Source organism: Uloborus diversus, chromosome 2 (genome assembly GCF_026930045.1).
Source record: "Uloborus diversus isolate 005 chromosome 2, Udiv.v.3.1, whole genome shotgun sequence".
Taxonomy (NCBI): Eukaryota; Metazoa; Arthropoda; class Arachnida; order Araneae; family Uloboridae; genus Uloborus; species Uloborus diversus.
The window spans coordinates 17843199-17987377 of record NC_072732.1 but is presented as its reverse complement, the minus strand read 5'-3'; the positions used below and the strand labels follow the sequence as shown (position 1 = coordinate 17987377).

The 144179-nt window shown below is 34.4% G+C and overlaps 4 protein-coding genes across 5 annotated transcripts in view; 2 read left to right on the top strand and 2 right to left on the bottom strand.

Annotated features, from left to right (window-relative positions):
• Positions 1–36006, bottom strand: part of LOC129235082 (uncharacterized) — a 36785-nt gene extending 779 nt beyond the window's left edge. Inside the window, exons 1-7 of the mRNA XM_054868761.1 lie at positions 35749–36006; positions 31424–31675; positions 15742–15873; positions 14150–14300; positions 11475–11536; positions 6678–6771; positions 3141–3362 (exon numbers count right to left, since the gene is read on the bottom strand). Of these exons, the coding sequence (XP_054724736.1) occupies positions 3141–3362; positions 6678–6771; positions 11475–11536; positions 14150–14300; positions 15742–15873; positions 31424–31675; positions 35749–36006 (1171 nt within the window). The remainder of the gene's footprint in view (positions 1–3140; positions 3363–6677; positions 6772–11474; positions 11537–14149; positions 14301–15741; positions 15874–31423; positions 31676–35748) is intronic.
• A 16024-nt stretch (positions 36007–52030) lies between these two features.
• On the bottom strand, positions 52031–79757 carry LOC129216884 (malonyl-CoA decarboxylase, mitochondrial-like). Of its 2 annotated transcripts, none has more exons than XM_054851100.1 (11): positions 79711–79757; positions 78371–78505; positions 75550–75690; positions 71538–71678; positions 69846–70001; positions 67067–67231; positions 63970–64093; positions 62062–62214; positions 59244–59471; positions 57505–57610; positions 52031–53589 (listed from the first exon to the last, which is right to left on the bottom strand). In XM_054851100.1, the coding sequence occupies exons 2-11, from the start codon at positions 78452–78454 to the stop codon at positions 53472–53474; spliced, it is 1416 nt and encodes a 471-aa protein (XP_054707075.1). In that variant the 5' UTR covers positions 78455–78505; positions 79711–79757; the 3' UTR covers positions 52031–53471. The 2 variants fall into 2 exon arrangements, with proteins under 2 accessions (XP_054707075.1, XP_054707074.1); XM_054851099.1 differs by lacking the exon at positions 79711–79757 and adding an exon at positions 79336–79554.
• A 416-nt stretch (positions 79758–80173) lies between these two features.
• LOC129217836 (arginyl-tRNA--protein transferase 1-like) lies at positions 80174–86932 on the top strand. Its single transcript, XM_054852181.1, has 4 exons — positions 80174–80300; positions 82559–82622; positions 86677–86739; positions 86818–86932. Exons 1-4 carry the CDS (start codon positions 80210–80212, stop codon positions 86930–86932), a joined length of 333 nt encoding a protein of 110 aa, XP_054708156.1. The 5' UTR covers positions 80174–80209.
• A 2424-nt stretch (positions 86933–89356) lies between these two features.
• On the top strand, positions 89357–117700 carry LOC129216883 (arginyl-tRNA--protein transferase 1-like). The gene is made up of 10 exons (XM_054851098.1): positions 89357–89564; positions 91738–91848; positions 95223–95341; positions 96927–97004; positions 101976–102155; positions 106273–106413; positions 109578–109753; positions 111912–112011; positions 115251–115371; positions 117287–117700. Exons 1-10 carry the CDS (start codon positions 89471–89473, stop codon positions 117463–117465), a joined length of 1299 nt encoding a protein of 432 aa, XP_054707073.1. The 5' UTR covers positions 89357–89470; the 3' UTR covers positions 117466–117700.
• Positions 117701–144179: the final 26479 nt, after the last annotated feature.

Genomic DNA, 144179 nt, shown 5'->3' with positions numbered 1-144179 from the left:
ACATTTATTCCGCAAACCTCGAATCCTCTAATATTATTTCGAGCGCTTATCCTAAAACAGTTTAATGTGTAAAGTTCTTGTCGATTGTGTGTGTGTGTGTGTGTGTGTGTGTGCTACTTTGTGGTTGTCCTCTTCCGGATAAAATAAGATTAAAGAATAGATAGCGCTCATTTGACAATAAGAGACGGATACAGACTGCCATTTTAGGGAGAGTCATGCTAAAAATTGCCCTCCCATGAAGGCAGCGCCTGATTACCGCACAGGCCTACTAGGCCTGGGCCTAGGGTTCCATCTCCTAAGGGGCTCCAAATTACTTGAAGATTTTATGCATAGCATTACAACTATACTAACAATACAAGTATTTTTAAAACAATGATTCGTTAATTGCAAAAAAAAAAAGCTTCATTAAAGGATAACTTTTATTAATTCTGCCAGTAGCGAATTTACCATGTCACAATTATGAGGGGTCCCGAAACGGATTCATAAATGCACATGATAAATTATTTACATAGTTTTGTCAGCCAAAAATGTATTCCGAAGGGCCCAAAACTGTAAATCAACCGCTGCATTCCGCTTCATGGGGCCACTAAATTATTGTGGGCCTAGCACAGTGGGGCAAAAACGACAAAAAGCGCTTAAAAAGGGTATGTTTCTTCTATATTCAACCAATTGAGGATTAATATGTTTGCACAGGCCTACATCTTAGGCAATCAGAACTGGAATTTTGGAGCCCTTCGTCCACTACAAAGCTAAAGGGAGCCTTTAGACGATGAAGAACCACAAATGAAGGGGATTTAAACAAATTGTTTTTAAGCAATCTGTATTTTTTTCTTATTAATGGCGGGTATATTTAATTTCTCTCGTGTCCGACGATAGTAATATAACAAAAAAAAAAAAAAAGAATAATCGAATGTTCAAACCGATAATCGGTTTTGATCAGCACCGAAAACTGGGGAATCAAAGTTATTTTTTTCGAAACGCTCTACAAAAAAAAAAAAAAAAACATCCGCAGACAGAACGTTTAAAACCAAAACGTCCACGGACAGAACGTCCAAAACCAAAACGTCCAAGGACAGAACGTCCACGTCCAAAAATCCAAGTGATGACCATTTTACGTGGGCGACAGCAATCACGGTACTACGATACAATAAACGTAGGAGAACGAAAAGAGTTACAAATTTCACGTTCTTACTACAGAAGAGAATTTATGTTTGCAAAATACTTTATTATTAATTTGTCCTTAATAAAAAATGCGTTTTAGACATTCGAACCAAAATGCCGCCCCTAAAATTTGCTGCCCCGGATAGGGGTCCGGTTTGTCCGGTGCTAGAGCCGCCCCAGCCAGGGATAGTAGGGTGGGTCAAAAATACATGTAAAAAAAAGCTTCTCCTAGATAAACGGTACACCCCTCTCTATTTTTAGACTTGTGGTAGACTCGAAAAATTTTAACTTCTTATTCCAACTGAAAAAGGGTGCTAAACCCCCTCCCACAAATGTCATAAGTATGAGGAAGGGGGTTAAAAATACCTTAAACTGGAAAAACAATGCTACATATTATAATATACACTAGTAATATGCACAAACATTGCAATAAAATAATTATTTACCAAAGAAAAAAAACAGCTGAGGAAATTAAATGTTTCAAAATTTGTGGCATTTTCTACGCTACGGCTAATGTTAAATTAGGGGTCATTGAGCACCCTCTTAAAATTTGAGTAAGAAGCTAAAACTTTTACAGCAGAATACTATTAGTAAGTATTTAAAAAAAAAAATAGGGGGTGTCTTGGACTCTAGCAGAAAAAAAGTTTTTCTGAACCACCCTAGGGGCTAACCATACGGCAGCCCAAATAAGGCGCGATGCTAACAGGTAGGTAGTGGCATGGAGTAGTGATGGGCATAATCGAGAACTTTAAATAATCGAGATCTCAGGAATCGAGTACTTGTTATAACCGAATGATTGACAATCAAGATTTTTGGAAACCGTGAACTCGAACGAATGATAATCGAGATCTTTTGATATCAAGAACTCGAGCGATTGCAATCGAGATCTTTCGAAATCGAGAACACGAGCGATTGACTTCTCACTTAATTTTAATCGAGATCTCAGAATGCGATAATTGAGAACTCGAGGTACTGTAATCGAGAACTTGAGGTGTGATAATCGAGAACTTGAGGTGTGATAATCGAGACTCGAGTTGTGATAATCAAGAACTCGAGATTTGATAATAGAGAAATCGTGATAATGGAGTTCTCGAATGATCTTGAACAATCGAGTGATTGGATTATGAGAACTCGATTATGCCCACCACTAGCATGGAGCAAAGAAACGAAGAAACTTGCCACTGTTACACATCTTTTCGTTTATCAGCCGTCTTTGTAGGCCACATACGGGTAGTTATCAAATTACGGAAACACCTGTGAATAAAAGGGAAATTTTTGAATGTGCTTCGCACGTAATAAAGAACAAAGCTAGATATCTGTTTTATAATATATATATATATATATATATATATATATATATATATATATATATATATATATATATATATATATATATATATATATATATATATATGGTAGTGTACATATTCTGGTAGTATATGGTGGATTAACTGAAGTACTGGACGTCTTGGATTTTTTTCAAAGCCCGTGAAAAAGTCGGACTTTTCAAATGTTAAAAGAGGCCAAATTGTTGGAGCGCATCTAGCTGAAGCAAGTGTAACTGAAACATCTGAACTTTTTGGTGTTTCTAGAGGTACAGTATCAAAAGTAATGACAGCATACACGCAGTGCGGTAAGACAAGCTCGGCAAAGCAAAATAGTGGACGGAAAGAGAAGCTTAGTAAAAGAAACCGACGGTATTGAAGAGGATTGTAATGTCTATAAAAAGCGAACACAATATCAGCAAAAATGACCAGAGAACTCAATCACCATCTGGATTCACCAGTGTGAGTGATTAGAGTCAGAAGGCACTTTTATCAACAGAACATTTATGGCAGAGTAGCGATTCCCAACACACTTGTCACAGAGTATTTCCATTGTTTTGATAACTACCTGTACCTCCCAATACACTACACAGCATCTTGAAACCCGTAGAATCACTTCAGCGAGTCCTGTAGTTGTAAATTTTCGGTTCTTACTCTTATCTCGGAGGATTCCATCAAGAAATCGTTTGTCTTGTTCCAGACATTTGGGGATGTTCGGACCCATGCAAGTGGAACTTCTTTGTATCTTGGGGCGCGGTTGTTGGAGGGTTGGATGTGAGGGAGGAGGAATGACTGCGCTGAGTGAATCTTCGAATGAACTGGTTGAAGAGCGACTCACTGGGGTACAATTGGACTCGCTCTCCTCGTTCATTTGGCCTGCAATCAGAACGATATGTGAATAATTGAAACGGTGGTTTCAGAAGAGGCCGTGTTGCCTGCTGGAAGCAATGAAAACATTCAGTTTCAGTAAGCTGCTGAAAGAAACAAAGAAATTTTTTTAACAATAATTAAAAGCAATAGGGGAAGGTCGGGTAGTATCGAACACCTAAGCCATTTCAATCATTACACTTTTTGTTTTATTTGTAAGGAATTAGCTTTTACACTAAATTATGCTGTACTAAGTTACATAACATAAATTGTAAACTTTGGTTAAAAAAACATGGATTCTTATTTTTTAAACAAATTTTTGTCAAACTCTATTTTTGGCCGATTTTAAATTTTGGAGGGTTGTATCGGACAAAACATTAAAATGTTGAAATAAAAACAAATAGTTCAGAAATAGCATTTTAATGTGCAAAAAAATGAAACGAACAAAGTAGTTGATTACTTAGAATAGTATACATGTCTAAAAATGAAAAAAGTAATATTTTTTTTATAAAAGTTGAAAAATATAGCCTATGGTTGGCTAATTGTCATTTTATTAAGTCCAACTTTTTCAATGGCTTCTTTCTACTTCTTTCATCCCATTTATGTCGTGATTTTTCCATTTCAACCTGTTGGACAAAGAAAAACACCATCAGTGTTTTATTTTGGTGCCAGTAACTTTGTCCAATATAACCCGAAATTGGTTTGTCCGATACAACCCGACTGTAAAGCTACAGTTGTTTAACCACCACTAGGTTATTACTTAAGCTAGACACTTTTATAGCTCATAATACTTAGATTAATATACTATCAGTCTAAAGGTATAACAATGAAACAAAATAACTTACTCTATGTGTAAATATATGCCCCAGAAGTTAAGTTCGTGCACTGCAATTCTCTCAACAAACAAACAACTAGCTTTGCACACCAGAACGAACGGTTGATTTGAACCAATATGGCGTCTGTGACTTTCTTCCCCAATACGGCACACTATGTTGACCCAGTACGTGCTGCCCCTGGCGGCAGAATTAAGAAGCAGCCTTGTCCGATACTACCCGCTGTCCGATACTAAACGACCTTCCCCTATCTTAACTTTATTTTTTAAATTTCGAGTACAGTCATTCTATATGATTGCTATTTAATAAGAGCTGATGTGTGCCTCGTATGGCTTCCTTTTACGCCAATTTAATGATAATAGTCCATTAGAGTAAGCAAAAAAAACTTTAAATATTTTCACCTCTATTAGTCAGTCACGAACCGAAGCGAAAAAGCGTTTTACAGAGTTTAATTTTTCCGATAACGGCAATTTTAACGTTATTCAATGGTTAACTCTCTCTAAATGTCGCCAAATTTAAACCAGATACAAAAAATAATTTTCTTTGGCCAAATATTTCTTCAACTTGGCGATATTTCGCCAAGTTGGTCACAACATTTGGCGAAAAAAAGCTTGGTGACACATTGTCATTTGTTCGCCAAACTATAACATCATTTGAATTTGTATTGAATTTAACTCGGATTTTCTCCCAAAAAGGTGTAAAAGAACCTTTTTGGAACATTCGAATGCAACCAAAAGGGGAGGTGCACAACTAAAACACACTAGGAGTCTACATACCAAATTTCAATTTTCTACGCTCTACGACATACCGTTTTTGAGCTATGCGAGATGCGTATATACATACGCACATACAGATGTCAAGATAAAACTGGTATTAACTCGGGGTGGGGGGGGGGGGGAGAGGATAGTCAAAATGAATGTTTCAAACGTCCATACGTTCATAGGTACATATGCACGTTTGGTCATTTAGAAAAAACAACTCAGCATTGGTTTGGGGGAGGAAGGATGTAAAAAAATAGAAATATAGGCCGATATTTGAGTGAAATTTTTTTTCGCGAATACCATACTTCCTTTAACATGTAAAAAGAAATAAAACATCTGGAGTGCTGACTTTTTGAGACATTTCTGCAAAAAGAGCGCTAAGCGAAATGAATTCGAAATACAAGTTCAGAAAGCAAAAAGTTCAAGAAAACCAACGGAATTATTCTTTGCTATGTTTACATTAACAGAGCATTACAATGTAAAACTGTAGGTCTCTCTTCGTTTCTAACGTAGCGCACGTGAAACCTTTAACTTTCCGAGCTCCTTGGACATATACAACACTATTCCCTTTGATTGAGCACTACTGTATAAAATCCGATTCAACATCATCGCACTATTTTGATACCAAAAATTAAATTCCAAATTAGTTTCGGTTGATTTAAAACGATAAATAAAACATACAAAATATCATTCAATCAGTAGTACATGAAATACACCTCCAGCTCAGACATTTCCAGCCGAGGACTGCAGTTTCGTGCTTATTAACACTCATTAGCCCGGCATAGGAAAGTGACTGAGCTGGAGATGGAAAACCTCTTAAGGAAGCCAAGAGTGCCAAACAAACTGGTAGCTAATATAGAATTAGCGCAGACCAAACGAGTGACCGAAACAATGGTTCGGTTCAACTCGAATATTGCTGGCAAGAGTAATCAGTAGTATTTTTCCGAACATATGCAAAAGAAGACCAAAACAATGAAAGGTTCAGATCTACAGAAACAATCGCAAATCTTACTTCGCATTCGGAGCGTCGATGCGGATCTGTAGGAGGCTCTTGTCGACCCCGATTCCTGGAACCCCGATCCTGAATCGAAACTTTTGCCACCAGTGGAAGGGCGTCTACGAACAGCCGCAGTTTTTGGTCTTAAGTGCATTGTAGGTTTCTCCTCAGATAAAGTATCCTGGAAATATATATATATATATATATATATATATATATATATATACTAGCTGTACCCGACGCGCGTTCGCAATCGGTTGCCACCGATTGCGATTCTTGTCATTCAAACCACGATATCAAAGTTGAAATATCTGTGATGCCACAGGCTTAAACATAAAGAGTTGATTACGTGCATACTTACTTTAATGGTTCCACCTTTCCCAATATCCTCTAATTTGGCAGACCCACCATGGTCGAAAGAGGAGTCGAGAGATGCTGAAGTTAGAAAGCTCCTTTCGGAAATAAGTTTAGGCGAAACTGAATTTTACAATTCATTCACTATTCCAGATGATGACGGTACACTGCATGCAAAAGCGACAACTGTTCTGGTTGCAAACAAGTATCCGAGAGTCTGATATGAGGTTGCCACCGATTGCTATTCTTGTCATTCAAACCACGATATCAAAGTTGAAATATCTGTGATGCCACAAGTTTAAATATAAAGTGTTGATTACGTGCATACTTACTTTAATGGTTCCTCTTTTCCCAATATCCTCTAATTTGGTAGACCCACCATGGTCGAAAGAGGAGTTGAGAGATGCTGAAGTTAGAAAGCTCCTTTCGGAAGAAGGTTTAGACGAAACTGAATTTCCCAGCCGTGCTTTTGCCTGCATGGGAACAATTATACTGTATTTGATTTGACTTCTTTGTGAAAACAATGTATACATGTGAAATAACGAGATAAAAAAAATTAAGTGTGGCAAATTAAAAAGATAATAAAGTACTATATTCCAAAATTATTTCTATCCTACGTATTTAAATGAACAGGTACCAAACGATACTGTGGGTCTAATTGAAAACTTTATTCTAAGTATGTACTATGCCATAATCCTGATCACCACGATCCCATTGATAAACTAACGGAAGGATTTCTTGTCCCCAGAATTTCTGTGGCCGTGACGAGACCCAGGTCCTCAAAACGCCCTTGAGGTTGTAACGAGCCAGACCATAAATAATATCGAAATCTTTATTTATCTGGATTAATGGCATACAGCTATGTACAAGTAATTTACAAAACATTGTAATTGAGAAGCAAAACACGCTACTTCACCATAGCAGACATACACTGGTGTGCAAAAATTAAGGACGAGACGGTTTTTAACCGACTTCAAAAAGGAGGCGGTTATCAGTTCATACCGTATGTATGTTTTTTTTTTTTTTGTCCACTCACAGCGTCTCACCTAGTGAACCGATTTTGATTATTCTTTTTTTAATGGATAGGGGATGGCTCAACTTAGGTCCCATTACTTTGTTTGACCATATTTGTTCTTTAGAAAAAAAGTTATGGTCAAAAAACAGTAAATTTCATGCAATTTCCCTATAAAATGATTAAATATAAAACCCATTGTTACAAAAGTTTGGTGCCATACAACAGTTATTTTAATAGAAATTGTACTGATAATTTTGAATGGAGGCTTCTCTGAAGCAAGCATTAAGTTTCTTCATTGTCAATGTCCTATAATGGGGGTAAACCTACCTGGAAGCGAGGTAATGCAGTGATTAGGATCTGCTCAGCCTTCACAGTGCTACCAGGTTAGGTTTGCCTGAACTATATATATATATATATATATATATATAGTAGTATTTTTATCGTTATCATCTATGCCAATACAGATGATGGTGGCAAAGTAAGGAGATACAGAATTGCATCACAAGCAACTTGTATGCTGTGAAATGTCAATTAGTCAGAGACAACGTAATATTTAAATATTTAAAATTAAATTAACACACAAATGAATTCCAGAGATTAGCAAAGATAAATTTTTAGTGTCAATAGCTTAAAGTTTAAAGCATGTTCATAGTTTTTTTTTAGTTTGGAATAATTTTATGAAAAAAAAGGTGAAGTTTCGTGATAGTAACTTCTTACTATTTCTGAAATACATTTACACTAAAAAGAATAAAATAAAAAAATTTTGGAAAAAAAAATAGAACCGACTTCAAAATTGCTCTAAAAAGTGAAAAATAATTTTATTCTTTAAACACCAGCGATAATAATTTTAAACATAATTTTTGAAGTTGGCGCAAAAGCGAGCCATATAACTCAACTGAAAATTTAACCGGACTCGGTTTCTTCACGACCACATACATTATGCATTGATTACAGCATATTTGAATAACTATATAAATGCTTCGTTCCTAACTTTTGGACGATTTTCTGAAAAAAATATGAACAAAGCATGGTTACACTGGATTTTACTTTTAGTTTTTGCGTCAACTTCAAAAATTATGTTTAAAAGTATTATCGCTGGTGTTTAAAGAATAAAATTATTTTTCACTTTTTAGAGCGATTTTGAAGTCGGTTCTATTTTCTTTTCCAGCATTTTTTTATTTCAATATAACTTTGTACAAAAGCTTTCCAAATCAACACATTTAATACCGTAAGATCCCCAACACGTAAGGACATGTGTAATGTAAGCAACACTAACTAAAAGAGAAATCAGAGGGATAAAAAGAAGCTTTATTGGAAAAGTAGCATGGAGCGCAATGCGACTGAAGGCCGAAACATCCCTGTGATGGGTGTCCAGCAAGAAACATCCGGTCTTTAGTAGGGGATATGATCTCCCCCGACTGCTAGACAGGTTTCACAGCGTCTGCCCATGCTGAGAATGAGGGTGTCAATGAGTTGTTGAAGCGCCAATAGAAGCTCCCGAATCGTTACTGGTTGTTAGGTACGAACTGCCAAGCGTCTGCCTAGAAAATCCCATACATGCTCGACGGGATAGAGATCGTGCTGGCCAATCCATACGTTCAATATCCTCACTCTCTAAGAGCTGTTCGGCAGCTACTGTACGATGACATGGTGCATTGTCGTCCATGAAAAGGAACTGCGGACCCATAGCGCCTCTAAAAAGACACACATATGGAAGAAGAATCTCGTTGCAATAACGGGTCCCGTTGACTGAACCTGCGTCGAAGATGTGAATGTCTGTACGACTACCAAGCATGATGCCTCCCCAAACGAGAACACCGCGACCGCCATACCTGTCCCTTTCAATGATGTTCGAGGGATGATTGCGGCTTCCCCGCTCTCTCCGGATGAGTATGCGATGAGAATCGCTACTCAGACTGAATATGCTCTCATCTGTAAAGAGTACTCGTCCCCATTCATTGTCTCTCCAATTCTGGTGTTCCCGGCACCACAGAGATCGCCTTCTCCGATGGGCAGGCGTTAGAGGTACACACCGTATAGGGCGTCGTGCAAACAGACCACCACCGTGCAGTGTTCTGGCCACGGTAAAACGCGATATCGGTCGTCCAGTCGCCTGTGTCGTGTGTCTAGCAATTTCTCCCGCTGTCTGCCGCCTGTTTCTTCTGGCCTGTAAGACAATATACCGGTCATCTGCGGGTGTGGTTCCTCGTGGACGACCACTACTGAACCCCTGGATAGCTGTTCCTGTAGTTTGAAATTATCTCCAAAGTCGTGAAACGATGCTGTGAGCAATTCCGAACTCTGCAGCCACACTTGTCACACTGCGGCCTTCCTCCAACTTCCCAATGATTCGACCTCGGGTAGAAGCATCCAGATGTCGTCTAACAGATTGATTATTCGCCATTTCTCACTGAGGCAGCAACTCGGTGTGATTTTAACTGCTATACGGCGTGCAATCTCTTTGCCAGAAATACCGATCTTACACCGACAACATGCTTTATACTACTCAGACACTCCCCCATTACGTCTGCCTGCATATCTGCGCATGTGCTACCGTACATCACCTTACTTAATCTCCTGATTGGTCTTTCTGTCCGCTCTGCCTCTTCGTTCAGCTGATATGCTAGTTTTTCGACTTCGTCCTTAATTTTTGCACACCAGTGTAGAAGAAAGCATCGTTTTAGCCCCAAGTTGACGGACGTGTCGCTACTTAAGCTACGATTAAGAGCTTTAGATAAAACCACTCTTCGTGATTAGCCCTGTATTTGTTCTTGATGAACCTGCGTAGGCTTTGGAGTGTTTCACAGTCATAGGTGGCTCTTTGGGGGGAGAGGGATGTAAGGGTGCCGCTACCCCCTCATTTTTAAAAGTAAAAGGGCTTGCCCCTCCACTTTTCAAAGTTCAAGATTAACGATCTACCGGAAAATGGTAAAACCTATCAATTTACGTATTTAATAAAAGAAGAATTGATTTACTAAATGTGGGTTTTATATTTTTCTTAAGTTATTATCTCATCAAAACTAAATGGAGCTGTAAATAGGGAAGTTTTCGATTTTTCAATTTTATTTTTATATGATAGAGTAACATGTATGAACATCATATTTGAAAAAAAATTTGCGATAAGATAAGTAGTTTTTTTAAATTAATTTTTAAAGTTCAAGCTCTTGTGACGTCAAATGGCATAGGAAGTGACGTCATGCGCTCTTCCGATAGGGGGAAAGCCGAAGGTCAGGCATTCGACTTCGAAGACGAAACGTAAAAGGCTTATCTCCTCGCATTTAACTCCTCGCGTTTCTGGAACATTAAACCACTCATCCTCTCGGAAATATTCGAATATCATCATTGATGTTACTTGAGGAAGATTATTTAGATTGTGCTTTAACGAATCCGGTCTCCATAGTGTGTTCAAAAGGATTATTGAATTTCTAAAAAATAAAAATATCAGCGCGCTCAAATTGTCCCTAGCGAAAACAAGGGATCTTCGGCGGAAGGCTACCCATTCGCGCCCTGTGACGTAATCTCGTGACGTTTCAGAAGAGCGCACTTTTGCGCGTGGATTTTTAAAAATTCATTAAAAATCAACCACGGTGTTTTAAAATTCGGCGATGGTGAACTTTTTAGTTTTGAGGGTCAATTAACAATATCCAATAGCCAAAATATGAACATTTAATAGGTTGCAACTTCCATATTGAAAGACAGGAGTCGACTATAGACCCGATTTCTTAGGTCGTTTCCCGAATTTTTTTAGCGGTCATTTGATCAATAATGACATAAAACTTCAACTCATAAATAAAGGCAACTGCAGGGGCACGCCCCCTTACTCTCCCCTCCTTTCATTTTGGTGAGTCCCCCAAACCCCTAGGTGATTATTTCTCCCTGAATATATTTTGCCAACTACAGCCACTGTCTGTATAACATATTCAATATGTTACTCAAAATCAGAGTAGGAACCTCCATGTCTCTGTGGTAGAATCTTCGTCTTCGAGGCCGGAGCTCGCGGGTTCAATTCCCGGCGGTGCCCTGTGTGTTATTTCCTTCTCTTGTGTTGTAAATCTTTCCTCTGTGTGTCTGGAGGCAAGGCGCTTTGTACGCAGCCCTCTACGTATGTGAAGCTGTTACGCTTCTGTATAAATAAATAAATAAATAAATCAGAGTACAAACCGATTGACTTCTCTTCTTGCGCAGTTTCGTCGTCTTTCCTTTCGAAGTTGACATGCGGTAAGCTAAAAAAAAAAAGTAAAAAAATAAAAGTGCATATTTTGATGTTTAAAACTAATAAAAACGATAAATATGAGCAATAGCAAAAATGTACATGGGCCATGGTGGCCTAATCGGTAAGGCATCGAACTTGTGACTGGAGGGTCGTTCCTGGTTCAATCCTAACCCGGTCGAAGATCCACCGTCTTCATTAAGGGTGAATTGGGGGACGTTAAATATGTTCGTGGTCACAAAGTCCTCCAAGTGAAACGATACCTCTGGGCAGGCCAGAAGTTATTGGTTTCTGGTCTGGTTCTAAATTATCAAACTGTCCATAGATGGTGCTGCCATCTATCGTGTTGTCTGAGTCAGATCGGGATTCCACCTAGAAACAGGCGCTCTGTTAAACAGGAAGCCGAAGCTCTCTGCCTGAAAATCGAGTAGCATTTCTGCTCGGATTTCCGAGTACAACAGTGTACATTATTGGTTTCGCAAGTTCGAATAAAGCATTAAGAAGAAATAAAATGGAGGGAATGAAGACTTTCATTCGTCAAGCAAAGATGCCAAGTCACGTGATAGATTTTAAAGCAAAGCATTGGAAGAAATCGGGTTTATTTCGCTAGTTGCACTCAAAACGTGTCAACCATTCGTCGTTGTAGAGCCACGTGACATGGGGTTTTTTCCTCAGCTTTTGCTAATGGTTGGACTTGCTCCCTGGATTTTCTAACTCCGGCTACACCCACCAAAGACAACACAAGCATCACATTCATCTGTCTACTTAGCTTCAACCGGGCCTAGGTTATTCATCTGTCTTCTTAGCCTCAACGGGTCTTGGTTATTCATCTGTCTTCTTAGCCTCAACGGGTCTTGGTTATTCATCTGTCTACTTAGCTTCAACGGGCCTAGGTTATTCATCTGTCTACTTAGCTTCAACGGGCCTAGGTTATTCATCTGTCTACTTAGCTTCAACGGGCCTAGGTTATTCATCTGTCTACTTAGCTTCAACGGGTCTTGGTTATTCATCTGTCTACTTAGCTTCAACGGGCCTAGGTTATTCATCTGTCTACTTAGCTTCAACCGGGCCTAGGTTATTCATCTGTCTTCTTAGCCTCAACGGGTCTTGGTTATTCATCTGTCTACTTAGCTTCAACGGGCCTAGGTTATTCATCTGTCTACTTAGCTTCAACGGGCCTAGGTTATTCATCTGTCTTCTTAGCCTCAACGGGCCTAGGTTATTTATCTGTCTACTTAGCTTCAACGGGCCTAGGTTATTCATCTGTCTACTTAGCTTCAACGGGCCTAGGTTATTCCTCTGTCTACTTAGCTTCAACGGGCCTAGGTTATTCATCTGTCTACTTAGCTTCAACGGGTCTTGGTTATTCATCTGTCTACTTAGCTTCAACGGGCCTAGGTTATTCATCTGTCTACTTAGCTTCAACGGGCCTAGGTTATTCATCTGTCTACTTAGCTTCAACGGGCCTAGGTTATTCATCTGTCTACTTAGCTTCAACGGGCCTAGGTTATTCATCTGTCTACTTAGCTTCAACGGGCCTAGGTTATTCATCTGTCTACTTAGCTTCAACGGGTCTTGGTTATTCATCTGTCTGCTTAGCTTCAACGGGCCTGGGTTATTCATCTGTCTACTTAGCTTCAACGGGCCTAGGTTATTTATCTGTCTACTTAGCTTCAACGGGCCTAGGTTATTCATCTGTCTACTTAGCTTCAACGGGCCTAGGTTATTCATCTGTCTACTTAGCTTCAACGGGCCTAGGTTATTCATCTGTCTACTTAGCTTCAACGGGCCTAGGTTATTCATCTGTCTACTTAGCTTCAACGGGCCTAGGTTATTTATCTGTCTGCTTAGCTTCAACGGGCCTGGGTTATTCATCTGTCTACTTAGCTTCAACGGGCCTAGGTTATTTATCTGTCTACTTAGCTTCAACGGGCCTAGGTTATTCATCTGTCTACTTAGCTTCAACGGGCCTAGGTTATTCATCTGTCTACTTAGCTTCAACGGGCCTAGGTTATTCATCTGTCTACTTAGCTTCAACGGGCCTAGGTTATTCATCTGTCTACTTAGCTTCAACGGGCCTAGGTTATTTATCTGTCTACTTAGCTTCAACGGGCCTAGGTTATTCATCTGTCTACTTAGCTTCAACGGGCCTAGGTTATTCATCTGTCTACTTAGCTTCAATCCACAACACAAGCGTTTCACCCTTGAAAGGAGACAAATCCAACCTGTAGTTTTAACAGTGTAGATATGAGTTGAAGGGATAGCAAATTTTCTCCAGCCTCCTGTACCTGTAGTAACTGCTCAACGATTGGCACGCAAGACTTTCGCGCCCACAGATATGACAAGCAGATACAACATACCCTGGGGTCCCCCCCCCCCTCATGTCTACAATAGAGATGTTTTTTGGGGCCCGAAATGACAGTGATATTTTCTTGCAGTTAGACCACTTACTTTACTTACTTTTATAAGCACAATGTGAGGTAGAAATTAACAACAAAAAGTTACAATTCCTTAATTAGTTGACAAAACACTTTCACTTATTTACAAATTCTAATTCACACTTTTTGAATACGCGAAATATTAAATTTTCCGTTTAATACCACTTTTCCATGCACCGCGAACTCACCAGCAATTTCGTCGAGTGCCATGCGCACCTTGTGCACGCCTCTGGCGCATTCGTCGTTCTCGGGACGCAGTCTCCGCCCCTCCACGAAGCAAAGCATGGCACGCTCCAGATCCCACAGAGAATATAGAGCTTCGCCTTTCAACAGCAGTGCCTGCGCAAGGAAAAAAAAGAGGGAGAGCAATTACTCGCCTACACTACTGCACAACCAAAGGTGCCTCACGGGGAAAATGTTCAACCTATTGGTGAAAAGACGGTGCCTCGGGGTGCAATGGAGGCTAGGGAAATGTGACTATAATGCCGTGAGGCTCCTCACTGGGTGAGCGGCGTTAATGAAGATGCTAACAGACCACACAATAGCAGGGTGACTCGTTTGAGCATGCGCACCGAAAAATTACAATGCTGTTTTGGTCAAACAAAAAACGGAAACCTCTGCTACGCGGATTTAAGGGCAATTAGGCATAGTTAGCCATCTTAGGCAGTTGATGCTCCAAGTCTATGACCACTGGAGGTATCCCTTTTCCCCCATCCATGATCCAAGTTTTCTTTGCAACAGGTTTTCTCTGGCGATGCTTGCGGCTGTCCCCTTCTCAGTGCTTGCTCCATTGTTGGTTGTGAACCTTCTGTAGGTTACAAAATGTCATGCCCATCCATCAGGACTAGCTTTGCTAGTCTTGGACTAGCCAGTCTAGTTCTGATGGAGGAGCAACAGCAACAGCCCTCACTTCCTACATGTTTACTGCTGCAGGTAAGTACAGTCTGGCACTAATAAGATGACGTTCGATGTGCGAAAGATAAAGCGATACCAATTCTTAAAACAAATATTAGGAAAGCTAGTTTGTTTTGTCAATAAGGGTCATTGGTGTTGTTCCCATTAAACAATTTCACCTCTTTCAGCTCAAGCGTACGTGAACTCACCCAAGATCAAGCATCTTAGTGTCATATAAGGTCAGATTGTTGTTTATTTGTTAAAACTGTCTTTGACTGGCAACACTCAGTTCCTGACGAACCAATATGAAGGTCGCAAGGGTTCTGGTCTCCTGATCGGTAAGGCATTGGACTTGGGGCCGGAGGGTCTCGGGTTCGATCCTCGCTGGTCGAAGATCCTCCGTCGTCATTAATGGTGACTGTGCGACGTTAAATTTGCTCGTGGTCACAATGTCCTCCAAGTGAAACGATACCTCTGGGGGTGCCAGACCAGAAAGTTATTCGGCTCCTGGCCTGGTTCTAAATTCTTGAACTGTCCATAGATGGCGCCACCATCAATTGTGCTGTCTTCTGAAGGCAAGGCGCCTGGCATGCAGTCCTTCAATAGTTTGAGGGCCAGAGGTCCCTTTGATAGTCAAAAGGTCGCAATAATGTCGCAATGTTATAATTTCGCAATTGTTAATTGAACGTAGCTATGTTAGGATTTCGCATTTGTTAATTGAACGTAGCTATGTTAGGATTTCGCAATTGTTTATTTGTGAACTAAGCACTTTGTTCTAAACATCTGTTTGCTTTCATCATTCTGCAGTTTATCTCATCACCTTATTATCAGAGATCCATAACTTTGCACGAACATTAATGTTATAAAATTAATAATAGTGACTTACTTGGAAGTATTCGGGATCCCTCTTGAGAACTTGGTCGACGCATCGCAAAGTGGCGTGAGGCTGAAGAATGTTCAAATAACAACGCCCCTTTTCGGTTATCCACTCTTTGCGTTCAGGATCTACAGCAGTCGCCTGTAAAGGATGTTAAATCCTTTTTAATTTTTCAACAATTGTAGAAAACGACACTAGACGTTAAATCCCGGTTATCACAAATTTGCCATTTCAACAGCGCTTGCGCGTAGACTTAGCTTTTTGAGTTTTCTGTTTTAAGATTTCGTGTTGCTTATTGATATTTAGGCTGAGCTACACTGTTAAAAATTTTCCGGAAAATTTACGGTAATTGTTACTGGCATCCATGTTGCCAGTAACTATTACCGTAAAAATCAAATGTTACTGTAAAATTTTACGGTTTCCTCGGTAGGCCACAGCAACCAGTTGGCGCTGGGATCGCTTATTTCTCCGGTATAAATTACCGTAAAAATCAGCGATGCGTCGGCGATGCAATTTTACAGTAACAATTACCAGAAAATCTTCCTGAATTTTTAACAGTGTAGAGCTCCAACAAATTAATGAATGCGATTAGAATATTTTCACAGCGATTTCGGGATACATTATATGAAACTACGGATATGAATAACTGATAATCTTTATAAAGGAAAGAGAAAAATGACACTTCAATATTTATTAGTTTGGAAATATTTATTTAACGTAAACGTAAAACACGTTATGCACTTCAAAAATGATTGGAATATTACAGATAGCCGTCTTTTGCGGATATTTTACGTTAGGTGTAAACAGCTTAGTATTATACATTTGTATTTAGGTTGAGGGTTCGGCTTTGTATTAGAAATGATGCTGCAATTCGAGTACGCTGTTCTGAGGTTAAAAATTTGGCACTGAAATGGGCCTTTGTTTGATAGAAAAATCAGCCTCCGAATCTATTAATAATTAAGACGCAAAACTCAATCTTTACCGAGGCGTAAAAACTAAATCAAAGAAAGTTTTGTAATTTCTAATTTTTATCTATTGTCATCTCATATTTATTAACAAATTTAAAATGTTTTTAATTAGTTTGAGCAAGAGTTTTGAAATCAGCAAAGTCCGCGCGCAAGCGCAGTTGAAATGGCAAATTTGTGATAACCGGGATTTAACGTCGAGTATTTTTGTCGACAAATCTTTTACCTATTGTATTATTTTCTGACTTTAGGGTTATGCGTCAAATCAGGGGGATCACTCCCACCCCCATCTCAATAACTCAAAATACCCCCCCCCCTTTCCCCAATTCTCTTGCTTTTCAATTAGGTTAATTATAACATTTTTTGTGTCACAAATATCCCGTCAAATTCACATCATTTGCATTCATTTAATTAATCGATCAAAAAATATATTTAAAAAAAAAAAAAATAAGAAATGAAAGTGCTTGAAATAAATAAAGTTACAAGAAATGCGAACAAAATATTCAAACTGACGTTGAGGAAAACATTTTGTTGTAACGAATTTTTGAAGAAATTCGTTTCGTCAAAACGAGATTCTTTGACACATTATCTGAATCTTTATGGGTGATTCTCCAAAAACCTGACATTTTCTAGTCCAATTTTTTTTTAAATAAAAATGCTAAAAAAAAATCTGAAAAAAATTATACTTACTCTTTGTTAGGAACTTATTAAGGGGAAAATAGAGGGAATTCACTTTAACTATGTTACACCCTCAAAAGAGGGGGTCAAATTTTCATACAGCAAGAGACTGACAAGCAGCACCAGGAGAGTTACAAAATGAATTTCTTCATGGGTTGTTTAAAATGTAACTATAGTAATAAAAAAATAACTGAAGCCTAATTTAAAAAGTATGGTTATTAAATGACAAAACAAAATGAAAGTAAAACCTCCCTTAACGGACACCCCCAATAATAACTCTAATCTGTACAGAAATTTGTTTCCATGGGGAAAATATCCTGCTAAATCATAGGGAAAATATCTGAGCTCCCCCCCCTAAAATTTTGCATATGAGCGCCGATGTCAGTAGTTATTGCCGAGGTTTAGTGTCATCAATAAAAAAGTTTTAAATCAGACGCTAATTAACGGGCATATTAATTAAAAACGCGTTTTCGTCCTAAATGGCTCTTTCTACGCGAATGGATGGTCCTAGTTTTTCAAATTTGATCTGGCTGGAGAGATCTTTAAAAAAATACTTGAAACGAAGAAATTGCAAGGGCACCCAAAGACCAATAACCTAAATCCACTAGAGAGAAGTTATAGGCGTTTTTTAGTTAGCGAAACTCAAAAATTTTAATTTTAGCTCTTTTTCATTTCTTAAATTCATTGTTGAAAGCGTGAAACATTAAGTTTAAATTGATTTGTTAAACCGTTCCTTCTACACGGAAAATGCATTTTAGTGCTTCGTGCTTGATACGGATGGAAAGCTCGCGAAAAATACTTTGAAACACGTTCAACCCGGTTTTACCGTTCGAAAACGCGAACTCGCAATTGACTAAAAAAAAAAGGGCTCGAAGCGATTATAAGTTAGTGAAAATTCATTTTTATTTGCTTTTTCACGCGACATAGTGTGAAGAAATTGCTGGATAATTATTGTTTTGTCATTTCTCGCTTGAGCGTAATGAAATGAAATTTTCGCATTGTTTTTATTATTGAGGCATTTTGTGTAACTACGAGCATTTAAAATATTTTCCTTTTAATTATGTTTTCTCAATTTTAATATTTAAATAAACCATTTTCCGGAGTGAGGGAGGACTTTCAGTTTCGATAAAATCACCTTCTTAACACACACACACACACACACACACAGCTCCCAATCATACCTGCATTTGCTATCACCAGAAACAGATCTCAAGGTGAAACTTTTGATAAATTTGGCGTATTATTATGACGTCCAGTGCTTTTGCATGGACAGTTATATGTTGCCGCGAGTAGAGTTCGTTTATTTGACTGTTGGAAATTTTAAATTTCTAACGCCAAAAGTCAGGCCTACTTTTACAAATATTGTTTGTACAGAAATTTTACGTGTTAAAAGAGTTTTGTGGTATCATTTAATTCTAGAAGACTTCCATAATTGTGAAATTGGCGAACGTTAGCCATTGGTGTCAAATTTTTGGCACCAATGAGAAATATATATATATATTTTTTTTTTGCATTCGTAAAAAAAGAGTAGAGAAATGTCTATTTGAAAGGAGCTAAAAATCTGCACTTTCTTCTTTTTAGTACTTTTTTCTTTGCAAAAATGTTCAATAATTTCTTCTCCAGCCGTTAATGAATTAGTTATTAAAAATGTCAAATTTTAATAACACTGATCTTTCCTGAAATTGGTTCCCTTGGGGGAAAATATCCTGCTGAACCACGTAGAAAATATCTTTGACCTTAAAGTTTGCATATGGGCGCCCATGAAAGCAAACTCCGACCGTTAAGCGTTCCAATCTTTCTAACGAAAGTGTTTAAGTGAAAATTAACCAGCAAAAAAAGAACGTAATTAAAAAACACGGTACATCTAAGACAAAAAAGAAGCGTACAACGTATGAAAAAAAAATAACTACAGAAAAGCTATCGATTGAGAAAAAGAGTAAAAAATCTCTAGACTAAAAAGAACCCCCCCCCCTTCTTCAGATGTAAAAAAAAGTAGACCCTCGTCATACGCGGGGGTTACGTTCCACTGAAATGTCACGTAAATTGAGACCTAATACAAATGTTAAAATAGGGGTTTGGTTCCGTAAACAACAAAACATTCTAGTGTTGACTAATTGTAAATAAGTTTAATGTGTACTTATATTGACTTTTGGGCACAACATGCATAAAGAAATCATAAATTAATTTCATGTTCTGTTTATAAGGAGGAGCTGGCTATGATAGTCTTTTGACAGTCATTAAGAATTTTTCTCTGTAATTCTTTGCAGAGCATTAACGCATCCATGCTCACTTGCGTCATTTCCATGATAGAATTTTCCTTCACTAACAAATCAGAAATAACTTTTCTATTGTCTAGAAATGGCTCAAAATTTTCAATGTAAACGTTTTTGGTTGTGCGTCACCGACGTCGGTATCCTCGTTGGTTTTGGACTCCTTTCCCAAGCAGCACAGAGGCGTTCAAAGCTCGTTCTATAACACGTTCTGAGCACACCATCCGACACGTTCAAATTACGTTCTCTCAGAACGGTCTAAAAAGCGTCTATGTGTCTCGTCGATCGATGTCGTATAGCACGTCGAAATCTGGTGTTGTACCACCGCTTTTGCACCAATTTTGAACGGGGAATATTACGTTATATTAAAGTGGTAGGATGACGTTTCATTTTGGTGTTAACAAAACAATACTAAATATTTTGCTTTCACAGGTAAAAAAATTCGAAAAAATGAAGGGTGTACCGCATAAGGGGGTTTTCCACTTACAAATTCAGTTTTCGTCAGATCTCTGCTGAATTTCGTACTGAAATCTTTTGATGATCGAAAATTCCTCATAGAAAGACCCCCCCCCCCCAGCCTTAAAGAACACCACAGAGGATTTTTGTTTACAAAAAAAATCCAGTTTATGTCGGATGTTTGACAAATTTGGCACACTCAACTTTGTCAAGTCATTTGATGATCAAGAAGTCTCATAGGGGAGTCTTCGCCCCATTTCTATGGTGTGCAGATGCCCACATGCAGGACTTTTCCTTTTACAAATCGAGTTTACCAAATCTGACCCGTAGGTACTTTGATGCTCAAGAACTCCCTTGGGGTTTTCGCCCCTGCTGATGGGGAACAATATATAGAGGGTTTTTCCTTGTACACATTCAGTTTACGTCGGATCTTTGCCAAATTTGGCTCATAGGTCTTTTGATGCTCAATAATTCACGTAGAGGCTTTCGCCCCTCTCTATAGGGGCGAAACTCTCCATAGAGGGTTTTCCTTCTTACAAAAATCTAGTTTACACTGGGCCTTTGATAGAATTTGCACATAACTTTCTTTGATGCTGAAAAATCCACATAGGGGAGTTTTCGCTTCCCTATGGGGGTGGAAATTCCCCCAAAGAAGATTTGCCCTTATGCAAAATTCAGTTTATGTTGGATCGTTTAAGAGATCCTTTGATGTTCAGGAATTCACATAGGGGAGTTTTCTCCCCACCCCTGAGGGAAGAAAAACCCCATAGAGTGTTTTTCTTTTAATAAATCGAGTTTATGATCTTTGCCAAATTTGGCACACAGTTCCTTTGATGCGCAAAAATTCACAAAGGGGGGGGGAGTTTGGCCTCCCTTCATAAAGGGTTTTTCCTCTGACAATTCAAGTTCACGACGGATCTTTTCCAAATTTAGTACATAAGTGTTTTGATGCTCGAAAACTCAAGTAGAGGAGTTTTCGCTTCTCTAGTAAAATGCAAAAATATCTTATACAAAATCCAGGTAATATCAAAGCTTAGCCAAATTTAGCACACATAAATTTAACGTTTTGCAAAATTTTGGCACATTGAGAGGAGACAAGGTACTTCGATTCCTCCCGTAAATACTACCTTGAATTACAATACTCAAATTTTGTGCACTTTTTACTAAAATTATGTTTTTTTTAACCTTTTGTTTACAATATCTGCTAAATGTGTACAGTTTTTGTAAATTAGGGTTTTATATTTTTTGTTATGCAGACTAAATAATAACACAAAATTTACAAAAATACAGATTAATTTACAGATTTTGATGAAATGAACACTTGTAGAGGCTTTACTGTCCTGAAATGCAACTCCATAGAGCAGTTTATAGCAGTGCGTCTTGCAGCCACACCACAATTTCGAGGTTCTACTCTTAGGCTTATTCAAGGTGTATTACAACATAACTTTAAAAGTAATTTCCCATGAGTACATGAACAGAGTTTGAAGAAAAACCGGGGTAATTTAAAAAACCTTAGTTACCCTGGATTTTTTTTTTTATGAAGTACCCTGGTCATTGTTGAAAATTACGGACTTTTGTGGACAAGAAAAAAAATTAATCTTGATCACTATTTTAACATTGTTTAAACTGTACTACTTTGTTACTTTTTTTTTCATAGAGATATGAATAATTTTAAATCCTGAATTTATTTCTACTCAAATTTATTACAAAAATCGTCAAAATTGTAGAAAAAAATGAATTTGAAAACCATGTGCATTTACATAAAACACATAAAATACACCGCTAGCTAACTTCTGAAAAACTTACTGAAAATATTTAGCATTTAGGTGAAATATTATCAAAATTAATTTTTCTGAAACATAACCACACCATAAATAGAAAACAGATTCATCCATAGAGAAGCAAGTATGTCACATTTTGAGAAAAGCTTTCCTTTTAGTCCCAAAAGGCATTTAGTAGTATTTTATTTCTTCAGTTTGTTTAAAAAAAAACCTCTGAGAAAATTTTGCGTTAAAAAGAGCCGCATGAACCATAACCATGAATCATATCAAGTATTTTATATATCCTTCCACACAAGAAGTTGGAAATAAAAATTTGAACTGTATAAAATATTAAAATTAGTAACTATAAAGTCACAAAATAATTTTGCACACAATATTTCAGAATATGTGAGAAAATTTTCAGGTATGATTACAGTTTATGGAATCTGGAATAGTCATCACACAGGTTGGTTAATTTTATGTGATTATTGTAATCTACCTTTACACTTTGCAATCCTGCATTAAACATCTATTAAAAAAAAGAGATTTCCTGGTGCAGTTAATCAAATCATTTTTTTTCAACAATACAAAAAAAAAAAAAAAGGAAATAAAATAAAAATCTTCAAAAGTGATTGAAATAAATTAAGTAAATTGCTTAGTTTGGCTTCCCAGCAAAAATATATTTTTTTAATTAATCGTGAAATCCATATGCAGTTTTAATTCCTAAAACTTAAGAAATTGTTCAGAAAGGCAGATGCCAATTTTCATACTTGGTATTATTTATTTTAGATCTAATATGTAGTTTGTTTCTGAAGTAAATGCTTCAATATGTGGTAAATTTTGAAAAAAAAATCCACTTTATCGAGATAGTTTATTTTTTTCAAGTGGCCCGTGTTAACAAACCCACGAGTTTTTTTTTTTTTTTTTTTTTCGTGCTGTGCCCGGTTTGACGAATCCTGTACGTTAATAAATTTAAATTATTCAATAAATAAAATACATATTTTAAGGGGAGTTAGTACCCCCTATACCGTCAATGTTAATTTCCACATGTTCATGTACCTTTTTCTGAAAATCTATTAAAGATACAATTATGAATTTTTTCTTTTCCTTAAGTAGACTTTTTTCTCTATACTGAAGTAAAATTTTACAGAAAGAAAGCTTTTTTAAAATATTCTAATTAGATGTATGGAATTGGTGGCAAAAATTTCAAAGCCTAACACAATCTAGGTTCTGAGAAAAGGAACATTTAGTTTCAAAAATACCATTTCTCGATATAGCAATTTAAAGAAGAAAATCATACCTTATCAAAATATATTTACATTTTTTTAAAGCTTATTTTAACTTACTTCTCATATGAGCACAATCAAAAAATTTGTATCATTAAAAAGGTATTTAAATGGAGTATCAAAATATCTAGAAATAAAAAAATCGAATTTTTGAAAGTATTTAGGGTATTGACTCCCCTAAAAGTTCTTACAATTTTCAAATGATGCACTATAATGGCTAAGATGTGTCTACTACATATATGGAGATATAAATTTTAAAAATGAAATACAGCGATATTAGTTAAACTATCACAAATGTAAAAATTTGCTAGGGATTTTTTTTTTTTTTTGAAGTGCCTGCTTCTTTTTAGTTGGTCTGTGCTGAATAACATTTGGATGATAAAAAAATTACTTTAGTTGAATCATTTTATGATTCTACTTGAAAAGGGTCTCAAATTTTCAATGGACTTCCCTATTAAAGCTATTTTACGCCATTAACTTATTGATTGATTAAAGAATTTTATGGTTAAAACTCTGAATTTCCTCTACTCCACCTTTTCTCTCTCACTAAAATGCAAGATGTTCCTTAGACCTCAGAAAAACTCATGTGAATTATATTCTTCTATTCCTTAGTTAATTGCAAAAGAATCACGTAAGTCACACAGAAAATCAATGAAGTAATACATACAAGTTAATAAAAAATTTAATCACAAAATACCCTTCATTTTACATGATAAACTCTTACACATATTTTGATTTTAGGAACAACCGAAAAGGAATTAAAAAGAAATGCGTTGATCGTTTCGTCCCATTAATAACCTTGGCTGCCTGAAATTAAAATACAAATAAAAAGACAAAAATTGCAGCTTATAATAAGATTAAGTGCGTAAAAAATTTGAAGTACAGTCAGAAATCACCTGAAGTAAACATTCTTATTTTTTGAATGATACAAATTAAACTAAACAAGTTGGAAAAAAATGTAACCCGAAATGTTCAAATCCAATAGTACAATACAACCGTTGATCATACCTTGGGAGCCCAGTATGTTTATCATTTTTTAGAAATAGTCATAGAGAGGCAATACATTATTTAACAAAAGAGACAATTTGACTTTGATTTTCTTTGATGAAAAAAATTACATAATAATGTATGTGAAAGAAAAAACATACAGGATGATTCTAGTTTTAATCATGGAAAAACCATGCTGCTTTTAAAGGAATTTCAAAATCCAACTCGAGTATCCATGTTTGTGACTTGTGTGCTATATATCGGTCAAGACCCTTAATTTGTCCAAATGGGGAAAAAAATCACTAAGAAAGTTCTATGCGTTTCCTATGATAGTACTTTTTTCCCACCATTTCATACTGCAAAAAACATATTTTCATTATTTTAAAAATAGATACTCTTTATTTCTGCATTTATGCATCATTTTCGCGTGTTTATTTGTTGTTTGATTTGGAACCTAAGTTGGTTAGTATTTTTAGTCTGATTGGGTAAAAATTTTAGGTGTCATAACTTGATTCTATTTCTACACAGTAAAACTAGTTTGCACATATATAAAACATGGCTTGCTGCTTTCAGGAGAAGATGCTAGTTGCATTACTTAAATTATCTATTTTGTGCACATCTCAGAGTAAATAATGAAGAAAGGTAAGAATCAATGTACCACACATATATTCAGAGATATTACTAGAATTATTTTCAAGATATGAAAATATTCATTGATATTTTTCCAAAATTGCGTTTATTAAGACTTATAACAAAGGATGAAATGGAAGTTGTCGGACAAAGAAGAGATGTGCACTAATTTGTTTTTTTCATTGTAAAAAAAACCCCGAAATGTTCCTAGAAAATAACGGACAGCTAAAGTATCTTATTCCTGCCGGTAACATATCCTGCGAAAAACAGAAAAGTTTTTGTCCCTATCAGAATCTTCGCAAAATTAAGCTGGTATATTTTGGATTAATTAAAAACCTTTCCACCTTTCCAATACAGACAAACAAAGCCTCTTCACTAAAAATGTTCATGATTGGATGAAGTAATTTTCTCTTTCTGATACTATTCACTATTTTGAGGTTGTAGAAGACCCATTATGTATAGAAAAGCACATGCTGTATCTTTTATATTGAGAATACGTGGGGTTTAATGGGAAAATGTCATTTAATTATTTGGTGTGACATATAGTTGTTTTGATTATTTTGTATGCATCTTACTTTCATGTTTTCAAGAAACAAAATTATATGCGAGGATCACATGTCTAATTTTAGTTGTTTTTTTCCCCAAATTCATGCTATAAAGTATGTAATTTAACACACTTGTCTTCCAATAATTTTATAATTACGTAACGAATTATAACAAGTGTATTAATGAGTGCTTAGATGCTTTTACCTGTTATTTATTTTGCAATACATGTACTTCCTTCAACTATTTTATTTTGTTTATAATTCGAAAGATGCAAAGATTTGTCATTGACTTTAATGTCTAGGAGTTGTAGACAGTATAATTCAAAACGTATTAATAATCTTATTTCATTTGTTACTGTATTAATTTCATTGTGTTCTATTTCGTATTGGGTGACTTCATGTTAAATCAGGTGGGCACTGAACCTGACCATTTCATACTAACATAAAACTTTCAGAAATATTGCTCTTTTATATCATAAAGATACATATGGTTTAAAAAAAATCTTTCCTAAATCATCCTACATAATTAAAATCTGAGCGTCTGTACCTATCAATCTATTATTAATCTATATACATATGTCCGAGTAACTTCTCCCGAACGCCAGTAAACTGACCATCAAATCAATTACAATTGGATTCGTAATTTTCCCGTCTTATGTTTGGCTGTTTAACATAATCCTCCGATAATAATTAGCAGAGATGTCAATTGAAAACTATTTATTACTAGAATGTCATCCGTCATGGTATGACAGGCGAAAATTTGCTTCTACATTTGAACGCAGCCATTGCCTCTTTGGTGATATTTTGGTACTTTTAAATTTTAACCCTAACTCCAGTGGATCAACCCTAAACTCTAGTGAAAATTTGTTTCGATATACATTTAAACGCAGCGAATGCCTGTTTGGTGATATTTTGGTAGTTTAAGTTAAATTTGGCAGTTTAACCCTAACTCCAGTGGATTAAACATTAACTCCAGTAGATAGTGGTCATTGTTGACAATTTTTACGTTTCTTTATTCTCCTAAAATGAGTCTTAGTACCAGTAAAACAGTTAAGTCATCGGATCGAGTTCAGCCTTGTCACGATTAAGCACTTCCCTGCATGTTGAACATTACCAAAACATTCTCAGAGTTTCATTGTTGAAACACGCGGGTTACTTGATCACCGACTATTATTTATATGAGGATAATACATAGGATAATACTTAGATTTCTCGACATGAAATCTCTATTTTTCGATGACTTTCATCCATTCAAGTTATCAGTGCTTCATCTCAACTTTCCTTAACAATGCTTTTATTGAAATTTATAGCGTGAAGAAAACCAAGGAAGATCTGTTGCCATTTTATTTCTTGAACATAAACAAATAAAATTCTGGGTTTTGCTTTGAGGCTTTTCCTGCAATCGGTAGACTTAAAACGTTTCCATTTCGGTTATTTTTCCGGAATTTGTCGCGAAATTTTACTGTGTGTTTTTTTTTTTTTTTTTTTTTTTTTTTTTTTTGAGCAATCACGATTGCTTATTGTTCTCATTCGACTGTTTTTGATGTTCCGTGCCTTTTTCAGCTTGGACCAGAAGCCTCTGCAGCACCACCGCCCACCCTCCTCTGCAGGCGGCGCGACGCGGCTGCTCCGGTCCTGAGCTATCCGTTTCTCCTGGTCGAAGGCGTCCATGTCCTACACACACACGTACACTCACACACACACGCCTACGTACATACACACAGGTCTACGCACACACACACAAGCCTACACACTTACACACACAACTATGCACACGTAACCGCCCAGGAGGAGAGGCAGGCTTGGGGGGGGGGGACGGAGCTGTTTCTAGAAACAATAACTCCAATGAGGAGGGTCCTGTCTCAGTTCGTGATTGCGAAAAACATAATTTGAATTCAAAATTTCAGAATTCAAATTAATTTTCTTTTTTTTTTTTTTTTTTTGTTTTGTTCAAGCGTGATTGTTGAACACGCGTCACTTGACACAACTTTCATTTTCGAGGTAGACCGTGCAAAGCCGGGAGAGCAGCTAATGCGTAATGAAGTTTTGAGGTTTGTTAATGTACCTTCCTTCGGTGCTTTTGAAATCATATCTCAAAGCTATGGGAGCATCAGGATTGTGTAGCTGACAATTACATGCACTTTGATTTGTGTGTGGTGGTCAGTAACTTAAATACTCTTCAAAAAAAATTTTTTCACATAATTTAATATTTAGAAAAAAAAATTCTCAATTTTAAGATATTGTCTTTTTGAGATTTTGAAAAAAAAAAAAAGGATTTTCACTGGAACTATTGAGAGATTAGCACCAGGGGTGATGGTGGATTCAAGTAAAATTTTCTGGAAACTGAAATTTTTGGAAGTTGCCCCCACCTTTACCCTCCCCCCCCCCCGTGAAAAAAACTTGTCAAATATGCATAGAAAAATAATTTGAAATCATTTGAAAAGTACCACTTTAAAAGATTTTTTTTTAATATTTTTTTAGTTTTAGAATCTGTCGGCCGAAATTTTTCGGAAATTAGAGATCACAAACAACCTTGATTAGCACTCATTTTTTGAGATGAAAGACAATATCTCAAAAAATTTTGAAATTTTGTGAGAAGCATTTTTTGAAAAGGTTTTCAACTTACATATCGAATCAAAGAGCACGTAGTTGTCTTTTAAAAGGAGCTATTTTACAAGACTGAAGTTCCCAGAGAATTGAAGTTAAGCATGAAAGCACTGCCGACCAGCAAAACAAATACTTTTTAATGAATTTCAAAATCATAAGTTATGGATGATTGAATTCTTTTTTAAAATTATTTACAAATTTAAGATGTGGAAGAGTAAGATTTTTGAAAATTTCATGAAAATATGAAAAGGTCAGGTTGGGGATTTTTTTGCCCCTTTATTCGACATAAATTCGATCCCATTTAAAAATTGCACACAAAACATACTCAACTCATAATTAAATACAATTTAATTCCACTTATAAGATGCCGATTGATTCAAGAGCAAGGCTGTTTTTTTCCCGTCAAAAAGATGTTACAAATTTAAAACCCGAATCTAAAACTCTAAATAAAGACTTAAAATAAAAAAAAAATTTAAAAAAAATCTGAGTTCAAACACTTTATTACCGGCGAATATTTGCGAATATTTTTCTAATGCAGACAAAAATAGCAGATAATTTTAACTCTTAAAGCCAACGCTTCTGTTCAATATTATTTTTCTTTCCCCATCAGTTTCCAATTCATTAGTTGATTTTTGCCAGTCTTTTTTGTTTGTTAAGTCTGTGAAGAAATAATAAACGCAGAAAACTTTCAAGCACCAGGTGATGACAATCAACAGCTGGTAGCCGCTCGCCATTTTGTTTTGTTGCAATAAAATAAACAAGAAATACGCATTCTGCATGGAATAACTAAAACAACCCCTTTTGCGGAAATAAAGGTAGCAATCATTTCGGATTCAGATCAGAAATGAAAATTTCAAAGAAATGTTAGTAAAAAATGTATCCGCGAAATAGTCATTGATATTAATTTATACAAATGGAACAATTAAGTTTTGCAGAATGTTCGAAGCTAAGGAAAAAAAACCCCAATAAACTCAAAATTTAAATGAAATTCGACTTATAGACAAAATTTACATGTGAAAGATTTAAAAATAAATATAATTAAATTAATCACTTACTTTTAATAAAAGAATATCCTTTGCTCCGATTGTTTTTGAGCAGTTGCTCCGAAAGCTGTTGAAGTTGGCAAGCAAAGAAAGTTTCTGGAACTATTCCAAGGTATACCCATGCATCCGAGCGCCCTCTATATCTGTATACAGATATAGAGGGCGCTCGGATGCAGTGATATCGGAACGTCAAATATTACGTTATTTTAGCACGGGAATAACACCGTGGCATTAGAACGTTTTTTGAACGTCTAATATGACATCACCTCAGAACTAAACTGGCACCGTGATAATATCACTGTTGCTGTACGTCTAATTTTACGTGCAAAAGTAACACTTAACACCGTCATTCGACCAATAACACGATTTCTGTACCAGATTTGAACGTTCTGGTGCTACTGGGGTTGTCACTCCTAAAAGCTCTTCTTCCGATGAGTTCTGAACTGTGTGAGTTGAATAACTTTACTTCTGGAAAGAGCTCTGGAACGAATCGCATAAAATATCTCCAGTGGCCCAAGTTCGATTATTAGCAAGCCAAAGTGCAGTTGATTACGCATAATCTGCAATATTTAGGAGTTTGAATTTTGAAAGAGGAGAAAATTTCATGTTTGCATTGCCGCATCCGCGTAAAACCGAAACTCATCCGCGAAAAATAAAATAAAGTTGTCAAATCTTAAACCGCGTATAATCGAAACCGTGTAAAATAAACCCGCCTAGAACGGGGGTCTACTGTATTGAATCATTATATTCTTTAACTAAAATGTGCAAACACCCTTTGAAAACTTAAATACAATTCTTCGCAGGGCTGTGGAGTCGGAGTCGGACAGATTTTGAGGTAAAGGAGTCGGAGACGTTCGAAAACATGCCGTCTCCGACTCCGACTCCGGGTTTCTTTTTCTTTTTCTTCAATTTTCCATGACTCTACTTGTAATTTTTAAAAAACTGACTATTACCAATTAATTTGATTACATGTCAGGCCTACTAATAAGAAAATAACTGTCATTGTGGCAACCAGCTGGCTTGATTTGTTTATCGAACTTTCTGTAACAGCTACCTGCGCCGTCTCCTAAATTTCTTCTTTTTTAACTTCATTTAACTGATAGCAACTGTCAGCAAACAATTTTGTTGCCTAACATTTTCTAAGTAATCACTTTCAAATAAAAATAATAATATATTTTTTACCTCGATCTCAGTTATAAAATAGTGAAAGGAATGTATGTATTGCTTGAGCAAGTCGGGAAACTTCTGAGGGTGCTTGATAAATTCAAATAAGTGTTTTGGTACGAAAGCGCAAATCCAAAAGATCCGATAAAATATAAACGGTTTTTTTTTTTTTTTTTTTTTTGAAAATCTGAAGACTTTATCTAAGAAAGCTTGGTTATCACTAAAAAGTACAAAATAAAATCAGTACATGATTTATGGGTTACAACACTCAATAATTGTAGTTAGTCCTAAAATCTTCATATTGTGGTTAATTCTAGAGCTACCAATAAAATTAAAATTAAAAATTGAGCCAAGAAATGCAGATATAGTAAAAGCTATTTGTACAAAGCTGTATACCGCCGCATTTTATGTAAAATTTGCTCCAGACGTACATGTACCCGACCTCTCCCCGCAATATAGTGCAATATTTTAATTGAAATTTTTAAGATGAAATTTAAGAATATAATTGGTGAAATTTTTCAGAGTTAAAGTACTTCAATGTTTATAAACTCTGAAATTAAGTTGAGGTGTTACCCACCAGATGGGTGTCCCCCGGGAGGGGGGGCGCCCCCTCTTAAGAAATTTTTTTTTGACTTAGCGAAAAAAGTTTTTTTTTTTTTTTCTTTCTTTCTCAAGTTACAGCTTTCAAAAATTGAAAGCAAAGTATTTGATCAACATCGATTTGTTAAACATTAAAGGGAAGCAAATTAATTATTTTCATTTTTTTTTAAAAATTGGATTTTTAAGCAATCTCACTTTAGAAGTCGCAACTATTTTATAATTTGATTTTCAAATTGAATTTTTATCGTTGTATGCATCTTAGGTTCACAATAAAATACAACGCGAAAATTCCATAAAAAGGAATTAATATTTCAATCTCTGTTTAGGGGTTTTCCCCCCTTCCCGTGAGGTAGGGAGGGGGGTTGCAAAAATAAAAAATCAATGAATAAAAAGGCCGGAGTAAGAGTCAGATTCACACGTTTCAAAATCCAGGAATCGGAGTCGGAGTCGGTCATTTTTCTTCCAACTCCGCAGCCCTGTTCATGCATCCACCAATCAATGTCAACGTTTCAATGCAACTCATGCATCCACCAATCAATGTCAATGTTTCAAAGTTTTTATTTTTGATTGGACGTCGCCCATTTTAAACGCAAGCGGCGCCACAGCGTTTAAAGACGCTGTCCTTATCTTGCTAGCCGCGAACTGCTCGGTTGATTACGTTAGCTACGATTTGATTGGTTGAAATGAGGACTAAACTAACCTTGTCGAGAAACAGCAAAGCTTCCCTGAACCTGCTTTGGTGCATGAGAAACTTGGCCTGCTTAAAGAGGGTGGCTGCTGCCCTCGCTTCCGGGGTCCTCCTGAAAGTTTCCGCCTTCTTCTGCAACTCCAGGGCTTCCCGGATGTCCTTGGCCCCGGCCGTCATGGCGGATGCCCTGGTCTTGTCCACGAACACGTCGTCCCTCTTCCGCCTCCGCATCTCGTCCTTGGCCAGTTCAGCCTCGTCCTCGCCCTGTGCGTTAAAATTGAGTTGAAAGAAAATGCTCGAATATAGAGGGGGTGGAGTTAGAGAACATAGAAAATTTTAAAAGGAAAATATCCCTACATAGTATAAAATGAAGTCCCCAAAAAGCGTCTGTGTGTTTGAACTCGCAAAACTCGAGAACTACCCGGCCGATTGCACTGAAATTTTCACAGTTTGTTCCTTTAAGTCCTGAAAAGGTTTGCAGACCAGTTCGATGAATAGTTCTTTTTTTTATTCCAATTTACGTCCAATTTGCACATAAATTCTCAAATATGGGGGTCAAAAATTACTTGCACATATTAATATTACGTATCGTTAGAAAGGGTAGAATTTTCCGCGTTCTACGTAATTTGTTTCAATGCTCTAACTTTATTGAGGCGAGAGTTATTTGCGTTTTTAGATCGAATTTTTTTAGGCATAGCTGAAATTTAGGCACTACTTTCCTCATTAAATAAATCAATAAAAAGTGAAGGAATTGTCCTACAGCTTTCTTTTTGACGCCATTCGAAAAAGCGACCTTTTTTGCTCCAGATCTAACTCGACCTATGGTCGAAAAAAAAAAGCTTTTATCTCGAAAGGGAAAAAAGTTACAAGCCTTTTTAAATCAAGTTTAAGAAATATCGATTCCATTCAAATTGTGAACCATTTTCTTTCGCATTTTATTTTCTTAAACTTATTTTATTTCGTGTTTCCATGGTTACACATTTTAAATCCATCTTTCTGGATTTAATTTCTTAAAAGTATTTTAATATCTGTCGTCATTGTTTGGAAGGGAAATCATGATGTTTTTTTTTATTTATTTATTTTTTACGCCTGATTGTTGAATATACGTCACTTGACACAATTTTTAATATCAAGGTGGACCGAGCAAAGCCGGGCAACGCAGCTAGTATTATATAATTCTAAACACGAATGGTATACAAGACAGAAAAAAAGAGGCTTTCAGGACTGAAAAAATGAATTTTGAGCTCAACTGCAGATACAGAAGGAGTTTTTAAACTATAAGTCGTCTTATTTTGCATTGAGTTATCAAATATTTATCAGCAATAACTTAAGAAATAACTTATGCGCATTATATTTGCCAAGTTTTTATTTTATTTTATTTATTTACTAGTGGTACCCGCACGGCTTTGCCCGTAATAGAAAAATTAAAAGGTCTTTTGGTTCGTCTTTATATTTACAAATAATGTATGGTGAATTTTCTCGCCAATTGACTAGTACCCATGTTACGGTTCCACGTTATGATAATTTCGTAATTTACTCGTCCATCTTATGATAGTTTTGTTCTTAAAATTGGAATAGAAAAAGAACCACATCGAATTTTCGAAGAATCGCTTCGAAGTGCACACCCCCATGCTACAAACTAACTTTGTGCCAAATTTCATGAAAATCGACCGAACGGCCTAGGCGCTATGCGCGTCACACAGATGCAGACATCCAGACATCCTCCTGACATCCTGATATCCTCCCGACATCCAGACATCCTCCTGACATCCAGACATCCTTCTGACATCCAGACAGAGAGACGTTCAGCTTTATTATTAGTTAAGATAAAGATTTTGTTTTGTTGTTGTTGCTCAGACAAACTTTATTGGTACAGAAAAGCGCAGATACTTTTTCTTATAGAATGCGTTTTGTTCTTAGTACAGAAAGAAAAGTGGATTAAGTTTCTTCTTGTTGAGCATAAGTTTTAATTTAGGTATGTAAAAAGTTTTATCGTTTATAGTAACTTTTATTATTAAATCAGTGGGTCTTTGTAAGTTCTGGTTGCCAGTTTTCGTTTATATGTTCTATTGAACAGAAATTTCATCTATTATAAAATTTGTACCTTATGAATTGGTTTCGATATAACACGGTACACATTCCTTAATTTACATTATTTCAAGGTCTCGTATAACAGGATTTCGATATAACACTGAACATGGTTTCGATATAACACGGTACACATTGACATGATATGTACGTGATTAATTAGGTTAAAAAATGAGTAAAAAAATCATTTATAAAAAAAGTCTGGCATAACACGGTTTCGATACTACACGGAACGAATTAACCGTGTTATACGAGAACTACCTGTATATATATATATATATATATATATATATATATATATATATATATATATATATACACACATTAAAAATGGCAACCAAAAGTCAAACGTGGCTACTATTTTCTGTGACTCTGCTTTGAGAAAATGAAGTTTTCAAAAATGAGTACATTCATGCTTTCAAATTTCATTGAAACATTTTGCTTTAAATATGAGTACCTATGTTTTCTAATAGTGTGCTGAATGGGGTCGTTTCCAAAATTTCAAAAGCATTTTTTTCTGAAAGAGCATGCTTAGAAACATAGGATCTTTTTAAATATTTTTTTTAAGTTTAATATTTTTAAGAAATTACTTTAACCGGTGCGCTTTCATTGTTTACGCTTCTGCCGATGACATCACAAATGATGAACTGCCATTCACTGTTGCCATTCACAGAGAAAAATCTTTAATTCGTATCTTTACTCTCGTGTATTGGCAACAATATGGTTGATAGCAAACGTAGAGCGCAGTATTTAATTCGCTTCTTGATTATCATAATGTGGAAAGGTGGTAGAAAGATACGCCAAAGTGCATCATTTGTGACGTCATTAAAACCACGACTTGTTTGAAAAATCGGACATTTAAAAAAATTAATTAAAAAAATAACTGTTGGGAGAATAAAAGTATTTTCTGGATCCATGTTATTGAGCGATCACGATTGCTTATTGTTCTCATTTGACAGTCCTTGACGTTGTGGTTCCTTTTTCAGCTTGGACCAGCAGCACCACCGCCTACCGGCGGCGGCACGGCTGCTCTGGTCCTGAGCACTGTCCCCAGGAATCCACTTCTGCTGGAGGGTGGCGTCCATGTCCTACACACGCATGGTCATACACGCTCGCCTACACGAGCGCGCCTTTACACACATACACAGGCCTACGTACACATACTTAAGCCTGCACACACACAACTATACACACATAACCACCCAGGAGGAGGGACATGCTTGGGGGGGGGAGGCATTTCTTGAAACAATAACTCTAATGAGCAGGGTCTTGTCGCAACTCGTGATTGCGAAAAACATAATTTGAATTCAAAGTTTCAGAATACAAATTAGAGTTGATTGGAGGAAGAGGGTCACAGGTTTTTTAAAAAATTTTTATTTTTGCTTATTCTATGAATTTCAGTGACTAAAAGTAGTACTTTTGACTGAAGGAAACAACTCCATTATTTCATACTCAAAAATGAGTGCATACCTCGGTTAATATTCAATTTTGAAATTATTACATATTCAAACATAAGCACAAATACCTCAAAAATGAGCACTTGCTGATTTGAGTACTTGAATGTTTCGAATTTAGATACCATATAGTCGGAGCCATTTTGACTCTTCGATATGTTCAAATTCGAGTACTTTTTCGTCATTTTTGAAATTGTTGTTTTTAGAGTGTGGTAACCAGTAGATACTGTTTGAATTCCTAGTCTATAACTTGATCCTCGGGTTGAAAAGAAAAGAAAAAAAAAAAAAAAAAAAATTCGAACTTTGACATCTTGAATTCAAATTATGTTATTCGCAATCACGAGTGTGTGTGTATGTAAGCGTGTGTGTTTACGTGTGTGGGGGTATATGTATGTGTGTGTAGCATGTGTGTGTGTGGGTAGTTGTGTGTATGTGTGTTTGTGTGGGGGGGGGTATGTGAATGTGTGGGTAGTTGTGTGTATGTGTAGGTTTGTGTATGTGTTTGCGTGTCCGTATGTATGCGTGTGTGTATGTTTTTTTGTGTGTAGGTGTATGTAAGTGTGTAGGTGTATGTGTGTGTGTAGATGTAAGTGTAGGCAAATAAGTGACGCAACCTGGAGACGGTTTTCGCTAGAGGAGCAGCATCATGAGGCGACCGGTCGACGGTGGTGCTGCAGAGGGAGGCGGGGGGAAAATAAAATCATAAGACATCAAAACAGTCAAGTGAGAACAATAAGCAATCGTGATTGCTCAAAAAAAAAAAAAAACGGAAATTTTCAGATCTTTCATCCCTACCTGTCCGTCCCCGTCCTGATCATCCTCCCTCCCCTCGTCCACCCCGGGCATCATGTCGTCTTCGGACAGGAAGAGGCTGCTCCTCCTCCTGCTCTCCTCGCTGAACAGGCTGAGCTGGACGCTGCTCCGCTTGTCCTCCTCTCGGTCCTCCGAAGAGCCGGACTTCCGGCGAGGAGAGTTCTTTTCCAGATCCGGAGTCGAGTCCACGCTCAGGCGCTGCATGCTCTGGCGAGCCTCCTCCACCTTTAGAGTCTTCATGGCGGGGATTTGAAATGGTAATGGAAGTCGGATTTCAGCGCCTGTAATGAACAAAGGAAAATTAACAGGTTGACATTGGGGAAGGGCCGTGGTAGCCCGATCGGTAGAGTGTCGGATTCAGGGCCGGAGGGTCCTGGTTCGAACCTCGATGGTCGAAGACCCACCGTCGTCATTAAAGGGGATTGGGCGACGTTAAATATGCTCGTGGTCCCAATGTCCTCCAAGTGAAACGATACCTCTAAGGGTGCTAGCACCAGGTAGCTAATAGCTCCTGGACTAGTTCTAAATTCTCATTAACTGTTCGATCCGGTGATGGTGCTGCCATCTATCGGTATATAAAACAATGGAGGCAAGGCACTTAGTATGCAGTCCTCGACATAAATACAGTTGTAGTCAGTTGTGACTGAATAGGACATTGGGGTGTTTTCCTTCAGTCAAAAGTACTACTTTTAGTCATTGAGATGGTTAGAATGAGCAAAAAAAAAAAAAAAAAAAACCCAGAAAATACTTTCATTTTCCCAGCAGTTTTTTTTTAATTAATTTTTTTAAATGCCTGATTTTTCAAAAAAAGTGCGGTCTTTATGACGTCACAAATGATGCACTTTGCCGCACTTCCTACTACGTTTCCACGTTATGAAAGCAGCGAATTAAAATTTCACTCTACGCTTGCTATCAACCCTATCGTTGCCAATACACGTGAGTAAAGACGCGAATTAAATATTTTGGACCCTGAATGGCAACACTGAATGGCAATTCATCATTTGTGATGTCATCTGCAAAAGCGTTAAACGGTGAAAGAGCACCGATTTAAGTTATTTTTTAAAAATATTAAACTTAAAGAAATTATTTTAAAAATGGTCAGATTCTATGTTTTTAAGCATGCTCTTTCCGAAAAAAATACTTTTAAAATTTTAGAAATGACCCCATTTAGCTGTTTCCCATTTTTCAAAAATATTTTTGAAGTGCAAACGTTTTTTATACACGTTAAGCATTTTTAAGGTGCGGGAAAACCATTCATTTCGCGACACCGCCACCGACATTTGGAATACAGCGCATGCGCGGCTTCTCTCAGTTCCTTTGCTACGTTGTTTTCGTTGGAAACTGCGAACCTCAGTAGCGCTGTCAACAGCGCGTGAGTCTCATAATCCGATTCCTGAGTAAGTAATTTCAAGGATCGTGAGTTCGATCCTCTCCCGGGCCAGTGTATTTCTTCTCCAGAAGAAAACATTTTTAAGCTTACATAATAAAGGGTGTCCCAAAATTAACGCAAGATTTGAATTTGCCGCCATTTTTGCAATAAATGGTTGGCAACCCTGAAAAAAGACAATTTGACAGCTGAGAGTTTAGGGTAATCAAAAATGGAGCGTTATACGATACAATAACGCGCTTTCATTATTGAACAATAGGGAAGTTGCAACCTATTAAATGTTCATATTTTGGCTATTGGATATTGTTAATTGACCCTCAAAACTAAAAAATTCACCATCGGGGAATTTTAAAACACCGTGGTTGATTTTTAATGAATTTTTAAAAATCCACGCGCAAAAGTGCGCGCTTCTGAAACGTCACGAGCCTACGTCACAGGGCGCGAATGGGCAGCCTTCCGCCGAAGATCCCTTGTTTTCGCTAGGAGCATTTTGAGCGCGCTGATATTTTTATTTTTTAGAAATTCAATAATCCTTTTGAACACACTATGGAGGCCGGATTCGTTAAAGCACAATCTAAATAATCTTCCTCAAGTAACACCAATGAGATATTCGAATATTTTCGAGAGGATGAGAGGTTTAATGTTCCAGAAACGCGAGGAGTTAAATGCGAGGAGAATGCCTTTTACGTTTCGTCTTCGAAGTCGAATGCGTGACCTTCGCTTTTCCCCTATCAGAAGAGGTTATGACGTCACTTCCTATGCCATCTGACGTCACAAGAGCTTGAACTTTAAAAATTAATTAAAAAAAAAACTACTTATCGTATCGCAAAAATTTTTTCACCTATGATGTTCATACATGTTACTCTATCATATAAAAATAAAATTGAAAAATCGAAAACTTCCCTATTGTTTAAAAAATAATGAAAGTTGAGGCTGGTCAAGCAGTTACTGTTATTGGCGCTCGGTATCGCAACACGGTAATGCACGGGTGGTTGTGGGCTTGTTGACATAGACCTTTGAATTCAAATAACCCCATAAGAAGAAATTTAAAAATGTTAAATCACACGATCTAGGGTGCCAATTCTGATCACCGAAATGAGAGAGTACGCGACTAGGAAATGCCTTATGCAGTCATTGAAATCTCTCTAGCTGTATGGTACAATAACACCCCATTTTTAGTAACCCTAAACTCTCAACTGTCAAATTGTTCTTTTTTCATGGCTGCCAACAATTTATGGAAAAAATGGTGGCAAATTCAAATCTTGCGTTAATTTTGGGACACCCTTTATTTTTGAAGTGAAAACTTCTTCAGTCGGTTTGGGCATTTTTTGAGATGGGAAAAACAATAATGTGTCTGATATCGATGATACATGTGTTTGTCGTTGCCACTCTGCAAATGGACAATTAATTGTAATAGTTGCTGTTTATATTTCACCGGCTGAGTCTATAAACGCAATACAAGAGTTTTTGAGTGATTTTTTTTTCTTTTTTTCTAAAGATGCTTCTGCATTACTTCTAAATAAAATTGGGAAGAGCGGGATTTCAACATCAACTTTGTAGATGATAGAAATCTACCATTAATTGAATTTTTCAACAGAGAATTTAATTTAAACGATGTTCAATGATTGCAATCTTGGCACAACGAGATTTAAAACTACAATTGATGCAGTCTTTACGAAATATGTAAACACATTCGAAGTTTTTTATTTCCTATTTTAGTTACCATAAACCTATAATATCAGTTTTGGAATGTAATGATTAAAATTATGATGATCAGATCGTAAAAAATCATAATATTTTTGAAAAATTTAAAAAAAAAAATGGAATTTTTTGATTTAAAATCAGATTTTTCTTATTTTAATTTGTTTTTATTATTATTATTATTATTATTATTTTTAAAAGCTTTAGAAACTTTCGTAATTGACTAATTTATACTTTTAAATATAATTAACCTTGAAATCGATGCTTTTACAAATTATAAAACGATTAAATTGCAAATATTACGTCACCAAAACGTCTTCATAACATCATGCAAAACCAGTTTGATACAGCTGCATATGATTCAAATAAAACTTAAAATAGATTGCATAGCTGTACATATAATGCATAAAAACAGGGCAAACAAATACGTATTTGGCATTTGCCAAATGTCTTTTTATCCATAAGCTAATCCCAAGAGGAAGAGTGCACGCACCCCTCCCTCCAAATATCATAAGGTAACACCCCCTCCCCCCAAATATCATGAGGCCCCATGAGCGAGAGTCCTCCTCCCGAAAATAGAGAAAAGTACCCCTTAACTCCCTCCCCACGCATAAAAATTTTAATAAGTACCCCTTAACTCCCTCCCCACGCATAAAAATTTCAATAGTCTGAGCCATGACCGTCCCCCCCCCCCAACTCCCCCAAGTGGACACTCCTGTTTATCCGAAAATTATAACTTGAAGTTTAATAATGAGCTCAGAAGCGTTGTTTCAACAAGATATTGAGACCAAAAAAGCAAATCAACAACAATGCGTATGTTCAAAATGTGTGTGCGAAGAAGAAGAAAAAAAAAAAAAAAAAAACATGCCGGAATTCAATTGCCAAGTTTTAATTCAAGAGCACATGCTAAGAAGTTATATGTTTTTTTTTCTTTCCTTCTTTCTATATTGCTAGCTCAATATACTTGCAGTTATGTTTTATTTACGATCAGTGATGTACCAAATTGGCGATGAAATATAATTTAAACACCTATTTATTTTGGTCAATCACATTGCTTATTGTTCTCACTTGACTGTGTTGATGTCCTATGATTTTATTTCCCCCCCCCCACCTCCCTCTGCAGCAGCACCACCGTCGACCGGCCTCACGAGCTGCTCCTCTAGTGAAAACCGTCTCCAGTTTGCGACCATATCCTACACAACACACGCCTACACACACACACACACACGAATACATACACACACCATCACACACGCACACATACGCACACGCACGCACACGCACACACATACACACACACACACTCGTGATTGCGAAAAACATAATTTGAATTCAAGATGTCAAAATTCAAAATATTTTTTTTTTAATTGTTATTTTTTTACTTTTTAGAATAGTATACATTTGAAGTCACAATTAGTTTGTTTTCTTTTTTTCCTTTAAAATTTTTGGAACTTGCAATTGCAAAAAAGCTTTGGTTAGTGGGAAAAAATAAAGGTCATTTTCGGCTTCCGTGCTAAAAAAATACGTCAGAAGCAACAACGAAGCCTAAAAACTGAACTTGCACGTTCCGCCAGCAATGTATTGTACGCAAATAGTATGCAACTTAAGAAAAAATTGTTGTAAACACCGCACTCATTCAAACGTTTTTTCCGTGCTTTCTTTTTTTAAGGTGGGGGGGAAACGCATAGGCGGATTTACGGGGGTGCCAGGGGGTGCGCCGCACCCCCAACAATTTTTATTGGATTTTCAAAGAAAATTTAAATGAAATATATTTTACCAGGAGAAAGTATATATTTCTCCTCAAGAATTTTGTAAAACAACTTATATTTTTCTACAGCTAAATGCAAGTTAATTTACTTGAAAGTAAAACCAAAAATATAATAATAGGCAGCTTATTTTGTGATCCGGTCACCGCACATGGCCAGTGCGAGAGAAATTGTGCAACACGAATTAAAAAGAAGTCTTTCTCCATTTAAAACAGAAAGATGATAAATAATTGCATAAATCAAATAAAAACATTCCTTTAATTATTTTTCAGCGCTGTATTAAAAAATAACTTTACACTCTGTAATTGGGTATGTATTGGTATAACATTACAATTTTCTTTTTCTTTGAAACAACCATGGCTGATAAAGTCAAACAATATGGCTATTGTGATATTCTTCTTCAAAAACAATATAAGGTTTTTACAAACTGAAATTAACTGAAAACCAACATTTCCACTGTAAAATTTCAAAATTTTATAAAGGAGGCGAGGCAGTGCTATCACTGAGTTCCGCTACTAAAATTAGTTGCTTTTGTTGCCTTTAAAATGAGTAATAGTCTGCAAAATATAGTTACCAGATACAGAAAATACTTAACCCCTACTTAAAAAAAAAAAAAAAAAAAAGCATTTATATCATTTTAATGCCATGAAGTGGGACAGACCTACGTGGGGTAAATTTTCTACAAACAACCTTTAAAAAGGAAAACTTTAAAAATATTTTCCAAATTTTAGCCCAACCCGAAAAAACACTAGAGAAACCAGCACTGACAGATTCTAGTATATTTTTCTCACTATGTGACTGTTAATTAAAGTCAACAGTAAAATACTGACTGTATAAAAAGAGATCGAAGCGTCACATTCATATTTCCGATCGAAAGAAAATTAGCTCTCATTAAAAAAAAAAAAAGAATGTATAGTACGCGAATAAAAGAAATTAAAAACCAAAAAACAGTAAAAATAAAATAATAGTTGAGAAACAGAAAGTGGCATTGCAAAAACTAATCCTTTACAAAAATCGCACTCACAAAAACGATACCGTTACGAAAATTGCGATCTTTTACGATCGCGACGAAACTTTACAAAACTTTTTTTATACAAAAATATAAACTTCACATTTTTTCTCGTCGTGAATGTTTTATTACATTTCATTTTCCCACTTTTTAAAACAATTGCTTTAAAAAATTAGACGCGGTAAAACTTTTCCTTTTTTTCCGTGGTAACTAGAGGGTAAACTTAAAAGCGGTTTTTTATTTTTTTTTTACAATTTTTTTTCTTTTACTAGAAAAAAACTAGCTTTTTTACGAATTTTACTTACACTTACTAAAATAGTCCGTTGTATTTTACAACTGATTGCAAAATACTCGATTTGTCATCAAAATAGTCGCCTTTGCCGTCAAAATAGCTGCTTTTAGTCGCCATTTGCAGTGCTGTATCCCCCCCCCCATCCCCTTTATTGCAATGGCGTAGCTACAGTTTCTGTCGCCCGGGGCGGTTCCTCTATTTGCCACCTTTTCATTGAGACGTATCAAATACATTAAAGCATTGAAAATTATCGCTCAAAACAGAAAACTTCATTTAAAGTAGCAAAGGGAAACTAATTTAATCCGTATTCTTCCTACAAAAATGAAGGGAGCGGGGTCAGGCGCCTATCTCGGACAAATATTCTGAATTTACATCAAAAATTGCAGTTAAAAGTAACTTTTGGGGGAATGGGGTTCTCTACCGAATCTTTATCCAAAACTGAAGTCAGTTTAAGCCTTTGGGGATAATAGAGAGTCAGCTTTTATTCCGTAACAAAGTTCCAATAATTTGTTTTCCCTGCATTAATTCAGCACTGGCAAAGAAACAACTTTTACAGAAATATATTTGATAATTATATACGGAAACAGATGTTATATTTCAGAAATATATTTGATATTACATATTTGAATATTTTCCAAAATTTAAGTTTTAAAAATACAGTTTAAGTGTTGAATTACAATTTAAAGACATTAAGTGAATGACCGTTCAGTCATACCAAAACCTTACATTTCAAAGGTTTTTTTTTTTCTCTTTTGCCTCCAGAATTAGATTTAAAGTATGATTCCCTTATTTGATTTTTTTTTTTACACCAAATGTGCTGAATCGCCGCCCCGGGCGGACCACCCTCTCCGCCCTCCCTAGCTACGCCACTGCTATATTGTTGCACCCCCAGAATTCACAGCCTAAATCCTCCTATGGGAAACGGGGAAAAGAAATTAGAGAAATTGTTATCAATCTACCTTATTTTCTTTTTTTAAGGGGTAGGGAGAGAAATTACAAAAATTAGTTGCTACAAAGTTCTATTGGTTTGTAAAACAAGGACTCTTTTATACAATTTTTACTTAAAATATATTTTTAACTGTCCTCTGTCTGAAATGATTATTAATATGATGGATTGTTAAATTGCAAATAGTAAACGCTTCCTTTCAAGTTAGTGTAAGTTTCTTCAACTTGTTTTTTTTTTTTTTAATTTCTTACTGATATTTATTTAATTCACTCAACAATTAAAAAAAAAACGAGCTGATGTGTGCATCACATGACTTCCTTTTACTCCAATTTAATGTCATTTACCCATTATTGGCAATTTTAATGTGATTCAATTCCTATTCCTATTCAGAGTCACAACTGACTACAACTGTATTTATGTCGAGGACTGCATACTAAGTGCCTTGCCTCCATTATTTTATATACCGATAGATGGCAGCACCATCACCGGATCGAACAGTTTATGAGAATTTTAGAACTAGTACAGGAGCTAATAGCTACCTGAGGCTAGCACCCCCAGAGGTATCGTTTCACTTGGAGGACATTGAGACCACGAGCATATTTAACGTCGCTCAGTCCCCTTTAATGACGACGGTGGGTCTTCGACCATCGAGGTTCGAACTCAGGACCCTCCGGCCCCGAATCCGGACACTCTACCGATCGGGCTACCATGGCCAATGTGATTCAATTGTTTACTTTCTAAATGTCACCAACAAATGATGCCAAATTAAAACCAAATTTGTAAAAAAAAAAATGGGCCAAATTTGTCGCCAAGTTGGCGACAAATCTTGGCGACAAAAAAAAAGGCGATATATCGCCAATTGTCCGACAAATTATAACACCACTTGAGTTTACAATCGAAATTAACAATGATTTTCTCACAAAAAGGGGCAAAAGACCCCCTTAGGAACATCCGAATGCAACCAAAAGGGAAGGTGCACAACTAGGCCCAACTAGGAGTCTACGTACCAAATTTCAACTTTCTAGGACATACCGTTTTTGAGTTATGCGAGATACATACACACATACGCACATACATACGTACATACGGACGTCACGAGAAAATTCGTTGTAATTAACTCGGGGGTCGTCAAAATGGATATTTCGGGTGTCTGTAGGTTCCTAGGCAAATATCCATGTGTAGTCGAGCCGAAAAAAAAACTCAACATTCATTTGGATGTGAGAAAAATGGAAATTAAGGCCGATTTTTGAGTGAAAGTTTTTTCGCGAATACAATACTTACTTTTTTGTAAAAGGAAGTAATAATTGCGGACAGTTCATTTACAGACTCCATGCCAAAATTTCCAAGACTAAAGACAGCGTGTCTCTTCTTCACTTCAATATTATATATTCACTCAAATACTATGAAACTACAAAAAGGAACATGAAAAAAAAAAAAAAAAACACTTTAATAAAACCTAACGAGATTTAATGATTTCAATACTTTTCTCCAAATATTTTTATAATTTCTTAGTCATTCGGATCATAGGTTGCCTTACCTTTTGGTTAAAAGAAATGCGATGTCAATATAGTTATAACTGATCTTAAAGCAATAAAATAAAGAAATAAATACAGATGATAATGTATTAAAACTACTTACATTTTTATTTAACGACCCAACTTAAAGTTATACCATATTCAATAAACATTTGAGCTGAAAGTATTTTAGCTGAAATTTATAACAACCAGCTCAATCATACCAGTGAAAATCACGTTTATTTGTACTATTATCTTATATATTGACTCTAAGGGATGCAATTTCTCAGAAAACTTACAATGACAAAAATATTTCACTCTAAATATAAAATTTAAGAGTAGGACAAGACTGGATAAGATACAGTAAACGTCTTGGCAGACCAATGGCCGAGTTCTCTTTACTAGAATGAAGAAATGTCGGCTGAACAAAGTTTTCCTTGTTCATTGTCATGGAAACCGTCATTTTCGGTCGAATCTCTCATAATACCTTCTTCTCATAACAGTGGTAACAATCATAATTATAACTTTATTTTCTCTCCCTCTTTTTCACAATCGTATACAGTCGGCTCCCGCTACAACGCGATCCGACTTACGCGAAATGGCTATAACGCGAGTTTTTCATGAGTAATGAATTTTTTAGTGCGGACACAAATTGCTGGCCTGCAACATGAAATTTTGCGTAAAAGAGCGGCGGAGAGTTTGTGCTTCGTTGACACTAAATATTGGTTTTGTGAATGGACTTTCATCCCTTTAGCATCACTGAAAGCGGAAGTTCACCCACTGTATTAGTCTAGACAACGCTTTGCTTTAGTTTATACAAATAACCGCTCCGATTCTTAACTTTTTTTTTTTTTTTTCATTTTACATATGAACGTTGATAAAATACATTCTGATCGCGCTGCATAAACCTTCTTCATTTTTTAAATTATAAATATATTTACTATATCTCTACTGTTAAGTGCTATAATAATGCTGTAGTGTACATGCTGTAACTACCATACTACTTTATTTTAAGTTTCTCTCCCTCATTAATCATTGATTTTGTGCTAAATTACAGAATTTTATGTCAAATAATAACGCTTTTTCTAAAATACAGAAAAAGTCGGTTTTTTGTAAAAGATACTGCAATATATAATTAATAAATGGTTTGAAACAATATGAGGGGTGTTTACAAACGTCTGAAGAAATTGGGTATGCTTATAAAAAATTACTAAGCATACCTTGTTCCACAACGCGAAATTCCGACTTACGCGAGGTGTCTTGGAACGCATCCCTCGCGTAAGTCGGGACTCGACTGTAGCTCAACTGAAAGAGTAAAAGTTTAGAATAATAATTTTCCGGATACTTTTTTCGAATATCCTTGTACCGGTACTAAGATAGTTTTTGCGATAGTAAACTGTCTTTTATTAACTGTTGAATGAAGCCTAATAAGAAAGAAATCATAAAAGGAGGGGGGGGGGGGGGGACTGTGTCATTTCATTCCTATTGATTTTTTAAAGCTTCGCTGCGATAGCTATCAGACAATTTTCGGTTCTTCATTTCCATTCCGTCTCTTTTGCAAGAAGTGATTGCAATACCGGTATTTCGTTTCATTTTCCAATTTTGTAATACCAATATTTAATAACGTAAAATACCAGTTTTTTTGGTATTAGCTGCAAATAATATTTTTTTAAATTAAATTCTTTTTAGTCTGACTTATTAGATTAATATTGTTATTTTAAATGCATATTTTCCCCCTTTATAAGACAATACCGAAATCAATCCTTAGTCAGAATTTGACTATCATAAACATAAATTAATGGAGTATTCTTTATCTTCTTTACTAATACTAAAGCAGAAAGTATCTCTGTCCGGAGGATGTCTGGATGTCTGTAGGATGTATGTAGGATATCTGTAGGATGTCTGTGACGCGCATAGCGCCTAAACCGTTCGGCCGATTTTCATGAAATTTGGCACATAGTATGTAGCATGGGGGTGTGCACCTTGAAGCGATTTTTCGAAAATTCGATCTGGTTCTTTTTTATTCCATGACTTAGAAAGGAAGAACAAAAATATCGTAGGACGGACGAGTAAATTACGAAATTATCATAACGTAGAACCGTAACATGGGCACAAGCCAATTGGCGAGATACGAAATTATCATAGCGTGGAACCGTAACATGGGTACAAGCCAATTGGCGAGAAAATTCACCATACATTATTTGTAAATATACAGGCGAACCAAAAGACCTTTTAATTTTTCTATTACGGGCAAAGCCGTGCGGGTACCACTAGTTACTAATAATAAAGCTCAAAGTCTCTCTGTCTGGATGTCTGTAGGATGTCTGTATCTCTGTGTCGCGCATAGCACCTAGACCGTTCGGCCGATTTTCATGAAATTTGGCCCAAAGTTAGTTTGTAGCATGGGGATGTGCACCTTGAAGCGATTTTCAGGAGCAAAATTATCACAAGATGGACGAGTAAATTACGAAATTATCATGACGTGGAATGGGAGAGCGAATGAACCTGGCCAATTGGTGAGAAATTCGTCATCCATTATTTGTAAATATACAGGCAAACCGAATGACCTTTTAACTTTCAACTACGGGCAAAGCCGTGCGGGAACCACTGGTAGTAAATAAAGGTTTGAAAAGAATACAAAAAGATACATGCAGGCAGCACTAGGCGGTGTAATAGACTAAATTTTTGTGACACCTCTCCCCCCCCCCCCCTCCACGCAAGACAACAAAATTTTGATTAACTTTAATGCAAAAAACACAGTGAAGTTCTTTGTATTTATATTTTTGCAGGAATAACAAATGGAAGAAATTTAAGACAACTGATATGAAGCACCCTACGATTTTTTACGTTGAAGTTAAGTGTTTGGTCAATCATTTTCTCATAAGAAAATCGGCCGTAAAGGTATGACGGGTAAAAATTGCTTCTACATTTGAACGAAGCTTTTGCCTGTTTGGTGATATTTTGACAGTTGAAGTATTAACCTCAACTCCAGTAGATTAACCCTAAACTCCAGTAGGTAGCGTTCATTGCTGACCACTTTTTCGTTTCTTCATTTTCCTAAAATGAGTCTTACCAGTAAAACAATTAAGTGAGCGGATCCAGTTTAGCCTTATCAAAATAAAGCATTTCTCAACGTTACCAAAATATATTATCAAATTATCATGCTGTGGCACAAGTTTCATTGTTGATGACGCCAGGAGCGTTACGCGATCATTCGCTATTATATATATGAGAATACTTAACATCCAGAGATTATTTTTTACTTTTTAGTTCATATTGCAACAAAAGCATGTTTTTTTTTTTTTTTAAGCAATCACGATTGCTTATTGTTCTCACTTGACTGTTTTGATGTCCTATCATTTTATTTTCTCACCGCCACCCTCTGCCAGCACCACCGTCGCGTCGACCGGCTCCTCACGATGCTGCTCCTATAGCGAAAGCCATCTCCAGGTTGCATCCATGTCCTACACACACGCGCATACATACACAATTACGCACACATACACACACACGTACACCTACACACAAACACATACACACACACAAACACATACACACACTCATACAAACAACTACCCACACATTCATGCCTGCACATAGACACAAACACATGTGCCTACACACACATACACATACCCCCCCCCCACACACACATTCATACACACAACTACCCACACACTTATGCCAGCACACAGACACAAACACATATGCCTACATACACATACACATAACCCGTACAGACAAACACATACCCCCCCACACACAAACACACACGCCTACATACACACACTCGTGATTGCGAAAAACATAATTTGAATTCAAGATGTCAAAATTCAAATTAATTTTTTTTTAACTATAAATTTATTACTTTTATTTCTTGTTTCCAAGATAAAAACTGTGGTAATAAACTTAGTAATTTACAAGGAGTTTAAGATCGACAGTGACATTAGATTTTTTCTTTCAATGTCATGGACTCTCATTAGGCAGGGATGAGCGGGGCTGGATGTCTTTTTTATTGGTTTTATTTTTGGACAATGACGAATCGCGAATGAACCTTACTTGACCTTTTTCGATGTTCCTTTCACTTTCTAGATCCCTATGATGACGAGAATAACTCACGCTTGTTGTGTATAATATTCATTTAGAGAGTAATTTTCGTCGTCCTGGGTACAAATCGTTTGCGTTCATTCAAGGCTTAACTCAAGCTGCTTTTACATTAAAATACGTAGTTTTTTTTGTGTGAAATCACGTTTTAAGACAAACACCAATGCAGGTGAACTTAAATAGCAAACTTAATTCAAATGCAAAATTTCCTGGTTACAAATCCCCACCATTTAAGATTAATAAGCAATAAAAATACCATAACGCTAAACGCGGTAAATATAATCTTTATGATGAATGTATGGGTGCAAAATTGGCTATAATAACTTATATTTATTACCCAATTATTTGAGGCCGCTGTATGTCAAAAAGAAATGGAGGGATTCAGACAAAATTTGTTGTGTTGGTAGACCTCAAAAGAGCGAGGTGCTTATTCATTTTTAGCGCCCAAGTGTTTAAGGAAGTGGCGAAATTGGACATCTTTCTCGTTAGTTGTGATAACTGTATCTCAAGAAGTATGCGAAAACTAAAAGAAAAAAGTTGGTACTCAAACAGGCGCTGGTTCGTTTTTGTCGTTAGTCACTTCACAGGGACGGAGGAGGTCGAACTGTTGTCATTTTCTGCGCCAGTTATAATGAGCTTAAATAAATTCCGCTCTCTCTAACACTTTTTTTTGAAGAATTTCTAATTTAGTGACACAACTTTGTACAGCCGATGCACTTAGACCTAAGGCCCCTATCTATACGAGCCGACGCATCAGATTAAGATTAGCCATTTTGGATCGGAGCGCGTGTTTGAGTGGTTGTCTTTTCTGGCGAGTAATCACGTTTGGTGATTGTTAACTGTGGGTAATTATTAGCGGCACGTGAAATAAAACATTGTTTTCGGCAAAATCCGAAGCTCTGTTGTGGTAACCCTAGCAGTGCAACAATGAAAAATCTGATCCAAAATGGCTAAACTTAAGCTGATGCGTCGGCCTATCTATATAGTAGCGCTACGTAGACCACTTGAAGTTATTTGACACGTATGTCATCACCATAGCTAATAGGAATGGCAGCAGAAGAGGAATATGGGCAGTGGCGTCGCTACGGCGGTTCGCCCCAGGTTTCACCGTTTGAGGGGTGACAACCAAAGTGGAATTGCAAGTTTTTTGGAAAATATGAAGCTAAAACGCATTTTTAAGACTGCAAATTTAAAAGTTTTCTGGGGGGAAAATCCCCGGAACTTCTTTTCACCCCACATCATGGAGTGAATACAGTAGGCGCTTTTGTGATCACGGTTAATGTTATCATTCGCTTAATGTTATCAGAATGACAAAGTTCCGGAACACTTGTATGTTAATACACGTTAAAAAAGTCGGATATTGTAATCAGCGTCTTTGTTCATTGTTATCACTTTTTCATAAACTTTCAATTTTTCCTCCATTAACAGAAATACATAGGCAAACCACGAGACAAACTTTCTGTGTAGCATTTTGTGGTTTTCAATAGCAGTTCAAAATTTTTCTAGGAATGAAGCTGCAGAAAGTTCGCCCCCAGTGACCACAGACTCCCCCTAAGAAAACTTTCTTTTGCATCTAAAAAAATTCAGTCGCTGGACATGTTGCAGGCAAGGACCTCCATTGTTGCCATTACTTTGTGAACTAGTAAAGAATTGTGTGGAGATTGAAAACAAAGCGAAGTTAAGTTAAAATTTAAACAAGATGCAAAACCATGCTGGAAAAGATAGAAAAGCTGAAAGAGCTTTGAAATTGGTTTACGAATGTTAGGGAAAACGGTCAGATTTTACTTCAGCTATTACTATGTGATTAAAAATTGCATAATTTAGCTTTTACTTTTTATAATTCAGATATTTCCATTCTGTTAATTTAATAATTTATAATTTAAAACTGCGTTCAGTTGAGTCATTGTGATTTTAATTTAAGTGTGCCAAAATAAATGCACCTTAATTGGAAAAAAAAATATTATTTTGTATCTCCTGGATTCTTTTCGGTTATTGTTATCAACTTGTATTTGTCCCAAAGTGATCACATTAAGCGGCGCCTACTGTACCATAGGCTCAGGATTAGGTTCATATTGTCAATACTTAGACCTAGTAGAGGCTTCCTCTTATACCAGAAAACTGAACCGCATCATCTTTCCCTGAATTGGAGATACGTTTGAAATAATTAAAGAGCGATTATTTTCATACACCCCCTAACGTTTTTGACCTCCCGGCGCATACATGCATCTAGGGCAAGTTTCATAAAAAGCGTTCCTTGTTTTTACTTGTCTTTTGTACATTATCGCACTTAAAAGCTCGTTTTAAGACAAATTTAGTTGTTTCTGAAAATCGTACGAATATCATGTTTACTTAAAATACTAAAATTTTCTTTGTGTGTGTATGTTGTTCGTAAGTGGGAGGGTGGGGTTGACACCACAAATTTCCGCCCCGGTGTCACCCATGCTACGTACGCAACTGATATGGGTATAGTGACTTCTTATATCTTTTACTTATTTTCAATTACATTTGTGTACATTGAATTTATTTTGAAAAAAATCACCATTATTTTAATTGTTAAACAAATAATTAAGGATTATCATAGAATCATAAAAAAAAGAACGAATATTTGACTAGAAATAAAGTTGCACGCACAAAACATGAGAAAGTATTTAACAAAAGAATTATTTTTTTATACTAAAAACTAGCACATTTTGCGAAGAATATTTTTAGCCATCCTATAATTCTTCCAGATTCAGATATATTTCTTAATGCGATTTTCAGTCTTGTCTTACATAATTAAAAACTGAGTATATGTAAATATGTATTTATGTCCAAGTTTCTTCTCCCGAACGACAACGAACTGACCATCGAACCAGGTATCGATGGATTCGTGATCTTCCCGTCTTTATGTGTGGCTATTTAACATAATCCTCCGATAATAATTAGTGGGATACATCAATTAAAAACTATTAATTACAACACTTAGACTTCGACACAAAATCCCTATTTTTCGAAGGCTTTCCTCCATTGAAATTATTATTCAGTGCTTCACCTCAACCTTCCGCAACAATGCTTTTATTAAAATTTAGAGCGGTGAAGAAAATCATCGAGACAAAAGATCTGTTGCCATTTTTTGTCTTGAATGTGAGCAAATAAAATTCTAGGTTTTGTTTTAAAGGCTTCTCCTGTAATCGGGGGGATTTAAAATGTTTACTTTTTGGTTATTTTTCCGCAATCTGCCTCAAAATTTTACTGATTTTTTTTTGTTCAAGCCTGAGTGTTGAACACGGATCACTTGACATAACTTTTATTTTCGAAGCGGACCGTGCAAAGCCAGGCCACGCATCTAGTAATAGCTTAAAAATTGATGAAGTTTTAAAAATTTCCTCAAATGTTTACTTTTAATACTTATTCTAATATTTCTTTATTTTGTAGGCGTCAAATCATTCATTAGTATTTGTGAAGGATTTCATAAATAATTTTGAATAATTTTGCTTTTTTTTTGTACCACACATGAGCTTTGTATAATTATACAGCATTTATTGATGAGAAAACAGACTTCCATGTAAAAATAAAACTTTATTCATTAAAGCTATAAAACATGAATTCACAGCACACATAGTATCAAAATACAATTCAATTGATTAATTATTTCCTCTTATACTGTCAAGATTTGTACAACACAGTTTTGTAGGAAAATACAAAAATACATTGAAATGTACATGATGGCCACTAAAATACCTTTTACAAATCTAAACCTAGAAGACAATTACAACAAAATTATTTCACATATTGCAAAAGAAAATTAAAAACAAAGTAGTTACTGAGTAGCTGACACAAATCTGATTCAAGCAATTGTGATATAAAACTTTAAAGTAGAATCAAAAACAAAATTATGATTCCGTTTTTAATTTTGTAGCATTTGGAAGACCAATCAGGAAAAATGTTAGTATTTTCCGCTAGTATGTACATTGTACCTAGATTCTAGTTTTAAATGGTTTAAGAGTAGCTTTCGAAAAATTTATCCCAGCATCACTGACTATTGCATACTTTTTTTTTTGAGAACCTCAGGCGTAATTTCTATCAAAAGAAGTGTGGGAGCATAAGAGTCTTCAAGAATTATTTCCATACATAAATCCTCTGAATTCCATCTAAACTTTATAAATTCAGATAAAATAGAAAAGTATTGGAGTCAAGTTTCTGTGACCTACAGAGCGAGTTAAGCCCTGTGCTAACCTTGGCAGCACAGTGAAGCTGTGCACCAACCAATTTTAATTGGTTTTAAAGAATTTTGGGAAAACATTTCAATTATACGATAACAATCAATTGCAGTCAAAAGCAGGAAATACATGTGTGTTTTACTCAGATGGCAAAACACGTAATGCACATCCATATAAACAAATCTTACTCTAACTAAATCAGCAAAACAATTTGGCAAAAACAACTTTTTTTTATCGGGCACAGTCATGCAGTTGTTTTGATCATGGTATCATTTATAAGATGACTAATCATCACCGAAGATTAAGGATGGATACAAGGGATGGGTGATGAGGCAATCGCCCCTCTCTTGAGGGACTCACCATTGGAAAATTTTCGATATTAAAGTTCAAAAAACGCAATTTCAGACAATCTTTCATAATTTTAAATTCAGGGGAAGAAAGGTTTGGCAACCTCCCTGGAAATATTTTCGAATTGAAGTCCGAATTATTGAACGTTTGCAAACCAGGAACTTAGTAAAGGGCATGTAAAAAAATTCAATTACCCCTCCCTTTAAAAAAGTTTTGATCCGCCTTGCCGAATATGGTCAGATATCGCGTCTGCTAAAATACTTAAAATTGTTTCAAAAAAATCAATTTCATGAAAACATTCAACCCCAAATATCACATCCAAATGAAAGAAAAAGAAACTAGAAATAAAATTTGACTGTACATTTTTAACAAGAAACAATGCCTTAGGACAAATATAACTTTCAATGAAAAACAATGAAACTTTTTATTTTGGATTGCACTACAAGGATGATTTACTGAACACTGGAGCTAGCAGATCTTTTACTTCATCGCTAGCAGCCACATGATAGTTTTCTACATAGTTTCTGGAATTTTCTTCTGTTTCATCTATGTAATATCTGAAAGAAAATTATTATGTTTATATTTCATGAGGTGAATACTATAAAGTTGGCAAAATATGGAAAATTGCAAAGAAAAATTTTGTTAGGTGAGGTTTACAATATACAACAAATAGGTAACCTGTTGAAGATAATTCACAGGTACTACATAGAATTTTCAAAAGTAGATAAGTTGATCATCAGAAAAAATAAATCTATTCTATAACTAGGCAAGTTCACACATCTAATTGGTGAATAAATCTGGATAGCAAGATTGGAGTAACATGGCTAGTTTTAGTACTGCAAGTCCTCACATTCTCAAAAAAAATAAAAAATAATAAAATAATAATATATATATATATAATAATAATAATAATAATAATAATAACAAAATAAATAAAATAATAAATAAATAAATAAATAAAATAATAAATAAATAAATAAATAAAATAATAAATAAATAAAATAATAAATAAATAAAATAAATATATATATATTTTTGAGTTTGCCTCAAACAGCTGAATTGTAGTTATCCACTTGCAATATTCACCCCATGATTCCATTTTGTATTAGTAACTGAAAAAATTATTTCTTATCTATAAAAAAAGTAGCTTGAGCACGATGTTTACTAAGTTAATCAAAATGCATGAAAAGGAAGAATGCCTGAAGAAGACTACAGAATATCTATTTAAACTAATCTATATAAATACAGCAGAGAATATATGTGTATATATGTGTGTATGTTCCTTATACAAATCCAGTTTACGTCAGATCTCACCAAATTCGGCAGGGGGCCTTGGCTTGGGCACCGGAGAAGGAACGTGGGGTTTTCGATGCAAAAATAGTACCACACCGTTCAAATTTTAATTTTAAGACACGAAAATGTCATCAAATGGCTCTTTCTACCAAAAATAATTATTTTCTTGATACAGGTCCCATTCAAAAGCCCAAAAAAAAAAAAAAAAAAAAAAAAAAAAAAAAAAAAAACCTTGAAATTGATTAATTTCCTACTAATTTCAGAAAAAAAAAAAACTCCAAGGCTGTAAAATCAACGGGAAAAAATTTAAAAGCATTTTCAAGCATAATGGAACATCCGCATACCAAATCTTAAATTTATCGCTTTCCAACGAGTTGAGTTTAAATTAACGTGAATAAAATCATTTTTGATCTGCTGCCATTTTTTTTTTCTCAACTGTGAACAAATAAAATCTTACAAATTTCCCCTTTTCCGTATTTTTTTGGTTATCTTTCTTTTTGTACTGCCAACCAGATGATGATCGAAGATTTTAGTTGTAATAATGGAGGGTTGCGTTTAATTTATTTGGGACTTTAAGATTTGCCGTTATCGAAATTTAAGAATCATTATTTTGACAGCACATTTTACAGGATTTTTTTTCTATTATTTAAGCCTAATTATTGCACACCCCTTACTTGACATAAGTTTTATTTTCGAGGTAGACTGTACAAAGCCGGGCGACACAGCTTTTAAAAAATAACTATAACTAATTAAACTTTTCTTAAGAACAAACTTAACCCTTACAAGACATTTTTACTGTTCTTTGACTTTATATAGCTATTGTTTTATTATTATTAGGTTGTCAATAACAGACAACTGTCGTCAATTTAGAAAGTTAAGGACGTTTTCCCTGCTTAATCGACCCCCAAAATCCCAGCTTAATCCTTGCTTAATCGAATTACCCCGCTTAATCGATTAATATTTCTTGGAACTGACGATATTCGATTAAGCGGGGCCGACAGTAACTTTAATTTGATCTTCTGATAAGTTTTAAACTTCATTATTTGGTATGAATGTTACTCATTTTTAGGTTTTATGCAGAATAAATATTTGCACTCAAAATCTTGAAAGATATTTCTAATTTCAGGCATGCAACAGGTATCTAAAAGTACAAGTAGGGAAAAGTACTGTGTATGTTATGGTGCATGAAATTATAAAAATGCATCTATCAAGAACAGATAACGTAATATGTGGAACAAGACTTGTGTCTCTCATATTTTTAAGAAGAGACAGAAATTTTAATCCTACAATAAATTTTGAATGTCTGGTTAAAATTATTTCATGCACAAAACTACTAAAAATATGATAATGGGGTGGTTTCCTTCAGTCAAAAGTACTACTTTTAGTCACTGAAATGAATAGAATGAGCAAAAAAAAAAAAAAAAAAAAAAAAAAAAAAAAAAAAAAAAAATAAATAAATAAATAACATGGATGCAGAAAATACTTTCATTTTCCCAACAGTTTTTTTTTTTCAAATTAATTTTTTTAAATGTCCGATTTTCCAAACAAGGCGTGGTCTTGGTGACCTCACAAATGATGCACTTTGCCACATCTTTCTACTATGTTTCCACGTTATGATAATCAAGCAGCAAATTAAAATTGCGCTCTACGCTTGCTATCAACCACATTGTTGCCAATACACGTGAGTAAAGATGCGAATTAAATATTTAGCTCTGTGAGTGGCAACACTGAATAGTATTTCATCATTTGTGATGTCATCGGCAGAAGCCGTAAACAATGAAAGCGCACCGATTTAAGTAATTTTTTAAAAATATTAAACATAAACAAATGTATTAAAATATGGTCAGATTCTATGTTTTTAAGCATGCTCTTTCAGAAAAAAATACTTTCAAAATTTTGGAAACAACCCCATTCCAAAACTTATGCCACCAAAGGCATGAAAAGTTACATGAATATGCATTTTCTTCCAGCTATCAAACAAACACATAGCAGATATTTACACAAGCATAGCTAGGGAAAAAAAATAATTTGAATTTCGACCTTTTGAATTCAAATTATGTTTTTCGCAATCACGGGTGTGTGTGTGTGTATGTAGGCGTGTGTATTTATGTGTGGGGGAGGGGGTATGTGTGTTTGTGTGTAGGGGGTTTGTGTGTTTGTGTGTAGGCATGTGCGTTTGTGTCTGTGTGCAGGCATGAGTGTATGGGTAGTTGTGTGTATGAGTGTTTGTGTGTGTGGGGGGAATGTGTATGTGTGTGTAGGCATATGTGTTTGTGTGCAGACTGGAGTATGTGGGTAGTTGTGTGTATGCGTGTAGGTGTTTGTGTGTGTAGGGGGGTATGTGTGTTTGTGTGTAGGCATGTGTGTTTGTGTCTGTGTGCAGGCATGAGTGTGTGGGTAGTTGTGTGTATGAGTGTTTGTGTGTGTGGGGGGAATGTGTATGTGTGTGTATGCATGAGTGTGTGGGTAGTTGTGTGTATGAGTGTTTGTGTGTGTGGGGGGAATGTGTATGTGTGTGTAGGCATATGTGTTTGTGTGCAGACTCGAGTGTGTGGGTAGTTGTGTGTATGTGTGTAGGTGTAGCTGTGTGTATGTGTGTAGGTGTTTGTGTGTGTAGTTGTGTGTATGTGTGTAGGTGTTTGTGTGTGTAGTTGTGTGTAGGTGTTTGTATGTGTAGTTGTGTGTATGTGTGTAGGTGTTTGTGTGTGTAGTTGTGTGTATGTGTGTAGGTGTTTGTATGTGTAGTTGTGTGTATGTGTAGTTGTGTGTATGTGTGTAGGTGTTTGTGTGTGTAGTTGTGTGTATGTGTGTAGGTGTTTGTATGTGTAGTTGTGTGTATGTGTGTAGGTGTTTGTGTGTGTAGTTGTGTATCTGTGTAGGTGTTTGTATGTGTAGTTGTGTGTATGTGTGTAGGTGTTCGTGTGTGTAGTTGTGTGTATGTGTGTAGGTGTATGTGTTTGTGTGTGTGTGTGTGTAGTTGTGTATGTATGCGCGTGTGTGTAGAACATGGATGCAACCTGGAGACTGATTTCGCTAGAGGAGCAGCATCGTGAGAAGTCGGTCGAAGGTGATGCTGCAGAGAGGGTGCTGAAGGGAAAATAAAACCATAGGAATGCCAAAACAGTCAAATGAAAGCAATAAGCTATTGTGATTGATCAAAAAACAGCAAGAATGTTTACCTGTAATTTACCATGATTCCACAAGAATTATCCAATCCTCTGGGAGAAGTGTCCCCTGCCCAGTTCAGCCTCCACAGTACAGCTCCATTTCTTAAATGGAAATGTGCTAAATAAAGAAAGATTATTATTTCTCTTTGAAAGTATTTGAGCACTTTAATACTTTTTAGCACTGAATTATCCTGCTACAACTTGACACAGACACAGGCATTCAGGGCAATGCATCTTTTTACAGGGTAGATGCCATTGTTGATAAATTTCTGTTATGACCTAACAGAGAAGGTCAATTATGTTGCTTTCATTTAAAATGCAGACATTTTTTTAAAACGTGATATAAAACCAATTTACGTAATTTTTGAAACAATTAAGCAAAATTTTGGAGAAGACAACCCATTACAGCAATGTACAGGCTTTAAATGTGCTTTTTTTTTAAATTTTTGAAAATGTGATTAGTAAAGGCTTTGGAGCTATTACTAGTAAATAAAAAGAAGAAAGAAAAATAATAATAATTGATATAAAATTGTGAATTTTTTGTACTTGCAATTTTTCAAAATAATGATTTGAAATTCATAAAAGTTAATAGTAGGTTGAGGGAGGAGGGATGATAAATGCTTTAATATTTCTACGCATACCTGCGGCTATGTTAGAGTATTAGTTCTAAAATGATCTACTCTAACAAACTCGATTTTTTCCCTCTAATTATTTAATGTATTTCACATTCTTTAAAATATTATCTTCCATTCATTTCATCTTTTAACTCTTTCTTATTTCATACACATTTCTTAACATCACTCAGATGTTGCATTTAAATTTAGTAGCTTTTCTTAAATCGTAGGCCACATTATATTAACTTTAAAGACTAAAAAAAAAAGTGAGCATGCAATGTTTGAATTGACGCCTTAATTTCAATTTTAATAAATTTTAGAAGCTAATGAAGAGACGATAGCATCTCTTCAGTCATATTCAGGAAGAGGTAGCTGAAAATCACTAGATTAAATTATAATTTGTAATGATATTTAAGCAACTTAGGTTGTAATTATATGAATGTAAATGCAAGATTCTCAATTTACAACATGACATGCTGCCATAATTATCAGTTACCCTGACATTTTTAACTATGTCTTTTCCCCTGACAATTCCAGGTTTTACCAGAGCGTACAAACCTTCGTTATTTGGTACATACCTACTAAAAACCAATTTGAATCACCTCTAAATGCATGATTGCATGATTCAGAAGTCGATCGATCCCCATCAAGGCATATCATTTTATTTAAGCTAAAATTATTTTATTCATAGTTTTGCAATTATTTTGCGCATTTACAACTATTATTATTATTATTTTTTTAAAACATTAAATTGAAGTTAATCACCTACATTACACGAATTAAATGAGGAAAAACATTCAATAAAAATTACTTTTTTAAGTTTATGAAGAAACACATTTAATGTTAAACTTTAAGTGAGTCAATCATTGTCTGATGGACCAGTATATCTTCATATTTACTTCATATTTACTGGCTAACTATTTTTTAAAGACTTCTCATGTTGACTATATTTTTTTTCCCATTCTTCTTTAGTCTGCTAACAACACTTTTTATTTCAATTATGAGTGTGCAATCATGTTCTTGCAAGGTAAAGTCTTACAAAACAAAGAGCATGAGTACTCCAATAAGTGTTTTCATTATAATACTGGTACCTCTTTCTTTGAAACAACAATTAATAGGACAAGTTAGGTTTCATACCAACACTGTTGAGGACATTTGCTCGTCTCTTTTCTTTCAGCAAGTAGTGAGCACAAATTTTTAACAAAGGAATCCTCAAAAGTTCCTTCAAGTCCTCGTCGCTGATCCACCTATTTGATATGATCGCCTGGTGAAGAGAAAACCACACGTCATGCATATCACAATTGAAGATCTGCTCCATCTCTTTCTTCTCTCTTTCAGTAAAATAAGATAAAATGACAGAATTATCTGTAACAAAAAAAAAGATGAGGGAAAAGATGTAAGAAAATAAAGATGTGCAATGATAACAACAAAAACTGGTTATACATAAGACACAGGTAAAAAAAAATGGAGAGATACACACATTTGACATTTGATACCCCCAGAAACACAGGTACCTACCAATTGCTTTATTTATTAGTTTTAAATGCTTAGTTAAATATGAGCAAGTGAGTACCTGAGGAATTTCATTTACATATTAAAAAATAATAATAATCATAATCAGTTTTAAATTTGACTTGTTATGCATCAAAACACACTAATAATTTACCGTCAATCTATGGTCGCCTCAGAGCAACAGTAGGATATCTCAGTGTTATTCCTGGGATTAGATGTCTTACTGTTGCTCTGAGGTGACGGTATGTTACAATTTACACAAAAACAATGTAAAGCAACAAGTAAAAATGCACACATTTATTATATATATTTATAAATACAGTAGAGTCTCGAAAATCCGAGGTAATTTGGGCTCACATCACCTTGGATTACTGAAAACTCGGATTATCCGAATACTTCTTTCAGGGTGAAAATTAAAACTATTTGGACGACATAAGAAGAACCACCTGTCCTTGCATTAAAAAAAAAAGTATAGTCTTCACAAAAAATGTATCACGCAAATTTGACCATTAACTTCCCTTTTAATTCCGTACAAACGAACTTTGACTTTAGTTTTTCACGATGTTCGTTCGTATTTATGTGTGCAAATTTGTAGGAAATCAAAACATGCGTTTTGTCTGTGCGCGGTTTCGATGAGTTTTGTCGTGATGTCTGTGTCCATACGTGGTTGTGTGTATGTATGTATCTTGGGTAACACAAAAATGTTTAGTTGAAGGTTTAAATTTCGTATATGCAACTCATGTGGCAGCAACTTGTGAACCTATTTTTTTTTATTATTGCAATTGTATTTATTCCAAAAGCAATACATTATCTCCAAAGCATCTCTTAATCTATGCTTGAAGAGTGAAGAAATATTTCGCGCCATTCAGGGGGTGTTGCTAAAACCAATATCTCATTGTATTTTTATTATTTACTTTATGTAGGAGGTAATAAGTTTCACAGTTGCAAAACATTTCCATTTTCAGATTTTATTGAAAATCATTTTTTAGCTACTAAAAATGTAAGTTAAAATATTAATAAGACACCTTGGATTAAGCGGAACCTCGAACTTTCGAGACTCGGATTTTCGAGACTTTACTGTACATAGATGTTGGATTTGAAAAACACTCAAATGGATAACATCTCGAATTAAGGCATGTAGTGTCGTGAAAAGAATCTAATGATTGAAATTTCATTGAATATCATGAAAAGAAATAAGGCAAAGGAGGATCTCTGGTGGAATGAAACATTCCTCAAAGTCATAAAGGGCAAAAATGATAAAACTGGCTTTCACTAATTACACCAGATTCAATGCAGTAGTTGAGGAGGGGAGAGGAACAGCATTCCGCGAAATATTTGGCTTGTAATTGTAAAAATAATTTTAATTTTATGTAAATTGGCTTCAAACCATTTTCCCCTCCAAAGGGTAAAGGGCTACTTTTTAAATTAAAGATCAAGTAATTGGAGGCTAATCGGTTCAGTAGCTTAGAGTATAGCCCTTAGAATGCGAAGGTCGTGAATATGAATCCCCAGTGGCCCAAAGAATTTCGTTTAAATGACTTCTTTTCTTCATCAGAGTTCTGATCCAAATTCCATGAATGTATAATTTAAACTCATCGCAGGATTCTGAACTACAGTTCTGTTGTTGTTAAAATCAGGAGAAAAAAAAAACATTAATCTTAATATGGAAAATTGCAGTACAGTGAAACCTGTGTAAGTTGACCACTTGCGGTGCACTGCTTTAGTGGTCAACTTAAACAGGTGGTCAACTTATAGAGGTTGAATTTACATGATATAAACTAATTCTGTGCCTGAAAATAGTAGTCAACTTAGACAGGTGGTCAACTTACACGGGTGGTCAACTTTACAGGTTTTACTGTATGACTTTTTAAAAATATTTTTAAAAAATAGAGGCATCAATTTCAATTAATTTTAATACTGACAAATAGCTCACATTTTTTTGACCTACAAAGATCCTTCAACCGTGATCTTTACCTACAAAACGAAAGAATATTCTTTCTACATTATTTGACTAATGTTATTTGAAATTATAGTAAAATTCATTTTAAAGCTAATTAATTTCAACCAGATGAACTGTTTCTTCTCATAAAGACCACGTTAAAAATAAAAAGCTATGTGAATTATATGATGCGTAGGTACGATTGGCCCATGCAGTTTAATCAAGTCACTCAATAGAAGAAGTCATTCAGTTTAGAAAAAAAAAAACATTAATAAAATATTTTAAGGTTGAGCAGACTTCCTTTTTTCATAAAATTGCCAGCTATGAAAGCAAGAAATGCTTAACTACTTAAAAGTGTTGAATTTTTATTACCAATTTTGGAACTGAAAACATGTTTTAAATATTTCTGTAAATTTTAAGTTACATAAAAACATATTCATCACAACAAAAAATGCATTTAAAAATAAGTCAGAATCAAACCAAAAACTGCGAAAAAATACACACCATTTTTTATTTTTCTCAATTCCAACAGCAGCCATTCTCGAAAACTAGGTATTGGCGAAAGAGTAGAAAACTGTTTTATGTGAGGAAATTCAGCCTGGACTTCTCGGACCACTTTTTTAATTAGCTGGTTGCCTAATTCAATGCCATGAAGTCCTAATAAAAAAAATGCCGAAAAGTTTGAAATAATAAATATTTCATTTATAAAAAAAAAACATATGCAATGGAAAATGTACCAGTAAAATGATTAGTAAAAAGGTCAAAGTTATGAAAATTCTCTCAAAAAGGAAAATAGATAAAAGAAAAAAAGTAAGACAACTTTTTCGCTTATTAGCGTTAGTCAAGAATAAATATAAATGCAACTATAATAAGATTTTAGCTCATGGAGATCTGTTCTTTGAAAATAATGTATAATAAGAGTATTAAAAAAAAATTCTTTCTACATCACATTTAAATGTTTTTTTTCATTTTCTTTTGTAAATTACACTAGTTAAAATTTCCAGCACACTTTAGAAAAATTGTGCTTTAAAGTAAAATTATACCAGATTGTTTTATTATTTTACATATTGCACAAATTACAAAATATCTCAATGTGATGGATGCAAATAATGTACATATATAGTTTTATTAATTGAAATAATATTTTTACTTAGTTCATTAAGATGTGATTCATATTTTTTCTTTAAAGTAATTAATATTTAGGGTAAATACTTTTTCTACAATACGTTTTCTAATTTAATAAAATCTTATTTTCAGTAATTGCTTTCTTTCTTTCTTTTTCTTTTTTTTTTTTTTTGCACAATTTTAAATTTTGTTATGCACTAGTCCTCCTGCAACTTATTTAATTAGGATTAAAGTACAGTTGAGGCAGTGAGAAGCAAAGGGGTGCAAGTGGAAATTTTCAAGTTTTGAGTAAAACGCCTTTAAAGATAACATCCTAGGTAGTCTTTCCTTGATTTTTTTTTCTAAATCATGCTGTATAGCAGCAACTACCAGGGGGTACTAGTACCATCTCTTGCCCCAAGACAGAGGAGAGGTTCACCTACCATGTATACCGGTTATCTCCAAATATTTAATTTTGCCACTTACACCCATTTGCTTCTCACTGCCTCAGTAGGACTCAATACATGAAAGAGGAGTATGAAATCTTATGCCAAAACTACTTTCTGAGGATAAAAATTTTAAGTTATCTGCACTGACTTTCTCTACAAATGAGAATTATATTTTAATTATATACATGAAGATAAAACAAAAGTGCAAGGTTTCTATCAAAATGATGTGATAGGATGGTGTTTCCCGAAGTGGATGTTGAGAAGTGCCCATGGCTTCAATATATTTATAAATCATAGAGATAGGCCAGGGTCAGGGCTGGAATTAGGAAAGGGCAGGCGGGGCTACAGCCCCGGGGCCTCCACAACAAAGGGCCCCCCCCCCACAATAAAATTTTTACAAAATATCCTAACTTTCACGGGTCGAAAATATCGGATATATACATATATATCAAAATATTCGGATATATATCAAAATATCGGATATTTTCGAAAATATGATGATGTTTTCGAACCCTGATTAGGAGCCTCCACAGTTCCAAATCCGGTCCTGGCCAGAGTGCCGTCAAAAAGTTTTTATTCTTCAAAGGGTGCTGTGAATCTGAAAAGTTTGGGAACCCCTGTGATCAGAAGCATAAAATTAGTTAATAAAATAATAATAAGCAATGCATGATGATAGAAGTGTTTAAAAATTTCTTTTTAACCTTTAACACTCAACAAAATGTCTCTCCCCCCTTTTTTTTTCACGATAGGAGTGGGAGAATTTTTTGAGCATGAGAGAAAACATCAATCTTCCCATGCTGTTATTGTCTCGAGATATAGTAAAAATAGAAAAAAAAAAGTGAAACTCTAGGAGAAATACCTTTTTGGGTTGAAGTTATAGAATAAAATATAGCAGCTTGAATTTTCCTGGGATCTTCAAGGGTTTCCGGTAAAGTAAATTTTTGATCTGTTTCAGTTTGCACTTTAGTTTGTCTTACAATAGACTAAAAAGAAATAAAAATTAAAAATTTTATTTAAATGATATTTTAAAGAGAAGCAATTTAGTATTGAATCTGTAGGAAGAAATCTATAGTTACCTGCATACTATTTCTTAGTGTAAGGGGAAAAAACTCTTAATTTTTTGAAGGAAAAAAAAAACTGAAGTTTCAGCCAATGAAGGTTTAAGCCAATATTTTCTAAGGTATAATAGCATGAACTAGTTTTCAGTGATCTAGTTGGGGAAAGCATAATAGGGAAAACATACCTTTTTTCGGGTATATATCATGGTTCACAAATTTTTGTTGGGTCAAAAAAGCTCATTAGATTACTTATGCTACCTTTAATTCAAAAAGCAGATTTTTTTTTTTCTCAAAAAAGGTGGTTGCAAAACAATTTACATTATTCTTACCAGGCCTGGATCTATAAATTTTGCCCCCCCCCCTACAACAAAATATGTTGGGCCCCTCCCCAGAGGCCAGCACAGTATATTTGCAGCGTTAATAAGTCTTAGTGCAAGTTTTTTTTTTTTTTTTTTTTTAATTTCTTGGGGCCATTGGGCCCATTAAGGACCTGGTCACCCCCTCCCCCAGTGAAGTCTGCGGGTATGTAAATCTTGTCCTGTTTCTTACTAAAAGTAAATATTTCAGGTGACAACATCCCCCCTCCCCAAACTATATCACTGCTTGTATTAGTCTCTTCTCTTAAAGCATTTCTTGCAGTCGATTTAGAGTTTTATGATTAATTTCATGCAGATTTTTCTGCTGACTATTTTTTTAATTTGTGTTGCCCAGGCTGACGCAAATTTCTATTACTAGGGTTCTCTGCAATATGAGAAATTCTGAAACTTTAATTTCAACTTACAATGATATTAGAAGATATTTTGCTTGTCAATGCTATTGTAACACACCTATTGCTCCCCCCCCCCCGACAGCTGAAAATTTCTATTACTGGTGTTCACTGTAAATGAATGATTCTGTAATATCAATTTTAACTTGCCACAATACTAGAAGGTCATTCCACAGTGACTAATGTAACATTCGCAACTGATTTTCAAACTCTTTTTACTTACACCGAGAGTAAAAATTAATGTGTTTTGGTTTAATATGCAGATTTAAAATGTAAAAGGTGACTTTTTTTCATTTCTACCAAAATTTGAAGCAAAATAAGCGCTGGCAGGTGCTTTTTCACCGAAAAAGCCATTGTGACTAACGTAACATTTTTGCAACCCTGAGAAACAATGCTTATGTTACGAGGCAAATTTTTCTGAAACTTACGCAGGCATTTAAAATTGGTCGATGAAGAATGCATATAAAAAACTTTTTGTAATTAATCTCTTGCTCTTATATTACTTTTGCACTTTTTAGGAACCTTCTTTGTGTTGCATTATGGTTCTTTCTTTACGTTTTTCCTATATTAGTGTAATAAATTGAATGGAAGGATTCAGTTCAATTAACTCAATTTGAATGTGCGAAAAGAAAAAATAAATAAACAAATTAAAAAAAAAACTGCTTTTACAAATTGAATAACATCATTTTGGGGTAATTGAATCTAAATATCTCTTTTTTTACAAATTAACTTTAAGCAAGTTGATAGTTTCACCGAATTCTAGTATTCTGCCGATATACTAGTTATCGTCATAAGAAATTCCGTAGTACTTTTTAATAGCATATTATTTTTTAAGGTTTACTGATTCATCAAACGAATAGTGTTGTGCGTCCTTTTAAATTAAAATGTAATATTGAAAAGAAAAAAAAAAAATTCGAACGTTTTTGCAGAATGCATTTTAATTCCAGATATCACCGCAAATGTTTGAATTTCTAAATGATCATTCTTGCATTTTCTGAAACATATGGCAGCAGCACTTATTGTCACTGTATCATGTAACATCTTCAAATGCTTTCCAACGAGCAGCCATTACTTCATTTTAATAATAGGTGGAGATATATTTTCTAAAAAATAGAGACGTTCTCCTTCGTTAAGACTGTATTTCTATTATCTTAATTCTTAAGCTTGGATTCTTGTGTTGAATGCACATTCAGCAGAGTACTCATTTTGCTTTACTCCCCTTTTTTCTTTTTTAATAATTCTTTAAATTGGAAGTATCTTTTTAAAGACCTTTAAAAAAGTATTTTTCTAAGTAAACAGAAGGTCTACAATTTAATATTACTGGTATTTTTCACCCTTTATACTTTTAATCAATATAGAATGCCTACATATTCAAAATTGTTCATGAAAATGTACATTAAATTAAATAAGTTTCAAATATTAGCAGCCATTTTTAAAATGTTACGTTAGTCACATCCAAACTGTTACGTTAGTCACAGCTCAAATATTACGTTAGTCACACTAATTATTTTATATCTACTGATACTAAAATAAATATTTTGAACTTTTTAAGTAGATATGACACAGATGTAAGAAAATTCCAAGTGCTGTTTGGTTCAATCATCTGGTTTAATTTTTAAGCAGAAAATAGTACATTTTCGTGACTAACGTAACTCAAATATTTTCAGTGAAATAACCAAACTAATTAAAATACGTATCTTATAATGTATGCAAAAAGAACAGTCAATTTTATTGGGCCAACATCTAATCATTTAGAATAAATATAGTACTTTTAAAAATTTGCAAAAATCTTTACATTACACAAGAAAACGTAGACGCATGTTTTTTGCACATGCTAAGCCTTTTCTGCTACCTCGCACGTTTACATCCATAAGAAAAACACCGAATGAAATTCTTGCAAACTGTTACTGGATTTATGTACCAGGAAGTATGCTGAATGAAATGATAGGTCACAATTAAGGCTTTGTGGAAAAAAAATTTCTGAGGTTGAGGTTGGCATTTCTATGGAATGACCCTAGAGGATATTTCACCTGTTACTGAAACATGCAATGCAACTATTCGCAAACAGCTGAAAATTTGTTTCTAAGGTTCACTGCAATATGAGTCAATTGCTAACCTGAACTTTAACCTACCATGATGTTAGACGATATTTCATTAGTTAATGCTGTATGCAACACAACTATAGGCTCTCTGGGCATGCTGCTGTGGATGAAGACGTAGCACCTTCGATATGGCCCAACGCGGTGCTTGATGTCTGTCCAGTTTCTAACGGGATGAACAGCTTCATACTCAGAGATCTGAAATCAAAAGGATAACCAATGAATTGAAAAAAATTCAACCTCATTGGAAAATATGATTTAGGCATTCTTGTTGACAGAAAGTACCTAAGTATATTCAACAACTATTTAAAAAAATATATATATAGTAAGTTAATGTAGGAAAAATAATGTTGTGATAAAAAACATCAACTATTGTTCCAATATGTACTCTTTTTCTAAAATAATGAATAAAATTAAGAAATAAGAGAAAACTTGGAATTTTTTTTCTCTCTCTTTTCTTTCTGCTGAGGGTGCTAGATTTTAGGAGGTGGTATTTGAGCACTGTAGCATCATTGGCATTAGTACCCCTGCTTTTGGAGAACCATTGTAATCAATGGCTTAGCTACTGTTTCTGCCACCCCAGGGCGGCTCCTTTATTTGCCCCCCTTTCATTAAGACATTACCAATACATTAAAAACCAGGTAGTTCCAAGTCAAATCAATCAAAAAAAAAAAAAAAAATAAATAAATAAAAATAAAAATAAAATGAAAATAAATAAATAAATGTTTGACCTCACCATCTCTGATTTTAACGACATTTGATGTAAGGGACACATATGACAAGATAAGTAATCCTACCAAATTTTAGAATTCTACTTCAAAAATTTTATGAAATACAGGGCTGATAAAAACTTTGAAAGTGCAAAATAAACGGAATGTTGTGACATGCAAAGAACTCTAACTTCTATCCCAATTACAGTAGAATAAAAATTTAAAAACCATTGTAAAGCTAAAGAATAGAACTTTCTATTGATATAAACATGACTTTCTTAGGACTGATTAAAGTTTCAAGGTCATTCACTGTGACTTTTGACCTTGAATATCTCAAAACATGCTCCCGATGAATTTTTCAAAAACATATATTTCATAACTCTTACACTATTCTTACACTAAACCAAAATTTAGGCTGGGATCGCAATGGCAAGGGACTGCAAAAAACTCAGGAATGTTTACATATTTTAGTTATATTTGCATGTCACAACTTTTCATTTATTTTGTACTTTTTAAATTTTAACAACCCTGTATTTCGTAAAATTTTTGCAATAGAATTCTGAAAACTGGCAAGATTACTTATAATGTCATATGTGTCTATCACATGAAATTTCATTAAAATCGAAAATGGATGAGGAGGTAAAGAAGGTTACTGATCTGACATATGGAATTCTACAAAGTAAAACATGTGAACATTCTTGTTTTTTTTTTTTTTTTTTTTTTTTTTTTTTTTCAGTACCTTGCCATTGTAATCACAGTCTAAGTTTTGGTGTGGTGGAAGAATTGTGTTAGAGCTATAAAATATATTTTTTGAAAAAAATCTAACGGGGCATGTTTTGAGATATTCAAGGTCAAAAGTCACAGTGAATGACCTTGAAACTTTAATCAGTCCTAAGAAAATCATGTTTTATATCAATAGAAAGCTCTGTTCTTTAGCTTTAAAATGGTTTTTAAATTTTTATTCTACTATAATTAAGAGAGAAATTACAGTCTATTGAAAGTCACAACTTTTCGTTTTTTCGTACTTTTTCAAATTTTAAACAGTCCTGTATTTCTTAAAATTTTTAAAGTAGAATTCTAAAAATTGGCAGGATTACTTATCTTGTCATATTTGTCCCTCACATTAAATATCGTTAAAATCGGAGATGTTGAGGTCAAGAAGGTGATTGATCTGACATGGAATTGCCCAACCATCAAAAATCATTGAACTTAAAATTGAAAATTTTATTTAAGGAAAAAAACAAACTAATTTAATCCATATTCTTCCTACAAAAGAGGGAGGAGTTGGTCCTCTCCCGAAAAATGCTTTAAATTTAAGTCAAAAATTGCCTAAATTTACCTCAAAAATTTATAGCAAGGTTCGAGGGACAGGGAGAGTTCTCTCTGTCTTCCAAATCTTCTTCAAAACTGAAATCAGTTTTAGCCTATGGTGACCTTAGGTGTTCGGGAGCTTTTCTAGAATATTTTCTGAAATTTAAGTTTTGAAAATATCATTTTAGTCTTTTTTAGAGGATGTTAAGGAAATGAGGAAGGTTAGGGAGCTCACTATGGAAATTCTTTAATTTTGGACTCTGTGAAGCGTAGCTAAGGCAGTAAGAAGCAAAGGTATTTAAGTGAACTTCTTAAAATTTCAAGAAAAATGTTTTTTGAAGTTCAGACCCTAGGTTGGCTTCCATTGACATTTTTTTCTAAATCATGCTGTATAGAAGCATCCATCAGAGTTACTGATACCATATCTTGCATTAAAACAGAGACAAGATTTTACTACCATTTGCACTGGTTACCTCCCATTTTTTAATTTTGGCACTTATACCCCTTTGTTTCTCACTGAATCACTTGTAGTCAAACAAAAACCTAATATTTCAAAGTGGTTTTTTTCATTGCCTCCAGTAATAAATTTTAAGTATGGTTCCTTTATTTTTTCCCCCACATCAAAGGCACCGAATCGCCGCCCCCAAAAGTATGACGCCTGGGGCAGACTGCACCCCCCCCCTAGCTACGCCACTAAATTGTAATGCTGGGTTAGGTTTTCAATACAAATCTGTTCAATAGAAATACAAACAGTTAAAAACTCAGATTAAATAATAAAAAATACTGTGTACCTTTTCTAGCATAAAACATGACGAGTCCCATGTTATTCTCTCCAATTTCAGGAATCCCACATTAAATGAGAATGACAGTATGTCTTTTAAATAATTATTCAGAGCTTTAAGATGGGGTGTAGAATCATCATTGATATTGGAGTTTGGCAACATGTTCTAAATAAAAACAATATTATCAAAGATAGAAATCCTCAATCTGGGATTGATAATGCATTGGAAATAGAAGTAAATGAAGAACATCATGATAAAATGCACCATACAGACATTGACAATGAGCTAAATGTTAAGAATACTGAGGTTAGAGAAATATAAGATATGTATACAGTTGAACCTTGCTAAAGAACTTCTTTTTTTAATTATCGTGCACATAATTTCCACACCAATACAGGGTTGGCCGGATTGGACCCAATGGTTTTTTTTTTTGAAAAACCCATTAAAAAAACCTATTATTTAGCCCACTTTTGGGTTTTTTAAAATTTACTGAGAAGTTTTTAAAAAATTAATTTAAATACTTTTACAACTTAAACCTGGTCAATAAATAACTCAAATTATCTTGACTAAGTCCTGTTACGTGTGATTTTCTCAATATTTGTAGATTGTACAGAGGAAACTACTCTAGCTAAAAGGCTTTCATTTGAATTGAAGGGATACAAGGAAGAACGATCAGTCCATTTTCCTAAAAAACTCTGGTTAACCTATGGGAATACTTAGATTATTACAGACAATATTCAAGAGAAGTATTATTCAGGCAAGAATCATCATAGTGAGTGAGTTTTAACAGGGAAGAATGAGGCTAACTTGGAAACGATTCGAGATTTCAAGCTCAAAAGCCTAATGAGGGAAATTTGAGCATGGTGGACTACGATCATTCTTCCCCGTGGCCCTTCAATTATTTTCTGCAAACCAACACGTCACAAATCTCAAATAAACAAGGTATATTTTAAAGAAATTAACAGGTTTTTACAAACGGTTGAACAGAAAACAGAATAGGATGTACAGTATTTTCATTATCTTATGAAAATGTTTAATATTTCTTACTCTGTACATAGAAGTAGAAAAACAGGCAACATAAAATTCTAAGTAATGTCTTGATTAAGCTGGAATTCAGTAAAAAGGGATTTAAACTACTTGAGGTTCTACAGTAGTTCTGCATTACAAAATGAAATACAATAAAGTAAAATTCAAAAAAAAAAAAATGTAGTAATTAAAAACGAACAAATGAACAATAGATTTAATCACTCGAGAAGTAACTTTGCCACTGTTGATAATCATGGAAACTAAAAATCTGAAACTTCACCATTCTTAGGTTTCGTCATCTTTTATACTTTCCTCCAGAAAACGCTGAATTTTCCAGCTTTTTTTACCCCAAGACAATTTTTGTGCTTTGTCCATATACTTATGCTACAATATGTTACAAGTGCCCACATTTTCCCTAAAAAAAGACAAAAAACCCCACATTTAAAAAAAAAACCAGCTTTAGTTGGGTTTTTTGGGTTTTATTTAAAAAAAACCAAAAAACCCTGGGTCCGTGGGCTTTTTTAAAAAACCCGGGTTTTTGCCAACCCTGCACCAACAGGCATTCATATTTCATAAAATTCACTCAAATGCAGTTACTGCTTCATGTATCTCTTTCATTATACAAATAACTAATTATGGAGGTAAAAGTAACGAAGAAAAATGCAGCTCACTTGCCATTAAATCTGCTCTGAGATCAACTAGAAACTTGACACCACCTTCCAGTTTTCTAATGCGACTAAATATCTGAGCATATGAAGGATTCAAGCTTGCCTTCAGTCTTTCAGCAGCCTTTAACTGGACAGCAATATTTTTATCCTGAGCAGTAAAGGCGAACAAAATATATTATGATGGAAAACATAAATGAATGAATACAACATTTGAAATAAACTTCTGTTTTTCATATGCTGTGCATTCCTATTGGCTCTTTTGTTAGGCTTTTTTTTCTAATTGGCTGTTTAGTTAATCCTTATCCCTTTTTTTTTCATATTTACAATTTGCAGTTTGCCTTGCTGCTTTAGATAGATTAATTTACATTCATAAGCTCACATCTTTTGGAATGAAAAAGGATTCTCTATAACCAGGCCCAGCATTTAGAGGGGCCAAGGAGTCAATTGCCCTTTTGAAAATTACTGTTTTTACATCTATACATGTAAAAATCAATGTCCTGAGATAACATATACAGTAGAAGACCGTTATAACGCACACCTTGGGACCAGAGCTTTTGCGTTATAAAGGTTTTGGCGTTATATAGGTCATTTCACAATTTTTTAAACTAATATTCAGAATATATCTATATATTAGCACTTCAGAATGGGTTTTATCTGCAATGAGTAGTAAAGCACTAATTATAGAATTAGTCATTCACAAATAAATATGTTTCACAATCAAAAGAAAGTGAATTATCTTGCACTTCTAGCAGCTTCATAGTTTGCATAACAGCTGAATTTTCAAGAATTATCTTGGTATTTTCTTTTGACTGTGAGTAATAATTTTCGTTTAAAAGCTTTGAATTATGATGGAACGATGAAAAACTGTTTCAAAATTTAATTTTCCTAACAATTTTTATGTTTGCAAAGCAAGACAGAGGGATTTTTTAAATCTTCAAAACCTATTGTTTACTTCTGAAAAGTTGTGTGGTTTATAGAGAATTGCGTTATATAGGTTGGCGTTATAAAGGTATTCAACTGTATATACACATATAGGTTATATATCAACGCACAGCCAATACCACTGATACCTCAGACTTGAAATTTGGCAGGCACACGTGATTATGAAAGTATCCACTAAGAAAGAATTTTTCGAAATATCAATTAATTCAGGAGAAATTAATTAAAACCCCTTAATTTCTGCAAAATTCAAACCTGTAATTGAAATTTAAATCTCTTATTTTCAAAGGCTTTCCTCCATTCAAATCATTATTCAGTAGTACTTCATCTCAATTTTTGGTCGATAGCGAATTTTAAATTTAATATTGTTTCTGTTTCTCATGTGATTCTTCGAGGCTTTTCTCAAGTCAAATAATAATGTTTCTGGCTTTTGCTATCACCTTTTCAAAACTGGAAACGAAGTTTTTAAGAACATCATCACAGATAAAATACATAAAGCATTTAAGTTTTATTTCACATCGTAAAAGTAAATGATAAAAATCAATGCCCTGTTATATACAAGCATTCCCGTGCCCGGCATTGCTCGGGTGAAGAAAATCAATACTTTAAAAGGATTGTTAATGACAGTTAAGGACTGGTTAAGGACATGGACAAATTTATAAAGAGTCCAGGGGCTCTGGGACCCTCTGAAAATTAGAAAAAATATAGGTAATAAGAAATTATCATAGGGGATTTTCGTAGCTAAGTGCACCAAGCACTGTTATCCCCCGCCAATTCCATTACCCGAGCAATGCCGGGTAAGGGAATGCTAGTATTATATATCAAGATATTTTTGCATTGAAAAAACAGTTCGATGTTGAAAAAAAAAAACCACTCATATAAGCAATTTTGAAACCTTTGTATTGTCCAATTTTCATGAGAATTCACTTCGCCCCGCCTCCTTGAATGCAGAGTTCCATTGTATACGGGGGTGATCAGTAAACAATCCACGCACCTCTAAAGGAAACAAAACCAGACATCCTTAACTTGGGCATGCATTTTATGTGCAAAAAAGTTTTAGTGTCCTTTACATCACTTGCTTCACTTGTCTGTAGTCATTTTAGTGATTCTTACATTTTAAAAACTGCTGCTTTTACAAAAAAATGCTCCACTGAAAACAGCCAAATAGAATCATCAGATACCACATGACGAGGGAGGAGTCGAGGGCCTTCTCGTAGAAAACGGACAATTCCTTAACAGCATTTATCTTTCAAAATAAACTGCTTAGTGCTCAAAGGAAAAACTCTTCTGCTTTCGAGTAATCGCACAACACCTTCTACTTAGGCTAGCCAGGTTCCTGAAATGTTCAACCGGGACCCATTCAAGCATAAAAATTAACTTTTAGATTAAATACCTTTTTGGGAACCAACATTTTAATGACTGAAAAGTTCTCTGATGTAGTGTGAGTCATGCATGGAATTACTCAGCAACATTTACTGCAAAAAGAGCACCTTTTTTGAATAATAATGAAAATACAAGAAGTAATTTAGATTTTAAGTTGAACTGAAAAAAAAAATTTTTGAAAATTAAAAATAACACTTTATCAACTTGTATAGGGATTGCAATACTGGATCAAAAATTCAATACCGGTATTCGGTATTTTTAAAACGTGATACCAGAATACCGGTATTAACCCGGGATTTAAAATTTCTCAAAAAATGATTGAAACTATCTTGTTTTGGGGCCACATTTTATTATTTTGTATAAAAGTTGTATTATTTATGAAAACGCATTGTGAACAAATTTAAAATGAAGGAACAAATATCACGATAAAAAATCAATAATAGTAAAAAACATAACACATCTATTGAATTGTCTCTTTGACTCGAACTCATTTAGTGCTCAACTTTCCAACAGTTTCGAATACTCTTTCTGAATTCACGCAGGTCAGTGGTACTGCTAACAATGCGCGATACACCTCCTCTAATTGTCTAGAAGTTCTTCATCTTCAAGTAACTCGGTCTCTTGTGCGTTATTTTTGAAAAAACCCTTTTGTGTTGTGTGTGTGTGTGTGTTTTTTTTTTTTGTATTGTGTATATTATTATTTTATATTTTTCAGATTTATAGCTAGTTGAAATTTCTTTCCGAGAGATGATACTTTTCCAGTATTAAAATTTTTTCTTGAGCAGGAGAGATTTGTGTTTTATTTTCGTTATTAGCCCTTTGTTTTGAAATTTACGATTAACTTGACTAAATTTAATGTTGTTAGTTTCTCGTTCATTTTCACATTCTTTTCGGAATTCTTTACAATTAAAATTATGTAAATATCTGAAAATATGTTTCAAATGATTATGCTTAACCTTTATGCAAATTTACAAGCCACTATATAATTTTGAAATATTATGTTGGTAAGTATAAAGCGAGACATGACAACAAACCAATACCGGTGGCTACAATCTACTATTTGCTATACAAACAAAAAAAGGTTTTTCTCCAAAATTCAGCAGTTGAGACAAATATTTAAAGAAAATATCATAGAGTAATACTGCAATTAGTGGTTGCAATAAGTTATTAAGTTAACAAATACATTCAAAATTACACTTGAAATTAACTTTCACAAATAGGAAAGTGAGTGGTCAGGGAAATAGAAAAAATAGAAACATGGTGCACAAAAGTGCATGAAAATGAAATTCATCTTACCATCGAGTAATGAAAATATCATTTTGCAATCTTTCCGCTACTTTTGTGTAATGACATTCTAATAGTTCGTGATTTTGAAGTCAAATTTTTACATCAATAGATTGATTTTGGTTTCGTATCATGGAAAAGAAATGTACATTTAAAATATAAGTTAGTAAGTAAAATTTAAAATTCTTTAATTAAAAATATTTATCATTTTCAGCTAATACCAAAAATACTGGTATTTTACCTCAGCAAATACTGGTATTTTGAAATTGCAAAATTGCTAGAAATACCGGTATTCGGTATACCAGTATATCAATCTCTAAACTTGTACAATAATATTAACTAGTGTTCAAATGATGATTAATTAATAAAATCTGAGAAAGAAATTTAAAATTATCAAACTTATTCTCATCTACCTTATGTGAAACAAAAGATTCTGCAGCATTCTTGGCAGACTCCAGGTCAAAATCATGTTTTTGAGCAAGTTCTTTAAGGATTTCTAACTTTTCCGTGGCTGGAAGAGAAGTGTACTGCTTGCAGAACTGCTGAGTTTTCGACTGAAAATAGTAATATTAAAATCCAACATCAATATACAGTGGCTCCCAAAAGTGTTCGTACACCTACGACTTTCAATGAAATAGGACCCACTCCCTTGGTTAGAATTAATATTTTGGAATAGTTATTTAATTATAAGATCTATGATCTATTTTTAACAAAACTACACGAAAATTTTTAATAAAACATTAAAACTTAATTTTTTAAAAATCAAGGACCAAAAAGTGCCGGAAATTTTCTCTCACAAAAGTCTTCGCACACTTTGAAAAAATGTCAAAAAATCAGTAAATAATGTAACTTTTTACAAAGTTATTATTTAGTAGAATATCATGCAGTATCAACAACAGCTTTTAAACGTCTGCGAATAGATTTAATTGTTTTTTCTTTCTTTTTTTGTGCAATTTCTGAATAAGAGTTCAGCCGCTCTTCGAGTCTGACTGTTTCTAGTTCGCTTTTCGTTTCAACGGTGTATTTTCGTAATCCAGCCGCCAGATATCTCCAAATATGTTCCATTAAGTTTAAATCTGGCGATCGAGGAGATATTTCTAAGTTTAAGGACAATTTTTGAGGCACCAAACGCAAACGTGTACTTCTTATCGTTATTTTGATAAAAAAAAAGTTGTTTCCGATTACCCAAGTTTGGGCTAATAGTTTAAAATTGTTTTTTAAAATATTTGAATGAACAACATGAATCATTGTTTCTCCAAAAAATTCTAAATTTCCAAGTCCTGATGCAGTTATGCACTTTCACACAAGAACACCTTCACCGTCCTGATTAACTGATCCAACTAGGTTCTTAAGATTAAATTCCTCATTTTTTTTTCTATAGATAGATATACAACAATTCAACCCAAAATATTGAATTCATTTTCATCTATAAGTAAGACATTGTTTCAAAACGTTTTGAGCTTATTTATCATTGATTTTACGACGGAAAGCGTATAAGCTTACTGTTTTTCGCACGAACAAGAAAATTTCTGCGGGAAGAGATCCCCTTTAACGCAGCTAATGAGAGAACTTGGCGAACAATTTTAGGTGAAAATTAAACATGAAGTGTTTCATTCAATTCTGCAAAAACTTGATCAGCACTCAAATGTGTATTTTTCATAATTTTTTTAACTGTAAACCTCCGATCACGCTTTGCTAACTTTGCCAGTTGATCTTTTCTTACCTTGTTTCCGATCCGATTCTTGTCTTTAAATCATTTTATCAAGCACTTCACTATAGAATGTTATAAATTAACTAATTTAGAGACATTTTAAACCAATTTATGTCTATTGTGTGGGAAAAAATCAAATTTCGAATCGTGTTTGTTGTTTTCGACGCATACCTGCCATTTTGAAATATTAAGCAGAATATTAGGGAATAAATAAACAAAAAATTAAAGGCAAATGACTTTACAGTGTCATTACAGTGCAAAAATAATAAAAAAATCACATATGATAATTTTAATTATGAATTTATTCGAAAATATTTCAGTGTACGATGACTTTTGTGGCGTATTTTTTCTCTATCTCTTCGTTTTTTGACAAATTTCAAAAATAAAATCAGGCAATATTTTGAAAAAAACTACTGCGATTTATTCAGAATGGGATAGGAATGGTGTGAAAAAAAATTGGATTTCATATTCGAATTCAGTTTTGCGTTATTTTGGTTTTGCTGCAAAATTTCAAGGTGTACGAACATTTTTGGGAGCCACTGTAGTTCAAACAGAGCAAAAAAAAAAAAAAGAAAAAAAAAGGCATGAAATATTTTGGGCAAAAGGATTATTTGAAACACTTCTAAATTATTTAAGCTTACTCCATGTCAAATTAAATCATGTTACCTTTAATACTTGAAAAAAACAAGCTGATGTGAGCATCACAACTTCCTTTTACACCAATTTAATGTTATTTCTCCATTATTGGCAATTTTAATGTGTATTCAATAGTTAACTCTCTAAATATCATCAACTGTGGCCAAATTAAAACCAGATAAAAAAAAAAAAATGCCTAATTTGTTGCCAAGTTGGCGACCAAAAAACTGCCGATATATCGCCAAGTGTCCGCCAAATTATAACACCACTTGAGTTTGCATCGAAATTAACAATGATTTCCCCCCAAAAAGGTGCAAAAGACCCCTTTAGAAACCCTCGAATGTAACCAAAAGGGGCGGTGCACAACTAGATCCCACTAGGAGTCTACGTACCAAATTTCTACTTTATAGGACATACCGTTCTTGAGTTATGCGACATACATACACACATACAATGGACATCATGAGAAAACTCGTTGTAATTAACTCAGGGATTGTCAAAATGGATATTTGGGGTTCTATACGTACTTAGGCACTTATCCATGTGTGGTCGAGACTCAACATTCATTCAGGGGTGAGCAAAATGGAAATTAAGGCCGATTTTTGAATGAAATTTTTTTCGCAAATACAATACTTCCTTTTTTGTCTTTAGGAAAAAAGTTATGGTTTTTTGACCCATAATTCCCCCGTCTCACCCTAAATTTAAGATTTTAAATGGAAATGCATTTACAATTCACAAAAGAAACAAAATCAATAAACTTTTAAGATGGCATTAAAAAAAATACAAATAATGTAGTTAAAAATTGTTAACTAAATATTGAGTTAAAATTTTGCACACATATCCATTTTTCTGTATTCAGCAACATATGGTATTCAATGCATCCCTACCTCTAATACTTGAGATTCATTCTTTTGAATAATATGATCCAATGACGGTCTTGACATTGGTATTTTAGAGCTCATTGGTGCCATACTTTTCAGAAAGGTACAAGCTGTCTTTGTTAGATACAATCTGGAAGGAACCTAAAAGGAAGAATATTTTACAAAAAGATAAAAAAACTCATCCATGCATGAGGTAAAGAAATAACACTTTATTTAATTGAAAAGTAAGTTGCACAGAGTTAAGGCAGAACTAAATGCAATAGCCTGGTTATCACATACAGAAACTGTAGTTTCGTCCTTATTATGAACTCATCAGTCTGGAATAGTGGATAATCAAGCTGTAGAGGTAGATGTCATCTCATTGAAGCTGAGAGCACCTTCAGAGAGAGTACTGTAATGAGATGACATCTAAACTGATAATTTGTCATTTACCATCTTCGATTTTTTATATTTTAAAATTGACTTACAGGTAATTGTTTAAAATTCACAACCTGCAACTCTCAGCATACAACCCTGGATCATTAGCTTTATTTAAAAGTTTCAAATTATAACATTTAAAATTTTGTTATATATCATAGCCTGATTGTAATTAAATTAATAAACATAGCTTTAAATAAGACAAAATGCTTTGCTTAAATATTTGTATATAAAACTACACAATGGAAATAATTTACCTCATAAAATGCTCAATATAGTGTGTATCGCAAATGTGTCTGAAAACCCGAAAGAAAAACTTACATGAATAAAAATTTTATAAGATTTAAAACGACACACTAATTATGCAAGGGCAATTCCTTTTGAAAATAGTTTCAAACAACTGAAGTAATATTGCTTTCATTTGATTGCACATGCAGTAGAATATATTTTACTAAAATGGAACTTGTTTCCTAACATCATAAGAATCGATTCAAAGTAAAATTTAGTGTCAACCAACTCAAAAATAAGATTCTTTGCTTCATATATGGACTTACTGGAAACAACATACTTCTTGCGCACAGAGTAAAAAATAAAACTAAAATTTCACACAATCAAGTAATGATTATTTTGTAGAACAAAATAAATAAGTGTCAAGGCAAAGTAAAAAGCACTCCCGTGCATATTTTTTCCGTCCATGATTAACAATTACTATGCATGACTTTTCGTACGAAAGTAAGCATGCCTGTGTACGACAAAATGCATTTACTTTTCATACACGTAAATAAAGTTTCGATTGTTTACATTTTGATGTGCTTGCCATGCGGTTACGGTTTTATCAATACAATTATATGATTATTTATTTCAAACATATATATATATATATATTTAAATTATATTTCTTAAACTTTTAAAATAATGTTACAAGTTACCTTTCAGAGAGACAATGCAGCATTGGAGACAAATTAAGGTCGCCCGGTTTCTGAAAGTTGCGTAATGCCATTTCCTCTAATTTCCTCAAAGCAGTTTGGGCACTTTCCTCAAGTTACTCGTTTCATTAATTTACCATCAAGGACTTTTCCACGTTAATAAGTTACTGGGCATAAATTTATTTGCAACGTGGAAAAATTGCGAGAAAATCCGCTATTTTGAAAAAAAGGAACGGCATTTATTGTACCACTTCCTGTCATACCGGAAGTTCGTCAATATTTTTGTATTTTGGTTTTTGGGTACTTCAGCACTTCAGTACTACTTTTATGCTATTGTAGAGTATTGATGATTTTTCGTAGGGAATGACATGTTTAGATGATTATTTCAAAGAAATGTAATCTGTTCGAAAAAGAATTCATTAAGGAGAAACGCAGAGACCAAGTAGTTTTATTTGGAACAATAAGATTTTATTTCTTCAGTTCCATCTAACTTTTAATAGCAATGACTGATCGAAGTATTGTAGAATACTTTTCTGGGCATGAGGGGTACCGGTGTGGTTATTGCAAATCAGAAAATACTTGCTATTCTCATGGTTAGTTTTTTCTGCTTTTTAAGATTATTGAAACCTATTTGAACTACATCATTATGATTTGACAATTATGGATTAGTGATTAATTAAGAAATATTCTTGACACCTGTCTTTATGCTACGTTTTAAATTGCAGTGTATTTTTCAAAAAAATGTTTTGATTCGGCGAAACATAATATATATAGCATGCACACTATGCATACTAAAAAATAAAGGAAATCGCATGCATACTAAAAAATAAAGGAAAAAATACTTGATCTTTTTTTATATATATAGAGATTGGGTTCAGTTAAGTTCAAACAAAATTCTTTAAGCTTTTTAATCTAAATCCTCCCCCCTCCCCTTTTTTAGGTGATCAAAACTTTGATCTTTTATTGTTTTGTTTTTTAATGATTTAAAATCCAAAAAGAAAAAATTGTATTTCAATACTTGTTCTTAGTTTTTAATGTTGATGATTTCTCCAGTCCAGGAAGAATTATTATCCCCCCCCCCCTCCAATCAGACTTGAGAAATGTATAATTTATTTATTTGCAACATTTGGAGGGGGCACTTTTAAATTTTTTACATCACTCTGGAAGGAGACTGAACAGTCCTTGCATCCATTAAAAATTAACATACTAGGATTGTGGCATAGGCAGTGCAAATACCATACCATGCCTACCATATTATGCAAATTTATTTCGGAGGAAGGGGAGCTAACAAGAAATTTGAAAAGCAAATAGAATTGATGGCCAGTTAAAACATCCCAAGTGCTCATATAAAAAGGTCTTGATTGGTTTTATTTATTTTAGTGGTACTTGATAAGCTAGATTGCAACAAGCTATTGTTGAAATTTTAAAAAATTAAAGGCAAAATAATTACAGAAAAGAATATAAAATACACTAAATAAAAATTACAACAGATATTAGTTTGGACAGATGTACTGAACATCCTAAACTTCCCATTTCGTCTTTCCTAAAGGGGAACCTTCATTTCCCACGCTCCTCCATAATAACAAATGTGACAACCAGCAAAAGGCCCCAGGCCCGTTTAGGCTGTTCCTAGTCAAATAATTAGTCCCCAATGAAGATCAATGGCCCTCCTAAAGATATCTACCCACTTTCTCAAGAGCCTCTTCTGGTAAGCTGTTCCAAGTGTCCACAACCTTACTAAAGTTGTATTTTTCCCTAATTTCTAGGTTAGCCTGAGATTTGAATAGCTTAAATCAATGACCCCTTATCTTGCTTTCCGTGCAAAAATTTAATCCATTAACATCTTTCATTTTAGTAAATTTAGACAACTAAATCAAGTCCCCTCTGACTCCCCTTTGCTCCAGGCAATACATATTAAGGCTTTCAAGTCGGTCATCATGATCTAAATCTGAAAATCTTCTTACTAGTCTATAAGTCCTTTGAACTCTTTCCAATAAGAAATATTTTTCTTAAGATAAGAGGATCAAAACTGAACAGCATAAGTACTCCAAATCAGGTATTACAAAACTTCAATAGGCAGTAGAAGCTTCGCTACACTGTTGACTAAACTTGATGTCCTGATTTATTGAAACACCCAGAACAATAACATTTTCTGCCTGACTAATGACTGAATCATGTAAATAATAACTTGTACATTTCCATGACCTAAGTGTAGCACTTGACATTTCCCTACATTAACAGCCATACCCCACTTATCTGCTCACATGGTAATATGATCTAAATAATCTTGAAACTGTTTTACTTGTTCTTCATTTTCTACAATTCTATAACTTTAAGGTCATCACCAAAACAATTTATGTTTCCTGAAATATTTTCATGAATGTCATTCATGAAAATAATAATTAAAACAGGCCTTAAAATGATCCTTGAGGAACTCCACTTAAAACATCACTCCATCTCTCTCCTGATTTCCCCTTACAACTGCTCTTTTTTTCCATCCAGTCAGCGAATTCCTTACCTAAAGTAAAGTTTTCCTGCCCTGTTCCTATATCAGCTTAAGTGCTGTGTGCTTGTTTAATAATTCAAAGTTCAGTGGTTGTCCTAGAAAATCTTTCATTACCAATATAATAATCACTTTGAATCTTATTTATTAGCTTTTTCATTTTATTTTACTAATTTATTTCTTTTCATATTTCAATGTTTTAAAGCAACATAGTTTTCTCCTTAAAGTTTGAATTTTTATCAAAATGAATAATTGAACTTCCTTGTCTTTTTGTGTGAAAACGTAAGCAAATTTTTGAGAAAAATCTTGATTGAATTTTACTAGTTCTTTTTTTTTCTCTCTTTTCAGGAATGTGGGCTCATACCTTAAGTGCTTTAGACTACCAAAATCTGATTGACAGAGGATGGCGTAGGTAAGCATATTTCTATTTTTGAGTGCCAAGCATTTTTATTTTGAAATAAAAAGAAAATCAATGCAGCATTAGATCAAACCACCCAAGTGAGAATTAAAAAATTCTTGTTTTAACTTACAATTATCACAGAGAATTAAACTGTTCTTCAGACTATACTTGAACTACATAACTAGTGACAGGTTTCATGCAAATACAAAAGGATTACATTTTGGGTTGCTGCGAGAATTAATTCTGCTTTGTAAATGGAAATGGAAAGCTTGAAAATCATACTTACAGTTAACTCTCGTTTATCGCGGTTAATTCGTTCCAGACTTTACCGCGATAGCTGAATTTCCGCAAAGTAGGATTCTGTATTTATAAACCGAATATTTTCCTAATTAGAGCGCATGAAACTTACTTTACGACAACTTAAATAGGTTTCTAACATAGTTAGAGCTCTCTAGACATGAATCAGCTCCCTTTGCCACCATTATATTTGTATTACTTAATGTATTGCACAAAATTAGACGAAATATATATCACATTGTTAATCATTGAGAAATAAACTACACACACACATGAAGTTCTTACAATCTCTCTACTAATCTATGAAAATAGATCAACTAGTTCGATGATGAATTAATTGCCAGTTAGTGACCGTATGAGACCCCGTTCTTCCTCTCTACATTTATCCTCATTAAAGGTATTAAGTGTACACCGTATACAACTTACAAAGCTAGTGCATTGTTGAACACCATTCATAGATGCATTTAAATCCCCTAGTAATAATACAGTGATTTATACTTTCCAGATAGTGTTTAACGGTTAAAATGAGACATCGATTCCCTTCACTTTCTTCGGTGATTTTATACCTCCACTCCCTCAACTAGTACAACAAAATGCCTCAGAAGAGTTCAGCTTACTTAAAAAAACCTGCATTGTTATTCTTTTGTAGGAAAAAGTTTACACGAGCGCATGAAAAAGGCTAGTTACTGAATTTAAAAAAAAAAAAAAAAAAAACCGCGAAGTAGTGAAGCTACGAAAGGTGAAGCGCGAAGTAGCGAGGGATGGCTGTATAGTTATTCTATATTAAAATCTTTAGTGGATCAATGAAAAGTTTAAAATATTCTAGCTATGTTAGTCTTTCTAGTTTAAAATATTCTAGTGTGGATCCAAGTTAAGGGGGGGCATTAAGGTTATGACTACCACAATACTACCGAAGATAACTTAAAACTGCACTTGCAAAACAAGAAAATTTCAGGCCTGACCTCCTAGATACACCAGTTTGTGAAAGTATTAAATTGCATATACTTCTTGTGACTTGGATTGTTATGCTAATTTAGATATAGCCCAAGTTTGCGGCGACAAGAGATTTTCTTTTTAGAAAAACTTTCTTTATGAAAAAAATGTTGTAATGAAAGAGAGAAATAATAATGATCCTTTTTTCAAGCGTGAGGTTTGGTACATTGACCTTACTTTCAACTTGCTAGGTTTTTCTTAAATACAAATACAAATACAAAAGTGATGACCAGCAACAGGCTACAAATACAAAAGTGATGACCAGCAACAGGCTCTGGGCCCAACTAGACTGGTCCTAGTCAATTTACAATCCCCAGTGAAGATCAATGGCCCTCTTAAAACTATCTACTCCCTTGCTCATTACCACCTCTTCCGGTAAGCTGTTTCAAGGTTCCACTACCCTGCTATAATAATAATTTTTCCTAATATCCATGTTAGCCTGAGATTTAAATAGCTTAAAGCAATGACCCCTTGTCCTGTTTTCAGTGCTAAACTTCAGCCCCGTAACATCTTTCATTTTAATAAATTTGAACAGCTGAATCATGTCCCCTCGGTTCTTTTCTTTGCTCAAGACTGTACATTTTTACATTTCTAAGCCTGGAATCATAGTCTAAATGAGAAAGTCCATTTATTAGCTTTATAGCCCGCCTTTGAACCCTTTCCAATGCATTAATATCTTTCAGTTCCTTACACTATCTTTGGTCTCTTTTGGTCTTAAGCTTAAAACTAGCTTCTTCTTGCAATCAAAATTCTTGCATTCTAAAATACTAACCATCTAAATTCCTCTTGCAATTAAATTCCCTTCTGTACAAAAGAAAAGAGAAAAAATTATTGGAAATATCAATTTTGGGAGATGTAAAGTATACCATTCTACTTCACTCATTCTCTTCTTACATTTTTCAAAATTTTCTTGCTTTTAACTGCAAGAAATGTTGATTGCACTTTATTATAATGTTTTGATGCTGTGTATTGAGCATGTTTTTTTTTCTTTAAATGAAGAAAAGTTTCTTACAGTCCTGTGTACCATTGGTATTAGTAATGATGTGTAGATAAATGATATACAGTGGATGCTGGTTAATTGAAATTGTGATTTATTGAATCAACCACTGTAATGAATCAAATCATCAAAAGCAAAACAAAACTCAGCTGTATTGAATTAGCCGCTTTATTGAATCATCAGCTTTATGGAATCAAAACTGCTTAAGACAAACGTGATTCATATAGCAGCAGCTATTGTAGATGGAAAAGAGGCATAAATAAAATAATAGTTTAAAAAACTAAAAAAACACGCTTTCGTAGCAAAATGAACTAAAACGTGAAAAATAATCTTTGGATGATAGTAGTTGACCAATCACTTAATTTTAATGTAATACAAAAAAGCGTGGGGTGCTGTCTATTTACATTTTTGCTTGGACAACAAATGGAAGAAATTCAAGACAACTGATAAGAAGCCCCCCACGCTTTTGTGTATTACATTAAAATTAAGTGATTGGTCAACTACTATCATCCAAAGATTATTTTTCACTTTTTAGTTCATTTTGCTACGAAAGCGTGTTTTTTTAGTTTTTTAAACTATTATTTTATTTTTCTGCTTTTTAGTCTTATGTTGGAGAATTATCAAGCGACGAAATTATTTATAAAACGAGTGCGAGGTAATATCATAAAGTTAAGACAAGGGCACCCCGATGGGAAGCTACTGTGAGTCATCGATGTATGTTTGCAGAAATCATATTTATATTACTTTGAAAATTTGAGATGCATTTGAATAAAAGTTTTGTTTAACAATGGTCTGATCAGCAATGAATTTCCAATTGGAGGCTCACCTAAATTTTGGCATGAAATTAGTTAAAAACAAATATGTTTCATGTTCTAATTACCATGGAACATTGGAACAAATTTTGTCTGATGCAGAAAAATTAAAGGTTTTTGTAGATATTTTAAAATAATTTTTGCGAGCATTTTTTGATGTATTTTTTTAAATTTTTCCTTTTTCACATTGTTGGATTTATGCCAAAATATTGATTAAAATTGGAGGAAACTAACAATTAAAAGGGTTAATTAATTAATTTGATTATAGAATATTGCATTGTCATCGGGTCTGAGATCGCGTGCCAAATTTCAAAAGAATCCGATCGCAGGAAGTGGGCGAAATTTGAGCTGCAAGATTCCATTACAAGATACATACATACATACATACATACATACATACATACAGGTGAAGCTAATAAAAGCGTGTTAAAAAAGTGCAATTTTGAGTGTTTATTAGCTACATCGAAACCCAGTGGCTCAGTGGTAGCGCTTCCACGCAACAGGTCGAGGTTCTATTCCCGAGTCAGGGATGGTCGACTCAGCCGTTCATCCCTTCAGTGGGTTGATAAAATGAGTACCAAGCATGCTCGGGAACTAAACCCTCGGGATTCCGCTTTCGGCTGGCCACCTAACCGGAACATTTGCGTACACCACAGAGATCATTGAGGTCTGGAAGACTGAGATGAGCACAGTAGGCCCTGGCTCTCACAGGCTGTCGTGCCACTGGATTTGGTTTGGTATTAGCTACATCATAAATATTTGTAAATTTTTCATTTTAGTTACCTTGCTTAAGCTAAAAGCTTAATATTTTTTTTCAATTAGGCTAAAGCTTAATAATATTTAAAAAGTATTCAAATTTACTTTTATTGTTTTCTAAAATCAGTATTTATGTTGAACGTGGTTTCCGGTTTCTGTTTTTAATTTAATGGTAGTAGACATTATTGTAACTATTTGTAATCTTTTATAGGAGTGGGAAATATTGCTACAAACCAACTATGCATATAACTTGCTGTCCTCAGTATACTATCAGGTAATGTTCTGCAAATTTGTTTTAATTTTTTTGTTAAAATGTTTATTTCACTGTGTAATAAAGAAATTCAACTTTCAGATGCGAGGCAAAGAAATTCACCCTCTCTCGTTCTCAGAAAAAGGTCCTAAAAAAAGTTCACAAGTTTTTACAATTTGGAGATCAAAATAAGGTACAATATGAATTATTAACTTAGGTATATTCTTCTAATTTCATTTCTATAGATTCATTGTTGTGTGACTTTCGATATCTATTCATTAAATGAATTTAGTAAATACATCAATATCTCTATAGTGAGGATATTTTAGAACATCGTGTGCAGGGTCGGATTTGTAAGTGTGGAGGCCTCTAATCAGGGTTCGAAAAGATCATCATATTTTCGAAAATATCCGATAGTTTGTTATATATATATCCGAATATTTTGATATATATGTACATATCCGATATTTTCTATCAACACTTTAATAGTAAATACATCCTGAAGTTAAAACTATTTATTTTTTTATATTATTATTATTTTTATTTATAGACTTAAAATTACTGTTACTTATTTATATCTAAACATACATTTCATTTTAAAAGTTCATATATTTAGAATACATTCTTTGTAGAAATACAAAAAAAAAAAGAAAAAGTGGGAGAAAAAACGTAAAGTTTGCTGACCCGTGAAAGTTAGGATATTTTGTAAAAATTTTATTGTGGGGGCCCCTTTGTTGTGGAGGCCCCGGGGCAGTAGCCCCGCCTGCCCTCTCTTAAATCCAGCCCTGATTGTGTCTTCATTTCTTGAAGGAAAAAAGCTTTGAAGCTGAATTTTAATGTGTTTTTTTTCCTTCTTTTAGTAAATAATATTGAACTTCTTCCCAACCCTCCCATAACCTAACTTCTTTAATGACCAACTTGACTGGGAGCTAGAGGGGACGTTTTAATCTTAGAAACATTTACTTAAAGAAATAAAACTCATGCTGCAAAATTTTGGGCCGATGTATTATTGTGAGCCCCCCCCCCTCCCCCTCTTAGAACTGCCAAGTTTTAAGATAAATTTTCTGCATCAAAACATTTCAACAAAATCCATTAATGATTGACTTGTTCAATATTTCTAAACTTAAAAATTTTATTATAATTTTATTCTGCACTGAATTCACATTCAAAATTGTCACTGTGTGTTTTAACAGATTTGTCTTCTAATGAAAATAAGAATGTGAATCTCCCTTACATTGGGGTCGGAAGCATTACGTTCCTAAGTACCACTAATTATTCTAAAACATGTACAAGATTATAATAAGTACAACAGTAATTTTAAAATCCCTCTTAGAATAAGCACAATATTCCCTTAGAATACCCATTATAATTAGGACAACAAATCCAAGAATTTCTCGTCGGAATTAGGTGCGAAGAAAGTAAGTAGATGGAAAGTTTTAAAAAATCTTTTAAATTAAAGATTTTAACCCTAAAAAAAAAAAAATCTGAGCTCCCTCTAAAATTACACATATAGGCATCTATGATTGTGATTGCTCATCATCCTCATGTTCCCGGGTTGCTATTAGGCCCGTCTTTTGAAATTTTCGGCAGAAGGTGTATAATCAAAGCAATTTTTATCGAAAAACCTTAAAACCAGTCTTATGAGTAAAAAAAAAATTTTTTTTGTGAAGAGGAGCAATTGAGTCCCTCCTCTGCTTGATCCCCCTATATGACTGGCTTATTTGCCACCCTGATGTCTTGATTGGATTCAATTATTGTTCACCCTTTGCCAAAGTGGTGCAATATAAAGGTGAGGATGTTGCAATGGTTGTGCTTCACCATTAACTTTACCATGTCGAATAAGTGATTAGTGACTTACCAGCAGTACTGGTTTTGGTTTGGTTTATTGACAACATACATTTTGAGTTCGTGTACTTGGTCACACAGGACCCGTTTATGAATTCACGTCCAATATGACAGATAGCACAATACAGGCACATACTGTAGGACAGAATTAACAGCACAGAGAAGGAAGTTACAACCAGGGCAACGGGCGGAAATCGAACCCACCACCTCAGGATTACTACAATGACGTCCCAACCAACTGCGCTACCGAGGCCCCACAGTGTTGGGGTTGTAAAAAATTTTTTGGGGTAACACGCAAGTCTCATTTGGGGGGGGGGGAGGGTTGGGGGTGTATGATTTTCACAGAAAAAAGCATCAAAATAAAGCAAAAATGCATAATTGCATTATAATTCAAAATCCCTATCGCTCAAATGACCAGCCTGGTTACGCACCTCTTAGGGGGTAGATAAAATTTTAGCAAATTTTCGTAGGACCCAAAGAGAGGTCAGTTTTAATTACTTAGGCCTGCTTTAATTCAGATAGTAGACATTTTTGAGGGTGACTTGAAACCGCTTAACTTTTAACTTTCATTATTTTACAATAATTGAGCTGAATATTTCAGGGAGTAACATCCCGCCTCCCCCCCCCCACACACACAACCACAGCACTACTTGCCAGCACTTAGAATCGAAATAGTTTAATGATTTTTAATACTAACTTTAAAACAGTGATAATTCCATCAAAAACGTTTTAACAATGTATAAAAACACTTGTTGATGTTTATCCAACTGTTGTACTGTTAGCTAATTTTATCAGTTTTCTGTGACTGACTTACAAAAGATGGAAAACCATTTAAGTGTTGAAGATGATAATCATTTTAATTTTTTAGGAAGGTATTCAAAAATCAAAGGCTGATGCAGAAGAGCAAAATATGGAAGTGTGTGAGGCAGTTGATGTACAAAGTATAAAAAATGTAAATCAAGTCCAAGATCTTAAAAAACATGAAATTGAAGAAATTTGTGATGGTTTGTATATTTTATTTACCTTTTTAGCTTTTATGTAAAAAAGAGTACATTTACTGAGACTAGTGACATAACTTAACCATATTTATAAAATAATTACGACAAGACATGAATTGATTTGCTTGCTTTATTGGTTTGAAAAAGTATATACTGTAAAACCTGTAATATTGACCACCCATGAAAGTTGACCACTTTTGTTGGGTGCAAAATTAGTCTTGCATCAAATATATCAGTGTCTATAAGTTGCCCACCTTTCAAAGCTGAGCACTAAAGTACTGCACTACAAGTAATCAACTTACAGATTTTGTTGTGCTTTTAAGTAAGAGAGTCATAAAGGTACTTTTTTTTTTATTTAACCCTTTCCGGCGCGGTGGTCACAAAAAGGGACACCAATTTTAAAAATTTCTTTAAAAAAAAGTTTTTTCTTTAAAACTCCAAAAATCGCTGCATTAGTTGCTTTTATTTCTCTTTAATGCACACAGATGGCATCACTATTAAATATGACTCTTTTTGTTGTCTTAATTTTTTGTTCAAAATACCTCTATTTTCAAGCTCAAATACAATATTTTTTTCAAGATTTTAAAATTTACACCATAAACTAAATTAGTCAACCATTTTCCCTCAGGAATCCTGAGCTAATCAATCATAATTTTGTAAAAGATTCGAGTTCATTTTTGAATGCATAAACAAAGTTTCTTTCCAGGTGTCCCCAAACGTGGACACCGCCCGTCTAGAGCATTGATCTCTCTGTTGTGGGTGAAAGATGTAATTTGATACATTTCAGAAAAGGAGGACCAAAAGATTAGTCTACAATGGACCTTTGTTTATTTATTTTGGGTTCTTGACCCAGAACAGGTGAATTTGAAGGTCCATGCCTGCACACATTTGAGATCTGCTTTTCCTACCAGACAGTTATATACTTTTTTTATTATCAGCTTTGATATTATTTTTTCTGTAAATGGTATTATACAGTCGTATTTTTTCATTTAATATTTTATAGCACAAAAGGAAGGCACATAAAGCAAGAACAATGTGCCAAAAATATTTTTAACATTTTAAATTGCTTATTTAGATAATTTTATATAATCTATATGAATTTTCTTGAATTTTACTTCATCTTTATCTTGGAATTTTTATAGTAAAAATATTGAATTTTGTGTTCTAAATATTCTTAATGGCATAAATTATTGAAATAATTAGTAAAAATGCTTAAGAGCTTAAAATATTTGAAATTACTCCAATTGTCATACGTGGTAAGCATAACCACTTCAGAAAACAATTTCTGCTCTAGGCGGGCGGTGGTCACAAACGGGGACACCACCCCAAGATGGAGGGGGTGAATTAAAAAAAAAATTTGACTGTAAAATCTATGCCCAGATAACAATTTATCCCATCCATTGTGTTTTTTTATTATATTTCTAAAATTTTAATGACCCGCGCCTGTAAGGGTTAATGGATACCAAAATAATAAAAATATTTTTACATTTGCTGATCTTAAAGTTAAAAATTATAGAAAAATGATTTTCTCAATTATGTGCACATTGAAGTAGTAAATTGTGTTTAAATTTTAAACGTTATTTATATATCTTTCATTATTCCATAGCTTGGGGGGGGGGGGGAGTTATAAACAATAATGCAGTAGACCTTTATTTTATGCGGGGACTAGGATCCAGAAATTAATATATGAAAGAAATTAATAGTTCATTAATAGTTCATATTTCTCATTTTACTTTTCAAACACAAAGGTATATTTTCAACTACTATTGTGCATTGTTGATTTATTAAAGATTAAATAAGCAATTCATCAAAATAAGAAATTTATTATTTTTTATTTATTTATTTACTTTTTAATTTATTGGTTTATTTTAGTTGTATTTTTTGCTTAATCCATTTTCACAAATATGGCTCTTTTACACATATATTTGCATTTCATTCTTGGAATTTCAAGCTTTAGCTTTTAATTTGTATATATTCGAATAAACTTGTTGTAGGCTAACCATATGGTCATACCCGCGTGCAAGTATGTTTCATCTGCGCAACGGATTGAGCATATTATAATATTTCTGTGTAATTTGTAAATTTTTATTTTAAATTTTTTCATAATTTTAATAATATTCTTCCATTCTTTTAGTATTTCAGTCATTGTTAACCTTTTTTCTAATGTTTAATATTGCAGAAATGGCTTCAATGGAAGAACATGAATCCTGTAGTGGTGTTTTTCCTTCAACAATCAACTCTAGTCCATCTGATCATATAAGGGAAGTAACATCTGTTCATGCAAAAAAAAGTAAGAAAGTCCAAAATTATGAAGATCAGTCAAATATTAATTCATTTTCACACAAAATAGATTTAAGCAAATGGTAATAGGTATTTCTCAAAGCATTAAAAATTCTATATTTAGTTCTACATATTTGTTAACTTTGAGTGCATGCTGAAGTCCAATTTTTTATGTCGTCTTTTAAATCATATCTTTTTCCAAAACTCATTGATGAATTGAAACAAAGGCGTTGAAGCTATGGGGATGAACTAAAAAAAGATTGGGGATGAGGGAATAAAGGATGACAAAAAGCTGTGAAAAAAATTATGGAATAAAAAGTTTTTGTACTGAGCCAGAATACATGCTGGCAGGGGCGGCATTTCAGCATTTCGTTTAAGGGGGGGGGGTCGAGTTTCTGGAACATACTTAAACTATATGAAGAGATTACTTCTTTAGTAGATGCAAACGATTATTCTCCATCAGTTTGTTCTGTTATGAAAATGCAGGTAAATGATTTCTAAGTTATCTAAATTGAATTTACCCATTTTTCATTATTCTTAGTGAAAAATTTGGGGGTGCAACCGCCCCCTCTCTCCCTCCCTATTTGCCTCCCCTGCATGCTGAAACATATCAAGTGTGATACTTTGTCTGCGTCTAGTGAGCTGATAAATGAAAAGACATTCGTCGGAAGCTATTGTGTCGGATATATTTTCCTCCATAAGCTCACTCATTTTGCATCGAAAAAAGGGGCTCTTTTTAACTTTAAAATATGTGTATTCAGTTATCCTGCAAAATTTGTGTCTTGCATTGTTTTGTTTTTCTTTCTCTTTTCAAGCACAAAGGTATATTTTCAATACATATTAAGGATGTCATTTATAATACTTTTTTTTTTCTATTGAGAGCATGGTTTTAGTATGTCTTTGCTTTGCTTGTAGTGTTTTTTTTAATAGTATTTTAACCACTTTTACACATGAAAATTGAAGGGTAGAAAGTGGGTAGTATTTGTCTCTTAAAACCCTTAATAGATCAACCGATTCATTTACTATGCTTAAAGCTAATTTTGTTGCATTGCTCTCATAACGAGTGCTGCAAAGTTGAAAAATTTGATAACTAACCAAACATGGCAACCTTTCTTTTTTAAGGGCACACTGAAACAGTGCAAACAGAATAATGTACAGGGCCATTTCATTGTCACAGGGTTCCTACGCTCCTTCAAAACTCCTCTAATATTCCTTCATTTTGGAAATTTTTTTGAATCGCCCTTCAAACTCCTTCATTTTGATTTGAACTCCTTCAAAACTCCTTCTTTATTACTTCAAGACTGCATAACCTTCCTCTATGACAGTAACTTAAAATACTTTGATCGACAACTTATGTCGTCACAAGGCCAATTTTAATGTAGTCATTTTGTACATTTTTTTTTTCTCCCAGAAAGATGTGATTTACAAATTCATCATAGTTAAGTTATAAAAGTTGAAGGTGAACATTTTATTAGAAGACTAAGACATTTCATAAGTGAAGTAAAACAAGTTGGTGATTGGCTTTTTTTTCCAAGTTTTATGGTTATTGTTTTCCCTTCCTCCACACTCTCAGCAGCAAAAGTCAGGTTGTCTAATTATTATTTAAATATTTAAAAATATAAGTAGATGTACTACATCAAGTGATTGTGTTAAAAAAACAATTGTTTAGTAAATCGAAGTTATGATATTGTAAAAAGGGTTATCCACCAGTAATGTCATGTCTTGAGGAGGAGACAGGCTCATGAAATTGTGACAAGGGGAAGAGAGAGCGTGACAAAAAGTGACATCACACAGTTATTGCAACAATATATTATAAAAAAAATGACATGTGACGAGAGGAGGAGATAGCTGAAGAGTGTGATACTTTGTGATAAAGGGAAAGGGGGTCAAATATGATGAAAAAAAGTGTGATATCATTTAATGACAGCCCATTAGTACTACTCCAAAATTCATTTTACTCCTTCATAACTCCTCCAAAACTCCTTCATTTTATTTCTGAAATTGAGTACGAACCCTGTGTCACATTCAGGGCAGTTAGAGTCTATAATTTCACCAACTTTTTGTTATAGATCTTGGTATTTAAATTAAACAGGAGTAAGCCAATTTTTAATCTTTACATCTGATGCAAAGACACTCCTGACACAGTTATGTTTTTATTAAATAATTTTGTTATTTTAAATTAAATTAGCTTACATGTGTCATGTGAAGAACATCTAAAGTCAATGTCTTGTAATTTGCTGTATGAATTAGTTAATATTTGTGCTCTATTAATAGAGCAAATTACAACTGAACAAAAATCCACTAATTTGTTTGCATTAGCCATTATTTGTAACAACCATGAATGAGTGTTACTCTGAAGAAAATGAAGAAATGGTTACCTATATTTAAAAAACATTTCTTCCAATACACACATTGTAATCTAACTATTTGTACATTCAGAAAAAAATCGCTTATTTCGTATAAATGAATGCTTTTGGAAAATGATAATCGACAATTGAGGAATGAATAAGTTGTAATCCACAATGGAAAGTGAACAGTTATATCTTTGGGTAAATTGAAATGTGCACAGGTAAACAAATGTGTGGGTTTTATTTTCTATGCAAAATATTTAATATTTTCTTCTCTTTACACAATGGGATTTCTACTACATAACAAAATGATGAATAATTTCTTTAAAGGGGGGAAAATACAGTATTCAACCACAAACATTTTAAGTAAAGAGGTCAGAAATTTTTGTTTGTCTTAACCGAGACTTTCGATTCAATGTACGTATTACGCTCGAAATTTTTAATGTAATTAGATAGCAAACCAAACTTAACGAACAAAATGTTTGTTTTAGCCATGATTTCGTATTAAACGTGATCATATTATTGGTTTTAAAAGCTGAGGCTCCAAGGTAATGGAAACAAATCTCATTTGTTGAGAAAGAGTAATTTTAACTGTGTTGAATAAAATTATTTATTGGGCACTTTCAAGAAAAATATGCAAATTTGTCCCGCACGTTACATCTCATATTTCATCCAAAAGTAATAATTTTAAAAAATAATGAACAAATATTTTGCATAAGAAATCACATACATTTATGATTTCTTAAACAACAAAATTTTGTTTATTACCTGTTTAAGTTATTATTTATCATAGAATGTATGAGTTGTTAAATACAGAAGAAAATGACAATTTTTCATGTAATGGCCTTGCATTTTATGTTTTTCCTCTCCTACTTCTCGTTCGTGTTCACTCCTGCAAACTTTTTCAAGTACTTATTTTTGCTTGCATGTGTGATTGATAATATATAATAGGAATAAAAAAAGTGACGTTATTTTTTGCCTACAGTGATTTATTGATTACATTTAAGATCTTTTAAAAACTTTTCCATCATTTCAGGCTCTGGAGATCCCAGTAAGCCCTTGTGCCGGAAAGCGAAAATCATCAGGCAAGAAAGGAAATTGCAAAAGCTTTTGAAGTTGGGTTTGCCTGTAGAGGAAGCTACAGCATCTCTGAAAGTAAGATTTTTCAGGTTTAGTTTTATTTAAGTGCAAAAGCTGTGTGTGAATGTATAACTGATAACTCTCCGGATTCATTCAGGAGATTCCCGAATTTTGATACTTTCTCCCGAACATGCTAATGAAGTAAATATCTCCCAAATTTTCATCAACACAACTAAAGACTAAAAAAGGTATTTTTCAGTTATTAGAATTTTGAGGAAAATCTGTACAGGGAAAACGCTAACAATCACAAAAACAAAACCATTTTGTTCATGAGTGTTAAAATTTAATTTTTCTGATCATTTTTGAAACATGCAATGTTTCATTTTCCTTCTATTTAAAGCTTATATTTCCTGAAAATGCAGTTATCCATTTCGGATTTTTCTCTGAACTTCCTAATTTTTTTACTTGCTGCAAGGAACATCTGTGATGACTTATGAGAGAAAAAACTTATGCCTCTTTTTTTTTTTCAAATCTAAAAGTTGTAGGTTTTATTTATTTATTTATTTATTTATTTTTTTATTCTTCTTTTTCACTTGAAAAAATTTAATTTTAAATTTCAGAGCTTTGTTTTCCATTCAAGCTTAATTTGAGGCAGTGAGAAGCAAGGGGATCTAAGTGAATGTTTATAGTTTTGAGTAAAACGCTATTAAAGTTGATATCCTGGGTAGGCATTCATTGAATTTTTTTTCTAAATTATGCTCTGTAGCAGCACCTTCAAAGTACAATCTCTAGCCTCAAAACAAAGGAGAGGTCCCCTTAATCCCTGTACTCATTATCTTCAAAATTTTAATTTTGCACTTATATCCCTTTGCTTCTCACTGCCTTATTAAAGAAATCCTTACTTATAGTATTTGAAAATCCCTTTTACCCTCAAACTTTTGTCGTTAAAGTTATTCGTGCAAAGATTTTACGCAGAAGTTTCCCTGATTTTCATCATTCAATGTTGGCAACTATGCGTATGAGTTTCATTTCTTCTTGGATTTGTTAACTACTAAATATTTTAACGGACTATCTACACAAAAACAATAATTTCATTAAATCAAAAATACTTGTCTCATTTATTGACTTTTGTGCTTCAGCTCATTGGTTGTCAACACCTGCATGAATACTTTATAGTCAATAAGATTCTGTTTGGATCCGTTTAAAAAATGGGCTTTGTGATCTTAAAAATTTACTTTACACAAAGATCTTGATCACAAGGGTTGACTCTTCAAGAAATTATTAGCATTCATTTATATAAAAACATACAATATACTAAATGAATAAATTCTTCTGTTATTTTTATGTGCTTATCTTCATTTTTGAGTAACATTTCTTCTGTATTTCTGATTACTTAATAAATTGTCCTCCATATTTTTCCTAGTGGAGGAATAGTAAGTATACCAAAGTACTAATGTCACAAAAATAATTAAAATTCAAAAAAATGGGACTGTGACAAAGGTGGCACTTAATTTCTTTAAAAAAAATGTTTTCAGATAATACAAATTCAGTATGCACAAATTTTACTTGGAACAATCACTTATTGCTATAATGTTCATTATCATCATGTATTCTTTTAATGCCATTTATTATTTCAAAAGTTTGTATTTATTTCTTGTAGAAAACAGCAGCCGAACCTAAAAGTCTTGAAGACTTCTTATCCGAGCCCTTTGTTTCTGATCCTGTAAATAAATTAGAGGTGAGTTAATGTATTATGAATTTCAGCTGTATAGAAAACGTTTTAACGCTAGATTTAATTGTTAACATTCAGTCAGTTTTTTTCCCTTGTATTCTTTCTTTCTTTTTTTAGCAATATAAAAATGGATACATTTGTTTAATGGGGAATGTTCTTCCTTTTTGTCTACCAAAAAAATTAGAAAAAAAAAAAAAAAACTCTTCAATTTATTTTAATACATATTAAACATTCATAATAAGGTAAATAATAAGTAAATAAATGCTTATTTTTTTATACTCATTTAAAATTAAAAGGTTGACTATTCCATGGTAATGATTATTTGAAAGAAAAATAAGCTCTCTTAAACCTTAATCTTGTCTCAAGTAATAACTATTCCTGTGAAAATAATTACAAATGCCAATCGTATAAGTAGTCATTTTTCTTAATTGCGAGGTCCACTTGGGATTTCTAAAACGTTAAAAAGTGACCCCTACTTCTGCCATTTTTGCCAAAATTTAGCTCATCCAAATCTTTTAATTTATTTAAATAATATAATTATGCGCCCTAGCTCTCTCCTTGCTCAAGACTGCATATTAAGCTTTTTAATCTTGCATCTATATACCAACCTAGTAGCCCACCTTTAACTTTTTCCAGTATGTTAATATTTCTTATGAAGATGAGACCAAAACTGAAGCGTACTCCAAATGAGGTATCATGAAACTAGTATAAAAATAGATTCATGCGAAATAGTTCTATTGATTGAACTATTTTGTTGAATTTGTTAATTGCTATGTTGTATAGCTAATTAAGCTTAAAATCCTGACTCTTGACTCATGAATGAAAGGAAAAGTGTTTACAGCTTCTGAAGGTACAAGCCCTGGAGCACCCGAAGGCAGAAGACTGAATCAGCTCCTTCGCCTGCTAACCTTAGCTGAGCATAATGGAGTGACCTTCATGCCTTGGGTGGTCCTACCAGGAGTAAAAATTCCCGATGTTCTTCACCCACTCTGCCCAGGAACACCCCATCGCCAAGTTAAGGCGGTCAGCAGGACTTTGAGGGGGTTAATCCCCTGGAGGGATTACCTAGAGTCCCCTTTAGACCTGAACTTGAAAATGCGGGTTAATAAAAACAAAGACTTGCCTGAATATTTACGCCATCTAGCTCTTGAGATCATCAACGAAATTCCACCATCTGCTATTCAAATTTATACTGATGGCAGCAGAAATGAACAAAATTCATGTGGTAGCGGCGTCCTGATAAAGACTCCTGACTTTACAAATAAAATTAGTATTAGGAATCCTGACTTCTGCTCTGTATTCAGATCGGAGCTAATTGCTATTGATGTGGCTATTAAAGCCATCACTCCAGAGACTTCTTCTGCAGACATATGGATCTTATCAGATAGCCGCAGTGCCATCCCGCACTTAAGTAACTGGTTGGGAGTTGGTGATAAGACCTCTGTCTCAATCCTTTCTTCTCTTAAAGAGCTTACCCAACGGCATGAGATACTCTTTCAATGGATCCCATTTCACATTGATATATATGGCAATGAAATTGCAGATACTTTGGCTAGAGAAGGCGCCTCTGCAGTGCCAGTGACAAGTAGTACTTTGACCTTCACAGCGATCTGCTCCAAAATAAAAAACGCAAATCAGCACCTGTGGAAGACATCTCCGACTCACTCATGGTATACTAGGCAGGCTTTGGGTGGTGCTTTTAACATCAAGATGGATAGAGCTACCCAGTCAGCTATTAGTATACTTGCAAGTGGTCATATCAAGAGCCTTTCTTTTGATAAGTGGCAAAAATTATATTTGATGTGTCCCAAATGCAACTCACAACAGGCCTCCCCAGAACATCTGTTGAATTGCGCTGGCCTTACCAGGGAGGACATTTATTCTAGTCCTCTTCTGGTCAGGGTTCGTACGGGTCATGGAAATCCTGGAAAGTCATGGAAAAAAAATAAGCGAATTTCAGACCTGGAAAAGTCATGGAAAATTGAAATTTCCATTGAAAGTCATGGAAATTTATTTCAGGTCATGGAAAAATGTCCTGGACAGAGATAAAGTAACAGTAACTAAAAGAGCATTAGAAATCTTGAGTGATTTAACAGTATAGCACATAAAAGCTGTTAAAAGTTTAAAATTGAAAGATCCCAAAATCAAATCTGAATTTTGAAAAATCATTGTATCCACTTCTGTCGCTGCCGCTTGCCTTTTTTGCGATGTGATTTTACTATTTGGACATCTCTTTTTATTTTGAATTACTGTTATTTTCAACTAGTAGCGAACTTGCACTTTCTTGGTTTTGCCACGCCCACTCAAAAAAAGCAATTCAATTGCATTCGACTTTGATTCCATCACTCGTAAGAACTTTGTTATTAAATTTATCAGAGTTTATCATAATTTGTTGAAGGTTTTAGGTTTTTTGTCAGGCGATAGAATACAGAAAAGGGGGAATTCTAATACTCTAAAACAGTAGTGCCGAACATACGTACCGCAAAACTAATCCATGCGACCCACTGCTACGGTCAATGTTAGAAATCATACATGTTCTAGAATTTCTGAATCTATTAATTCATATGCATTTGAAAATGTGCAAATAAGTAAACAAAACAAGTACTTTTGAATCAGAAGATTGATTCATTACTGTATGGTTTTTTTCAAAAAAATGTCTGGTTTAGAAACATAAAGAACTAAACTATGTGGCTTTACTTTAAAGAACCAAAATACTGTCAAGTTAGGTTGATGATTAAATGCACTGTTGGGGACACTGAAAGGCAATTTTTGAAGCAAATTTATTGAAACTTAGTGATGACTCATTCAACCTTTTTCCCATTCATTTTCATTCTGTTTGTTTATAAAACAAATTAGACATTTAAGCATCATAATTTTTGTTTCACTGCATTTTTAATATACTTAAATTTAAATGATGAAGACAAATAAGAATAAAATAGTTTAGTTTTTTAAGTGTACACTTATATTTTTTACATTATGAGTAAGTGCTTCAATGAGGTTGTGGCATTCATGTAGTCGTTTTGCTAAAGCTCATTTCCAAAAATTAGCAAGTTTGAGATTAAATTGTGCTATTCTCTTCGTGAATAAGGTCATGAAAATTTTTATTGAAGTCATGAAAAAGTCATGGAATTTTTTCATCCAAATGGAGTATGAACCCTGTCTGGTGTTTGACTTTTTGAAGGTTTTTGGACTCATGGACCTGGTCTAGCCTAGCGGCTAGAACAGGAGGAATAAGACAACAACAACAACAAAATCCTGACTAATTGAGAAACCACATCTACATCTGTTTCTTATTTCCTAATTATGGATCCCTGAAAATTGTAGCTTGCATGCTAATTAGCATGACCTAAATGAAGCGCTTGACATTTCCCAACCTTGAATGATATGTCCTATGTAACTGCCCGCTTAGAGGTCTGATCTAAATCCTCTTATAAGCTTCATTACTTGTGATTCACTGTCAACAATCCCCATAACTTTGGCATCATCTGCAAGAATTTTGATATTCACAGAAAGCTTTTTACTTACATCTTCGATAAAAATTTTAAAATGGTAATTGGCCTTTAACTGAACCTTGTGGAACACCACTTAAAACATCAATCCATTGAGAACGATTTCCCCTAACAACCACTCTGTATCCTTCCAAACTGTCAATTTATATCCCAAGTCAAAGGTTTGAGCCAGTTTGCTCAAAGCAGCAACATATAGTACTTTTTCAAAAGCTTTTTGAAAGTCAATGTAAACAACATCTACACATTTTTTGTTACCTAAAACCATGGTAACATTGTCAAAGAATTACAGTATATTAGTTGCACATTTCTAGAACCATGCTGCAAACCTGTCAGCAGACCGTTATTCTACAGAGAATTCCTTATCTTTGCGAAAGTTTTAGCCACTTCGTAGGTTGAACTGACAGGCAGGGTTCGCCAAAGCAAGCCCAACTTGAAAAACCTGTCTTTTTTTTTTTTTTTTAACTAAAAGGAACTCAGGTACAAGAAACTGGAAAAGTTATTTCATCAAACATCAGGAACATTAGGAACAGCGGGAATAAGATATCTTCAGTCAAAGAAAAATGTCATAGACAAAATATTTTAAAGGAAAGGTTTCGAAATCAAGGGCAGTGGGCATGCTCGAGAAGTCATTAGCAACCAAAGTGGAATTCTTCTCAATGTTGTACAACAGTCTGCATGGTTTTAAAATGCAAAATCTTCTTGAAATATTACTTAAATGTTGAGCATTTTAATTGTCTTATGTTATATGATATTAATATATAGTTATTATTTGCTATTTATGAAATTTAATAATTGTAACATGTGAAAGTTTTATTTAAGTGCTTATTTTTCTGATTTTAAGTGAAAATGTTAGTATTATTATTAGACTTTCAGGACCTATATTTTGATGTAGGTATGTTATAAATGCCTTTTGCTTTGTCTCTGTGGTTTTCTACCTAATGGATATTGTTCTAAGAAAGGAACTAGTTTTTTCTAAGCAACATATTGTTCTTACTCTTATGCTATTCTGCAATAATGTAATTTTATACATTGTTTTGTGTAAGGAAAAAATGAATTTTTTCTCCTATTGTTTATCTTATCTAAAAGATTTTTTCCCCCCTGAAGTAGTTTGTTAAGTGATACTGATTCCTAATTTCTTTGACTCTTTGAATTGTATCCAAAATAATAAATAAATAAATAAATAAATAAAATCAACTTGAAATATATGCAGACTAATTTGTATTAAGGGTAAATTAAATTTATTTTCTCACATTTTAAAAGCTAAACTTCATTTTACTTTGTGTCTTTTAAAGATATTTTTTCCCTTTCTTTTTCTTTTTTTTTTTTGATGTGGGTCCTGAAAGGCTCAACAATACTTGCATGACATAAATCATAATGTGCAAATTGTACTTTTTATGAGATGTGCAAAACAGCAGGCATGTTTTACCTGGAAAGTGAATTTGAAAAAGCACTTTTGCTTTGCTTTCAGCTTCGTTTGGTTCCGTCATCCCTTGAAAACCCCCTCTTTTACCAAACATTTGAAGAGACGTACAGTGTGTATAAAAAATATCAGATGGCAATTCACAAGGACCCCGAAGAGAAGTGTTCCAAGAAACAGTTCATTCGGTTTTTGGTGAAATGCCCTTTTCAGGTAAAAACCTTTCCTTTCATAGGAGACCCCCTACACTCATTTTCAGACATTGAGAAGATTTCAAAAATTCATTTAGGACCTGTTTTGGGTCTTGAAGGACCTGTTTTGGTCCTGTCCCAAAAGTCAGAATCACTAAAACATATCCCTTAAAAAGTATGTGATATCTACTGTGATAGGTAAAATTTTGATCACTAATACCGGCACTGTACAAAATTTGTGATCACCAAAATCAATCTTAAATAGAATTGTTAGCATTTATTTGCAAAAGTCAGGAAATACTTTCATTCCTTTAAACTCAAATTGGGTTCATGTTTTTTCAACACTAGTTACTATGGTTTTAAGTTAATATATTTTTTTTTCCCTTTAAAAGTTGTAAATTTCTCAGATATTAATTTGTTTTGATTTTTAAAAAAAAAGAAAAATCATAAACATCCTCATAAATACAAATTCAAAAGTGATGACCCAGCAACAGACCCAGCTAAGCTGGTCTTAGTCAACTTCTCAATTTTCAACAAAGATCAAGAGCTCTCTTAAAACTATTCACCCAAATGCAAGAACAGTTTTCTCTGGTAAACTTCATAATGCCCAACCCTGTCAAAGTAATAATTTTTCTTAATTTTGAGATTGACTTTGTATTTGAAATGCTTAAAACAATGACCAAAAAAAAAAAATTCTTTTTTACTATTAAAACTTAATGTTTATCATTGTCATCATTACCCTGAAAGGCACTGAAAAATGCTGGACAAATCATCTCAAGTTACCTAGCACCACTGGATTTAATTGTAAGAATTTTGAACACTTGAAACAGCATCTTCTTAATTCTATTGGCTTAAAGAGAGAGAGTGAGGATTCATTTGTTGGTTGTCATGAAGTCAAGTGCTTGAATCTGATCTGATTCAAATCAGAAAGATTAGTAAGAAGAATAAATACAAATACAAAAGTGACGACCAGCAACAGGCTCTGGGCCCAGCTAGACTGGTCCTAGTCAATTTACAATCCCCAGTGAAGATCAATGGCCCGCTTAAAATTATCTACTCCCTTGCTCATTACCACTTCTTCCGGTAAGCTGTTCCAAGGTTCCAAGGTTTTATTGTTTTCTTGATATACCTTTATAAGAAGGTTGGCTAAAATTTTCTTTGGATTTTTCATCACCAGCTGCAGCATAGCATTTTAGAGTGGGCCAAGCCCTTCTTCTGAGCATTCTTTCATTTTTTCCTCCTGTTGGTGTGGCATTTCAATATCAAGGTCATTTAAAGACGTTAGTTTGTGTCTTCCTCACATTCTATGTTGGTTTGCGATTAAAATGTTTGCCATGATTAACTTTCTTGTGCCGAGTTTTGAAACATGGCTTCCAAATTTCATTCCGTTTGATTTAATAAACTGTATAATGTCTTTTTCAACGCAGTCTGTAAAGTAATGTACTAAATATTTTTTTCTTAAAAGATTTGATTTCTGTAGTGGCAAAAATTTTCCTCAGAACCTTTGTTTAAAAAATAGCTAATGCTAATTTGTCTATTTTTGTTGTTGTCCAGATATCTGAGGCTAAGTTACAATTGATCATATAATTGTTTCATAAAGCTATATTTTTATTAAATTATAATCCAGAGTTGATTTGCATTCAAATCATTTGATGGAGAACTGGGACTAAAAAACCCGTGATAAGCAGGAATGGCGAATGCCCGGTGTCAGAATAGGAAGGTTCAAGTGCATAAGTATTTCATTTTAAAACACAACAGAATACAATCTGGTGTTATACAATCATGTTACGGAAATAAGCTCAGTATGATTTATGAAATATCGCTAAAATTTATTTATACATGGTCTATTAACATTTTCTTTGATGTTCAAAATGCACTTCAGGAGCTAATAAATTATGTTGCTGCTGATTTTATTCTTTCAGTGGAGAAATAGGTCCTTCACCTTACAGCAAATTTTGCCTTTAAAATCAAGCTTTTGTATGCTTAAAAGTACCTCTCTGATAGTTTCGCAATAGTTTTTGGCATCTGCCAGTGTGATTTGAAGAATAATGTTTTCAAAAAAATTACCTTTTTTGAAGGAATCTTTCTGTATTTTCCATTGTTTTCTTGATTGCCTTTTACTAGTGAAGTTTATTAAATAATGAGTGCTCTTTATCAAGGAGAGAAATTCCCCGAAATATTTTGGATTAATTACAGTGTTTGTGTACCCTTTTGCTATGTGTTGCGACGAAAGGAACATGTGAAACAATTCTTCTTCAGCTTTGCAAAAGCTTTTGTTTTACTTCAGCTTTCTTAGATCATGGGAAGTATGTGGTTTCCTTAGGGTTATATATGATAAAAATTTGCTGTATTTTTGTTTCTTTAGATTTAAAGCACTTATATATGATTGAGAAAGAGCGTTTACTTTCTATCTCTATCTCTCTATGTTGATAATTACGTCTTGTGATGGAGATAAGCTATGTTGATTTACACGGAAATCTATATCAATGTAACTTTTATTAATTTCTGACAAGAATGAGCAGGTTAAATTATCTTCCAGATGGCAGCAATCTCTTTATTTTTTAACGAAAATCACTAAACTTTTCCAGGGAATAACTGTTTGGCAAGTTTATTGATGACTTTTATTCAGATTAAAATATTTCACAATGCACAGAAGAAAAAGCAGCTTGAAATTGAATCTTCAAATGAAATCGTTCAAAGTATATGAGTTAGAAATAGAACAGATATGCTTTGGAAAAGCAAAGTATCTTCATATGAATGTCAAAAGAGTCTAAACAAGGGAACGTAGATCATGTTAGCTCAAAAATTGACGTGAGCATTATACCATTTTGGAAACATGACTGAGGAACAGGTTTTTGGCACAGGAAGATTTCCAAATTCTTTTCTTGTACAACTTGTATAAGTTTGTATTGCTCTCATTAATTCTGCTGCTTGCTTTTTCAGAAGAAAAATATTTGCAGTGAGAGAACATTTATTATACATATGTATGTACAGTGCATACATACAGTCATGTTTGTACTGCAGTAGCTAAGAGAGTAATGTGCTTTAAAGAAATCTTTTGAAATAGACTTCAGTGTAATTACACAAGAACAAGTTTTGAGATCTGCAGAAAAACTTTCCAAAATTCATGATCCAAAGAAGTAATGATAACAAGTGTTGTCGAGTGCATAGAAGATAAGTTATAGCAAGTTATGTAATGACAAAGTATTCTGATTTAAAATGAACTTATATTTTCTACTCTAAAGTCAACATATTAAGTTCTTATTTATATCATCTGTTGGCTATTATTGAAAATCTCTTTTACTTAAGTAGCATGCAGCTTTACTAATAATAAAGCTGAAAGTCTCTCTGTCCGGAGGATGTCTGGATCTCTGTGATGCGCATAGCTCCTAGACCGTTCAGCCGATTTTCATGAAATGTGGCACAAAGTTAGTTTGTAGCATGGGGGTGTGCACCTCGAAGCGATTTTTCGAATATTCGATGTGGTTCTTTTTCTATTCCAATTTTAAGAACAAAAATATTATAAGATGGACGAGTAAATTACGAAATTAACATAACGTGGAACCGCAACATGGGTACAAGCCAACTGGCGAGAAAATTCACCATACATTATATGTAAATATACAGGCGAACCAAAAGATCTTTTTAATTTATCTATTACAGGCAAAGCCGTGCAGGTACCACTAGTTATCTTATATTATCGCCTCTGTTCCTGAATTTGTTCTTAAGATTAGATTTAACACTTCGTGCGGCAGGGATACTATTGTGTCATTTTAAATGCAAATATATTTTTTATGAGGGGTAGATCTTTTTTTTTTTAGAGAAGAAAGGGGGGGGGGAGTAAACTTAGAAAAGCCTTTGCTGATAGTATGTTCTACATTAAAGCTCAATTTAAAAAATATTAGTGGGTGTGTGTGTGTGGGTTTTTTTTCTTCTGTTAATTCTAAGCATGTAATGTATCAGCTGCATTATTCATTACATACTCATAAGGAGAGGGTTTTATTAAAAGTTTAAAAGCTAGCGTAAAAGGAAATTTCATTGAATTCAGCTTTCTTAAAAGTGCTACCATCATCACTTTCCAGTAAAAACATGCCGTTAAAAGAGATTGCTTTTCTAAATCTTACTTTCGTGTTCAGTTACGACTCGTTCCTGCAGACTTCGATTCCGAAGAATTCATGTCTACGTTTGACAAGTCGTATAGTGTATATAAGAAATATCAAATGATTATCCACAAAGATAAAGAAGAAGAGTGCAATCAAGATAGTTTTGAAGATTTTCTTGTTGAAACGGCACTAAAGGTTTGATATTTTTGCTATAACTCAGTTATATTTGTGCTTATGTATGAAAAGATAATACTTTTAAGCTAGATGCAATGTTTGGCAGAAATTCAAAAGTATTGGTTCCCAAACTCCTATGCTTAATGCAACCAGAATTTGATTTTGGAATAAAATAACCAGACATTGGTTTATAAACACAGATGGCTATTTCATGGTAATAAAATAAGCATGTAGTAATTATAAGAGCAGTTCTTGGTGTGTTTTTTTTTCTTTTCCGTATTTTCGGGTGTTATCAAAATAAATAAATAGATAAATAAATGTTTTTGTTGTCATGTGCCGGCTGGCAATTTGGGGTGTGCTGCTTCACTTTTCCAACTGTACCGTCATTTGGTGTGAAGTCCGACTTTTACAGTACACACATGCTATGAGGACCCGTTTATAGGGTAGACAATCATTCACAGCACAACAGTACATTCACACAAAGAAAGGACAAGGACAGGAGAGAGAAAGTATGTCCATGCCCGAACCAGGATTCAAACCTGGACCTTCCTGTTGCAGTCAGACCTCTCTGACCGCTAGATGAGGCTGGCGGCAAATATATAAATAAATAAGGTAAATAATAAAAAAATCAAATGTTTGATTTTTCTTGACCACCAGGTTCATTTCAATGTGAGATGTGGTCCCCCGGTAAGAAAAGGTTGAGCACCAGTGCCATAATTTATTGCACAATCTTTACAGAAGCTGTAGATTCACCCTTAAATGCATGATTTTTTAAAAACACTTTAGAATACGTTTTTTGACTTTAAACTTCTGTTCAAATTAGGAGGATAATACCTTTAATTTAATTTAGGTAGGTTTTATTGTTAAACAACCACCTATCAACATTGAGCTTTAACTGAAAAAAACAACAAATTATTTGCTATCAAATGTCTCAAAACATGGATAAAAATTGTAAAAATGCCTTACTATTTAAGTATTAGAAAAATTTTATTCGTCATAGAATTAAAAGTAGGCATTTTCAAGCTCACTAATCTAAAAAGAAAAAATCCCATATTTGCGAAAAATGTCAAAAAAAGAAATATATTTTTGTTTTCCCTCAGATTAGTGCATTTACAAGCTTAAAATTATTTTAGTAGCATCTTTAGAAGACTAAATCGAGAGTATGTTCCCGAATCTCAACATGGTGCATTTAATCCGGGGTGTTCCCATACAGGGGCGTAGCTAAGGGGGGGGTTTTGGGGACAAACCCCCCCCCGAAACGTTAGTCTCAAAAAAAAAGAGAAAAAGAAGAGAGAAGAGAAAGAAAAAAAGAAGAAAAGGAAAAAATTCCAAGCGATTTTATTTATATATATATATATATATATATATAAAAGAAGTAACCCCCCCCCCCGAAAGTCGGGTCTAGCTACGCCACTGTTCCCATAGGGTATACTCCATATATGCCGTATACTCTCAAACATTTTTTAGACATGTATGCCCTCAAACTTCAAAAATGTTCATTTACAATTCAGTTTCTATCATCGCATTTTAAAATTTTCCTTAAGCAGAAATAATGTATTCATGTTAACAACATTTCCTCAAAAACAACCTTATTTCTTTGTATTTCTTAACGCTCAATAAATCAACGCTTTTTGAGCGCCTTATGATCGCATACACATATTGTGCATAATGGGTTACTGAGAGTATACCCTCAGAAAAATTGATGGGAACATCACTATATTTAAGGTTAAATAAATACTAAATATTTGGCTTACTTATGTTATAATTCTTGGTATCATATTAAAATTATTATTTGTATGAGTATAAAAGTTTAAAAATTGACTACTAATTTGATCCTGATAAACAAGATTCTACTGTATTAATTGACTTTTTATTGACTTTTTAGTTGTTATGCGAATCATGCTTAGAAAAGACAGCATTATTTGTTACTGCAGTTAAAGTGCTGTAGCGTACCAGACCATAAATAATCAAAAAAGAACTTTTATTTATCTGGATTAATGGCGTACAAGTAATTTACAAATGGTTGTAATTGTAACAACGTTATTCAACTTCGTCGTGAAGTTCAAGTCATTGGCTTTGCAAACCAGTGTTTTGGAACATTGCGTTCCCGAGAGAATTCCGGACCTCAGTCCCGGCTCGTGGCGTAACCATCTCTGCCTCCAGATGCTTTTCAGACCCCCGAAGAAAACTTCAGTTCTCACCACAGTTCTCACCTCTGTGCTCTGAGACAAAGGGGTGGAGCGGCGCTGTAGTGACCGCAACTTTTGTGTAATCTCGAAGGGGATACTCTTGTGTAAGACCGTGGGACAACTCGTGGTTGCGTGCGGTCTCCAAGAAAGACCGCCTAACAAGACGTAATCGTTGTGGAAGGCCGAAAAGAACTGTTGAGACCATAAACTAATAATAAGAGTAGACCGAGCTTTCTCATTCTTGCTGATGAAGAAAATTGGTTCATAGATGTATCATGTGACTAGTGGAAGGGCTTGGCGAAGACTTTGGCAGCATGGTTGCTAGATGGCAGCATTATCTATAGTTTGGCACTCGACATGTATTTTAAGACAATGTGTTTTCATTAAAAAAAACTTCCAGGTGCAGAGATTGAACTGTTTTTCTTTTAGTTATGCATTATTTTGACATTAGTAATAGTTTTTGATCAGTTTTCGGTAACTTTTATTTCATTTGGAGCTGTCAGCGTTGGCGTGAACGAAATGGCGTAAACGTTTTGCGTTAACGCAAAAATGTACTAATCGGTATCTTGAATTGAAACTGTAGGTAAAAATCTTACCGTTTGCTGATTCTTCTTGGTCGCTTGCATCTTTTATTGCTTAGAGAGTTGACTAAAGAAAATGCACAATACTATCTAAACGAAAAACTCACTATATCAACAAAATATTTACAACTTAGAATAACAAATTTACAAATCGGACTCCATAAAAGATCATTCTTCCGTGTTCCATCAATTCTATTTATTTTATTTCGCGCTGGCGTTGATCGTCTGCTACGATCAACGCCCTCTGTTGCTAGGATATCCACCAGTCACATGGTTTGGTTTATGAGCAGCAAAAGGGTTGCCATAGCTCGGTCTACTCTTATTATTAGTCTATGGTTGAGACCTCACAGTGCTAAAAAAATCTAATCATCCTCCTTTCAGTCTATCAACTAAACTTTTTTCTTTCACCTTTCAGGAGACTGCCGCTTCACCTGTTCCCGGTTATGGCTCTTTCCACCAGCAGTACTGGTTGAACGACAGGCTCCTGGCTGTGGGGGTCATCGATATCCTACCCTTTTGTGTGTCCTCTGTTTATTTCTACTATGATCCAGACTTCAGCCACTTGTCTCTGGGAACTTATGCAGCTCTCAGGTGAGGCACTTTGATCGGTAGTTGCTTGTGTTTGTGATGTTCAGTAGAGTCTCAAAAATCCGAAGTAGTCGGGGCTCACGTCACCTCAGATTACTGAAAACTCGGATTATCCAGAAAATTCTTCCAGATTAAAAATTTACACTATTTGGACATCATAAGGGGAGAATTATGTCCTTGGGGCTCACGTCACCTGGGATTAATGAAAACTCGGATTATCCGGAAAATTCTTCCAGATTAAAAATTTACACTATTTGGACAACATAAGGGGAGAATTATGTCCTTGGGGCTCACATCACCTGGGATTAATGAAAACTGGGATTATCCGGAAAATTCTTCCAGATTAAAAATTTACACTATTTGGACAACATAAGGGGAGAATTATGTCCTTGGGGCTCACGTCACCTGGGATTAATGAAAACTCGGATTATCCGGAAAATTCTTCCAGATTAAAAATTTACACTTTGGACAACATGAGTGGGAGAATTATGTCCTTGGGTCTAAAAAAGGAAGAATAATCTTCAGGAAAAATTTATCATTCAGATTTCAATATAAATTTCCATTTTAATTACGGCTAAACAAATTTTTGCTTTAGATTTTCACGATGTCCGTGTATATTTATGTGTGAAAATTTGTAGGCAGTTAAAGCATGTATTTTGCCTGTGCCCGAATCCATTTCGTGGAACTTTCCATGACCTCTGTATACAGGTGTTTGCGTTCTTATGTATCTTGGTCAACACAAAAACGATTAGTTGTATAATGGTTGAATATTAACTTATAGGGGCATCAAGTTGTGCACTATGTTTTTTTATTGCAATCGTATCTTCCAAGCGGCATGTTAACACGTTTTTTGTGGCAAATCAATGTCAATTTTACGAATTGAGTTATTACCTCCAATGAATTTCTTAATCCATATCTTGTAGATGATGAATATTCCGTACCACTTAGGGCTAGTTTTAAAACCAATTTCAGTCAATGTACCTACTTTAATTATATATTTTTATTTTAACGCTGAATGTAGTTAAGTTTTACCAAAAAAAAAACTGTCTTAAAATTTTAATGAAAATCAGTTTTTGAGATACTAAAAAATTAACTCCAACTATAAATGAAGCACCTCGGATTAAGCCGAACCTCAAACCTTTTAGACTTGGATTTTCAAGACTCTACTGTACTTCTAGTTTTGAGTTTTCATTGAATGTTTTTCCGAGTTGTGTGGAAAATTTGAACTCCCTATTAATTTCTCCAAGTTTGTTGTATTTAAATACAGGAGAACTCTCTCGTGCCGCTGGGTGAAATTCCTGTTTTTCTTTTTTGAACCTTTTAGTCTTGGGTGCTGAATACTTCTTTATGTGTCTACATTACTTTTATCTCTGCAACTATGTCTATTCTACAGTTAAATTACTATTTCGTCAATAAGCATTCCTCTCTGTATATATAGATTTTTTTTTTCTGTCTGCAAACCAATTAATCAGTCTGTTAAAAATATAGCAGACATATTTAAAACAGTGGCTGCTCGTGCCTTGAAAAAGTCAGGGGGCCTGATCATGGGTGCACTCCCCCCCCCCAGTTTTTGAAAAGAAAAAAGAATTTAAAAAAATATTTTTTTAATATTTTAACTTTCTTAAAATATTTGTGTTAAAATATTTGTGTTAAATCAAGAAAATTAAATTTATTTTAAACTCTATTTCGCTAGTTACTTGAAGACAAACAGTCAGGAAAAGAGCAAACTGTCCAACCTTGTGCAAATGAAGGCTGCTTTTTTTATTGTATGTTGTTTATTTTAGATAGCCTGAACATTCAAGCTATGCAAAATAAACAGCATACAGGCAAGGTAACAGTCTCTGCGAATCCTGCTGTAAATATTGAGGTTCAATGCGTTGGTATTGAGGGAGAAAAAAAAACAAATAATCCGCGGCAGTGTATAATCCGTACCTCCTTAATTTTACACTTTTTCAATGCGTAATTCGTGGATTATGCGCAGTAAAAGACTACAATCCATTTTTTTTCATTTCAAGCATGTACGCACAAAAAGGGGGAAATAAATAGAAACATAAATTATTGTCTGAAAATATTGAGGGGGCCCAGGCACCCCACGAGCCGCCACTGATTTAAAACATGATTGAAAGACATATTTACTAAGTTTCTTTTTATTTTTGTCCAGAGAAATTGCTTTCACTCGTGAACTAAACAAAAGGTATCCAGAACTTCAATATTATTACATGGGCTTCTATATTCATTCTTGCGTCAAGATGAGGTATAAGGTATGGTATGCGTTTTCTTCTTTTTGTGCTATTAATTATTTGTATTTTGTGCAAAATTAATTGCAAATACTTCAAATGCATTTAAAAACTTTCTCTGTGATGTGAAATGTTTGTACATTGGGGAACAAATCATGGACAATGTTGTGCCTCTAGTCAATCCAATAATTATAAAGACCAGTGGGGGCATAACAAACATAAAATGAGTATATACCTTTGTCTCCAACTCTGGGAAATTTCAAATGATCATCCTGGCTAGCATCCTATTAGTATTCTGACCAAGGGCGCCATATGGGGGGGGGGGGGCAAATGGGGGCTCAAGCCCCCCACCCCTCCGCTTTGAAATTAGAACTTCCTTTCTTTTAGTACTTTTTTCTTTGCAAAAATGTAAAACATTTCTTCTCCAGCAATTAATGAATAAGTTTTTAAAAATGTTAAATTTTGATAACTCTAATCTGTACTGAAATCGGTTTCTATCGAAAAATATCCTGCTAAACCATGGGGAAAATAAATGAGTTCCTCCCTTCAATTTTTGCATATGGGCACCCTTGATTCTGACTATACATCAGCTAAGCAACAGTACCATTTACTCGATTTTCACCAGAGTTTGAGGGCCCACCAGTCCTGCATGTTTAAAAAGTTGCTTGCTAATTTAGCAATAGCCAGTTCAATTATGCAGAATGTTTGAGTTGGAACGGTTAACAGGGTTTCCACTACAATCGCATTTTTCACAAAATGTGAAAACACTAACTAAAATATGAAAATAAAGCAAGTTATTTTCGCTTTTTTGCTTAAGTAAAAAACTAAATAAATAAATGATACACAATACCATAGAATGGCGATATTCAACTTAATCGTATTAGAAATCTTAGCTAAGGTGTTAAAATTACTATTAAGTTCAGCAACTATTACTCTTAATGAGCCTTAGGTCCCCTAGTACTGCATATATTGGGGGGAGTGGACTAGTTCGCTTTTTAAAATCAAAAAATGTGTTTTCTCAATCGTACATACAATTCTTCTTTTTTTTTTTTTTCAAATAAAAATAGCTAGTTTGGTTTTCTTTAAAAATTTCATGACTGAACTTTGAATTTAGTTTTCATTATTAAGTGTAGCTGAAACACATTGAGGTATTTAGGAAGATATGTAAACATTAACCTTCAACATTTTAGCATTTTGCTAAAGCTTTTTTTTTTTTTTTACATTTTTAACTCTTTTGCTAAAGCTTTTTTTTTTTTTTTTTACATTTTAACTCTTTTGCTAAGAATCTTTCGAACTCAGCTTAAATCTTGATGGTTAACCATCTTAAAAGGTTATTTTTTGCTGCAAGGGTGGCAAAAAGGACAAGATCATGACGTTTTTTCTCACATTGTGACATTTGATGTTGGTACCAGTTGCCTCCTTATAAAAAATAATTTTTTTAAACTTTTTTTTTAGTTGTACCCTCAGTATACTAGGTATGGGGTCTTGAATGGGTTGGGTGTTAGTCAAGATCATATACATTTCATCAAGTGCACACAACAGCATATTTGTTAAAACCATAGTATTTTAGTGTCTTTTGTGAATCAATTTAACTTGAGAACAAACAGCATTTTAATTACATTGAAAGTCATTTATAGAATGTCTTCCGTCTGACTGATACATTTTGTTTGTTCATTTAAAAGGATTGAATGCTGTAAATAAAATTACTCAAGGGGGTAATCTCTGGCTACTAAGGGAAATTTATTGTGTACTTAATTAGTTACTTACACTTCTAAAACTTAATTTATTTTTAAAAAAATATTGGAATCATTTTTCTGCTCTAAAGCCTTAATTTATTGAACCGTCTGGATCCCACTGAGCCATTTTATGGGAGAATCATTGGTTAATGCAGGCTTGTGCTTTCGGTATGTTGTGCAGCAGATGATAGCACTAAGTCAAAGAAAAAAAATCTTAACTCTGCCTTTTTAAAACTAAATGGAAGGGAAAAATATACAAATACAAATACAAAAGTGACAAGCAGCAACAGGCTCTGGGGCCCAGCTAGACTGGTCCTAGTCAATTTACAATCCCCAGTAAAGATCAATGGCCCTCTTAAAACTATCTACTCCCTTGCTCATTACCACCTCTTCCGGTAAGCTGTTCCAAGGTTCCACTACCCTGCTAAATTAATAATTTTTCCTAATATCCATGTTAGCCTGAGATTTAAATAGCTTAAAACAATGACCCCTTGTCCTGTTTTCAGTGCTTAACTTCAGCCCCGTAACATCTTTCATTTTAATAAATTTAAACAACTGAATCATGTCCCCTCGGTCTCTTCTCTGCTGAAGACTGTACATTTTTAACCTTCTAAGCCTGGAATCATAGTCTAAGTGAGAAAGTCCATTTATTAGCCTTGTAGCCCGCCTTTAACCCTTTAAAATACATTAATATCTTTCTTAAGATAAGGAAACCAAAACTGAACAGCATACTCCAAATGAGGTCTTACCAAACTTCTATATAAGGGCAGAAGAACTTCTTTAGATTTATTTGAAATAGATCGATTGATAAACCCAAGCATCTTATTGGCTTTGTTACTAGCTATGCTGCATTGTTGACTAAACAGTGCAGTTAAAAATATCTTCACAAAACGAATTTATCTTTTTATTATTTCCGTAATGATGGTAAAATACTGTTGCATTAAAAAAAAACTTTATCTTGCTGGTTGTGTGAACTGGAAAAGTCTTGTCTTGTTTGATCATGTCTAAGCATGGAAACACAGAACATGAAGGGAAAATATAAGCATAGATGTAGTTGACAAATTAAGGAAAATATGCCTTTTATTGTGTTGAAAGTGAAGGGGAAGCATAGCTTAAACCTTGCATGAAATTAATCCAGTGATACATACAGAAAGCTGCATCTTTCAAAAATCTGTTGACAACTTCTATTGAAAATTTGTTTCACTGTGTTATTTTCACATGCAGCAAAATCATGTAAAAAAAAATATAGTTTGTACAAATGTATTTGTGGTATCTCAGAGAGCACATAACCGAATTTTGCTTCCATGACTTTTAGTCCTTTTGACTTAGAGGTGAAGCAGTGCGTTACCATTGCAAAAGTCCATCGATCAAACCGCCCCAAAGACACATCACTCACTCCCATCACGTCCATATCCACATATACTTTGTGCTACTGTGTGAATTACAAATTTATGTGTAACTTGCATTGCATACTGTTATGCATATGTTGTAACTATTTTCAAGCAACTGCTTTTAATTCTTTCCTAGGGCCAATATGCTCCATCTTTTCTCTTGTGTCCTGAAACATATACCTTCAAACCCATTGAAAATTGCAAACCAAAATTAGATGTTGCCAAGTATCAGCGTTTGGAGGAAGATCCCAACAAAGGTATCAACAGCAACTGCAATGTAATATGCTTTTGATTGAAAAAATTAATTAATTATGTTTTTTATTGCTCTAAACTTGTATTTCTTTGACTTTTGTAACTTTAACTCCCCCTTAGTGAAGTCATTGTACGAAGTTATCAAATTGTAGGTGGTCAATTATACTAACATTGAAGTTTATCTTTAAAGGCCGATTGTGACAGTGGATTAAAAAAAATTGAGGAAATTTTTTTTGCAATTACAATACTTCCTTTCCTGTGCAAAAGGAAGTAAAAATGATGCTTCTCCTAAATCATGCAAATAAAATTAACTCTTACTATGCAATGTATGAATGTTCAGTTAATGGCTCTCAGGCAACAGCAATACCTCCTCAGTCAGGATGAAAGTGACAAAGGTCATGACAGTGACGGATACAAAGGGAGGGTCATTGGGGTCATGACCCCGCCCCTAAACCGTCAACAAAAAACTGTCCGTCCACATTGTGTTCAAACACTGTATTATAAAATATTATTTACATAAAATGTAAACAATTTCAGTTGTCTTTTCAATTCATTAATTATGTTTAAGAGTAAATTTTTCAAATTTCTTCTTTCTTTGCTTACGAACTTAATGTGAAACGTTTATGCCTATTAAGAGCCCTATTCCTGGTTGATTTTGTGCTTTTTATTGGCACCCAAGCATTTTAAGAAATTTTTCATGCCCAAAACCGTAGGTTCGTTCAGGGGGAGGGGGTCATTCTTTAGCACAAAACCTCCTAAAATGGTAGTCTGTATCCGCCCTGGGTTCATGGACGATTGGAATTTCCATTGAGTGATCCTAAGAAAAGCTTGAAACTATAAGAGAGGTTTTAAGCTGTCAGTTAACAGCCTTAGCCAAGCTTAGGCAGAGTGACAAGCAAATACTAAAAGACTTGTTGTAGCATTTAAATGCCAATTTGCCCTTTTTTGGGTTCGTCAATCTGAAGTAGCCATAATAGAACAAGAGGTAGTTGACCTCTCATAGAAGCTGAGTTTGCTCTTCACTCTGGTGTGCTAATTTTAAATTTAGTCATAACTATGCTGTAGGTAGCTCTGTTATTGCTATTCTAGACTGATGACCCCAAACAGGGGTTGAATTGCAGACATAACGAGATCTTAAGTGTTTTCTTCTGTGGGAGGTAGCTAAGCTCAACAGTTCACTCGGATCCCAATAAAGCCATAACAGATTCAAAGGGAGGGGTGACCGCCCCTTGCTTGAGAGTTTCTGCAAGTGGCAATGCTTTGGAATTGAAGTCCTAAAAACGTAATTGTTGGCTATTTTTAGTGGTGTCAAGCTTAGGGAATGGGATTTTGAACTCTATTTCATAAATTTTTTGAAATTGAAGCTTCAAAAATACAGTTATAGACAATTTTTTGGTGATGTGAGAAAAAAGAGAGGTTTGGAGGCCTTCCGTAGGAAATTTTTCAAAATTGAAGTCGTAAGGACTAGAATACAATCGGTTACTAGAAAAGAAGGGAGTTGGTTCGGAGACCTAAACTCTCCTTGGCTACGTTTCTACAATTATTTGTTTAATAAAAATGCTGTGGGAGCCCTCCTCTTTCCATGCATGTGTAAATCAGATACATAATAACATAGTAAAAGGAAAGTAATAAAAATCAATTGCCCCTTCCTTGAGAAACTTCTGGATCTGCCCTTGCAATAAAGACAGCTCCTTGTATTCCAACTTTACTAAAACACGGCTTATCTGTAATAATTGATTTTTTAATTAATTTTTTTATGTCTTTATTACATTTATTTTGGTGGATAGAAAAAACCTTTAACTTAAAAAAAATGCTTAATATTCTTATAAACTCCTTAATTTTTCTATCAATTAACAAGTACAAATTTCAGTTTATATAGTTATAAGAATGTGCAACTCATGTGTTTGATTTCATTCACAGAAGATGAAGATGGAAAGGTCAATATGAAGAACGTGCTCATTTTATTCAATAAAAAACCAATGCTGTACCCCATCTATGCCAAACTGAGCAAGAATACACAAGAGGAGGAGGTGATACGGGAGTATGCTGGATTTGTTGGGAAGAAATGTTATAGTAGAATGCTTCTCTTCAGGAGCTGAAAGGAGTTGTTCTCTTGCTGCTGCACGTCCGTTTACCAATCAGATTTCTAGCTTCCTTGTCATGGAGATTGTTCACAATTTAGAAGTGCAACAGCACATGTTCTTTTGAAAAACATTGCAACCAATGACAATCAAAGTAACAAGATTTGAAGTGGTTAGTGCCTAAACCTCAATGTGTCAGTGATCTCATTGTGGCACTGCTTCACACTTTTACAAAGTGTTTTGTTTTTATTCTAAAGTAGGGCCGGATTTGGAAGTGTGGTGGCCCTGGGGCAACGAAGGAGTGGAGGCCCCTAATCAGGGTTCGAAAAGATCATCATATTTTGAAAATATCCGATACTTTGATATGTATCCGAATATTTTGATATGTATGTATATATCCGATATTTTTGATCGGCAGTTTAATAGTAAATACATCCTGAAGTTACTTCTATTTATTATTTTTTTTATATTGTTATTATTATTATTATTTATAGGGGAGAAAAAACATAAAATTTGTTAACCCGTGAAAGTTAGGATATTTTGTAAAAATTTTATTGTGGGGGCCCCTTTGTTGTGGAGGCCCCAGGGCAGTAACCCCGCCTGCCCTCCCCTAAATCCAGCCGTGTTCTAAAGTAAATCATTACATGTCACTAAAGATTGCACATTTTTATTCCTTCATTTTTATGAACTGTGTACTTTTTTTTTTCCTTTTTAATTTTGCTTGGCATCAAAGTTTTCCATTCGAAAAAGCAAGCAGATGATGCTGCAGCTGGCATGACTACATGTTAGCCAATCATGCTCCTGAAAAGGGTATGAAAGAAAAACCTTGATGCTAACACAAAATTTAAATGGAAAAAAAATGAAAGAATAAAATTGTGCAATTTTCAGCGGCATTTAATGTTTTATTTTAGAATAGAAAATAAACATTTTGATAAAGTGTGGAACAGTGCCACGATCCAAGTTCAGGGGTGAAACCTTTCTTATGCCCCGGAATTCCAGTGGGGATTTTATTTCACTAATCCCGGAATTTCAGAATTTTGTTCTTTAAATTACTGAATGCCGGTAAGAAAAGCTGTTGAACTATTTGCCATAATTTGTTGATAGCATACTAAGTGACCATTCTTAAAGACATAATACAGGGTGCAGCAAAATAACTTCCTAACTTAAAACTCAATAAAACCCATTTTGTGTGTAAGAATGTATTTTTTTTCTCTTGTAACAATGTAGATATGAATCTAAAGTTTCGTTTCACGCATGTTTGAATCTCACATCAAGTTCTTGACCCCCCCCCCCCCACACTGTCTGTACACTGAATAAGTCGATTTCTGACTTTTCATGACCCCTTCTAATATAGAAGTGGGTATGTTGGAAATTTCTGCCTGGATGTAAAACTTCATTCTTTGTGGGGTCTTTGGACGGTTTTCATTACAGTAATGTGACCAGATTTTTCAAGCTAAAAATCAGGACAGATGGGGGGGGGGGGGTAGAATAGTTTTTTTTTCCACAGGCTTAATATTTTACGTAACAGAAAAAGAAATAAATCAAATGTACCAATCTCAAATATACCAATAAAGAACTCAAGTTGAAAATAATTTAATAGTATTGATGTAAAGAATATTGCATCACACAACAAAATTGGCATCCTTGTGTTTTTTTGTATTAATATGTTTTGTTATATTCGACAGTCTTCCGTGGTATATACTGAATGAAAACCTTTGACATTTTTCACAAAAGATTTCACCTTCTTTGTTGCCCTTTTTGAGAAATGGAAAGTCATCAAGTTGTCATTCAAAACGCATTCACGTTTACCCATCTCGTAAAATTATGATAATCATACAACGTGTAGCAGTTACAATCACAATGAATGAAAAGAATTTATTTTCCCCCGTTCGCCGCCAACACCTGACGCTTAACAGCTCTTCCTCTTCAATCCAAATCATGGTAGAGGTAGTTCAGCGTATTAAACATTAAAGAATAACATTTTACATGGCGTTCTTACGTTTACTGACAGCAAAAAGTCGAAAAAGCGTTTAAAAAATCTAGATTGTATGTTATATTTCTTGTGTGACGGGATTTAAAAAAAAAAAGCGGGACTTTTTCGACAAAGCGGGACACTTTGGCGGGACATTCCCACAGCGGGACAGTAAGACAAAAGGCGGGACGTCTGGTCACATTACATTACAAGATACCAAAACACCCAACAAAAAGTTGGTAAGTATTGCCTTGAAGTGTGAGTCGTTCTCCCTTCTGTTGTAACTTGTAAAAGTAAACTTTAGATTTGTACCTACACTATTTAAAAAAAAAAACATTCAAATTCACAAAATGGATTTTATTGAATTTTGAAAAAAAAGAAAGTTATCTCGTTGCACTTTGTATAATACTTTTAACAATGCAGCATAGATGCATTATTAATGGTTGTTCTTTTCCAGTAAGCAACTTAAAATGTTTCTTTTTTTTAAGAAATGAGCAGAGATTTTTTCTTTCCTTTTTAATTTTCAGAACTTGAGCAATGAAGATAATTTTAAAATGAGAAGGGGAGAAACAACTTTCTTTGTCTTTTTGACTATGCACTTATTCAGACTGCTAGTAGCTCTTGTCAGGTTTGAGAACAGAGGACAGTTTTGCCCCTGAAAATTGTTACATCTTCTTGTATGTGCTGACAACTTTTTTATCACGGGATTTAGCTTATGGTAAAGTGGAAGGAAACAACATATTAAGGAACTCATTAACTATCGTATGCATATATCTCAAAGTTGCATGGAATGTAAAGGGAGCTAAAACAGGGTTCGTACGCTCCTTCAAACGCCCCTTCATTTATAAAAAATTTTTGAAGGGCCCTTCAAACTCCTTCATTTTGGTTTTAACTCCTTCAAAACTCCTTCTTTTTTAGTTCATGACGACATAATCTTCCTCTATGACAGTAACTTTAAATGCTTCGATTGACAACTAACCTCGTCACTAAGGTGATTTTAATGTAGTAATTTCGTGCATTTATTTTTTTCGATTTACAAATTGATCATAGTTAATTCATAAAAGTTGAAGGTGACATTTTTTTTAGAAGACAGACTAAGGCATTTCATAATCCATAACATCCTGAGTTTTAGAGCTGTAATTTTGGTTCTTAAGAATTTCCAAAAATGAATCTAATTTTTTTCAACAATTTTGATAACATTTCTGTGAGCAAATTATTTTTTTAGACTAAGACATTTCATAAGTGAAGTAAAACATGCTTAAATGGTGCTTGGCTATTTTTTCAAGTTTTATGATTATTGTTTTTTTTTCCACCACACTCTCAGCAGCAAAAGTCAAGTTGTCTAATTATTATTTAAATATTTAAAACTGCATAAGTAAATGTACTACATTAAGTGATTGCGTTTAAAAAAAAAAACAATTGTTTAGTTAATTGCAGTTATGATATTGTAAAAAGGGTCATCCACAATCGATGTCATGCTTTGAGGAAGAGAGACGGGCTCATGAAATTGTGACAAGGGGAAGAGAGAGGGTGACAAAAAGTGACATCACACAGTTATTGTAACAATATGTTTATAAAAAATATGACGTGACAAGAGAAGTTTGGGGTGAAGTGTGACACTTTGTGATAAAGGGTGCTGATGGTCAAATATATTGAAAAAAAGTGTGACATCATTTAATGACACTCCAATAGTACTCCTTCAAAATCTCATTTTATACTCCTCCAAAACTCCTTCATTTTATTTCTGAAACTGAGTACAAACTCTGTAAAATAGCTACTCAGTTCCTACAACAACTTCTTGCCTGCATATTTTCATTACACAATTGTTTTTAGGCACTGAGTTCCTTGTTACTGCAAAATACATGTATATTCCTCTTATTGTTACAGTAGAACCTCATTAATCCGAAATAATAGAGGATCCAGGTTCTTTGAATTTATGCAAGTACGGATTAAACAAAATAACCTATACATGAAGCCAAGGCACATACACAATCTATTGTACACAGTAAAAAATTTATTTTGAATTAAGGGGTTACAGTAGCTCAAAAATGATGGAACAATCAAAAAAAATTTATTGCTTATTTCAAAACCAAAAAACTATTCTGAACACGGAGAAAAAGTTTCATTGCTTTAGTTCAAATATTTAAAAAGTTATGAGTGGTTTTAGGCCATGCTCGCTATGTGTTCTTATGCAAAAGAAAAACTTTAAATTGCTTTTTCTCGATGATGGTATTTTTGTGTTTTCATGTCATTAGTATCCCTAAGGATTTTTTTCTTTTGAAGATACAGCTTTAAGGTAATACTTTTTGCAATTGGGATAACATATTTGACAAAACTGTGCATTGGATAAGCATTTTATAAATTACTCAAATGTTTAGAGCATGTCAAACTTTTAAAAACCAATTTTTAAAAAAACTTTGATTTTTTATATAATTAATCACAGAAAATTTTCTTATAAACTTATAAGCAAATGAATGCACAGATTTTTAGAGATGATTATAGTGATCGTTTAGCAAAAAAAAAAAAAATTTTAATTAGTGCAAAAATAAAAAAGCCTTAGGAATTTGAAATTTTCTTCAATTTTTTTAATTTAAAAAAAAAGTAGGCAATATTTTTAAATTTTGAAAATAAATTATTGATTAAGAAATAAGTATGCATGTTATGGTTTCAAAGAAATATAAAATTTACGTAAATTAAAAAAAAATGTCTGAAAGGTACTGTGACCCCTTAAAGAGAATAAAATGTAAAACTTCATAAGAAAAAATTACAAAAATGCATTAGAAAATACTAAATATGGGCTACAAAAATACATTATTGCACATTTAAATTTATACAGTATACACATCTAAATTCCTGTCCAGATTAAGGGAAGTCTGGATTAATAGAGTCTGGATTAATGAGGGCTGACTGTACTGCTGTTTTAAACTTTTGTTCCTTAATATATCACTTTTCCACCACTTTGCAATTGGCTGTAATATATTTTATAATTTAAACAATACTTTGTGTGTAGTGCACACTCATGTGCACTATATTAGAATTCTTGTTTTAAAGACAGGAGAGATAGAGTATGGTAGCTAAAACTAACATTGGTAAATAATGTTTAAGATCAGTTCAGGAATTAAATTAAGTTCCTCTTTTTTGCTTAAAAGTGTCAGAAGCATTGCATTCAACTTCATTTTTCACTGAGGATTTTTTTATGTTTTTTAAGCATAGTTGAATTATTTTTTTTACTGCTGCTCTTTGGATTTTCAAACCAACCAAAGGAAAACATTCATCTAAATTTACTTCAAATTTCTTTAAAATGTTTTTTTTAAATTAAAATTTCCTTTTAAATGTCTTATAAACACCCTGAGTTTTAGAGCTTTGGTTCTTAAAAATCTCCAAAAATGAATCTAATTTTTCTCAACAGTTTTGATAACATTTCTGTGGGCAAATTATTTTTTATTAAAGTCATCAATTTTAATATAAGATCTTTTTTTTATTTAATATAAGATCTTTTTTTTTATTTTGCAATAAAAAATTTTCATCTGCACATTTTTCTTTATTAATTTTTTTTTTAATTTAAATTTGTAAATTACCCTACTGTAGAACCTTGAAATACTGTGCATCAATATGCCACAAAATCACTTATATCGCAAATGCCCTCAGGTCCCCTCATAATTTTAAGAAATATATTTAAAAATCCAATTTTCTTTCACTCGCAAAATCAATCTCAGATTCTCCTATTTCCGTATCTGCTTCTGCACTACAAGCTATTTATGTTCCAAGAAAATCCGCACAACTGATCCTGCAGTCCGAATCTTTCTAGACTCTAATTACTTCCTTGTTTTTATTATTTTCTATGTACAAGTTTATTAAAACACTTTATTTACAATGAGGTGCATTAGTACTGCACTGTATTGTATTGCTGTCATTAATTTACATTTGGTTACAAATAAGTTTCATTTTATTATGGTAATGTGATAATGTAGGTGACGGTTTATTTTTTGTCTCAAAAGAGGACGCATACCAATGTAAGGCATCTGCAAAAACGTGTGCGTAAAAAAAAAGTGTACAAATTTGCTTGAGTATATTTGTTGCTGATTTGAAATAAGAATGGAATTCTTGGCAGAATATCATACACAATTTACTTTTTTTCAATCAACACTGTTTTAAGATCTGCGATTTGCAACTGTGCCTCTTGCTAATCTACAAATTAGTCATAAGGGAAAATAACTTGTGCACTCGGGCCATGCAAATATAAAATATACTAAATTGTTGTGCACGATTTAATTTAGCAGCATGATATTGCTTAAACAGCTCAACCCAGCGGCTTTTGGTTGAAGCATTCAGTGCTCCTTTCTATCTGGGACGTTTCAGTATATGTGGAACAACAGGACAGGATACCTGAAAACAGGGCTGCCCAATTCAAACCAGGATGTATGTTCACCCAAGAACGGATACAAGGGAGCAGCGATAGAAGTAATCATGCCTCCCTTGAAAGACCCTGCACCAGCAATTTTTCCGAATTGAAAGTGTAAATACAAGTGTAGGCCAATTTTGATGACGTTAAGGAAAGGAATGCGTTTCAAATCTTCTTCCCAGAAACTTTTCGGCATTGAAGTTTCGAAAAGGTAATTTTAGACTAAGGAGAAAGTATCGGTTCAGTGACTTTCCTCCAGTAATTTTTCGAAACTGAAGTAACAAAAAGCCCAATTTTAGAAAGCCTTCGATGAAGTTAGGGGGAAGGGGATTCGAAACATTACCCCTGAATTATTAAGACATTAATGTTCTAAAACGCAATTTCAGAATACCTCTTTCAAGGAAAAGAGAAAGGAGTAGGTATGGGGACCTCTTTAGCTAATTTTCTATATTTTAGTTGTTTTAGGTAAAAATGCTGACCCCCAAGCATGTGTAATCGGATGCATAGTAAAAGGTACGTTAAAAAATCAACCAATCATTCTTGGAACATTTCTAGATCAGCCCTTGTGGTCGCCTTAGTTACAAGGTGACCATGGACACCCACCCAGTGACAGCTGGGTGGAGTTGTTTTAGGAGTTTCCTACCACTAAATAAAATCGGGCATAACAATTTAATATATTTTATATTATCATTGGCCTTATACACTCATAACAGGTATATGTTCCCTTATGACTAATTTGTAGACTAGCGAAAAAGCACAAGTGTTGTTTTTAGGAGGAAAGCGAAAGGTGTTAGTACTAAAATTTGGTCCATGTGGCTCTCCAGGGAGATTGAAGAAGATCTCAATTATAAGCAGGCTGCTTTTCATCGGTTTAAAGAAATCAGTCAGTGTACAGGTAGATTCCAGTATTGTACAGCAAAGTTTTAAATATTTGGTATGGATTCATTAAAGAGAACTGGATTAAAGGTTAGCAAATACAGGGTTCGTACGGGTCATGGAAATCCTGGAAAGTCATGGAAAAAAAATAAACGAATTTCAGACCTGGAAAAGTCATGGAAAATTAATACTTTCATTAAAAGTCATGGAAATTTATTTCAAGTCATGGAAAAATGTCTTGGGTAGTAAGAAAATAACAATAGCTAATGAAGCGCTAAAAATATTGAGTGATTTAGTAATATTGCATGTAAATTGAACGATCTCAAAAACAAATCCGATTTTTGGAATCCAATTTCATCTGCTTCTGTAACAGCCGCTCGCCTATTTTCATAATGTGATTTTACTACTGAGGCATCACTAATTTTGAATTCACCATCATTTTTAGCACTTCTTATATTTTATATTTTGTAGTAGTAGAAATGCACGTTCTTGATTTTGCCACGCTCCTTCAAAAAGTGCAATTAAATTGCATGCGAGTTCATTTCAACACCTTGTAAAAATTCATTAATAATTTCATCAGAGTTTATCTCAATATGTTGAAGGCTTTAGAAATTGAAGACTTTAGTCAGGCAATAGGACATGAAAATAGGGGAATTATAATATTCTAAAACAGTGATGCCCAATATACAGCTCGCAAAACTGATTATTGTGTGGCCAGCTGAAATATCTGGTTTAGAAAAATGAATTTACTGAAAAACGTGGCTTTACTTTAATGAACAAATATACGGTCAAGTTACATGGGTGAGTTGTGCACTATTAACACCAAAGGGCAATATTTTTATGAAGTGAATTTATTATTGGAAACTTAGTAATAATGACTCACTCAATTTTTCTTCCATTATTACTACTCTGCCTTGTTTATTAAATATGTTTTAGACACTTAAACAGTGTATATTACATTTCACTATATTTTTACTTTACTTGGATTTATATGCTAAATACAAACAAGAATAATTGATTAGTTTCTGCTATGTGCACTTATTTTTTTTTTTCATTCACAAGTAAGTGCTCCAATGAGGTAGTGGCATTCACTAAAAAGTTTTTCTAAAGCCTATTTCCGAAAATAGGCAAGTTTGACATTAAATAGTACTATTCTCTTCGTGTAATAAGGTCATGAAAATTTTTTTGAAGTCATGAAAAAGTCTTGGAAAAGTCATGGAATTTTTTTATCCAAATTGAGTATGAACCCTGCAAATAACATTGACAGGACTCCTAAGAGGATTTTTTACTTATGCTAAGTCTGAGAAACTTCGAAATAACCATACTGGGACACTGGTCAATAAGCAATGAAATTTAATTCAAAAGGATAGAGGTGTTGCAAATGTTCTAAATTAACTTTCTTTCCAATGTTTTTAATGATAACTGTTTATCAACAGTTGACACAAACAAGACACGAGCTATTATACAGCTAGATACTAAACTATTGATCTGGGTGTCTTAATAAATCTGGACTTCAAGTTTAGTCAACAGTGCAGCATTGCAAATAACAAAGCCTATAGAATGCTTGGGTTTTCAATAGATCTATTTCAAAAAAATCAAAGAAGGTTCTCTTGTGCCTTTATATAGGAGTTTAGTAAGACCTCATTTTATTTGGAGTATGCTGTTCAGTTTTGGTCTCCTTATCTCAGAAAAGATATTTCTGTATTGGAAAGAGTTCAAAGAAGGGTTACTAGACTAGTAAAAGAACTTTCAGATTTAGACTATGATGCCAGGCTTAATATGTATAACCTGGAGCAAAAAAGAGTCTTAGGGGACAGATTCAGTTGTTTAAATTTATCAAAATGAAAGATGTTAATGGCTTAAATTTTTACATGGAAAGCAGTATGTTGGGTCATTGTTTTAAGTTATTTAAATCTCAAACTAACCTGTAAATTAGGAAAAAATTACTACTTTAGTAGGGTTGTAAGCATTTGGAACAGCTTACCAGAAGAGGCGGTAATGAGCAAGAGGTTGGATAGCTTTAAGAGGGCCATTCATCTTGATTGAGCACTAATATATTGACTAGGACCAGCCTTCCTGGGCCCAGAGCGTGTTGCTGGTCGTAACATTTGTATTTGTATAATACATAGGGCCGGATTTAGGGGAGGGCAAGCGGGGCTACTGCCCCGGGGCCTCCACAACAAAGGGGCCCCCACAATAAAATTTTTACAAAATATCCTAACTTTCACGGGTCGAAAATATCGGATATGTACATGTATATCAAAATATTCGGGTATATATCAAAGTATCGGATATTTTCGAAAAATATGATGATCTTTTCGAACTCTGATTAGGGGCCTCCCTTTTTTCGTTGCCCCAGGGCCTCCACACTTCCAAATCCGGCCCTGATAATACGTATAGATTATTTAGCTAATCTGCCAGTCCCTGTGGCATAATGAGGTTCTACTGTAGCTACATTACTTGGAGCACAATTTTACTTATAAGTTATTTGAAATGCCTACAAAAACACTTTGAATTTCACTACAGAACATTGTCATTATGATCAACTACTCTCCACCTTAAGCCAAATGATTATTTTGATTTTCAGCCACAAATAACTTATTTCCTTAAATCACCAGACCATCTTGTCTGAAGGTATTCCAGAATGTTTGATGCCACGAGGATACCTCTCTCTGATTTCAGACACCACAAATCATTTTGTGAAGCTAAATGGCTGGTTGGATGTCTTTTCGAGCATTAATTCTTTTCCCAACTGAAGCATTTAGCAGTTCAGTTTTTTTTAAGCAATCACGATTGCTTATTGCTTTCATTTGACCGTCCCTGATGTCCGGTTCCTTTTTCCGAATGGACCAGGGGCCTCTGCATCACCGCTGTCCACCGGAGGACAGAGCTGCTCCTCTGGTCTAGCCTCCACTAGCAGCACTGTCCACCGCCATTCCCTCCTCCTAGGCAGTGTCCTTCATACACCAACTCCTACATACACACACGTCTACACACAAACAAGTCCTTACACACATACACACACGTAACCGCCCAGGAGGAGGGGCAGGCCTGGGAGGAAATGATCCGTTTCTAGAAACAATAGCCTCCAATGAGTAGGGTCCTTTTGCAACTCGTGATTGCGAAAAACATAATTCAAATTCAAATTGTCAGAATTCAAATTAGATATATACACACACGCACACACACATATATATATGTATATATTATCTTTTTTTTTAATTTTTTTTTATTTTGAGGGGGGGGGGTTTATCTGGTTCCATCTCATACCAAATACCAAGTAGTCTTTAAATGGTCTTATGTCTGTTGTGCTCTGCTGGTAAGGGTCCAAGTTACTCCAGGTGTTAGTGCAGTTAACTTTAGCTATTCCATTGCATAGATGGATAAGTGTTATACCAAGGACGGATCTAGCTTCTCGTTTTGAAGGAGCCATTTCGGTAAAGGGGGGAGAATGCCATTGTTAAGTACCAAATTGGTACTTAACAATGGGGGGTGGGGGATTTTTCAAAAACTTTTTATTTAGCCATAAGTTACCGCCCCTAAGCCAGGGCTAAGGCAGAAAGAACTACATGCAATATATCGCAGCCCGATTATCACATCCAGAGACTGGAGTTTCGTTCTTATTAGAACTCATCAGTCAGGATTAGTGAATAACTGAGATCGAGAACTGGAGGCAGATGTCACCTCATTGAAGCTGAGAGTGCCAACAAACTGGTAAATAAAGTAACTTTCCAGCGAGTGTCTGCAGCATGATGTGGTTCGACTCATGAATTGAAGGCAAAGCTTGGGTCTGAACTCATATTTTATTTATTACACACACACCTAAACACACACATGCACACACACACACCTAAACACACATACGCACACACATACATACACACTAACATACACCTACACACAACTACCCCACACACACATATCCCCCCCCCCAACACACACACAAACACGCACACCTACATGTAATTTTTAAATGAAAGACCCTCCCAAATATGTCCCCCCCCCCCCACCTTTAAGTCTTAAAATGGAAGTTGATTGCAATCAAAGTGTTTTTCAATATTGTTGATCCCAAACTTTTGGACCTACAAACACTGGTACAATTAATAGGATTTATTTACCTATCTTTTAAAGATGATTAGTTGAAGCATTGCCATGATTTAATAGAGAATAATTGGTAGAGTTTAGGACCAAAACTGCATTCTAAACTGTGCCAATATAATATTCTAAAGTTAAACAGTTTTTAAAACATCAATGTGGAGCAAACTGTTTTTGTCAAGGTATTGTGATACATTAAACTCTGAAATGAATTATTCATAACTGTAGAATTGTTTTATTGCTAATGCAAAACTTGGTGCATATGCAATAAACCAGTTACATCTCTAATTATGTGGATCTTAGTTCATTTATGACTAATGAGAATTCTTTCCTTCTTTAATTCTTACAGGTTTCCCTTATGTCTGTGTATTATAGGTCTTGTAATCAGTATTCCAAAACGGAGAAAATAAAAGACTTTTTTTGAGCAATCACGATTGCTTATTGTTCTCACTTGACTGTTTTTGGCGTTCCTATGATTTTATTTTCACCCCACCTCCCTCTGCAGCACCTCCGTCGGCCGGCCGCCTCACGATGCTGCTCCTCTAGCGAAAACCGTCTCCAGGTTGAGTCACTTCCCTACAAACACACGCATACATACACACACCTACACGCACATACACACTTATATGCACACACACACCTAAACACACATATGCACACACACACACCTAAACACACATACACACACACTAACATACACCTACACACAACTACCCACACATGCCTACACACACATACCCCACACACAAACACCCCCCCCCCCACACACACAAACATATCCCCCACCCAACACACACACAAACACGCACACCTACATACACACACTCGTGATTGCGAAAAACATAATTTGAATCAAGATGTCAAAGCTCAAATTAATTTTTTTTTTGTTATTGAAGTTAATGATTTCAAACTTACAAAAAAAACAAAAAACATTTTAACACTAAAGAAAATGCTCCTTGAAACCAGTGCTGTAGTCGTAAAAGATATTTAGGGGAAACCGCCTTTGGGGTTTGGGGAGACTGGCCAAAAGAAAATGTAATTTGAAGCCATTACATTACATTAGTTTTATGGTAAAAAAACTAAATATTTTGGGGGTCAGCATTCCCCTCAACTACAGGACTGTTTGAAACACAACAAATGTGTCAACTCTTATGCTACAAATTTGTTCTCATAATCAGAGTCGTGCACAGGGTGGACTGGCCTGCAGGCCGATGCGCCCTCGAGCCTGAACACCTTTTTTTTATTTATTTTTTTTAAAAACTTTTTGGTGCATATTTCCAATTTTTTTTTTTAAATGTTTTTGAGCAATCACGATTGTTTATTGTTCCCATTTGACTGTCCTTGACGTTACACTGATATTATTTCCCTCCCCCCACCGTCCTCTCCAGTCCTGAGCAAATGTCCCCCCCGAAATCCGCTTCTGGTCAGTGCCATTCATGTCCTACACACACGCACACTCATACATACCCACATGCCTACGTGCATACAGAAGTCGATGCATGCACGTGCGCCTACACACACACGCCTATGTGCATGCACAAGTCTACGCACACATAAGCCTACACAAGCACGATGCACGCGCGCCTACACACAGACAACTATACACATGTAACCACCCAGGAGGAGGTGCAGGTTTGGGAATACAGTGAAACCTCAATAATTAGTCGACCGGTTAAGTGGTCACTCCGTTTAAGTGGTCGTTTTTCTTTGGTCCCGACAAGGTCTCATTCACAGTAATGTAAAATGACCCTCCTTTACTGGTCACCAAATTTAATTTTACCCGCTTAACTAGTCACTGAAAAGTTGTTTTCTAAAATTCCTATTCCTTACCGAATCTTAGAAAATAGTGTCGGACTTAGTTGAAAAGCTGTTTGATATTCATTTTTCCTTGAAATCTCGATTCTCGGTTCTGGTCATTCAAAACATACTTCTTGCTGTGACTCTGCCAAGTGCCGACAGGGTGGCGACAGATCAGGGAGATCAGGGAAAAGTCAGGGAACTTTATTAATCAGGGAAAAGTCAGAGAAATATCAGGGAATTCCGAAAAAATAACAAAAAATCAGGGAAAATTGATTTTATGATGAAAAAAAAAAATTCTTTTGCTTTACAAATTAAGTACTCTAATTCCTTACGCATTTTCCACCAATTATCTGTTCAAAAAAAAAAAAAGTAAAATTAATGAGATGCAATTATACACCGCCGCATATTTGTGCATCTTTTTTCCTCAACGTCAAAGTATTGAATCTTATTAACCACATGATGAACTTCCTAAGATTGCTTCTGTGTCTGTTAGGATGTTTATTTTACCTAGCTTGAAGTTTCCTTTAACGCTTTCAATGCTACGTAAAATAAACAACCATACAGGCAAAGAGGAAGCCTTCATTAATGCCTTAGCTCCTTTGCCTTTATTCTATTGTCTCGAAAAAAGTTAGCGTACAGTAATCACGATTTCAAGAAGAAATCTTTGGTTTTTGAATTAATACTGATGAAAGCTTAAAAGTTATTACTTCTTTGCATTTTTAATTTAATTTCTAAAATTGAACTTTCAATCAAATACCTGGAGAAAGTTAGTCAGTATTTAACATAACATCCGTTCACAAGGAACAAAAAACACAAAATTTAAAGCTTGATGAACGTTAGAAGAGAGAGTTCTTTTCCGTAAGCAACAACTTCATCAGTCAACATTGAAAGATTGTATTAATGTACCGTGACTACATTGAAATAAGTTGTTGTTATTAAGTAATGTATAAGTAAGAGAAAACAAATCAAAATAACTATCATTAGTATTTTCCCCCTTTTTAAAATTTCCAGTAATTTATAGACATTTCTTACATAAGCTATTGTTTTTCTCACAAAATTCTACTGCTATTCATAAATATTTGTAAGGCTTTTTTTTTCTTTAATTTCCCGCTCCACATAAGTCGTCACTCCGCATAAGTGGTCAAAAATTTTTGGTCCCTTGAGTGACGACTTAACGAGGTTTTACTGTAATTCCAATGAGTAGAGTCCTGTCTCAACTCGTGATTGCGAAAAACATAATTTGACATAAAAATATCGGAATTCAAATTAGTTCTTTTTTGTGTGTGATTGCTATTTTTTGCGCTCACAAACCTATGCGTCTTCACCTTGCTTTTTTTTTCTTTAAACTCGTAAACGTGTGTAACATCAGGTTTTGTTTTGTTTTTTGCGCCCTTTGGAGGCCAAAGTTGGCGCCCTCTTGCAAGACCCAGTCCCGCACCTTGTGGACACCTCTTGGCCCGAGCCCGATATTTTTAAAATGAGGGGTGAATAGATGTAGGGGTAAACAATATGGAAGGGGGCCCGTAAAAATCATTTGTGGCGAGCCCAAAATTTCTGTGCACGTTCCAGCTCGTTATGTTTTCCTCTCACCTTGACTATTTTTTCAAACGTTTACAGCTCATGCACTTTTAGTACAGTAAAAATAGGGGTCGGACCCAAACATCCAAAAAAAAAAAAAAAAAAAGCTAAACCTGGTGCAAATTGTTTATTACCCTCCCAATAAGAACAGGTAAAAAGTCCCACCCCATTGTGCGTCGGGTTTTGGAATGGGGGGCAACTAAAAATTGCTGTTTTGGGTATTTTCCCAGAAATTTTAGAGTAAATTTAAAGTGAGAATCATATGTTATACTAAATTTAAAAGCATGAAATTAAAGGTGTTTGACCCCCAAGAGGGATGACGTAACCCACCAATGCTACAGATCCCCCCTATCCCCGTAAAACGAAGCAGTACCCCCGAACCCCTCTCCATACCTTTCATATGGAAACATTATTTTATGCCAAGTTAAAGTTAGAAATCGAGTGTGTCCATTTTCCAAGATCGATGATGCACCTCCTCTCAAAGCTACAGCACCCCCCCCCCCCGCTCCACCAAATAAAATAAGTCCTCACCCCCCCCCCCCCCTTCCCTTTTATTTCAAGTAGAAGTATTATTTCATGCAAATCAAAAATGCATTAAATCAGGACTGTCCACTCCATAAGAACAGTAGCTCACCTCCCAAAACGAAATTATATACTAAAATATAATCCTTCCCCCCACCCCCTCTAATAGTGCACATTTGATTAAATGGCCAGAAAAATTACGCTGAACTGTTTTTTTGCTTTCAAATGATTTCTTCTAAGTTTCTAACAAAAAGTTTTCGTTATCAAGATGTTTTTTGGAATCTAGATCCTCAGCAAACTCGTTATTGTTGCAGCTATGTCTAACACAGTTTGTGCATATAATTCAGCACTTCAGTCCACTTTCAGACTTTTCAAACATTCACTATATCTAGTGAACTCCTCAGAGCAAGCACAAGGTTTGAGACGCAGAAAGTCTTCTAGAGCAGAAGGCTTGACAGTTGTAATAGGACGCAGATTATATTTCTGTGGTGCTTTCTTTGCACCCATCAAAAATGACACTAGCTTTCCCATACTTACAAATTACCAATACACTGCATTGCTGGCATATTTCCTTGAAGTTTACAGATCATTACCAAAAATATGATCAAGCAGGTATCTTCCATCTATTACATATGAGGCAGTGAAAAGCAAAGGGATGCAAGTGGGAAAATTAAAAATTTGGAGATAACCAGTACAAATGGTTGGTGAACCTCTCCTCTATGTTGAGGCAAGAGATGGTACTAGTAGACCTGGTAGTTGCTCTATACAGCATAATTTAGAAAAGAAAATCAATGAAAACCTACCTAGGATCTTATCTTTAAACGCCTTTTATTCAAAACTTGAAAGTGTCCACTTACATCCCTTTGCTTCTCACTGCCTCATATATGACACCAGCTGTTCGTTCTTTGATGGTGGATGAACCTTTTGCTTCAGATAATAGCACTTTAACTATACAAGATTTTTTTCCTTCTGAAACCAGATTCATCGAATACTAATGGAGGATCAGCGCATAACTCGTACCAAAAGTTTTTAACAATTTGTTATTCCATCTTTACTGTTCATACCATTCGGTGTAAAAGATGGTTTGGGCTTACACATCTTTACCAATAGTAACTACTCTCCTAACAGAAGCTAAAACATAACTGTTTACCTCCTTTACAAAGAAATGCCACAAAATTGTTTGCCTTTCAATATCCTTTGATGTTACTACCCGAACGTTAAAGCATCGCAACTCACCTTATCATCAGCGAGCGATAACACTACCAACTTGAGAAGGATGAACTTCTGGGGGCTTTAGAAACGGATTGTGATTTCCAAACTGAGAGACAAAAAGGTGTAAATATTTAGCATTCTATTGTTGTATTGCTTATTGCTCTCATCAAGACTTGTTCTATCGTTGAATCACTACAGGTTCTAGACCACCTGAATTTGTCACTGCGTTAGATCGTTGGACAGTCGATGTATTAGCTGATGTTTGATGTGATCAAATTTTTTTTTATCGCATAATGTACTCAAAAGTTTGAGATAGTGTTGAAAGTATATGTCCGCATATTTAGCATATTTCACATAACCAGCTGCGTAAAAGAGAGGCGGCTAGGTGTTTGCAAATGAGAACCCCCAACGACTTAGAGGGTGCAGAATTGCAGCATTGCCCATCTCACTATTGGCAATTTCGGTTTGTCCCCCCTTACGGTGATGGCAAAAGATTGTAGAATAGTTGAAGTTTGTTAATCAAGAAGAAGTAGATAAACTTTGGTCAATTTGGACTTTTTTTATGCTGCACACGAATTTTGTTTTCCAGCGCTCTAAACAGTTTAATAACTCCAGTCACAAATAATTTGGTTAATGAGCTCACTTAGATCTTTTAGAATTATCATTCTGACATTACTATATCATTGTGTGGCATTTTGTACTTCGGAAAAGTCTAAATCAGGGAAATTTTTTCGTGAACTTCACTGCAATAGTTGATTTTAGAATGTAAATTCAGGGCCCCCCCCCCCCAAAAAAAAAGGGAAGGTGCACCCCTTAAGTGGGACGGAGTATCCATCAAGAATAAAAGCCCTCAAAAAACAAAGAAATACCCCTTGAAAAAACTTCCTTAAAAATTCCAATGACGCAAAGCTACTCCATGACCCCCCCATTCCCCCCCCCCCCCGCCTGTACACCCCTGTTAATTAGATTTTTTTTCTGTTAGAGTTTATTATTTTACTATTATAGAGTGGTTTCTGCGAGGTTTGAGAATTTTTTTTAAGTAATAGAAATTATTTTTATTTAAATAGAGGATTATTTTGTCCCCCCCCCCTTCCCCCCAAAACCCGACGCGCAAATTGCTGGGACTTTTTACCCCTTCTTGCTGGAAGGGTAAGAAGTAATTTGCAACAGGTTTCACTTTTTTTTTTGGATGTTTGGGTTTGGCCATTTTTTGGCCTAATTTTACTGTACTATTTGTACTAGAAGTGTGCTCCTCAAGCTTATCAACAATTCATTACAAGTTGAGGCAGTGAGAAACCTAGGGGTGGAAGTGGAAGTTTTAAAGTTTCTAATAAATCGGGTTTAAATTTCTGGTCCTTGGTAGACTTTGAGGGAATTTTTTTTCAAAATCATGCTGTATAGCAGTACTTATTACTTGTACCAATGCAGATGAGAGATTCTCCTATCATTTGTACTGGTTATCTGCAAATTTTTAATTTTGTCACTTACATCCCTTTGCTTCTCACTGCCTCAATTGTTATATAACTGTAAGATACATGAACTTTCATTCATGAGGTACGTAACTTTAAAAAAAAACAATTTGTCATGGCAAAAACTCATGAAAAATTTGCTTGGCCGTATAACTTTAGTTTCCAGCAAAGCGAACAACCTGAATTTTCATTTGAGCAATCACGATTGCTTATTGTTCTCACTTGACTGTTTTTGGTGTTCCTATGATTTTATTTTCCCACCAGCACCCTCCGCAGCATCACCGTCGACCGGCTCCTCACGATGCTGCACCTCGAGCAAAAACCGTCTCCAGGTTTCGTCAATATCCTACACTTACACGCATACATACATGCACCTACACACATATTATATACACCTACACACACATACATGCACCTACACACATATACATATATACACCTACACACACATACATGCACCTACACACACATACATGCACCTACACACATACACGCACACACACAAACACACACACCTACACACTCACATACACACAACTACCCACACACTCATGCCTGCACACAGACACAAACACATATGCCTACACACACGTACATACCCCTCCCCCCCCCCACACACAACTACCCACACACTCATGCCTGCACACAGACACAAACACACATGCCTACACACATACACATACCCCCTACACACAAACACACGTACCCCCTACACACAAACATACACGCTACATACACATTACACACACTCGTGATTGCGAAAAATATAATTTGAATTTAAAATGACAAAATTCAAATTACTATTATTATTTTTTTGGAGTCTGTTTATGGTAAAGGGAGGATTTAATGCCGTGATTGCTGCTCATAAGACAAATGCAGATAAGCTTATTGCATTGAAGAGGGAGGGGTGGTCTTGAGTATGCCATGGCCGAATTCTCTTATCAGTCCGTCCCTGTTTCTGTCTCCCTCCGTTTCTCAGTTATGTCATCTTAAAGTTGGAGAGTCCTTCATGAAGAACGCTGTTTTTGAATTAGTTAAAAACATTCTTAGATCCGAAAACTTGTAAAAAAAATGTCACCTGAATCACTTCTGTTTACCGTTTTTCAAAATGGAAGTGTTTTAAGTGAAAAACTATAAAAATAACTACATTAACTAGCAATCTACCCTGCCATATTTTGTACGTTTGCTAAAAAAGGTAAAATGTTATTTATTTGAAGAACCATTAAGTCAGTGCTTCTCAACCTTTTTTACTTTGCGTCACACTGAAGAAATTTCTAGATCAACGGGGCACATTAAAATTAATTTCGCAATGTTAATATAGAAATGTTTTTATCTTTCACAGGTAAAAAGACTGGGGGGGGGGGACTTTTTTCATATAAATAAAACAATTATAACTTACGTAGTGTATTTAAATTTATTTAGAAAGTAGAAATATTTGGAATGTATTGAAGTTGATAAACAACAGAACTTCCTATATCAGACTTTACAGAAAATTATACTTGATATGTTTCAAAGCATTTCTGTCAAACATGTCATTAAAGTGCACGCTGCAGTTAAACGATTTATCAAAAAATGTTTCAAGAAAGAAGCAAGCAAGAAATTAAAACCAAGCACCTAATTTCCGTTTGACACTAATGAGACACTTGAGCCCTGCCTTGAGGAGCAAAGCCGTTTGATGTTCGGCTATATACTGGAAAGAGCTACACGAAGTTCTTGATCAGGCTCTTAAAAGATGACTTCTTGCTGTTTTTTTTTTTTTTTTTTTTTTTTTTTTTTAAATAAGTGTGAGGGTTGAAAAGTTGAGTTCGCAAAGATATGTAGTTGAAAATGATAGCAGCACATCAATAGCAAGACAAGAGATGGTGGTATACTCATTTTTAACCAGCAACCAAAATTCGTCCAGAAGTTCTTTGCTCAACTTAAGTTTAAGGGGTCTAAGGACCCTTAACCTTCAAAATTTTCGATTTTCTGGAAAAAATATATGTTATGCATATTTTAATTCTGAACAATTTGATACCTTATTTATTACCATACGCCAAAAACTTTTCAAGTTATTGTAAAAATGCGTAAACTTTCCCCATAGAGATTTATGTTAACAGCAGCTGTTTAAGCCTCTTTTTCTCAGGTGCCGGTTTCTTCGGCTTTCTCGTTTTGCGCGCATAATATCTCAGAAAGTTTCTTATATATTTCCGTAAAACTTTTCATACTTGTTTGTCTGGTTTATATTTATGACCTGAACCTAAATTTGTTTAATTTTTTTTTAAAATTATTTATTTATTTTTTGAAATTTTACAAGTCATAATCAAAAATTTCCAAAATTTTGGGCAAAAAAAAATATATATTTTTTAATATTACCTTTCATTTTTAGTTAAAATTTAGGTTCAGATCATAAATATATTCCAGACAAACATGTATAAAAGGTTTTACGGAAATATATAAGAAACTTTCTGAGATATCATGCGCGCAAAACGAGAAAACCGAAGAAACCGGTACCTGAGAAAAAGAGGCTTAAACAGCTGCTGTTAACATAAATCTCTGTGGGGAAAGTTTACGCACTTTTACGATAACTTGAAAAGTTTTTGGCGTATGGTAAAAAATAAGGTATCAAATTGTTCAGAATCAAATTATGCATAACATATATTTTTTCCAGAAAGTCGAAAATTTTGAAGGTTAAGGGTCCGTAGACCCCTTAAAAGTATGGTCGCTCTTGAGGTCCATAAATTCTTCTCGCGACTTGAGGCAAAGGTCTTTAACTGGTGCATCCGCAGATGAAGAGAATGGAACGCAAATCCAGTCATACTGTTCCATGTTAATATTCTTAAAGTAGTGCTTAAACTTGTCCTGAAGTATGACTAAATGTTCTGCCACCACATTCAGCAGCTTTTCTTCCAAAGCCATTTCCTTTACATACCATGCTGACGGTTGAACATGTCCAATGAGCCACGATCTACTTCTCTCCACAGCTAAATTTTTGATTTGAACCCGTTTAGTTTGTCAATACATGTAACCCAAATTCTATCTTCTATTCCTTGCATTTTCCTATTCAATTCGTTAAGGTGTTCAAAAATGTCAGCCATGTAAGCTAGTTTCGCCAGACAATATTTATCTTGCAACAAACTGGCGTACTGCATTTCGTTTTTAAAATCAAAAATTGTCGTACCTCGTCCCTCAATTCGAAAATTCTTCATAGTACCTTACCACATGAAAGGCAGCGAATCTCTGTATGAAGAAGTAGGGAGTGGTGATCTGCCACCAGTTCTTCACAAATAATAACACATGCTTTTGTGTGGCTTATAAACTCTTCTTTCTATTTAAAAATGGGACGTTTTTTACGTTTTTAACTAAGAAACGTTGTAAAAGAATGATGAACGATTCATTTGATACGAAATACTCTCTTTATTATCGTATTTGCATGGGTTTAAGCCTCTTTGGTTCCTTATCAGAAACATGGTGAAAACTCGAATTCTCTTTTTATTTTCCCCGTTTCTCGGCATTTTCCATGCATTCGTAAGTCTTTTTAAGCCCTAAACATGTTCATTATGCGCATGAAAATCCAGTAATCCTTAAATAAAACGAGTTTTTTTAGCACTACTGACACTACGTAATTGGTCAAAATACCCGCAGACGGACAGCTGATGAGACCGTTGCCATCCGTAGTTCTCTGGTAGAAGCAGGGACGTAACTAGAGGGGGGCAGACGGGGCGCGTGCCCCGGGCGCCAGATTTTGGGGGCGCTAAACTGACTAAATAAATGCTTAAATTTAACTTTTAAAAATAGTACAAGTTATTAGAAGCCACCCCCCCCCCCCCCCCCAAAAAAAAACACGCTGTGCAGGCGCTGGCAGAAAGTTTGCATGGTTTGATGTGGATAAAGGGTGGGAAGGATAGACAGGGAGAGAGTAGGAGGGCGCAGTAAATAGCATGAATGTGTTTTTCTCAGAGTGAGTATTTGTTATATCTTATCTAAGAATTTTCCTCTCGGAGGAGGAATATGGGAGCTAAGCTGAGGGAATACCACCAATACAAAACAGCGGAAATGCTCAAATGTCCTTTTTCTACACTTAAACGTCATAAAGCTGTCAACATGATGTCTTCCTCTCAGCTTTTACAATGACGAGAACTTGTCTACCCCATCCCAAGGGCTTAAGGGAAAATCGTTACAGGTTCCCTTGGCCGTAGCCCATGGCTTAGGAATTGGAGCCACTATCTTTATCCAACACAACCATTCTCTAAAGAGTATCTTCTCTAGCTCGTACCACGAACTTTTTTTCTGCTTTTTACTCCGTTCTCAGGATATTTTTTGCTCATCGGCTCATCCTGTATAGTTTTAAATCAATTTTAAGATATGTCGAAAAAACTATTTGAAACTGAATTCAGAAAGAGAGCGAACAATCTTCATCTTATTTATCATCGTGGTTAAATGTTAAAGGCGTTAGGAGAGTAGGTAAGGCATTGTTTAGATAATTTGAATGGATGTAATACAAGTTGTTGAATTTTATAATTTTTCTCATTCTTGCAAAAAAAAATCTCGCACTATAATAATGGAGATTCAATTTAAAGTTCGGGAGGCTGCCAATTTTTCTTTAGAAAATACTAGAGTTATTTTGAGGATAAATTGAACTAAAACGATAAATTTTCGACTTAGTTTCAATATATTTTTTCCACCCACACAATATTTTAAATATGCTCAAATCAGTAACGTCAATCAATGTGTCAGAAATCAGCTATTTTTTACCGCTCTAAACTTGAATTTTTCTTTGGTACTTTTGATGCATATTTATCATTACAGTAGAGCCTCGTTTATCTTGCTCCCGTTTATCCAGATCTCCAGCTTATCCAGATCAAATTTTTAAAGTTAAAAAATATATTCACTGAAAAAATTATAATTCTAAATTATGATAGCCGGAATGAAACTCTCAATGTACCAAATATTTGCTCTTTATTTTGATTAAATACACAACTCCTGCATAGGACGTGCAATAAATTATAGTCATCTAATAAACAACATGGCACATTTGGAGTGTCATTCCTACACCACAGCAGCTGAACTATAAATGACTAAGTGTTTGCGAATAACAATCCTATGTAATTTTGTTACAGCGTTTTTTGCTGTTATAAAAGATAAGTCTGCTTATTTATGAATGTGTTTTATAAATTACCCGGATTTTCGTTATCCGGATTGCCTTTGGTCCCCGCTAGTTCGGAAAAATGAAGTTGTACTGTAAATGAAAATAACCTGAACGGAAGCGCACTGAAAACATATATTATTTAACATTTTTAAGATATGTTTTTTTTTTTTTTTTTTTTTTAAAGGTTAACAAAGAGTTTTGATCTCAAGCACATTAGGTTTCTGTTTTTCTATTAACTGTTTCTTAGATGTATACTATATACCAGAGTTGGGGGACGTGCGTCCTTTATAAAAATTAACTCTTGTAGTAATTAATATTTAACTGTACAGATCGCGAAAATTTAAAATGTGTTGCACATAAAATTCTTAAGATAGAGCTTGAATAGGATAATCTGTCCTTTTGAACTACAGTAAGATGTCAGCTTAAAGTCAGGATAAGCCAAGTATAGTAACATTCAATTAATTTCAAGTAAGAAACAAAAACAAACAACCTAGTAAATTTTTTTTCGGATTTAAAATTATTTCACGCATTATTGCGATATGTTGCTCTTTTGTAGTTGAATATTGTTATTTTTCTTGCGAATTTCTTCATAGTAGTATATTAAAATACCGAAAAATAAATAATTGAAAATCTTTGTTTTATTGAAGTTATAATTTTTAATTTATTTTTTTAAAGCAATATTGCAACAAGTTGTGAAAAACTCTTGAGGAAATACAAAAATATTTTTCCTTGAATAACTTCGTATGTAAAATAATGAATAAAATACTTAATGATTTTTATCCCCTGTCGCTATTTTTAAAAAAGCAGCAAAATCAGTAATAAAGCTATATAAAAATTCATAATTACGTAAAAGCCGCATTTATAAGGCTTATGGCATTATAGGCAGCTGACTCCTTTATCACTGCCTAATTCAAATATGGCTTCCAGTGGTGAAACGGTTTAAAAATGATACCAAATGGAATGTTATTTATCTATTTGTTCTACTGGTTAAAGAGTAATCACGGTGTAACGAAAAGTTACATTACAAGACATGTATAAATTGCAAATGCATTTTGTGTAAAATTCGTCCTTGGCTCATATGAGGCAGTGAGAAGCAAAGGAATGTAAGTGAACATTTTAAAGTTCTGAGTAAAACGCGTATAGCCTAGGTAGGCTTTCATTAATTTATTTTTCTAAATCATGCTGTACAGCAGCACCTACCAGGCCTACTAGCACTATCTCTTGCCCCAAGACAGAGGAGGGGTTCACCTACGATGTGCACTGGTTATCTCCAAATATTTAATTTTGCCACTTGCATTCCTTTGCTTCTCACTGCCTCAAATGCAGCCGTCTTCTCCGTGATTCTGCTCCATTTGCGTTGAAATTTGATAGAATTAAATTTAAGATTTATTTAAGATCTTAATTTAAGGTTTAAGTTCTTGTTTATTGTATATAGTTAACCGTCTGGTGCGTTTAGCCCAATATGATATTCTGTCGTGCATATACTGGAGCTTAAACATCCTCTTTTTAGTCTGTAGTTTAATTTTTTGGTCTTTCGACCATACTTATTGAATCCTCCACGGCTGATGAGCTCTTGATTCAACCTTTCAAAATTTTCTATTAATTGCTGCTTTTTTTCTCATCATTATTACTCTTAAAAAATTGTTTAAAACTTGTTATTTGGCTTGTATATTTTATATATTTACTTGGCTTTTTAGTTTTGCTGTGTTGCTCATCTATGAGCTTTTGGTTCGGTTTTTTTCAATATTCTTCACTTGTATTATAATAATAATAATTATATATATATATATATATATATATATATATATATATATAGGGAGCGTGTATTTTCTCTGTAATGTACGTAAGGAGCTCTGGTGTTGACGTTATGAAGTTTCTCGAGGATTTTTTTTTTGCTTTGTTTGTTTTGTATGGGGGGGGGGGGCGCCGAAACGAGGTCTTGCCCCTGTTCGAAAATGACCTAGTTACGTCCCTGGGTAGAAGTCTCGTCTATAGTAAAAGCTACGCTTTGTAGTGACGCCTTCGGTGCTATTTCCCTGGTTATTTCCTACCACTGCTTTGCACGCGGTCTTCAAATCAGGCTCGGATCCGTACCCGCAGTGCGGCCCACGTCCTTAAGGAACTCAACGGCCCAAGAAATTGAAGTAAAATATGGAATATATATATATATATATATATATATATATATATATATATATATTAATGTGAATTTTTGGCATCTTAAATTCAAATTATGTTTTTCGCAATCACGAGCGTGAATATGCGCGTGTGTGTTTGTGTAAGCGCATGTGTGTGGGTGTGTGTATGTATGCATGTGTGTGAGTGTTGTGTACGCGCGAGTGCGTGTAGGCGTTCGTGTGTGTGTATGTAGGCATGTGTGCAGGCATGAGTGTGTGTATATGTGTGCGTAGGTGTGTGCGTGTGTAGGTGCGTGTATGTATGCGTATGTGTAGGATATGGACGCAACCTGGACACTGTTTTCGCAAGAGGAGCAGCAACGTGAGGCTGCAGAGGGTGCTGGCGGCAAAATAAAATCAGCGTAACATCAAAAACAGTCAAATGAGAACAATAATAGCAATCGTGATTGCTCAAAAAAAAAAAAAAAAAAAAAAAACATCTAAACATATTAACGTCACAAATATACATTGTTGGCCTGAGAGGCCGTACAGCTTTTGTTGTGGGGGGGGGGAGCAAAAGCTATAGATCTGGGCCTGCTTGTAATCCCAGTGTATCACAAAAGGCGTGATTTTTAGCATGACGTAAAAAATACGCAATATCTACGTCACAACCGATCACGTGAGCGAAAATCTCGATCTCGCAAGCTGACGAGCTTGGAATGACCGTCTAAAAAAAGATATATTTGATTAGATGACCAAAAAAGTCTAAAAAATGTTAACTGTGAAGGATTATTTTGTATAATTACTTTGTCGTTTGAAACATAGACTTATAAAATTAATATCGAATCAGCTTGTAAGGATTTTTACAACAACATTAAAACCGAAAAAACTTTTCAAGAAATAGTCCTTGCTAATGAAAGATACATGTAAATATTTTTCAAGTTTTTATTCCTCCTTCAAAGTATTTCTGCTTACTAAAGTAACTAATACGTATAAACGTGTAAAAAAACAATTACCTGCTTGTATCATTGATTGTTAACCCTGGTTAAGGCTGATAATTAGTATTTATTCATAGCATTGAGAATGAAATACCCTCTAAAATACGCAAAGAACCAGCCAGGGGTGTGTTCCCTTAAGGGGTGTTTGTGATCCGAAATTTCCAAATATTTTGGGCTGACAACACATTTTAAAGCTGAAAAATTGTTTAAAAAAAATGAAACCTTTTGATATGTTTCTTTTTAATAATTTCTGTTTGCATGTTGCAAAAATTTTTACGGGGAGGGGGGGGGGGGTTGAATTCCTCATAGTTTCTGAAAATTTCACACTGTCTTCAGAAAATTTTACTTGAGTCCACTATCACCCCCTGGTTTTCTCTTGAATACTCGCGACAGGGGGGGGGGGGGGGGGGTCCCGTGTCCTGGTTGGTCATTTCAGAAATCTGGCAAGCCTAATCGTTTGCAATGCTACACATATTACATCTCCAGTTTTTGCAATGTGGTAGGCAATGGTGGTGTATTAGGCTTGCCAGATTTCTGAAATGTTCAACTGGGACACTGGGAGA

What these genes read in the sequence shown, in the direction of transcription:
- LOC129217836 (XM_054852181.1), top strand. Translation starts at nt 80,210, where the DNA reads ATGACTGATCGAAGTATTGTAGAATACTTTTCTGGGCATGAGGGGTAC. An exon ending in ATTGACAGAGGATGGCGTAG is followed by an intron (nt 82,623 to 86,676) that starts GTAAGCATATTT and finishes AATCTTTTATAG; the next exon opens with GAGTGGGAAATATTGCTACA. An exon ending in TGTCCTCAGTATACTATCAG is followed by an intron (nt 86,740 to 86,817) that starts GTAATGTTCTGC and finishes TTCAACTTTCAG; the next exon opens with ATGCGAGGCAAAGAAATTCA.
- LOC129216884 (XM_054851099.1), bottom strand. An exon ending in TATAACTTCAACCCAAAAAG is followed by an intron (nt 62,215 to 63,969) that starts GTATTTCTCCTA and finishes TTTTTTTATTAG; the next exon opens with GACTTCATGGCATTGAATTA. An exon ending in AAATGTCCTCAACAGTGTTG is followed by an intron (nt 57,611 to 59,243) that starts GTATGAAACCTA and finishes TTCTTTATTTAG; the next exon opens with CACATTTCCATTTAAGAAAT.
- LOC129216883 (XM_054851098.1), top strand. Translation starts at nt 89,471, where the DNA reads ATGGAAGTGTGTGAGGCAGTTGATGTACAAAGTATAAAAAATGTAAAT. An exon ending in AATTGAAGAAATTTGTGATG is followed by an intron (nt 89,565 to 91,737) that starts GTTTGTATATTT and finishes TTAATATTGCAG; the next exon opens with AAATGGCTTCAATGGAAGAA. An exon ending in AGGTAAAAACCTTTCCTTTC is followed by an intron (nt 102,156 to 106,272) that starts ATAGGAGACCCC and finishes GTTCCTGCAGAC; the next exon opens with TTCGATTCCGAAGAATTCAT.